Here is a 101,403-nt window from a genome sequence, read left to right on the forward strand (position 1 = left end):
CAGATATTATTGAAGTGTCATATATATGATGCTCGATTCTTTTCATGTGGCTCTTCCATGCCAATATTCTCCAAGTAGCCACTGCTGGTATATGTCTGAAACTCCCTGCTTGCATGCCGTCTTTAGCACAATCCACAACTCATTGTATGTGAAAAGCTGATCTGTATTAAAATCATAACTGCTAGAAAACTCTTTGATCACACTTCTGTGCTACAGATATAGCCAGGCCTTTCTGAGCCAAGCCTGTTCTGGCTCCCCCCACCCCCCACCATGGATCACACAAACACAAACTCTGATGTATTGGGTGTCTTTAATCCAAAATGGGGAAAAAGCAGAGCAAATTTTTTTTTTCCAGCAATGAGACACCACCAACAACAAAAATTAAAACTTTTTTTTTTTACAAATTAAAATTTCATACAGTGTCTAAAATGCCACCTAAAAGCTAAACCTTTCTTTAAAAAAAAAAGGGAAAGTGTGTGTTTTTAAAACACTAGTATGCCAGTGAAACAAACGTGGCAAAAGATATTCATTCATGGACTAAAGATATACAGAAAGAGGCAGAAAAAGGGATTGACCACCAGCATAATGAGGCAAAAGTTTATGTGAAGGAATACTGTCCTGCTTTTCTTCCCTAACGTACAAGTAGAGTAAGACTCAAGAGAGCTTGACTTTAGACAAATGTGCCCAAGTCTGCAGCACATGTCAATTCCCTCCTTCAAACTTGAGCTGAGACTTTTTGGTTTTCTAGGCAGAATTCCCATCATCATATTCCCATATTAACATTTGTGCCATCTGGCTATTCAACACCCAAAGATGCTAAGGAATCCATCTAAAAAAGACTCATTTTTATGGTACTGTTTCTGTTTTTTCTTCACATATCAGAGTGTGCATCTGGCAGGTCCTGTGCCACATGAACTCCAAGTTATATTCCAATGAGATGCAAATCTCAGATTTGAGCCTTTTGCTATGTGCTCCAAATAGTTGCAGTTTCCTGGTAAAGTAAAAGATCAGGATGCTTGTGAACAGCAACACAGAACGATGCAAGAGCCACAACAAAACAGCTGGGGTGGAGGATATGAGCCTGCAACCTTGCAGCATGAGATCTTTAGAACTGCATCAAGGTCTTAAGTTTTAACACGGCACAAGATGGTGGTGGAAACTGGGCAACAGGACATATTCTGATGTAGTGCTCCAGGAAGGCTGCATCAGTTATTGAAACAGATCAATCATGAACGTCTCCACTCAACAAACACCTACTTTCCATCCCTCCCACCCACCCAAATAACCCTGAGATCATAACTGAATTCTGGGTGCTTCATGGACCCTCCCCACACACTACCCCTCAAAAATTCAAGGTAGAATACAGAAGCGGGTGGGCCTTCCTGCCTATACTTACAATATCCATCCTATCACATTATTACATACAATCCACAAACGCACAAGTGAGAGGAAGTCAATCCTGTGATTGCACAGTTAGAGGCAGAAGGCTTTCAGTTTAAGGAGCCCTATTGTACTTGGGACAATAACTTCCCAAACTGAATTTAAGGTCCATCAGCCAAGAACAGTTCTTGATGTTAAATGAAGACCACAGTATCGTCAGTGCCTTTGTTTTCAGGTGGAATTCTTCAACAGCCCTGGCCTTTTGTTGTTGTTGTCGACACAAACTGAAAGCCTTTAACTCTAAAACAACAACCGCTGTACTCAGCACAGGACTCCTATCTTGATTTCAGCTCTACAGTAGTTTTAAAAATATAGATTATATATATTTTATTTATATTATTAACCTTTAAATGGTGATCACAGGAATTTCAGTGTCTCTGAAGGAGAAAAAAACCAAGGGGGGATGTTACTAAACAAACAAACAAAATCTGATTACCAGAAATATTTCCCTACAGGACTAGGGGCTGGGAAATAACATAAAAGTATGTTTTGTACATAGAGCAGCTGTCTCCTGCTGGACCTCAGAAAGGTCAGAACCATGAGAGGCAGCTAAAAAAAAAAATAACTAGTCTGGTATAAAGATCTGAATTCCATGTGTTTGATATGACAGTCTTTATCTCCAATTTGTTTTAAAAAATATATAGATATAGTTATTGCTTTCACAACCACCAGGTTTGGCTCTACTGAATCCTCAGTGGGGGAGTGCTGTAGGTTCAGCGGGGTTTGCTTTCTTCCGCCTCTTCATAAGCAACGGGTTGGATGAATCTTCAATTTTCTTAATCTTGATTTGTTCATAATCCACTCTCATGGTGGCCAAGGCACTTGTCATCTCCTCCTACAAATGTGAGGTAGAGGAAACAAATTAACATCTGGCTAGCCAAATTATTCTAGCTTCAGGCATTACTGTCATCCAGAGGAAAGATCCCATTTGAAACTTAACAATGGGCACAAAAGCCAGCTTCCAAGTTCAGACTGTGGTAGAGTGAGGAGGGCCTTTAAACCTGCATATCTGGCATTACCTACTACAGTGGAACCTTTGTTTTCAAATGTAATCCATTGCGGAAGACCGTTCAACTTCTGAAATGTTTGAAAACCAAGGAACAATGGGCGGTTGGCAAAATCCATTGGGAAAAAAAGGAAAACACGCAGCGGAAGCCGTTCACCTTCCGGGGTTTTGGCATTTGGGTTCTGAATCATTTGGCTTCCGAGATGCTCGAAAACCGAGGTTCCACTGTACAGGCTAGGAGTGGCTTGCAGCACTGATGGACGGGCTCACAATCACTTACACCTGGAGTTGTGTAACCTTCATCCATGCTGCTTAGCAGTGTGTGAGATGAAACTTGCAGACAACTTACCTTAACGTCCTCCCAAAGATCTTTCTCTTCTTTCAAAACTCTGCTAGTGTGCAGCGGGGTTTGTGGCACTTGCATTGATTGCTGCAGAGGGAAGACAAATGGAGCTTTAGTCTAGGGTTTGGGAAGCCTCCGGCCTGGGAAACTCTCTTTCCAGTCCTTGGGACTTGCCAAGACTTCTTCTGTCCTTCTTTGACTGGCTGGGTGGTGATCATGCCCCTTGCCTGATCGGATGTAGCGGTGTGTGTACTGTAGAAGCCTCTGACTTCTGCATGGCTGGAATACAACCTACACCCAGTGCTCTGCCCACTTTCCCCTCTGGTCCCATCCACTTTTGCCTCTCTTCTCTCTCCCCTGCCCCCTTACTGCCATGCAGCTGCAGGAGTTTTCTCACAATGGAATTGGAATTGAGCTGAAAAATGTTTCTCTATCTATAAAGCTATCTCAGACTCCCTGCACTCATGTTTCTCAGCCTAGGCTTCTGCACCAGTTTTTCTTCCTGAGAAATGACAGGTGGATTCTTACCATGATCCAAGGGTGATTCATGAACTCCATTATAGTCATTCGCTGGGTTGGATCCGTCTTCAGCAAATTCCGGATCAGCTGCTTAACTGAAGGTGGAGGAAAGGCAACAGCATTAACAACAACACACACTGTGTCTCGCCACCTCATTCTAAAGCTCTCTTCAGATGTTGCAGAAATCCTGAAGCTTGCACGGCAAAAGGAGAGAGAATGTACACAAAGGGATGGGTCTATTTTAAGGAGAACATGCTTTGACTCATATAAAAACCTGAAGGGACTTCTCCTGAGCAAATACGTTGCTTGTGGAGATAACACATGAAAAGTACTCTGAGGACTCTTAATACTAATTAATTTTAGTACATATGATGAGTAATGTACTTGAAAGAATTGTCATGTGTGACATTGTGGGGCCTGGCCTTTTTTGGGGGGTGCAGTGTTTATTTTTATTCATTTTCCCACTCTCCATGTTGCAACCTTTTTATATCATGCATGCACAAGATAACAAAGGCAGTGGGGAGAGTCAATCTGGCCATGGGCTGTGAGGGTGTGGAGGTCCAGGGGGAACCCTCACCTTGCCAAAGCCTCCAAACACAGGAGCAGAATCCCCTAGGGGAAGGAAGGAAAAGGAAGAAGAGAAAGGCAGGGCAAAGGAAAAGCAGAAGCTGTTATGTACTGAAGTTCTCACCGTGGGCCAGCAGGGGGATACTGTAGATAGTTATGCAAATAAGGGATCGAAAGTGACGTTCAGTGATTGGATAGTTTTAGAAAATTGTTACAGTTACATTGTACTGGAGCTCTATATAAGCAGGCTGACTGAACCCTTCAGTTCAGTTCTGTTCTGGCCTTTGAATAAACAAGAGCTGTTTGAAGAATCACTGTGTTGCCTGATATGTTCACCCACAACTTAACAGAAGCCATACTATGGGGGCAGCAGGCACTTTTTCTTCCCTGGCAGCAAAACACTCCAGCTATGGTGGCCCAGAACAATTTCTCTGAACCAGAGCAAGACCTCCTCTTGAGCCATAGCTTAGTCATGAGTAAAAAGGCCACTCATGAAAGGCAAGAGAGCCAAGGAATGAATGAGGTTAGTGCAGGGGTGGGTAATATTGGGGGTTGTATTCCAACAACATCTGGAAGGCCACAGGTTAGCCAACCCTAGCCCAGAGAATCACATTTTTCCAGGTTTTGAAATCCCATTTTCCCTTTCAGAGGAGAATAGCAGCTTCTGTTCACAAACATTTACCTTCCTCAGATACTTCTGACCACTCTGGGTTGGGAAATTCGTACTGGCCCATCCGGATCCGTTTCTTCATGCCCGGAGAAATGGCCAGACCATGGTTGGAATAGAAAGGGGGGTACCCGCACAACCTGGGCAAAAGAGAAAAATAGAGAAATGACATGTAGAAGAGAAGTCCATTTTGAATGCCAAACTGATCTAATGTGCTTCCCCCAAAAAAGGGTATCATTTTTATTGTTTGTACTGTAAAAGGCTGTCAGGTAAGAGAGTCCACTACAGCAGTGGGGAACCTCTAGCCTAAGACTCTAAGTTAGGTTTGCTAGGCCTCTCTCTGCCTTAGGCCTGTGAGGTCATTTTTGGCAAACCACGCCTATCTGTCAGTCACTTGGCTGGTGTCTGTTATCTCCAATCTAAACAATACAGTGCTAAGATGAGAGATAACTCTGTGCTCACTCTCTGAACAGGAAGTTGTCAAAGGGCTGGCAGCATTTTCCTGATCTTCCACCTTAGCGCTGTGAGACCACAGTCCTAACGTCAAAGAAAACACCCTGCTCCTGCTGTTTACTATCAAAGAGCAAACAGAGACTTATCTCTGATCTTTATGCTTATTGGACCTGGGGAATCATCTCTGTAGTTCCACTGTGCTTCCAGGCACAGTGCAACATTGGGAAACCAGCCCTGACCCACAGCTCATATTGGAAAGAAAGGCTGAAGTCCCTCTTGTTACACTTGACATAAAGCAATGGAGCACTCCCCATGGCAAACATGGAAAGCTGAATTGTGAACTTTTGTGAACCTGGATGATGAAGGGCCCTGGGGAGACAGGTTAAGGGCACAGCTGTGCTATACAGGGAGCAGCAAGAAAGCACCAGCATCAGTGGTCACTATTGTGTCAATACTAGGGCACTGCCCTAGCAATGGGATAAGGAAACATGTTGTCTTGTACACATTTGTTTAGCATGTTTCCTGCCCTTCTCTTCACTCCAAAAGGACATTAGGAAAAACAGGTTCCAAGGTACTTTAAATGTTAAAACCACTTTGAGGTGTGGCATGCTGCAAACCACCTGCCTAAATCAGGGGTGCCCAAACTTTTTTCAAAGAGGGCCAGATTTGATGAAGTGAACATGCGTGAGGGCCGACCAAAGTTGTTGACCTTTTTTTTAGGATTGAAATTGCTGAGCTTTATTAGGATTTTTACTCCAGGACATATGCTGGCACGGGGGCCAGATTAAATCGACCGACAAGCCAGATTAGGCCCCCAAAACGGACTTTGGATATGCCTGTCCTAAATCCTATGAGCCATTGTGTCAGTGCATTAGTAGCTCATCAGCTGGGACAAACATTTTAGCAATGACTCAGCATATAAAACAAGCAGTGCTCCAAGTACAGCGTAATCATATCACATGTGCATGTTTCTTGCACGAATTCAGTTGCAAAAGCTTGGCTCCAGCAGCAACAGCCTTCCTAGCACAGTTGCAGGAAAGACTAAGGCAGAAGGGAGGAGGAGGGAGGCAGACAGAGAGAGATGCAGACAGAAGAAAATGGGTGGAATGAAACTGCAGCTTCTGCCTGCCTCTCTCCTCCTTTTTGCAGGCATGAGAACTGGATTCCTTCTTCCTCTGCCTCTACCGCTTTGCCGCTCCTCTTGCAGTCAAGGGAGGCAGGGTATCTTCCTCCTCTGGCAGCGGCCTTGGAAAATATTCCCAATTTCATCTTCCCCACAATCAATGCATCCAATTTTATTTCTACCGCCTCGGACTTGTTCCTAAAGTGTGTTGAATCAGCCAGCATAATCTGTGCTTTTTTCCTTGATATTGACAAAGGATCTTCCTCAATGACTCAATAAACAGAACATGCCGGAAGCACAGCCCTTCCCAGTTAACTGGCTCAAGAATATCCCAGAAGAAGACTGAACATCCCTAACTTTGGAACTGTATGGAATCCTGCCAGGAGCAAGAACACACAGAGGAGAATATACAAAGCAACTAACTGTGCCGTGCAGTACAGTGCAGAAGAATAGACTTACAAAATATACATGATGACACCAAGGGACCACATATCGCAGGACTTATCATATTTCTCTGGGCCTAGTACTTCTGGAGCTAAAGGAGATGAAAACAAAATGCAAAGTCAACTTTGTCACACATACTATCAGTACAACTTTGCCACATGCTATCAGTACAATTTTCAGACATTTACACTTCAAGAGGACAGGCTGTCCCCCTCTCTGGGGAGCTTATTACCCTTGGAACTGTGCCTGGAGTACACTTGCAAAATAATATGCTGTTTGGCTACAGTTTACCTGGCACTTGATATTAGTTCTCAGTTCATGGGAAAACCTCTGACACCAAGGCTGTTTGCCATAGAACATTTATAAAACTGCCAGCGAAGGACATTAAAGGGTCCCAGAAAAGTACCGTATTGGCCCGAATATAAGCTGCACATTTAAAATTGGAGGGAGGAGGGAAAAAGAAAAAATACCCGAATATAAGCGGCTCCCTTCCTTGTTGCTTCTGGCTGCATACTGGGGGGGGGGGGGGGAGTAGCCATGCTGCATTGCTGGCAGTCTTTCCCCTTCCTCGCTATCTCCCTTCCCGGCCTTGGGGGAGAGGACGGGGGACTACATGTGGGGCGGGCACCGCTTTGCCATGCTCCTGTTGCTCTTTGCCCCACACTCCTGGCTGCATACTGTCAGGTTGCGAATATAAGCCACACTTTAACTTTTCAAGGTTGGAATTTGGGGGGAAAGTGAGACTTATATTCAGGCCAATACGGTGTTTAAAAGTGACCAGAGGTCTTAGCCTTTGAAACTGAATGATGCATTGTTTTCTCTCTTCCATTTAAAAATGGACCAGAACTAAATCATAATAATAATAATAATAATAATAATTTCCCACCTTTTTCCCAGGCCAGAAACTGTTATAGGATGAGGGGGATCACCTGCACAACCTCAACCTGGTCGCCACATGATAGTGACACCTGTGTTGGCTGCTTTTGTTAAAGGTTTCACCCTGTGCCAATCCCTTTTCTTTCCAGAATACTAAGTGGGCAGCACAAGCAATCTATTGGAAGCCCAGAGACCAGCTTTTGAAGCATGCTCACCTGTTTGCCCAATCAGCTGCAGACCAGTGCTGAGGTTTTAAACTTGAGAGATATGCCATTTAGTTTAAATGATGTAGCAAATGAAATAAAATGATCAGGCTGCTTGCTTAAAAATCTTGAAAGCCCATCCCTGCTCTTATTACAAAACGCAACAGTAGTGTACATGTGCCCTGAAGCTCACCATCACAATTTCTATGAAAAAGAGAGGTGTTGGAGGTTGCAATTCTTATGTCTCGGAAGCGGGTGATGCTCTCCAATGGTTTACTTACCCACATAGTATGGTGTGTAGCATGGTGTAGCTAGGGAGTTATGTGTGGTGGTTTCTTTAGCAAATCCAAAGTCGGTGAGTTTTAATACAGCGTTGGGCCTTTTTGAGGTGTATAGGAGGTTTTCTGGCTGCAAGACATAATAAGCAAAACCAGCTTAAGAGAAAACTATATTTTGCACCACCTTGCAGACCCTAGGCTGGGCACATGGTAAGAACTAATGATCAGGAGTCCATTAACCTTTGCTTATTGATTTATACCATTTCTTCATGCATGTGCAGTAAAAATTACTCCCAAGGAAGCCTGACAGTCATTTCAAAGACATTTAATAGAAAAGTGAAGCACACCTATGAATAAACAATGAATAAAAACCAGGAACAGACTAAAACACAACAGCATTAACAGGGGCAAGTGAAAACAATCCAAATGAATTTTTTTTTAAGACCTGGGGGAATGAAAGCCATCTTTGCCTGGTGCTAGAAAGGCATGATAGTGACAGATAAGCATCCCCAACTGAAAAGGCCCTCTCAATAGCTGCAATTATGCATAAGCCATTACACATCTGTGTACATTAGGTATATGATCCAGATTATATTGACAATTCCCTATAATGCTTATGCTACTGAGTTTATTTGCAGTCCTCAAGACATGATGCATTTTATATTTGCAAGGTCAAAGCTTCAGAGAGTCTTTTACAGCAGAAACTAGGACATTAGAGGAATTTATAGAGGAACAGAGGATTAAACACATATTTACAGGGGAAATGGTGGTATAGCCAATTTACCCTCCAAAATTAAATAAATACCTGAAGTAAACATAGTCTCTGAACTCTTTATAAGTGTTGGCCGCAAGGCTCTTGACCAGTTTATTGAAATGCAACGTTCCCTAGCCCATTTGTTCAGCGAATGAAATGTTATGTAATGTTTATTAGCACAAAGCTTAAGGTTGTGAACTTTCGGTGGGCAGGAGTTCAGCCACGAAGGGAGTAGGCAGCATTACAGAGAGTTTTTGACTTTGACATCTAACCATGTTTTAGTGTTAAATGGATGAGCCTCATTGAAAAACCGCTACACATACCTGTTGAAGTCCTCCAGCTGCTTCCCTGTGGCTCATTCAGGCTCAGCCACAGACTGCTAAACTATGGTTTTGCCTTAGGTGGGAACATGGTCGGTATGTAAAAATCTTTGGGTCTATGCAAGGGGCATGTTAATGGAGTGTGTGTGTGTATTTGAATTTGAATTTGAGTATTGCAAATCTCTCTCTCTCTCTCTCTCTCTCTCTCTCTCTGTGTGTGTGTGTGTATGTGTATGTGTGTGTAGTAGTAGTAGCAAGAGTAAACCAGAATGTGAACGGCTTAGATTGAGAAGATATATGGGGGAGGGAACCTAAAACTACCCTTCACACTTGAGAGTGTATACCCGCCCACATCTCAACTTCTATCAGGGTATGCAAGTATATATTTTGTTTCAGAAAGCATAAAATGATCAACATATACTTTGCACCTTGAATGTTAATAATATAGATCAAGATCCACAGCAGGCATGTGTGTGCCGTGGAGAGAGCCAATATATATCTAGAGCTCTGTTTTCACTATTCACAGCTGCAGATTATGACCCAAACAACCAGATCCCTGTTCAGCGGTGTGTGTGTGGGTGTGGGTGGGTGTTAGTTTTTAGATGTTTCAGCAGTGGTGCAGCGAAACCAAGGCTCGAGTTGTCCACATGAATACCCCCTTCTTGATATTCTTTATCTAAATAACATGCGTCTGTTCCTGCATCTCCATAAAAGAGAAGAGCCAAAAAGAACAAGACAAAAAATACGGTTCCATAGCCTTTGAGGACTTTAAATTTCGTCACTTAGGAGAGAAAGAATGTGCTGGCAGGTGATGTAGAATTATGTAACAGGCAGGGAAAGGGAAACATTTTCAAGCCCATCCTATTGCCTCAGGGGCAGTGGATTATAATTACAGCAATTGGATTTTTCCAGCCTCGTCCTAAATCTAACAAAGAATCTATCTTTTATTTTAAAAAACATGCTTGGGAGCCCTTTCTGTTAACAAGGAATCTTAGTCCAAATATCCTGGGGGGGGGGGGGGGAGTTCTAGACAAAAGGAACCACCTAACCAAATTAGCATTCTTCCAGGAATTCATTAGCTTTTCCTTACCATGCTGAGCTGCACAATTGCTATTCCTCAGTGTGGTTGCATTCTAGACTTTGTTCACGTGTCCCTGATTAGCTGAAAACCACATCCAGAGAAGGTTCTTCCAGAGCACCTGCCTACATGAACCTAGTGCAATAATGCTGGAGGTATTAATTTTACCCACAGTCTCTTCAGGAATTAAACTGGGGTTGCTCTGATTTAAATATGCTACCCTTGCTTTGCCCTCTCTGTTAACATGACAAGCGAGCAAGGGCTGCCTATTTAAACTAGCACAGACAAACATGTGCCCTCACCATCCACTCATAAAGCATGGGTGGCGCTGTGGTCTAAACCACTGAGCCTCTTGGACTTGCCGATCGGAAGGTCGGCGGTTCAAATCCCCATGACAGGGTGAGCTCCCATTGCTCTGTCCCAGCTCCTGCCAACCTAGCAGTTCGAAAGCACACCAGTGCAAGTAGATAAATAGGTACCACTGCGGTGGAAAGGTAAACGGTGTTTCTTTGCAATCTGGTTTCTGTCACAGTGTCCCGTTGCACCAGAAGCAGCTGCCAGTGCTGGTCAGTGAGAGGATGAAGGGGTTCCTCTTTCAGAGACCAACACAGGTGGAAGGGTGGGTGGGTTTGGATCAACATCTTCTCAGGATGCTTTCAAATCATAAAAATAAAGGAACATTTCCTCCTTTGCTGGCAGACACTGCTGATATCAGAGGTAGGTAGTATTTGTTTTGTGCCACTGTTCGGTTCAATTACATTTTAGACCTCCTAAATCAAATTTAGTACTATTCCAGAAGCCATCTGTTGCTGGCATTTTACTGCTGGTACCACATGAATTGCACACATCACATGAAGTGTAAGGATTGGTTGCAATGAAATAATCCAATCTTACTCCCACCAAACCACTACACATGCATGACCCCAGATTTTTAGGGTCAAACTGGACATGAAATTATTTGACATAACAAATTAGACATGACATTTGGCTTTCCAGAGTCCCCCCCCCCCTAATAAATAGCCAGTGTATTGGGGGGAGCCAGACTGGGCTAAAGGCATGTGAGGAAAGGGGGAATTAACTCTTTGCTCCTGCCATGGCGCTAGTCCCAATCTCCCAATGCCTTCTATTTGCAACCAGAAGAAAGCTCACATTGGCATAAAAATGAATTTCAGGAGCTGGGAGGCTAGAGAAATTTGAGTAAGAACCGTGGCTGGGGCACATAGTTAAATCCTCCTCCTTACCATGGTCCTAATCAGGACACCTTTTGCCATGTTGGTTATGCACTGAAAACCACACAAGGCCAAGTGATATGAACAGCATTGTGTCTGGACCTTAGGGACACCTTCATTTGGTCAGAGTCTTTGGAAATAGTTAGTAGTTTTGTGTGGACCACATCCAGGAAGTCAGAAAACCATCAGTCGAGGTTGATGGAAGTTCTAGGCTGTGATAGCCAAAGGTTTGTTATGTTGTTTAAAATGGGATGTTATGTTTGGGAAACATGTGTAAAAACCAATAAAAAGTATATTAAAAAGAAGAAGAGTACCTTAACATCCCGGTGTGCAATGTTGATTGAGTGTAAATACTGAATGGCTTCTCCGATGCTCTTCATTATTTCAGAAGCCTCTGGGGAAGATAAGAAAACAAAGCGGGTCATTTTACTCTGCAGCCAAATAGGCAACCGCCACCTAATACCCAGATTATAAGGAGTTAGAGGGAACAAAGAACATTACTGGTCAGGTTTCAGAGCAGAAACAAATGTGACGAAGAACATGAAGCTGATGCTGCCCCATGGTGTGGTCCTCCTCTTCTCCACCATAACATCTACATAGCTTACCCCCGCCTTGATGTTTCCTCACCTTTCCTCCACATCACTGGGTGCTGTTGGCAAGAGAACGTGGCGCCACGTTCCTGACCACAGACTTAATTCAGGTGATCAGAAACAAATGTATGAGCTCATGGTTTCCTTTCCATGTCATGTCTAGTCATACTTCGTCATGACATCCAAACTGGCAAACTGAACGCTAGTCCAGAATCGGAAATCCACCTCAGTCCTTTACTTGCAGGTTCCAGTTTGTTTGTCCTTTGACATACAGAGGGCCAGTGGTCCCCCTTCTCTGCCTTAAAAAGTAAACAGTTGTGCCTGAAGTCTTAAGACTTAAATTGTCAATGCTTGTTAAGCTTTAAGAAATCTATTGTATCCCTTCATACCTCTTTCTGTGAACGCCTGGTCTCCTCTGTCTTGAATTCGACTGAAGAGTTCCCCACCATCCAAGCTGAAAGTCATAAACAAGTGCAGTTACAAAAATGGAAGCAACATGAATTACTGCCTAAGCAAAACCACCACCAGGCTATGAGTACATTTCCATGCACACACACACTTCACTTTCCCAAGGCCTCTGGGTGAAACTCAGATCAGATCCATCTGGAATTAATCTGAGCCTTGAAAAGCACATATAGGGTTGAAAAAGAGAGTAGGAAAGAGTGTCACTCTTCCTCCTTCAGCTCTATGTAGTTTTCCAAGGAGAAAAAGGTAACTACCATCACCACAATCATGACCAAGGGACCTGGGGCTCAGAGGGTTTGTGGGCACCAGGGAAAGACATCAATAAAGTTATTTAGGGCACAGATTGTTTCAACAGAAATGTGGCAGTAAACCCATGTAGTCAGCACCCATCCCAAGAAGCTTGCAACGGGCACAGTGCAGTTAATAAGCATAGAGTGATATATCTGCTCAAATGTCTCTGAACGAAAAGAAGAACAAGGCAAGCTCTAAAAGACTGAAGCTCCTTTAAAGATGTAAGGCATGGAGATTAAAAGAAAGAAACATATTAAACTGTCTTACAATTTGACTTTAACTATCTTGATGAGAATCGCTTTGGAACAAATCTATCTATCTATCTATAGGAAGAAAAGGGTGTGGGGCAGAATGGGCTGCACAAAAGAGCAAAATCCTAATAAAGTAATAGGTCTATTAGCATCTAATGTAGCTTCAAACTTTGCTTAGAAGTTTTCCACTGTTCAAGATGTTTTGTCACATAAAACACTGAAAAGCTTTCTTCTGTCTGCCTGCTTCTGATGCTGCCTAGGACTTTGACTTGCCCTGTACAATTGCCTATCGCAGCCAATGGTTACAGAAGCACCAAGCAGTTCACACAACCTGTATCACCCCATCCTGCAGCCCCTCGTAACTCAATAATCTTCTCCAAACAATCAGTAGGGCTTTGTCACACAGTGTAAGGTGGGAGTCAGTGTAGGGGGATGGCCATCAGGTGGAGAACTTTTCTGCTAGCAGAGCTCCCCCTGGTGGAGGCTCCCTCAGCTCACATTCAGGCACTTCCCCTGCTTTTAAAAGTTCAGCAGCAGGACAGGATTCCTAGTGTTCAGTCTCTTCCCTTCTTGGATAGGAATGACCTTGCCATGATCTAATCATGTCAGGATTGGATTAATGCAGTGCATTGCACACTGCAATTCCTTTGAAGACTACTCAGAACATTCAAGTTGGTTCAGAATGCAGCGGCAAGTCTGCTAACATCAACAGCCAGAAATCAAGACATTGCATTCATCTTTCAATATACTTATTGGCTCCTGTTGTGTTTCCAAATTAAAATGCTCGTTTTGATCTATAAAGCCTTAAATGGCCTAGGTCCAAGGAATCTGGAAAAACTGCTTCCTTCCATAGAAGCCTACCTGCTTACTTAAATCTGCATTAGATTATGTGTTTGTGTCCTTTCCACTGTGTAGCCATATCCTCTAAAGCTGTATCCCACAAAACATCCAGGGACGTTTTTCTGTGTTACCTTTTAGATAAAAGCGTTTCACGAAAGAAATCCACAGCTAGTATTTAGACACTCAGTAAAGACCTGGTGATTTGCCCTAGTTTCTATCTCACGATTTCCCTGTTTGGTGCTGCATTCTTTCTTACTGCGTTGCACTTCCTTACTATGGTTTTTCTTGTTTTGAATGTTGCCCCCCCCCCCATTTGTAAGCCACTCTCAGCATCTCTTTCCAAAAAGCATGGCGTACAGATGTTAAGAAAATAAATAAAATAAAAGCACCCACCCCCAGATTTAAGCAAGAGTAGCCATCGTGAATTTCTTTTTTAAAAGTAAATTACAGCAACAACCCAAAAAAAGTCATCTGGAACACTTTACCCAAGAGAAAAGTTTAGAAAGCAGGAAATGAGTTCAAAACAAAACAAAACACCCCACAACTTCTATAATCTCTCCCTGATTCACACCCTGCCCACCCACCCACAACTCTGCCAGTTTCAGTACCAATTTACCCAAGTAGAAACACTTAAAATCTGTATCAGCTAACTCTTTGCAAGGAAGATGCCCTATCTTTAGTGAACTTATGGTTCGGAATAAATTATCTTGGCACTGTAATAGTTGCATATGTGAATGAGTTCAAATGCTGACCTAAATGCCATTTCCAGTGAAAATGAATGGTATATATGGGTTGTGGGACTACCCATCAAGGTGGGTCATATCCACATTTAGGGAATGTAGTGAAAAAACAGCACTTCTGTCTACAAAGCTCTGCGTGGTGCTCTCTAGCTGTGAGCAGTGGTTAAGCATGTCCAACTGCACGACTCGCTTTGTCCCATCAAACCACAACACTCACCATTCCATGACTATCAGGAGACATTTTCGACCCTGGTAAAGATTTTCATAGACGTCTATAATCTTCACGATATGAGAACACTGAGATGCCCTCCAGTGCAGCTCCACCTCTCTGCGAGCTTTCGGACAGTCTTGCAGCATCTGGAAAGGGAAAGAGAAAAAGGAAGTGTGAGCTTAGCATGCTTGTCCATATCATCTTTGCCTAACAATTAACATCTTGCCAGCAATCATTTCCCCAGTGTACAGTAGGATAAAGTTTGCGTCATGAATAAGACGTGGGACTCAGATTTCACACAATCCCCCTAAAGAACACAATCTCTCTCTCTCTCTCTCTCTCTCTCTCTCTCTTCTTTTTTCAAGTAGTTTGCTTAACAAATCTTTGCATCTGTCATGTTCACAACAGCTAGGCAGATCCTAAGTCCCATTTTACAGACTGGGAACTAAGTGACCTCCCATAGTCAAGTCGGGAGTGGCTGAGGCAGTAAGTGCAAGATGGGAGCTGCAACTTGGGGTTTTCTTGGTGCGCCCACAAAGTCCTGACTGCACTGTTACCTTGTCCCTATACCATCCTGGTAAGTGGCAGAGACACTGTTTTCTGTAGAATGGCATAGCACCATTCCACCATGTCAGCCACTCCTAGCTTAAGTGACAAATATGAAGTGCATTAAAAGGACCCAATCCAATAATTCACTGGACATTTTATCACATTAAGATTCCCCACCCCCCAATTTCTTCCAATAACTTTAGGATGCTACTGTATACTTTCTTATTTTTGCCCAAGAAACCCACCACAAAATGGGATGAAAGATGGACACAGCCACCTTGAGAACTTCACAAGCAGGGGCTTGAACCAGACAAAAAACCATGAAGTCTGATGTAACGTTCAGAAGAAGTTGCATTTGAATCCCTTACGAATCTTCTGAACCAGCAAAACAAATAAAATATCAAGGTATGCACTGCCATCCTGTGGTGAATACTGTAACTGCAACTCACACCACTTGGCTGGAGCAACCAATTGTGGATGTATCCCAAAATGGTTTTTGACCTTCTAAGGGGAAAGTGGATGTGATTTTCACTGTGCGACAGCGTCAAGAAAAATGCAGGAAGCAAAATCAACTCCTATATTTTGGTTGTTTATGTTGACCTAAGACCTTCAACACTGTAAATCGTACTGCCTTGTGGACTGTCCTTCCGAAAATTGGCTGCCCAAATAAATTTGTGAACATCCTTTGCCTCCTCCAACAATTGCAGATAACCATTCACAGTGGGTTCATGCGTTAAACAGGGATATATTATCACCCTAAGTCTATTACAGTGGTACCTTGGTATTTGAATAGCTCGGCTCCTGAACAAATTGGCTCCTGAATGCCGCAAACCCAGAAATAAGTGTTCCGGTTTGCGAATGTTTTTTGGAAGCCAAACATCTGACACTGCTTCTGCTTGAGTGCAGGAAGCTCCTGCAGCCAACTGGAAGCTGCGTCTTTGTTTTCAAACAGTTTCGGGAGTCATACTCACTCCTGGAACAGATTAAGTTTGAGAACCAAGGTACCACTGTATTTTTATCACCATGGTTCTACACATTGTCGAAGGGAAACTCCCCATTGGGGTAGAAATCATATATTGAGCAGATGGAAAGCTCTTTAACCTGAGTAGCCTGAAAGCAAAGAGTAAGGTTACCGTAACTTCCATCATAGAGCTTCAATATGCTGATGACAACGTACTGTGTGAACACTCAGAGGATGCCCTCCAAACCATCCTAAATATCTTTGCAGAAGCTAACGGAAAGCTTGGCCTATCAATCAATATCCAAAAAACCAAGTGCTGCACCAACAAGCACAAAACAACCCCTCTGCGCCAAATTCAACTTAATGGTGTAACGCTGGGAAGTGTTGATCACTTCTCCTACCTGGGCAGTTATCTTTCCACAGGGCCAACATTGATACCAAAATTGAGCACTGCCTGAGCTATGCGAGTGCAGCTTTCTCCCAAGTGAAGCACAGGGTGTTTAAGGACTCGGACATTCACAGGGAAACCAAAATGCTTGTTTACAAATCTATTGTGCTACCAACCTTACTGCATGCTTGTGGACCACTTATGACTGCCATCTCAAACTCCTCGAAAGATTCCACCAACAATGTCTCTCAAAAATTTTACACGTCACTTGGGAAGACAGGCAAACTAATGCCAGTGTACTGGAAGAAGCAAAGATCACCAGTGTCAAATCAATGATTCTTAATCATAAACTTTGTTGGACTGTTCCTGTTGTTTGGATGCCTGATTATCATCTTCCAAAGCAACTACTCTATTCAGTACTTAAAAATGGAAAGTGTAATGCTGGTAAACAAAACAAAACAAAACAAAACAAAACAAAAAAGAGGTTTAAAGATGCTCTCAAGGCAAACCTTTAAAAATGCAGTATAAGCACAGAAAACTGGGAAACACTGGCCTACGAGTGCACCAATTGGAGAAGAGCCTTTACCAAAGGTGTCGTGGGTTTTGAAGAAGCACAAATTCAGGGCGGAAAGGAGAAACGAGCTACAAGGAAGGCACATTTGGCAAACCCTCACCATTATCAACTCTCCCCCCCCCCCACCGGAAACCTATGTCCCCGCTGTGGAAAGACATGTGGATCCAGAATTAGCCTTCACAGTCACTTACAGACTCACTGTTAAGACCCTGTTCAAGGGAAGACATGATCATGGAAGTGATCACCAAAGAAGCAGCAGCAGATGGGTCAGATATGCAAATTCCAGCTTGGATACAATACTAGAAATTAATGTGCTTAACTTTGTCCAGCAAATAGCAATTACATATGCATTTAGAGAAACATTTAGCAATCAGAAACTCTTTTAAGTAATTAATTGGTCCTGTGGAGATCCCTCCATGAGCCATTTTCGTTGTCTGTGTCTGCACAGATGCGTTTTTTGGCATCTGCGCATGTGCAAACGCAATTTCCAGCGCCGCAGAAGTGAGTCCCCACTCCGCATTGCATCAGTTTAGGGCCGCGTGCAAGCAGGCAGCTCAGCTGTGGCTTGTGGGCCGGTCAAACAACCTTCGCGGGCTGCTCCCGGCCCATGGGCCTTAGGTTGCTGACCCCTGATCTATATCTATGAACAGCAGCAACGAAAGAGCAATGCATTGAAAACTACCTCTTTTGAAAAACATGATTAAGTGACCTGTGGTGCCACCTAGTGGCTGAGATTATTCAAAAAGTTTCACTCCTAGAATTGCAACGTAAGCCAGACCTCCCCTCAGCCCAGTAAGTCCAGGGGGGACCAGGTTGAATTCACCACATGTTACAGTGACCTTGGACCAGTCACTCTCTCTCAAGCCAACAGTTTGGTGCTGTGCTGCTGCCTTCCTAACAGTCATTGTTGCTGCCTCTTACTGTGAGGAAGCAGGATAGGGCAGCAGCGGAGACAAAGGTTATACACTGGCAGAGCCAATCCAGCGTTCTGACACATCCCTGACTGCACCACTGCCCGGCCCTAGTAAGTGGAAGCAGCATCACTATTGAAAGGGTAGCACCACCTCCTTTCTTGGTCAGCCCCTGCCAGCTCAGACGATATTAGTGATGATGATGATGATGATTCAGGGTGGATAAAAATCAATGGATTTTTTTTTAAAAAAAAGAATCGGATTTTTTAAATTTAAATTGGATTTTTAAATCGGCTTTTTAAAATAAAATGCTTTTTAAATATAGTTTTCTATTTAAGTTACATTATAAAGGGTAAAGGTAAAGAGACCCCTGACCATTAGGTCCGGTCATGGCCGACTGTGGGGTTGTGCGCTCATCTCGCTTTACTGGCCGAGGGAGCTGGCGTACAGTTTCCGGGTCATGTGGCCAGCATGACTAAGCCGCTTTAAGCATTCAAGGCTTTCCTCCAAAGTATCCTGTAGTTACAAACTGTAGTTTGTAAAGGGTATTGAGAGTTGTTTGGTGATCCCTCTGATGCTTCTTTAAATGTATAATTCAGATGGGACCTTAATAATTAAATCTGTAAATTCGCCTGAAGAACACACAGCAGTACAGTGGTATCTCAGGTTACATATGCTTCAGGTTACATACGCTTCAGGTTACAGATTCCACTAACCCAGAAATAGTACCTCAGGTTAAGAACTTTGCTTCAGGATGAGAACAGAAATTGTGCTCCGGGAGCACGGCGGAAGCGGGAGGCCCCATTAGCTAAAGTGGTGCTTCAGGTTAAGAACAGTTTCAGGTTAAGTGCGGACCTCCAGAACGAATTAAGTATTTAACCCGAGGTACCACTGTACACAACATAAAAATGCATAACAAAAAGAGGAGTAAAAACAAAAACTAACCGATAACCCCATTCCTACAAACACATTTAAAAGGACATAAAATGTTTAATTTGCCCAACACCTCGTTAAATAATGATAATAATAATAATAATAATAATTTATACCCTGCTCATCTGGCTGAGTTTCCCCAGCCACTCTGGGTGGCTCCCAATCAAGTGTTAAAAACAGTACAGCGTTACATATTAAAAACTTCCCTGAACAGGGCTGCCTTAAGATGTCTTCTGAATGTCAGGTAGTTGTTTATCTCTTTGACATCTGATGGGAGGGCGTTCCACAGGGCGGGCGCCACTACCGAGAAGGCCCTCTGTCTGGTTCCCTGTAGCCTCACTTCTTGCATTGAGGGAACCGCCAGAAGGCCCTTGGCGCTGGACCTCAGCGTCCGGGCAGAATGATGGGGGTGGAGACGCTCCTTCAGGTATACAGGACCGAGGCCGTTTAGGGCTTTAAAGGTCAGCACCAACACTTTGAATTGTGCTTGGAAACGTATTGGGAGCCAATGTAGGTCTTTCAAGACCGGTGTTATATGGTCTCGGCGGCCGCCCCCAGTCACCAGTCTAGCTGCCGCATTCTGGATTAGTTGTAGCTTCCGGGTCACCATCAAAGGTAGCCCCACATAGAGCGCATTGCAGTAGTCCAAGCGGGAGATAACCAGAGCATGCACCACTCTGGCGAGACAGTCCGCAGGCAGATAGGGTCTCAGCCTACGTACCAGATACCTGGTAAACAGCTGCCCTGGACACAGATTTGACCTGTGCCTCCATGGACAGCAGTGAGCCCAAAATGACTCCCAGGCTGCGCACCTGGTCCTTCAGGGGCACAGTTACCCCATTCAGGACCAGGGAATCCTCCACACCTGCCCGCCTCCTGTCCCCCGAAAACAGTATTTCTGTCTTGTCAGGATTCAACCTCAATCTGTTAGCCACCATCCATCCTCCAACCGCCTCCAGGCACTCACACAGGACCTTCACTGCCTTCACTGGTTCTGATTTAAAGGAGAGGTAGAGCTGGGTGTCATCTGCATACTGATGAACACCCAGTTCAAACCCCCTGATGATCTCTCCCAGAGGCTTCATATAGATATTAAAAAGCATGGGGGAGAGGACGGAACCCTGAGGCAACCCACAAGTGAGAGCCCAGGGGTCTGAACACTCATCCCCCACCACCACTTTCTGGACATGGCCCAGGAGAAAGGAGCGGAACCACCGTATAACAGTGCCCCCAGTTAAAGAGAAACATTTTCGCCTGGCACCTAAATATATGTAATGAAGGTGCCAAGTGAGTCTTTCTGGGGAGTTCATTCCACAAGTGGGGAGCCACTGCAGAAAAGGCCCATTCTTGTGTTGTCACCTTCTGGACCTCTTGTGGAGGAGGCTCTGAGGATGATTGCAGGGTCTGGGTTGTTTCATATGGGGAGGCAGTCCTTGAAGCATTACAGTCCTGAGCCATTTTACACTGAACTGAAACTGCCATTATGTATTCACCCAGTCTATTTTATAAATTCATTTTATAATCTATTCATCATCTAATCTATTTTATTTGAAAAGACCATTTTGGAGCTCCTTTTTTCCACCACTTGAAACAATCTGGTGTTGACAGAAAACTTGGCCACCTCATTGCTCACCCCAACCCTAGAACCATTTCATATTCTGCCACAGAATACTTATTTGTAGGTTTATTAGGCTGCAGCAGAATACATTTCCCAGCTTCTCCAGCAGGGGGAGCCCATTGCTTTAAACAACACCACTTTCTTTCTTTTTCAAAGGAATTGTTTCTCAGCCCAGCAACCCCTCCTCCTTACATCATTTGTGTGTAGCTAACAGTTTATTACCCTTGGGGAGCATAAACAAGGCAGTGTTAATTATACCCTGCATGTTTGCAAATACAGAGCATCAAGGTGTCTACATCTGAGGCGGTTGACGTTTGTCCAACGGAGCCCAGACTAGATGTCAAATGCTTTGCAATTGCACCCAGACTCTCATGTGTATTATGCCTTTTAGTTTTCTTAATCAAACACTTCAGAGGGACAGTTTTACACAGCCTGTCATAAGACAGGAAACCCCTCCCCGCTTAAAGAGGAAAGGTCCCTTTCATACGTACGTTTTTAATTAAAATGCTTGACCTAATATCAACATTTCACATGTGATATTGTCAAAAATTACCAGCTAGCAACCAGAGTTTTCACTTCTGCATGGAATACAGTGTTAAAATGGAGAGAGCGACAGTAATAGAACAGGGATATACCACACACTTTCAATACGTAAATGTCTCAGGTTAAATCGGAAAGACTGTGAAAAGTTGTTGCCAGTTGGAAGACGCTAAACAAGGCTAGATGAACAAGTGGCTATATACGAGATTTCATATGTAAATTATCCAGTATTCTCAGATTGTAGGGTTTGTTTGTTTGTTTGTTTGAAATACTGATGCATAATGAATTCCCCTACTGTTACTTTGTGAGCCCAAAACAGGAGTGCTACCAGCCAGCATCTCTACAAATCTGTAAAAGGTGGATTTAATTAAATTCCAGGATTTCATTAAGCATGTATTTTGATATCCTAGCCAGGATTGCAGTGGGCTAGTGCTTGTCTTAGATTCTCAAATTGCAAAATAATAAAGCCTGTACTTCAAAAGCAAAAACAGCCAGAATATTAGCTAAAATATTAGATATGTCAGCACAGTGCTATAGCAGCATAGAGCAGAAACCCATGCAGATGAAAGGGTAAATTTTAAAAAAAAAAAATGCTTGTTGCATGTCATCTCTGCTCTCTGGTTTATGTTATTAGATGCAATGAAAATATTGCTACCCCACCCCCAATTCCACAAACACATGTGGACAATTTTTATTTCATTTAGCAAGAATTACATGCCACATAATTTTAAGAAATCTCTGAGAGTGTGATATAAAATAGTATAAAATATTTGCTTTTTTCCCTTGGTGTGAGCCATTCTTAAGGAACTGCATCATCTCTGAGACTAGGACTTGCATACTGTCGAAAGAGATTTTCTGTTCATGCCTTGGTTTTAGCCAGAAAGGGATGTTGTTCACCTGGCAACAAATGCAGACTTATCACTGAGGTAGCGAACCTGTTGCTGGGCTGTACCACTTCAGACTGTATGGGGGGGGGCTCATGGGGCTGGATGCTTTGTCATACCCCTCCATACAGAAAACTAACATGTCAAGGAAGAAGAGTTGTGGCTTAAGCTAGTTTTCAATAGGGATCTCTGACTATCTTTGGGGGGAAGAGTATGGAGAAGCAATAGATTATGTGATTTTTTTCAACTAAAGTCTGAAGTGGTAGAGTCCAGACACAGGTTTACTACCTGGATGAGAATTAGGCCAAAGTTGCAGCAACAGAAATAGAAGATTACTCACCCTACATTGTTTATGGAGCACTTGAAAGAGACAGAGAGGGATGCACATATAAGGAAATGTTGCCTTATCTTCAGATCTCTAAGCATTTGTTTATGGCTTTGAAGGGGGAAATTCACCATGCTCTACTGCACATACAAACATGCAGAAGGTAGCAGTATGTAAATAGCACATAAATCACATCTGTCAATCATGGCAACCAAGTTGCTCACATCTTATAGGAATCAGTTCATAACAGCAGTCATTGTTTATGACACAAGTAGTGTCATGGTCCAATATGCCTGCGTGACAGCTGACAAAGCCAAGGTAACTTTGAAATGTTCCTCTGTTACCACATGGTAAGCTGTTCCAACTATATAGAAGGTTGCCAGATGATGCCCAAAATAGCCCATGCCAACATAAAAAGCAACTCATCACATGGCAATAGCCACCACACAATTAAATGTAAAGACTTTACACTGGTTTTACTCAAGGGCTATTTTGACAAGAATAAGCCAGGTCTTCACTCCCATTCCCCAGACAGGCCACTATATGGATCATTCCCTCCATATAGTCCTCTTATCCTTTAGGACAGCTGGGTTCCAGACATAGGCGGATTTTGGGGAGCGCGACTGGTGTGCTGAGCCGAGAGAGCGCTGCAGGAAGCGCTGCAACAATGATGGACAATGGAAGGCGAGAGGCAGGGGGCAAGCTGAATTTTGGCGTTGCACAGGGCACTACTGAAATATTAAAGCCCAAAGTCTGCCACTGGAGTTCCCGATGAGACTATGCTCTTGAGGGGGAAGTGGATTTAGCCAAGGGACCACCAGGAGAAAGGGAATGGATATGAAAAAAGTTCGCTGCCCAACAGACAGCAAGCAACGCTTATAGTAAGCTTTTCCTTGGCTTAGGGAGATTTGGGCCTAGTTTAGATGTCACTTCCAAGCCTGGAACTGTGCCATGGATTGCTCCATTTCACACTTTTAGTTATTTATGCATAATTTCCCGCAAACCATCTCAAAGCAATTTCACAATAAAATCACCAGTAAAAACAACTACAGAATTCCTTATTTCGAACAATTATAACTATGTTCTTTTAAAATGGAAAAGAAATCAAATTAAAAACAATTTCAAATCCAATACAGATATATATACTGGGATAGCCACTCCTCCATTTCTGGATTTCCTCTAACCACAATTTTTGACAGATTTTGTGAGTTGTTGTTCTGTGTACATTAGTTCCTATGAGATTTCTTTGGGGTCATGCATGCTGGTGCCTTGAGAAGTCCCACAAAGTCACTACTACCACACTTTCCATACCATTATTTCCCATCAAAGACTCCCGAATAATACCCCCCTCAAAAATGCAGGTTCCCCAACACTGCCCATAGCATATGCCTACCTGCCCAAAGAACGACCGGAAGCAAACCCTAAAAACCATTTTAATTCTTCAGCCAGCATTTTCCCAAAAAGAAAAGGAAAAAAAGCTGCTGCTTTTTTTTTTTTTTAAAAAGTGCACATTAAAATAGATTTTTCATCCCCGTCCTCAGTCCTGGCACATGAGGCTTGTACAAGTTACTGTATAAACATTCACAATGTTAAGTTCATAAAGGAAGATGGCTGAGGGGGCAGGGAGAATGAAAACAGGGCAACTGCATTCTCTTGTTGACCAAAGGACACTGCCGCTTTTTTGGTGCTACTGTTAAAACCCCAAAGGTTTTGTTTAAAATCCCTGCCTGAAGGCAGATAAAGAGGCTTCCCTGGAATCCAAACTGCAACCAGCAATGCCAGACCAACAAGTCTATGACAGCTTGTGGAAAGAATGCAGCACATGGCCAGCCGAGTATGCATGAGATAGAGCCAGCCACCAGGCGTACAATCTGCAGAGGGTCAAGAGAGGAAGAAAGGAGAGTATCGGTTGAGGCAAAGCATTGGTACCACACACGGGGCTGGAGATGCACACTGACAGACACTGAGACTTCAGGATGCTTCATGGGCAAGCAAGGCAGAGAGGTCTCTGCTACAAATTCAAAAGGGAGAATGAAAGAAAGAGTTCCTCTGGATCAAAAGGTTATCAAGACAATCAGTGAATGCATGCTCAAATAGCCTTTAATAATCCTCCATTCAGATACAGTAGTGTGATGCTCCATTCCAGAGCCAGGTCCTCCGCTGACCTGGTCCACATGTAACACTAAGCCAAGCAATGGCTTACTCTGAATGGGCAGGCTCCTGGAAAGAAGATAGCAGCAGCTCTAGTTCTCCTCCTTTCCTGCTGCTGTGAGCTAAAGCCAGTATTGTTTATCTTAGTGCTATGGCTACACCCAGCCTCGCAGTTTACCTTGCTCCAAGACATACCATAAGCTGTAGCTCAGGGGTCAGCAAACGTTTTCAGCAGGGGGCCAGTCCACTGTCCCTCAGACCTTGTGGGGGGCAGGACTATATTTTGAAGAGGAAAAAATGAACGAATTCCTATGCCCCACAAATAACCCAGAGATGCATTCTAAATAAAAGGACACATTCTACTCATGTAAAAACACGCTGATTCCCAGACCGTGTGCAGGCCGGATTTAGAAGGCGACTGAGCCAGATCCAGGCCCCGGGCCTTAGTTTGCCTACGTATGCTGTAGCTTATTGCTTGTGGTTTGTCTGAGGGAGACGAACTGCACACCTGAGTGCAGATGTCACACTAAGTAAAATCTCACAGGAGGAGCAGCAAGCCCACCAAGATCTTCTCTCTGGGAGCCTCATTTATGCTAAACCATGGTTTAGTATTATGTGTGAATTGGGCCATTGTTTGAGACATGGGAACATGCATATAGGACTGATGGTTAATCCTTATAAACCTGACATTATATTTGTTTTCCCATCAGTGGTGACAACAACTGTCCGGCATGAAAGCAACAGAGAAGCAGATTGTAGCTTCTCAGTGCTACCATGGACTTAATTTCTTAAGACAGAGAATCACAGGAAAGCACTATGACAGCTGCACCAAAGACTCTTGTTCAAACCTTCTGGTCTCCTCAGCAACACTGACTTCACTCACTGGGGAAAAACAGCAGCACTACAGTAAGTAACTACCTGTTTCATTGCGAGTCAAAGGCTTCTATAATGCTGTCATTGCACAGCATCTGTGGAGTGGGAACCTGGATGAGCAGAACCGAAAATGATTTTGTTCAAGGAAATACATCTACAGTGGTACCTTGGGTTACAGACGCTTCAGGTTACAGGCACTTCAGGTTACAGACTCCGCTAACTCAGAAATAGTACCTCGGATTAAGAACATTGCTTCAGGATGAGAACAGAAATCGTACAGCGTCTGCACAGAGGCAGCAGGAGGCCCTATTAGCTAAAGTTTTGCTTCAGGTTAGGAACAGTTTCAGGTTAAGAATGGACCTCCAGAACGAATTAAGTTCTTAACCCGAGGTACCACTGTATGGGGAAGGGGGTTAACATGGGGGGGGGGTTATGGGTGGTCCCATTTTATCTAACTCTGCAATTCTCGGACCTTTGCATCATATGTTATATTAAAGAACCTTAATGAAGCACATTTGCCCTCATGCAGCCCCTGTAAATAAGATAAACATGGTGTTCCCTCAAAGTACTTCTAAACATTAACACTATAAACAGAAAAGGAAACAATAATGTCCTAAGAGGCTGGAGGAAGTCATTTCATAGTCCTGTAACAGCCTGCGAAACATGGAGATCCCCACCTGAAAAGTATGACCTTTGAAGTGGAAGCCCACGGTGTCAGAATAGTTCCCTGGATATTAATAGTGTACAAACCAAAGTCATAACAGTCATTTGAGGGGGTAAAGACGGAGTGGAAACCCTAGCCCTTATTATAAAGGAAAGGGGAAGTTTTTCAACCATATTCATAGCATTTCCCCCAAACCAATACAGTGGTACCTCGGGTTACAGACGCTTCAGGTTACAGACTCCGCTAACTCAGAAATAGTACCTCGGGTTAAGAACTTTGCTTCAGGATGAGAACAGAAATTGTGCGGCGGTGGCACGAGACCCCATTAGCTAAAGTGGTACCGCAAGTTAAGAACAGTTTCAGGTTAAGAATGGACCTCCAGAACGAATTAAGTTCTTAACCCAAGGTACCACTGTAGTAGAGCAGCCAAACACTCCAGTCTCCCAAATCTGGTGAAGCTCTTTTCAGCATGCTATCACTAGATAACTCTATTAAGCCCAAGTTCCTTGTACTGCTAATACACGAGGAGAATACTTTATATTGTCAGGGGCTGAACAGAATAATCAGCCAGCGGCACTGCTATACAGTGACTTGGGTTGGAGGCAATTAACACTTAAACAGTATAACACTTGAACCAACTGGCTGCAACCAAACAGGATTGCCAGCTCTTCGCTGTTTTCTGAAGCTTTGTCATGCTTAAATTCTAAAATGGAACAAGATGGAAACTGAACAAGTTCTCCCAAAGTGTCCCTTTCAGAAAGGGAACTTGCTAGATGTCTTTTATTCAAACGCTCACACATCTTTTCCGTTGTTTTATTTCAAGGGTAAGACAGTCCCATTAAAAAAAAAATGTTGCTTCTTAAGAGCAAAAAAGCTCTGCGACATTTTCTACCAGGGTCTATTCCAGACCTAGATCAAGGAGGGTAAGAGGGAGTACATGCCCCCGGTGGCAGGTAGGGGGATGGCAAAACAGCAACCTCCATGAGAGAGAGGGGAGAGATGTGCTGGGGCCACAGCACACATTTGGGTAGAATCTACACACATATAAAAAACGCTTTGAAAATGCTTTTTTATATATTAAAAAAAAAAAGTTTTGGAAAGAACATAGAATTTTGCATAGCTCACTTTCGCCATCTAGTGTCACATTTGTAGATTGCACTTTACAACACATTTAAAACGTGCTTGGTTTTTTTCGCAGCTGGGTAGCTGAGCCCTTGGTGCCTCCTTACATTCCAGATACCAGGAATGTAAGGAGTCACCAAGTGTGTGCTTGCAAGCCTGCAGTGCATCTTTCTTCTCTTTCTCCCACACTGCGCCATTGTCAGGGGGTGGGGTGCTGACTCCTCCTTTATGTTCAGGCTGAACCTTTGTTTACCCCCTGCTGCCATGACTCTCAGCAGCAGCAGCAGCAGTGGGGGGGGTGTAGTGGGGGAGGCAATGCAGACCTAAGGGTAGAATTTATAGATTGGTCACGGGTCTATTTTTCTCCATTAAAAATATGCAAAGCACGGCAGCAGTGAGCAGGGCAGCCCAAATTTTGGTCCTTAACTCTCAGGTGACTGGTATGGCATGTTTCATACTTCTCTTCTGAAGGGAAAGACAGAAAACAGGCATTTGCCCAATTAAATCCAGAAACAACAGATAGCTCACTTGTTGGGGGAGAAGAGATGCTGGCTTGTCTTAAAGTCTGCAGAGAAAATACCGTTAAGGAAACACAGTGGACTTACACTGAAAACAGTTCTACTACAGTCAGATTCAGCAGAGAGATGGTTTTGACAATGCTGTCATAGGCAATTAATAAGCAGTTAGGCTCACAGAAAAAGACTTCAGGGAACCTATTTTCAAAACGCTGCATCAGGTAGACTAACCACTGCTAATCTCTCCCTCGGGAGCTGCCAGCATTAGGGCCTTTAATTCAGTATTGCAGGCCATTAATTAAATACGCTACAGGTCACTATGTATAAAAGCCACTCTATGAAATCACTTAAGAGCTTAAACTACAGGACAAAATGTAGTTCGGTGGTCACAAAAGAATATGAAAGTCTGAAGAAATCATTCCTGCCCTCCTTTTTATTTAGATTTCTTTCCCATCTGAACTAAAGGGTTCAAGGCCCCCAATTTAATACTCTTTCTCAGACTGTGCCAGCTTGATGCCTGGCAGACGTTTTGGCCAAAATTCCCATCAACCCCAGCCAACAGTTGGGCAACCTTACACAAGTCACCCAAGGGCCAGTTTCTTTTCATGGGTTTTGTCCTCTCTCCCAATCTTTCTGGCTGCAAGTCATGTAGACAAGTGGACTGGGTGGTCAAGGATATGGCCAACAGCCCATCACACTGTCACAGTGGCATGCCTGACAGCCACAGATCAAATATAGTGCTGTCAGGCAAGGGTGCAACAATCTGGCTTAAATATTATTGCCTCATGAAGTTCAGGTGCCACCTCTCAAATCATCTTTTGCCAGCTACTCTAGTAAAGGCTTTATGTATTCTGGGAAGCTTTTCCCTGCTGGGCACATGATCATTTTATCTAAAGCTTGTGCTTATCCGTTGTATGTTATATTATGACATTGTGGTTTTAATTGCTTTAAGCCTCCCTGAATGTTACATTTGCAGGTTAGAAAACACCCTATGAGTAAGAGCTGAGGAACCTTTATCAACTCAAGGGTCACATTCTCTCCTGGCAAACTTTCCAGGGGGCACATAGCAATGGTTGACAGGGCCAGAGGTAACAATTGGGAACAGCAATATCCATGGTTCTTAAGCGTTGTTCAGTAGACTATATTCCAGCAACATAATTTTAGAGGTTTCTTTCTGAATATACGTGCCCCACACAACCCTCCCTTCTTCCAAGTAAGAGTCATTGTCAGTACCTTCATACATCTGTTGTTGTTGTTTAGTCGTTTAGTTGGGTCCGACTCTTCATGACCCCATGGACCAGAGGAAGGCAAGCACTCCTGTCTTCCACTGCCTCCCGCAGTTTGGTCAAACTCATGTTGGTAGCTGCGAGAACACTATCCAACCATCTCATCCTCTGTCGTCCCCTTCTCCTTGTGCCCTCAATCGTTCCCAACATTAGTGTCTTTCCCAGGGAGTCTTCTCTTCTCATGAGGTGGCCAAAGTATTGGAGTCTCAGCTTCACGATCTGTCCTTCCAGTGAGCACTCAGGGCTGATTTCCTTAAGAATGGATAGGTATGATCCTCTTGCAGTCCATGGGACTCTCAAGAGTCTCCTCCAGCACCATAATTCAAAAGCATCAATTCTTTGGTGATCAACCTTCTTTATGGTCCAGCTCTCACCATCATACATACATCTACTTATGTACAATAAATATATGTAGTGTGAAATGTCTCTTCATAGCCATATTTATTTTCCCTGGTGATTTAAAGCACTGCATTTCCTTTCATCAGTACGGCATTTGTGTGGGCCTACATGTCAAGAGCTTAATTAATACCACTAGTTATTTTCAAAAGGGGGTGGAGAGAGAACAAAGGAACTACCCAGGGCAGGCAAACAAATCAACATTTCCCAGCTAGAAAAATCAAAAGGCAGGAAATAATCTAATTACCTTCCTCCATAAAGAGGATAAAATAAGAACATACTTCTGCTTTCAAGAGGTTTCTCAGAATTAGCACAGAGGTTCTTTTGAATTAGCACAGTGAGTTACTAATGACACCGAAAGACATAGGCCACCATTACCTCCACAGGTGGAGCAAGACGTCTTCATGAAAGGATACTCAAACATCAACACCTCCTCCAAACATGTCTGGAGAGCATGTTTAGAGCATGTACATGCAGCAGGGCTTCAGCCTCAGCCCCTCCCTTTGCAGAAAACAACAAGTTCCCACAACTAGTTCTTAAAAGTCTGCAATTGAGATAAAACAAATACTTATACCTCTCCTCCAATTTCCTGCCTCGCCAGGGGAATGAGGAACAATCCAACCCAAAAAGGAGGGGACCAGATATAAATCATCAATAGTAACCGTGTGACAATGTTTGCTGTTCTTGAGGAGAATGTCCTCGGCCCATAACTCAAACTGAGTAATAACATCAGGATCTGGGAAACTGTAATGTGTATTTAAAACAAACAAACAAGTTTTGATTGTAGACCTGTGTGTGTGTGTGTTGCTTATATTGAAACTCAATAAAAATTATATACTAAACAATAAAAACAGCGGGATCTTAAATTCTGAGACACATTAATGCCATTATCTTTCAGTCAAGGTTTTTATCGTGGTAGTGGAAGGTAGCCCAGCTGGAAGTGGAAGTGAAAGAAACAGCTCCCATTTTGAGACTAATTGGCTTTGAAGCACAGAAAATTAGCTTTCTCCCTAATGACAAACACAAGAGCAATTTGTAAAAAAAAAGTAAAAGGTGAACTGTTACGAACAAGCCAGAACCAGAAGAGAGTGTGGTCTAATTAGAAGGCCATTTTGTAACCACAAAGTGGCCAAGACTTGCTAGATTTGGAGAGTCACTTTGGCTATAACTACACTATAAATGTATATTGGTTTTATTATGAGTTAACTGCTATGGTTTCCCTAAAAAAAATTCCTGGAAATAGTAGTTTGTGAAAGTGCTGATAGAGCCAAACTAACAGAGCTACATCTCTCAGAGTTCCTTGAGGAGAAGAAATAACTATTAAACTAGCTTAAATCTACACCAGACTTATGTCCCTTTCCCCTCCCTCTCATGTTTCAGCTGCCTATTTGTAAAAGTGCTGCATTACCTAAGGAAATGGCACGCAGAACTGGCTCTTCATTCCTTAGGTATTACAGAAACTGAGGCATCTTGTGTCCAGTCTCTCTGTCACACAATCTGTTTTCATCAACACTTCTGGATTCTATCACAGCACTAGCACACTCATTATCTCAAAGGCCTCCGGATGTAACTGAACTCCAAAAGGGATAGCAATCTTGCTAGCAAGTTTCCTGCCATTCTTGTTCCTATTCTTAGATGCTCTCCTAATGCCTCTGCCACAGGTCAGCCATGCTCTGCTACTCCTATCCTCAACCTCAGTGCACTTTGAACACATCAGGTCACAAATCAGCAAAAGTCAAACAGGGATTTTTCAGGAGGCTTCCTACAGAAAAACCTCAGACCACATCCTTGACAACAAATGCGCAGAGGCAGGCAGCCTTCAACTGATTCACCATGTTTCCTGCTCCAAACCACTCCTTCCCGAGCCTTCACAAAACTTCCCACTCTACCGGAGGTCAGGGGTGGAGAGCAGAGGGGCCACTGTGTGCTGGGGTCATGCACAGTGTATGTGGCCCTTTTGCCCACCTTATGCCTACAGTCCCTGTTTGGGCAGCACACCTGAACAGGGCTAGTCACTGCTAATTCCTCTTAAGTTTCATGGGAGACATTAAAAGACACATTTCTGCCTATGCCAAAAGCTATGAGGCTTAGTGGCTTCACAAGCCCTTTCTGAAGTACAGTGGTACCTCGGGTTACAAACTTAATTCGTTCCCGAGGTCCGTTCTTAACCCCAAACCCTTCTCAACTTGAGGCGCGCTTTCACTAATGGGGCTTCTCGCTGCCGCCGTGCCGCCAATGCACGATTTCCGTTTTCATCCTGGGGCAAAGTTCTCAACCTGAGGTACTACTTCCGGGTTAGCAGAGTTTGTAACCCGAATTGTTTGTAACCTGAGGTACCACTGTACAGAAAAGTATAGTAAAGTGACAGTTACTCTTTGTCACTCTGGACCAATCTTTTTTCACCCTCAATCTTGTGTCTCTAAAGCATGAGCACCCTTCTTGCTTTGGATACTAACAGAATAAGCGCCAATAGCAATAAATGAAGCTGAAAATAAGATGCTGAACAAATAAAGTGTCTGGGCCATGCAACGTGGTGGAATTACTTCTGGTTCCTTCTGAGATCTCAAGGCTCATGGAATCTTTCTATGTATACTATGGGGATCCATATAGTTTCATACATGATCTAATAACATAAGAATGTTGGTTTGCCTGCTTGAGGTTTATAGGCCATCTTTAAGAGTGAACTCTCCCAAGGCAGTTTACATCATCAAATATCAAAACACAGCATAATACTTAATATGCTGGACTACATAACCTCAATACACAACTTCACATCTTCACCTCCTTCACCCCCCACTTTTAAAGACTGCACAACATACTTTTTCTCGCTAGATGATGGTAAAATGCTAACAGCCTAGCCCACTAATGATCAACATGTTCCATAAGAGATGTATCTTATACATGCAGGTCCTTCTCTATCAACATTCACTAAATTCATTAATCCAAACGTGAGGAATTAGTATGCAAACCATGCTATACACACAGCAGATTCAGATATCTATACAGAGAGCATTTTTTTACTTCCATGTTTGCCTTTTGCTGGTTCGTTGAAGAGTGGGGGGAAGGGGACAATTGGGACAAATCAGAAAGCAGTTTTCCTGGGTTTCCCAAAGGGTTTTTTGTTTTGTTTGTGGTGTGTGTGTATCAAAATTTCATGCTCAGGAATGCATTAGAAAATTTCCCATAGAATTCACTGGAAATCGTGGACTTGTTATGTGAACACTCTCCTAACCAACAATTTCCAGGGAATGCTTTGTGTTTGGTGAGTGAGATCTATGTATATATGTTTGGAATTTTCAGAGAGCCTCACACACATTCTTTCAGCAAAACCATACAACAAACCAGTCGTGTCAGTCAGCATTTCAATCCCTATGTTGTAGATTGGGAGGAGGGGTCCAGTAATTTATTTTAAACTACAGTTTACTGTGATGTGGAAACTGGGCCAGTCTTTCTTGCTACACTATATCAGCTCTCATAACATCTCACATTTGGCTAGAAATGAGGCACTCTAGGTGTGTACATACACAAATGATCCAGCATCAGAGTGGAATGCAAAGAAAAGCACTGAGTGTCATAAATAACCTCCCGAGCTAAGGGCAGAGAGACAGGACAGGGAAGAAAAATGACAAATATGGAGATAGATGGTTTGCACTAAAATACAAGGAAGCAGCTGTTCAAGGTTCAGCATTTTCCATTTGGGGAAGGGTCATAGCAACTGCTTTGCATGCAGAAGGTCACAGGTTCAGTTCCTGGTATCTCCAAGAACAGTTGGGAAAGACCCCTGCCTGAAACCTTGGAGAACAGCTGCCGGTCAGTGTAGACAATACTGAGCAAGCTGGAGCAGCAGGTAGTCTTCCTCTCTTCCGACATGTGATGGCCAAGGCCACCACTTTGCCCTTGTCCAAGTGGAACATCTGCACAGGCAGCTTGAGCACATTCTGGCTTCCTGTTTCTCTGGTTGCTGTGACTTCATCAGGTGCCATATGTTGGTACAACAGCTGTTTACAGGGCTTTGTGCTATTGTTTGCTTTTCTCCCGTTAAAAAAGGGTTATGATTCAACCGTTGCTGATGGAAAGAACACCTCACATCTCAGGAAGAAGAACTTAGCACTCAGACCATTTCTCATTCAAAATGTGCTCCTAGGCAGAAATAGGTATTGGGGGGGGGGGATCATGTACACTGTTCACTTCTGAAGGATGGTGCATGTTTTTATTTGTTCATATTATAGAATCGGGGAATCACTATGTACAATTTGACTTTCATGTGGTAAGTGGCCCTCAGATTACTGGAAACGCTGTCATAGTCTGAAAGTATGCATCTCGAAAGCAGCTTCCCTTTAATGCTGGAAATGGCTGAGAATACTTGAATGCCCTGTTTAAGTGCTAGGTATTTTTATTAGTAAATGCAATATACACTCTTAAGGTAGCATGTAGACTAGCTGTATGGGAGGCTGCTTAAGTATGGTGCCTTGATATATCCGCATCTGTAATGTCATATCATCACCTAGAAAGCTCCATGTCAGTACTGGATGGCTCCAGGGACACCCAAAGGAACCTCTTCTAGAAATTAGAAGAATCCAACCTGCACCAGATTTTCCTCATGTGTTCACAGATGTTTGGGTGTTCCCTACAGCAAACCTCTGATTGGAAGATGCAGGTTTTGTAAACATGCAGTGGACAGAAATGCAACAAGGAGCTGCAGCCCAGTGTGACTACCTAGAAAAGAGAGGGGGGGTACCGGTAGGTGTGTCCACCATGGACACTACAATGGTCACCATCATAAAGACTGAGCTTCATTCAGTAAAAACAATTGCTGGGTAAGTGTGAACCAGCTTGCAAAAGTCTGCAGTTAAAGGATTCTCCAGAATCTCTGTGTAAGATTGGATTGGGGGGAAGCAAGGGGGGGGTTGCATAAAAACCTATGCAGCCACAGTTGCTGACCTAACCTTGGTCTCACCACAACCAAACTGTGAGTTTGCAACACTTCACCAAGTTTAATCCCACCCTCTACTAACATGTTACCATAAATGGTGGTGACATTTCACAAAGAGGTGAAGGGTAGCTGAGACACTGAGGTTGCCTGGAAGTATAGGGCTTTAAGAGGAAGCAGCCTCATATGGCAACACTTGGGCAATAGTTTGATAATGTTAAGACTGGACTTCTTGGTGCATCCAATAACAGGCAGATAAAGGGCTTTCACATCCGCAAGATAGATAAGGTATCATCTTGAGCGACACAAACAAAAATCAGACTTCAACATCTTTTTCAACACCACAAAACAACTTCAACACAAGTATATGATAAATTAAGCTGATGTCACCATCAGGCTTGATAAGATCGGGGGGGGGGGGGGAGAAGGGGGGGAGATCTATCAGGAAGGGATTAGCAGCATAAAAAGCATCCAGGGGAATTTCCTTTTAAAAGATTATATGTTCAGAAGGTGACAGGCTGATGTGGGCATAGGTAAAAAGCAGCAGAAATATTCAGCAGCACAGATGGGCAGGCAGTAAGTACAGTGGTACCTCAGGTTACAAACACTTCAGGTTACAGACTCCACTAACCCGGAAGTAGTACCTCAGGTTAAGAACTTTACCTCAGGATGAGAACAGAAATGGCACGCCGGTGGCGTGGTGGCAGTGGGAGGCCCCATTAGCTAATGTGGTACCTCAGGTTAAGAACGGTTTCAGGTTAAGAACAGACCTCCGGAACGAATTAAGTTCGTAACCAGAGGTACCACTGTACTGCAAAAGTAGCTTTGCCAACACCCAACTAATATTTTCAGAGCTCACAGCAGAGTCTGTACAAACTTGATCCTACCATGTATCAACTCACAGCATCCCCCATCTCTCTCTCACACACACAGCTCTTTGGTAAAGGCAAGTGGGTTCTACCACACGTAAATGTTTTCACCTGCTCCAGCTAATCCTCCTATTTATGTCACACAAGAGAGATTTTAAATCATTGGCCCATAAACCAGTAGCTTGCAGATCACGTTCAGGGAAAGAGACCTAATATTTGAGTACAAGACTGTCAGTTGGAAGCAGAACTCAGCCTTCCAACTTGGGTCACAGAAGGATTGATGGAGCTGAACACCTCTCCCATAATGCTCAGAAAAGTGAAGCCTGACTCTTGTTGCTTTTGGGTTGAATTTTAAGTGGGACCCCTCTCCCACATATGCTATCTGCTTTCCACACTGTTATCTGCTGAACTGATATAGTACTGGACAGCGGGAAAGTGTGTATCATAGTGATTTGGGGCTGTAGGCTCTCTGGTTGAAACCTTATCTCAACCACAAACAACCCACGGTGTGCCAGGTTCAGTAGCACCATTGTGTGTTATGTGGGATTCCACTACTTTCGGATATCTGTGGAGCATTTAGGAGAAGCTTAATTTTTTATAAAGTATTATTATTAGCAGCAAGATGCTGATTGCCAGACCAGTGTGGCTATTGTGGTGAATATTGTCAAATGCATACATAGCAAGATTTCAGCACAGCCCCCCACTCACCGGCCAATGTTTACTGAAAGTAAATGCTGTTGAGAAATTTCTAGGCTGATAGATTCATAGTCAGGGAATCATGGTTCCATTATCAGCTCTGCTGCTTATCTGTCTTGTATAAGTCATTTCTCATTTATCTTTCTTCCATAGCGTTGGGTTTCTTGTCTATTTTGTGCAGAGCATAGAAGCACTTATACCCACCGCAGCCGCAGTTTTCTTTCAAGGTCAGCTAACAATGTCAAGGAGTGCAACCTAGATATTCATACCCATGTCTTGGAACATACTATTCACTGGTTATTTGAGGGGCACAATAACAGTTCCATGGGTGTGTGTTTTTTACTTTAGGTATCTGTGATTACATAATTGCCAACAAAATTCATTTTAGCTACAGTTTTTCCTCAAAATATGTCTGTCTCATCAGTGATAATTTCTAATTTCCTATTTCCTTTCCTTATAAGGGCCTCCAAAGGTCTATTTAAGTTTTGCATTTGTTTTGCACCTTTCCTTCAGTGTGTTCAGGGTAGTTTCGTAAGGGTTTCTCTCTAATATTTGCAACCATCTGCAACTCTGTGTCCAGGTTAGGTAGAGAGATGCATTTACCAGGACCACCTAGCAAGCTAGAATGCTAGGATAAGAACCAAGGTCCAACACTGCATCCTAGGTCAGTTCTGCCTTTTGTCAATAGGTCAATTTGCCTGCAAACTCCCCAAAATTATTTGAAGTTACATGAACAAGCAGAGGGCAATGAACATGCTAATTCCCCCCTCCCTCCAAACAGTTCATTTTTGGCTTGCAGCAATGAATAATTTGCAGTTACATTGAAATCTGCATTATATGGTTTTACACTTGCTCTTCAAATCAGGATTGCAAACCAGCTTTAAAACATCGCTTGAGATCTGGGTTTGGAGGGCCATTGCCAGTTTGTATGGAATGGCAAGCTATGTTTCCCTTAGAATTAAGAAGTACAGTACCTAATTAATCTCAGTTTGGGGAGAAGCCTTAACCATGCACATCTGAACTGTGTAGAGCTGGGTGGCCAATGTATTGCCCTCCAGATGTTGTTGGACTCCAAATCCAATCATCCCCAGTCAGCATGTCCAATGCTCAGGGGGGATGGGAATTGTAATCTGGCAACATCTGGAGGGCATCATGTTGGCTACCCTTGGTTTAGGACCACAACATATCCATGGTGTAGCATATAGTAAGTCAGCCTAATACAAATTCTTTAATGTGCACCTGTTTTCAACTTCATGTTGATGTGCCCAGAATCAGCACACTCTGTGAGAGGTACACGGTAGCTGAAGTATATTATAGGCTTCGTAAAGGGGCAGAGATGCACACACAGTATCGATAAGGGCACAATATTAAGCTCTGGCACTCCTGCATCCACACAGTGAAGCATACACTCCCTAAGGTGCACATGGAACGCGGGGAATTTGGAGGCTCTCAGCCAAGTAGGGCATCTGCTGTGTATTTATTCAAACAAGTGCAAATGGTCACTCTTCCAGAATGACAGCTGTGGCAGCTATTCAGGCTTTTCAGCTGGGAACAAAAGCCCCCTCCAGAAGCACAAAGGCAGAAAGTGAGTTGTGCTTAAATAGGAGCCACCTGCCAGGGGCCCCTTGCTTGCCCCCCCTTCATTTGGGTGGGTGCGTGGGTGGGGGAACCCAGCATCCCTGCATTGAAAACAGCTTGTGTAAACAAGGCGCTGCTTCCGTCCAAGCTGTGCTTCAGTACAAAACTCATCAGTCATATTTTTAAAACATACAAAGATCATCCTGTATTGGTTTCTCCCCCCCTCCAACCAAAATCTTAAAAGTAAAAGCAAACAAACTACACGTCATAATTCCAAAAAGGTTAGCAAGAACATTTTGTGGGAGGCGAGAAAAGAGGACACAATCATTAAAGGAAGATTATGACATCTACTTTCACCCGAAGGAAAAGGAAGTAGGTGGGTAGGGCTGAAAACTGTAGTGTTAAAATGACAAGGTCAAAATGTTTGACTCAAAAGGGTGGCAAAAACAGAGCTCCAAAACTATCTCTCTGAACTGGATGAAGGGGTATTAAGAATGTTATTCAGTGTTGGTAAGTGTAAAGCAATATAGGCTAAGGGCAAAAATAAAATAAAATCCTAACATCACCTATACAGAGATGGGGCTCTAAGCTGGCAGTGACTGACCAGGAATGAGATCTTGGGGTCATAGTGGATAGCTCAGTGAAAACACTGCAGCTGTGAAAAGGCAAATTCTGTGTTGGAGATTGGAAGCAAAACTGCCCCCATCATGATGCCACTAGACAAATCTGGAGTAAGTCCACACCTGAAATTCGGTGGAGAAAGTTTTGCTCCTTCTCTTGTACTACCACAACTCAGGGTAGTCCAGTGGAGCTGAATGGTGAGAGATTCAAGGCAAATAAAAGAAAGCATTTGTTCACCCAGTGCATAGTTAGACTATGGAATATGCTTCCACAATATGTTGCAATGGCCTCCAACATAGACAGACCTAAAAGCGGATTGTATTAATTTACAGAAGATAAAGCTGTCACTGGCTGCAAATCGTGATGGCTCTGTACTGTTTCCATGATCCATGGCTCTGTACTATTTCCTTGCCTCTGAATACAAGTTACTGGGGAACTACAGCAGGAGAGGGCTATAGAACACATGTCCTGGCTGTGGACTTCCCAGAGGCATCTGGTTGGCCACTGTGGAGAACAAGATACAGGCCTTTGATCTGAGCCAAAAGAACTCCTCCTATCTTCGTAACATGGAAGTGCTACTGGCAACCTCCATTTATGTAGTATTGTATTTCTCTGTGAATTAGTGCAAACAAGCAGGGGACAACAAAAGAAAATGCATGTACACAGCTCCATCAGTGCAGGGAAGGGAACTCTCCAAAACAGACAATTCTCACCACCCTTAAGCACTTCCTACTAAGAACTCCTAAGTATCAAAAGCCTATTCTGAATTGAGCCAAAGCAAGTTCAGCCATCACTCCCTATTACATTTTCATGTCTGAGTCTTCAAACAGGATTGCCTAAAATGTTTTCAAGTTGTTTGGGCACAATTATTGTTGTTCTTATTTATTAAATGTCTACACTGCCCTTCATCTGAAGATCACAGGGTGACTTGCAATATAAAAACACCAAAATACATACCATAGAAGAAGAAGAAGAAGAAGAAGAAGAAGAAGAGGAGGAGGAGGAGGAGGAGGAGGAGGAGGAGTTTGGATTTGATATCCCGCCTTTCACTCCCTTTAAGGAGTCTCAAAGCGGCTAACATTCTCCTTTCCCTTCCTCCCCCACAACAAACACTCTGTGAGGTGAGTGGGGCTGAGAGACTTCAGAGAAGTGTGACTGGCCCAAGGTAACCCAGCAGCTGAATGTGGAGGAGCGGAGACGCAAACCCGTTCCCCAGATTAGGAGACTACCGCTCTTAACCACTACACCACACTGGCTCTCAATAATACCATAACTGGCTACCATAATAACAAACCAAAACAATACCCCCCCCCCCCAGTTTAAAAGGCCATGGATTGTTTAATTAGCCAAAGTCCTGAGAGAAGAGGAATGTTTATGCCTGGCACCAAAAGAGCATTGCACATGTAAGGAGCCACTGCAGAAAAGGCTCACTCTCATATTGCTGTTTAAGGCTTTATGGGTCAAAACCAGCACTTTGAACTGGGCCCAGAAACTAATTGGCAGCCAGTGTAATTGGGCCAGAATTGGCGTTATATGCTCAAACTATCTTGCCCTGGTGAGCAACCTGGCTGCCAAATTCTGCACCTGAAGTTTCCAAACCATCTTCAGAGGCGGCCCCATATATAATGCATTGCAGTAATCTAATCTAGAGGTTACCAGAGTATAGATGACAAAAGTTAGACTATCCTTATCCAGCTGATAGAAGGGACAATAATCAAGAACTTGCACTTTTGAAAGCAAAGTTAAAGAGAGATTCTCAAGTTTCTGACAAGGGCTCTACCAGATTACATGATGTTTTTATAGACAGGTTTATATTTATAGACATAGGTTTATTTATATAGATATTTATAGGTTTATTTATAGATTTCCCAGCACCACAACACACACAAAAGTAACATATTACAATGCATAAAATTTCCACTTGTTGCCATTTCACATTAGGTAGGGTAGAAGGAGAGGATTAGTTTTCATTTGTTCATTCAGAAATGGATTTGTTGGGAATCATTCCAGTTTAGAGAATCCTCCTAGTTACATCTCCTCAAAAGGCTAAACAAAGCCTAGTTCAATGCAGCAGATTAAACCCCATGTGCCTCTTTACTCATTCTGGGCTAGGGGAAGGGTTACTTCTGTAAGTCAGGCGATATAAAACAAGGTTATAGTCTGAACTGACTAGCTTTTGCTTAAATTCAAGTAAGGAGGAAAAGCTTCCTGTTTAGTATCTCTCTGACGTCCAGTACTGTGCAGCATTAGAACTGCTGCATGCTTATTTGCACATGTGACTGTGAGAGAAAGAAGAATGTAGGTGTTTCTATGGCAGTAATGCTGCAGCCATTTGCCCCTGATAAACTCTCACTTCCACCACCTCCACTTAGGGGAAAAAACATACATAGGGATGGACAAATCAGTCTCTTTTCATTCTGTGTCCATTTTGTTCTGTCCCCTTGCAAAAATCTGATTTAAAAATAAATAAATCCTTATGAACATTCTTTTTTAAAAAATGTGTTTAAATAGTATTTAAATATGTATTTCATCAAATGTATCCCTTTAAAAACATTTATAAATGCAATTTATCCATTATCCTATTTGTCATGCATTTAGGTATTTTTTTTTTATCTTAAAAGAAGTGCAACAATCTGAAGGATAACTATATTCCAATCTATGTATCAGTCAGTGGACATGGTCTATTCAGTGAAAAATGAAGACCAAATGTAATTCTCCTCCATCCCTAACTAAAGATGACATCAGTCATGCAATTAGCAGCTGCACGAATGGTTCTTTAATAAGTTCAACTATCAGCTATGGGAAGGATGATCTGAATTAGGGCCCCTGGTGGTTAGGGAAGGGGGCTTTAACCTTTCCACCTATAGTCCTAATTCAGATTGGTGTCCCTGATTTTTGCATTGGAAGGAAAGCTTTTGCTGCCATGGTTCTTTGGCTTAAAGAGACAACTTGCACTCAAGACTCCATTCAGTAACTTTCCTCCAGCTCAGCTCCTCCCCTCCCCAGTCACGTGAATGCAACAGAGATACACCCTGCCTTCTTGGGCAAGTTACTTAAGCAGGTAGTGCTTGCACAATTCCAGCTGCTCTTGGATGAAATGGACAATATCCAGATCTATTTCCATGCAGTTTAAGGCCTGGGTTTGGTACAGAGACTGCCTTGGCTGCCCTATAGGATAGAGAATGAGTCTTTCTAGATTCCCTGGGACCTCTCAGTGACTTTCAATACCCTTGTCTATTACTCCTTTCTGGATAGCTTCTTTGGATTGGAAGGTGGAGGCACAGCAAGGGCTAATTCCAGAAGGTGGGGCTGGAGGACTACTGCTTTTTAACATTTATTTGAGGTCACTTAGGGATTTGGAAGGAGGTGCCACTTAGGTGCTGATGGCATTTCTGTTCCTCATTTTAATTGTATTCAGGTGAGGCAGTGGAAATGCTGAACCAGAATCTGAAATCAGCAAGTAGATGTTTGATGAACCATGAAACCATCCTTGTTTTTGGACTTTCAGGCATCTCTTGAAGACCTTTGTCTGCTGACAAACCTTTGCAGTTGCTTAATTTTTACTTTTGTTGGCCCGTCACCTTAGTGATTAGCTTTCTTTTTATTTGTATTTTAAATGGTATTTTGTGTTTTCACATTGTAAACCGCCCCAATATTTTAGGATATGGTGGTATAGAAAAACTTTCACAAACAAACAAACTGGAACTTAGTCCTGGAAAGACTGAGGTTCTATGAGTAAGTGATTTGCCTAGTAGGAGGGATGGTGCTAAACCTGTTTTGGACAAAACGGTCAAGTTCATAATCTGGGATAAACCCTCTATCCAGTTTTTCACTGGAAGCTTAGTTAGCTTGTATAGCAAGGAGTACCTTTCATCAGCTTTGGCTGGTGCACCAGCTGTGCTCTTTCATGGACAGATATTATTTGCCCACAGCCATCCATGCTCACACCTAAGATTGGCTACTGTAATGTGTTCTACACGGGGCTTCCTTTGAAAACTGTTTATGCATTTCCATTCCTTCAAAATACAGCTGCCAGAAGGTTAACTGGGACCAGTCAGTGGGAACATATCTTGCTGGTAATGGAAGATATTTACGGTAGGCAACAGTATAATATTGCTTTGGGAAGCAGTGGTGAGCAGTTTGAAGGATCTTTGAGATGTACACACAGATAAACTCAAAGTATTGTAAGTTGTAACTATGCCACAGATTGCTATAAAAAGGTAAAATGTAGAAGAGGACAAAGGGTTCATCACTCTCCCCTGGAAGAAGCAGGCAGCCACAATATAAGTGGATTTTACGTAGGAAGGCATTGAGCACACAAAAACAAGGTGGCTATGAGTCAACAAAATTTCAGAGAAATAGTACAGGATGCAGTAGGCAGGGGAAAACAAATAGATCAGAGCAAATTGGGGCCATCAAAGGAAAGGAAGAGGAGCTGTCTCAATCAAAGGCAGAATAATTGAATTGCTGTTGTGTCAGCTGGTAACTTAGTGAGTGGCAATCAAAAATGGAGAGGAGCAAGAGCATATATTTTAGAAAGGCATATTCACCTGAGAAATGGAACACTTGTACCAACACACACTGAAGAAGCAATGTCAGGGCCAAATGTGAACAATGGGGAAGGCATCTGAGCCTCCTTCATAAAGTGCTCTTTTCTTTTAAAATCAAGTTTTATTAAGAATTTTCAACATAAAATAAAAGCCAAACTAATCTAAAGAAGAGAAATAGGTAAGAAGCAAGAATAGGAAAAAGGAGAGAAGAAAGAAAAATAGAAGAAAAGAAGGGAGAGAGAATAAACACCAGGCCCTCTCTCACAATTTTATCTTAATCTTTATTCCATGCAGAGAAAAGTGACCTGCAGGGGAGCTTCTCTCTCTTCCCTCAGCCTTCCACCCTGGAAGACCCTCTCTACCCTGCCTCTCACTCAGGACCCTTCACCTTCCATCCATCACCCTCCTGTATGTATCTTCATTAATAGGAAACTTCAAAAAGCAAAGATAAAATTAATAGAGAGAAAACAAAGATTACATATAATAGAAAAGGAAGATAAGAAGAAAAAGAAGATCTTCCAATTCTCCGTCTGCCAATTATGTACATGACAATCATTCAAAGTATTAAAGGTATGCACTCCAGACAACCTCTAGCTGTGCTAGTGTGCATTATCAGACAGATAAAATATCCGGACTATAAACAAAAGCCCAGCTATATCAAACCAAAGGCCCAGTAGTTTCAGCACTGTTTCCAGCAGTTGTAAGCCAGTCACAAACAGCCATCTCTTGTCATTTGCCCCCAAGCATATGGTATTCAGAGGCATGTGCCCTTGAAAGATGAGAAGCTCAGTTTAGCTACCATGGCTAACAGCAGGGGGGCCAGCCTGTGGTCCTCTAGGTGCTGTCACTGATCATTGACTCTGAGAGCTGTGGCTGGTGGAAGCAGGAGTCCAACAACACCTGGAGGGGCCTCAGTTCGTCATTCCTGGCTGACAGCTTTGGGCACCGTTGCTCCCCACTGGTTTTCAAATCCAGATCTTCAAGGGACTCAAGGAAAGCAAGAAGCATCAGCTAACTTCAAATTACAGCCCACCCAACTCCTCTCTTCTATCTGTGGAAAAGAAGTGCAGCAGCCTAGCTTACAGGATCTGTTTGCCAGTCTGTTTTTGGAGGAAGAAATGAGGAAATAATAAACCCAAGTTACTAAGGTGATATGATAAGAGCACACACAGCCGCAGGCACAGCAGTGAGATGTTCCTTCCAATCCCAATACCACAATTCTTTGGGAACCCAATGACTTTCTCAGCTATCATGTCTGCTTCAAGAAGCAGACAAGGACACTACAATGGCACTGCAAAGCAAATCTTGTGAATTGTGTGGCAATTATGACATTCCAAGCACTACATGTTGTCCCTAGGAATAAAGGGTTTGGGAGAATAAATCTGAACAAAGGATCAAATGTGGCAGTTTTCAAACAGGTCAGGATAACCAAGGAACCTGGTGCTACTTTGGCACAGAATTTTTTTTGGGGGGGGGAGGAGGAGGAAGAAGCCACTTAACTTTGTAGAAGTGGACACAGCTGACCATCCAGTGCATGTCAGGATCTGACAGTTAAAGGAAAGTTTGTCAGCAAAGGAAGAGCACAGGGATATAGAAGTCAGACAAAGCACAAAGACATGGGAGACCATAAAGAAGTGTAAAATCAGAACAAAAGAAGAGCTCTGCTGGGCCAGTGGCCACAGTGGCCAACCAGATGCTTATGAGGATTCCACTAGCAGGACCCAAGTGGAACAGCACCCCTCCCACATTGTGTGATTCCAGACAACTGGTATTCAGCTGCTGTCACTGGAGGCAGGACATAGTCATCATAGCCTGCAGCCATTGATAGTCTTATGCTCCATGAATTTGTCTAATCCTCCTTTAATGCCATCCAGGTTGGTGGCCCTCCTCACTTCATCTCCTGGGAGCAAATTCCATACTTTAAGTATGAACTGTGTGAAGAAGCACTTCCTGAAACTTCCAGCATTCTGCTTCATTGGATTCTAGTATTATGAAAGAGAAAAACTTTCTCCATACCACACATAATATTATAAAGCTCTGTAATGTTTCTCCTTGGTCACGTTTTTCCCTAAAAAGCCCCTAATGTTGTAACCTTTTCATATACAGTGGTATCTCGGGTTAAGTACTTAATTCTTTCCGGAGGTCTGTTCTTAACCTGAAACTGTTCTTAACCTGAAGCACCACTTTAGCTAATGGGGCCTCCTGCTGCTGCCGCCGCGCTCCTGGAGCACAATTTCTGTTCTCATCCTGAAGCAAAGTTCTTAGCCCGAGGTACTATTTCTGGGTTAGCGGAGTCTGTAACCTGAACCGTATGTAACCTGAAGCGTATGTAACCTGAGGTACCACTGTACAGCTGTTGCTCCAGCACCTTGATAATTTTGGTTGCCCTTCTCCTAGGTTCTACAATATCCTTTTTTGAGGCAAGGCAACCAGAGGAACTGTCAGAAGACCATTCTTCCTAGTTATACAGAGCTAGGGATAGTGAGGTGAAAAGCAAAGAGAAAGTCGCAACACGTAGAGTCAAAGTGGTCTGTGCTGCACCCAAATAAAAGATTGTTCACATTACAGAAATAATGTACAATCTAGTCTAGATTCTGATGCTAGAACTTTGTTGAATTTTACAACAGAATTATACAATAGGATTAAGAATGAGAGTCTTTTATTTCCAATTTAGGTACTAGTCCCCTTTTAATCTGCACAACTATCAAAAGGCTCCTTAAACTGTCGGGGGGGGGGGGAATCAGTAGAAACTATGGGTTTCCCCTATACTAGGAACTTGTCTCAAGCAAAATTTCCTCTTCTTTATCCTATGCCAGGTCTACAATCCTTTGAGGCTCATCTCTGTTTATTCTTCTTATTTGCCTGAAGCAGACCAACTAATTGAAAATGTTCGTGTCTGAGAGCTGCATGTGCTTTCTTTGGAGTATATGGATTTACATGTCACTGACTAGCCTAAATTTAAGTAAGGAGCACAATAAGCATCACTTTGCAGGGGTCTAAAACACAGCTTGTTACATTGGCACAGTCTCTAACTCCCCCCCCCCCAGCAACCTCTGATGCCATGGATGTACAAAGATCCCTCTCCTACTCCCACTTTCCCACAAAGGATAGAGAGCATAAACAGGATCTTTGCACTGGACACAAGAACAAGCACAACATCAGAACAGAGCCCTGGGGAAGGCACCCTGGTGGATCCCTCATCACAAGACAAGGGAGAACAAGCAGTGGCAAACAGCACAGCTCTAGTTGCCCTGATACTCCCTCTGCCTAGTGCTGTAAATTGCGGAGTGGGAAACCTCTGGCCTTCCAGATGTTGATGGACTATAACTCCCACAATCCCTGACCATTGGGGAGATGGAGTCCAACAACATCTGGAAGGCTGCAAGTTCCCCAACACTTGCTCTAAATAACCGCTGTAAGAGACCAGCTCCATTGCTCTCAGAGTCATCTGGCTTGTGCACAGGACTGGGGTCTTCTCACTGTCTTCGTGAAAACAAGGACTCACTGTCCTTGGAAACAAGAAGCAGCACAAGTTCCCTCTTACAGTTTCTCATTCTTCCTAGTGCCTGGTGCAAATGGAGAGACCAATTTCACCATATGCCGGAGTGGAGAAGGGAAGAATAAAAAAATAGTGGTTATTAAACCAAGCCAAAATGAATCCAGGCATATGGCTACTACATATGCACTTTTAAATAATTTGAAAACATTAAGTAACGCCACAGACTGGATTAAAAGTAGCCCTCCCCATGCGTCTACAAGTAGGCGTTGCTTCCTGCTGTTCTTGGAATTATCCTGTTGCAATTTCCCTTGTCTCTTCAGATAATGTGCAAAACCAGTTTTTAGCCTGGCACAATAAAGAATTGTACGAGACCGTCTGCCTTGTCACAATAGTCTTAAGCTGCTTAAAAAGAAGTCACTTTGGTACCTGCACAAGTCAGTAATACACAGCATGTCTGGAGAGTGCAAAATGAGATGCAAAAGCATAAACATTCCTTGGCTTTAAATATATGTAACATATGGGTTCTTATTTCTTACAGCCTAGACCAAGGCCTGTACAGTACTCTTATGCTTTGGTAGCAGGTGCTGTGTTTGCACAGCTCCATCCCGGATCATCCTTGGTTAATGTCATAATATAGAAACAATATGGAAATGGCATGATTTGGAAATAACCCTGCCACCAGTATCACCAACACCACCTCCACCTTCTCACAAGTACAAGTGGTTTCTTCATTATCTGGAATGGTGTGGGATGGTGCTAAGGAGAAGTGGAAAATGGAGCACTGGCTTGGCAAAATAATTTAGTCTTCAATGGAAGCAATGGCAGTGTGATGGTGAGGAGGAAGGTAGTTGTGTGCTGAGGTCCCCCAAAACACCCCTACCCCAATAACTCACACATCACTCATAAATTTTTGTTTAAGGTTTTTGGCATAATTTTGGCCACAACTTTATTAAACATACAAATTGTGAGTGGTTGCTTAGGCATTGGTTATGACTATCTGTCCCCCCCCCCCGCCTTGGGGGACAGCACTGACTCCCGGATTCCAGCGAAAGCCAGTGTGGAGGAACAAGATCAGGGATAACTGGAGCTGCGGCACAGATCCTCAGCTTCTCCCCACATGCTCCCAGGACTTACGCGGCCCAAACCCGATTCCAGGGGTTTGGACGAAAGGATGGTAAGCCCCTGAATTCCTTTAACAGAATTCCCGTGCAGCAGCAGCATTGGAGGGGCAGGCACAGCCAATCCATACTCCTCCACCAACCAATTTAAACCAATGTCTAACCGCCAACCTTACAAGTTGTGACGATTTGCTACGCAGTAGGCAAAAACCAAATGGCACACACTAATCAGCCAAATGGAAAAATTCCTACCAGGCCCCCGCACCAAGGCGGACGACCCCATGACAGGCATAGCAAGGTCAAAGCACAAGCCCAAACAAGGGAGGGTGGCCGGGTGATCCGTTGCCCACAGCGAAAGAGAAAGCAGCTTGCTGTGAACCTTGTTTAAATAACCTCTGTTCCCACCCCCAAATTGGCAACATCAAATTTACCCCAGCAACACCAACCACCAATCCAAGCCAGGCCCCTTCAATCTATCCTGCCTGGCAACTACGGGGTGCTTTGCCTGGCCCCATCCGCAACATGTGCTCTCCTTTAGTGAAAACACGCTTAACAATAATAGCAAACACTACGGGTTTACTTTCTTCCATTAAGGAAATAGGTTCAAAACATGCACAACAGCTCACACATTACTCATGCGAAAGGGCGATGCAGAGAAAAAGGGACTGTGGGACCATGCCTCTGCTCCCCCCCCCCCAGCCACATGTGCATAAGCACAGATGTAATGCACAGCTCCCCATAGATTTGGAATGGATGACTGAGACAGGGGACCCTATACATATGCATCTCTATGTTAGAAGGCTTTCCTGAGTCCTGGAACCTTGCACAATTGGGGTTCTCGGATCCAAGGAAGTCTGCACAAGTAAGCTTGCCAGACTTAGACATCCACACTAATGCATGGAGATCAGTAATGGGGTCGGGGGGATGACGACACAGAAGGTATGGCCGGGGGCAAGGGCAGAGATGCGGCCCTGCAGCTCCTTTCTACTCACATTAGCTCTTCACACAAGGAATGCCTCACAGAGGTATTGAAACATAGTGAGGTGGGCTCCTAAGAGGCAGCACGACTCCTATTCTTACAGTGAGACAGCTTATATAAAAGTAAAGATCTCTCTCTCACACACACACGTAGGATATTCTTCAGAGACACAGAATGATGCAGATTCACAGAGCAAGGCCATACCTAACTGAGGCACATTCTCTTTCACTGTAATGATACTTCAAGTTATAAAAATCAGTCTTCTCAGCAGGAATGTAATACAATATTATAACAGGCTAGGCATGCAAACAGGTAGGCGAATGGTTTATGTACTGAGCATGTATTGTATTTTAATACGCTGAACACTTTAATAATGTATACATGAAATGATAGCTTTGTATGGATAATTCATGAGTATATACTGCAACTTCACCTGTGAGATAAAAGGTACTTGGTGTTACAAGATTATATTATTGTTAATGCTCTAAAGTGCTTTACTTGAGATTTTTTTTTTTATCCCTTTAGCATTAACAAGAAGTCTGTGCAAAGCTATCAGGTAACAGCCATTACTAGCTGCAGCAAACCTCAGCAACATGATGTCCAAACCTGTTAATTACTGGAAATTCCAGCCGTGTTATTAGTAACCCCCAGGCTGCTAGGGAGATAGAGGTGTTTGGGGATTCTTCCTCACATACAGCTTTGAAGAAAATTTGTCTGCCGTTTTACACTAAGACCCTCACCTGCAACGAGTATTTCACTGACATGCCTTAACAGTTGTATTAGGCAGAGGAAGAAGACCTTATTTAGTTAAAACAGCAAAACTGGGGAATACATTCAAAAACACCAACTGTCAAGCATTTGTATACTTATTTCAGGGTTGAATTCGCTGTGGGGCTGAAGGGGTGTTTTTGGATTTTATGTGACAAGGCATGAGAATGACTGGATGATACCCAAATTGCAGAGTGTCTCATTCCACAATTTATAAGCATCATCTATCATGCATTTAAAGTCAAAGACTTCTGCATGTTAATCTGAAAGGTCCTGTTTGAATACCAAGCCAAATTAAGTCAATCATTCCATGCTGTGACCCTATGCATCCTTGGGCGGAAGTTCTGTTCTGATAAATCACACTTGCTTTCAAGTAAATTTCTGATAAACTTCCAGTTTCAAGTCAGTTTAGTACATAAGGTTTGCTACATCACTGGTCTTAAGAGTTCAATGCTTTTTAGGCTTGGAGATACCTGCTCATATGCAAGTGGGCCTAAACTCAGACCTGCAATGCAAATTTCTTTCCCAAAGTGACAAGGCATTCAGTGCCAAAGAACCTGACTTTAATGTTCAAGCACAATGGACAACTGAGCAAAGGAGTATTTCAAGATGACTTAACACAATTGACCAACTTCAATTCACGCAGACTGCAAACTAACTGGAGCAAAGGCTACATCTTTCCTCAAGCCAGCATGCCACACTTGTTGCTCCCATGGCAACTTTCTCAACTGAACAATCTCTTCTACGTACATTACAGGAAGGCACTGTGTTTTTCTTCTGCCCACCCCCCACCCCACCTGCTACTTTTACAGCTGGGGACAGGGAAGCACAGAGAAGTGAGAATCACTCACCCATGGCCACTGCTGACTGGAGCAGCTGACGCAACTCAGATCTCATGATTTTGTACATGTTTTATGAATCACAGACTAGTTCCTTCCAAATAGCACCAAAAGGACAGCAGACTCCTGGTGGTTTGTAACTATGTTGGACAATTTATGCTCCACCCCCTGCACCCAACACATAGTGAACACCTAAGAATCCAAGAAAGAATGTTCTCAAAACCAGAGACTCCTATAGCATTTTAAACTACCTAAACTTTGTGATAGTGAATGCCAATCCTCTCCATGTGGCCTCAGCGAAGCTGAGTACAGCCTAATTTAAATGAGCCATATGGCACAACTGGCAGCTGATCTCTCCAACACCTGTTTGGTTCAACCACCAGCACGTGGGCTGTGTGGACAGCACATTTGCAACCCATGTTTTTGCTTGATAGATTCATACAACCTTGATAGATTCATACAACCTTTGCCTGGCCGTGTGCATCTCTATTCACTCTCTCTTTAACCTATACACAAGCTCAAGTGCAATCCAACTACATAAGCAGTCACTTTGCCATTTTATTTGTGGGAGAATACCACAATGGAACGGGGTGCTTGGACTGCATGGGGATTAGTGAAAATACAGAATAAAAACAGTCCCAGAGAGTAAAATCTGCTCAAAGCAAAGACAAAAATTTTAATGCTTGGGGAAATAAAAGGGTAGTTTACCTGGAACCAAAATAATACCAAATCAACCAGCCCAGTTAACAGTCTCACAGCAATATTCTGGACTATTTTTCAGACTATTTTCAAAGGCAGCCTCATGTAAAACACAGCAGTGGGAGGTTACCAGGGAATGGACAAATAAAGCAAGGCTATATATCTGTCCAGGTTGGGTCAGAGCTAGCATATCAGTCTAAGCTGGTAAAAGGGAAATAGAGGCTACTTGTATCTCCAGTGACAAAGATGGTTCAGTGAGCACTCCCAGACTATAAACCTGATCCTTTAGCAGGAGGGCAGTCCCTTCTGCAAGAGGTTGAAAATCACTTACCCAAACAGACAAACTACCCACTTATCTTGTCTGAACTGAACCTCAGTTTATTGGCCCTCATCCAGTCCACTGCTGGCTCACTAACTGAGTTCTCCTGTTACCTAATCTACATTAGATATAAAGAAGAAACAGAATGGGATGTCATCCTCAAATTGATGACACCTCACTCAAAATCCTCAGGTGATCTCATTCAGTGGTTTCATGTAAAAATTAAAGGCCACGGGGAGTAAAATAAAACCCTGTGAGACCCAAGAGCATTAATGCCAAGGAGCCAAGCCAAGACCCAAAGTACCACCTTCGGGAAATGGTGACCCAAGTCTGAGCCACTGGAGAGTAGCGCCCCCCCCCCCCCCGTTTGGATGGTCTCTCCAGAAAATAACCATGGCTAATTGCATCAAAAGCCACTGTCACTCTTTCTTGGCAGAGGTCCTCCCACAGAGCAACTCTTAAGGCAGTTTCTATGCCAAAATAAGTCCTGAAACCCAACTGAAATGGGTGAGGGGAAACAGTTTAATCTAAGAGAGCTTTCAGTTGGTCATCAACCACACATCCAAGCACTTTGCTCTGAAAGGGAATGTTAGACACTGGCTGACACTTGTTCACACCTTACTGTAGCCTCACAGGGCATGATCAGAACTGTGGCAGTGCTACCATAATGGGGATAGGAGAGGAAGACCAGCACCTAGACTAAGAAGAAGGATCAACATCTCTGTGAACAGAATTCAGCCTTATAAGAAACTATTTTAAAGTGACAAGCGCAGGCATCACAGGTTTCATAGTGAAACACAGATATGGCTTCTTTCTCCCTCTTTCTGCATAAAGGGGATGAAAGTCATTTAAAGATTCCAATGCAGCCTTTAGTCACCATTGCCTTTCAGACAAACTAAGCCAAAAATGTACACATGAAAAGTCATGTACACAAAAGATGTTCAAAGCAGGGGCAATCCATGTCTCTTCACTAAAAAGTAGAAGAAAACACCCAAGCCTAGATCACTCTTCTTATAAGAATATTTTGCGTTGATGCAAACTTTCCCTGCCTCAGGGCCTGCTTTTGAAATGTAACTTTTCAACAGGAAAGCAAGAAAAGCAAAAGAATCTAACTGGGTGCTTTGCAATAATTCCCCTGGCTCCGATCCAAATATTATGGAGAGATTATTTGTAACCCAGGCATACAATCCCCAAAGATGGACAGGCTCAACATTATATGCAATACTTGCATGACTAATGAGATGCTCATCATCACCACACCTTCCCCTCAGTGCTGCTATGTTAGTCATATCTGCAACCAGTCAGGTATACAGCGAAAGGATACATGAGTCAGGAAGTTAGCTGTATCAGTTTTCCCTCTCTAAACTGAATAACAAAACTATACATCTACAACACTTCGGAAGATAGAGGTAGCTGTCACTTATCCCACAAATGTATAATGTGTGAGTATACCTTGGAGCAAATCATATTAATAATTCCAGCTAGTTTGGCTGAAGATATAACACAACCATTTTTTAAGCACATTGAGCTTTTCTTCTAAAATTGTAAATGCCGAACCACAGGTCTGCAGCAAATGAACCCCCTTTCATTTGTACTTCTGTTGAAGATTTCTTGTTTGAAGAGTGGCAGCTCTGATATGAATGCAAGGTCCCACCTTGGTCTCACGTATCGGAGATATAAATGTCCAAACACCTCTGATAAGGGAGTCATATTTTTGTTCACAGCATGCATAAAAAGTTGCAGGATATAAATCCGGAAGTTCTAACTCTATATTATACAGCGCAATAAGATTACCACCAGTGATATATCAGTGGAGATAGGCACTGGTTGTAAACACTAGGGGTGCGTACCAGCCACAGGATTCAATTTGTTTCTGTAGCTTTGGAAAGCAGCCTCATCTGTTTCAGAGTCACTGCATGACTTTCCAGTTTGACTCAGTATTTTGGGACTGAATTAGATTATTTTTTAAATGAAGTTTTATGATGGGGAATCCAAAATCAGCTAAGGCACCTCTCCCATTGTTTTTCTTCACAGAAGCAGATAAAATTTGCAGGCATAACAGCCCCCTCCTTCCCAAATAGATTAAGCCTACCAAATTATAGACTGATAAATTCAGTGGGCGACATCCTGTTGCACTAATGGGACTTGGTGCACTTACTTCTGCTAGTTGAATCCGGCCCACAGCTTTTAATCTCTCTCCCAAATCACTGTGATTGGGAGAATAATTGTGATCTGAGAGAATAATTCCCTGTTAAAAAGCCTAGATTAAAAAGCCTAGACCTGCCTGTCAAAATGAAAGATTTACCCACGCTTCCATTGCCTCCCCGCTCAAACTGAGCAGTTCTCTAGTTAGCTTGGTTTTAAAGTGATCACTTGTAAAATGCCAAAACTCAGAACTTTGATCCAACTTGAGAAGCCTTGTTAGCTGTGCAATCTGACTCAAGAAAGCCTCATCTGAATCAGCACAAGCTGCTTTGTAACTCTGGAAGTACACAAAGTTGATGCCAAGCCCTAGTAAACACCATTCTCCCATTCAAAAATTAGCACAAGTTGTGTTGTACTCTTCATCCATTTGGGACTAGCCCCATAAAAATTGTGTACTGCAGTGCTATATATATATATATATATATATATATATATATATATATATTCTTGTTCATGTTGTAAGTGAAGGGTGGATCACTGTAAAGTACGGTAAAAAACATTAACTGGGGAATACCGGTAAGAAAGCTATTAATTTCTCATAGTCAGATTTCCTAAATTTGAAGCAGGTTTCTGGTTCACTCCTATCTCCTATGGAAATGAAGCCTTACAGCTAGGACACCTTCCAGTGCCTATGGCTATTGCAAAGCCGTGATGAGCTCCGCAAGATTTGACCCAGTCAACTTTTGGGTTCTATGGATTACACAAACTACTTTTGTTTCTGCTGTGTTTTCCGTATTGTTCTTAGGACAGATTTTTATACTCTGTGAATTTGATCTGAAGTAAGCTGGTTGAACTTAATTTCATGTATTTCAGTGGGACCTAACTTTAACTAATGGATCCAGGTCTGAGTTTTTATATTTCTTAGCTGCTTTGAGCGTTTTTGCTTGGCTAGTCTAGAGGGATATAAATTTTAAAAGTAAAAATAGAAACAACTGGCAAGGCTAAAATGAGGACAGTTTTGTTTTGTTCCCAGGCAGCCATAAGGCTTGTAACTCAGCTGCATAATATTTATACAGTAATCACTTGTAATAAGCTGTTCCCTCCATTCCCATGGTGATATTTTCCGGTGGTTGGCTCTACATTTTGTGTACTGATCTAACAAAGCATAATATAAATATAATAAATCTTCAGCAACGTCACAGGAAATGTCCTCCGCACATGCAAGATGTGTGTGTGCAAGGAACACACACAAATTCACTAAAGAACATGTGCCATACTTTTGGCAGGGGAGAAACTGCCCAATACCTCCACCATGGGATGATGCCTGGGAGATCCTGGCTGTAGGTCAACTACTTATAGCATGGACTGCTGCCATCATGTTGAAATGGAAAGCTGGCCTTACCATGAAGTGTCCTTCTGGTCAGCAGAGAATGGAGCATGCAGCCCTGCCCTGTCCCTGAAGTTGAACCTAAATGGAGGAGGTGAAGTATTCTTCTGCAAGCTCTCCCAGCATTTTGGGTTTGTATAGTAACCAGACCAAGGTGAATAGGGCAGTTATGTTACCTTTACCTTTCCACTGGGCTGCAAAGTGCAATACAGTGCTATGATGGTTGCACACACCTCTCCTCCCAACCTTCCAGCACCACCAGGAGTAAATAATAATAATAAATCACTCCACTTTCACTACTGTCTCTCTCTGTAAGAGGAAGCAGCTCAGATAGTCACCATTATGCTCTTTCCAAACTCAGTAGGAAGTTTCAGGATCTTGGAACGGAAGTGACAAAAGGCAGGGAAGCAGGGAGAAGATCCAAAGAAGGTGAAGAGAAGCAAAGGTAGTGGACATGGAGTGGACTAGTGTTGCCCGTGGACATTGGCCAACAGGTTCCTTTTAAATTTTGAGTCAATGCACTATTTATCCCCCTGTGAACCCAACCAAACGAAACATAAAGGACTTTAAGAAATCACCAGATCATCCAAGGTGTGTGGCAGGCTGACATTTGCAATTCTTAAACTTTGAATATTCTTTAAATCAAAAGGCATTACAGTGGTACCTCTGGATATGAATTTAATTTGTTCCGAGGGTCCGTTCTTACCCCGGAACATTTGCATCCAGGTGGAAACCTTTCCATTACTTTCAGGTTTGCCGCGTGCGTAGCCCAAAGCATTCGTATCCAGAGGTGTTTGTAACTAGAGGTACCACTGTATCAGCATGACTCCAAACATTCCACCCAAACAGCTAAGATCATATGGGGACCATTTTTATAGCAGTTCTCACTGATGGCACACCATGCAGCTGTATTACATGGACAAGTTTATGTGACCCAGCCTTGGAGTGTTATTAGCTATACAAGCTATGATACATTTCCCTGACCCTGAGAGCTTGTACAGTGGTACCTCGGGTTACATACGCTTCAGGTTACAGACTCCGCTAACCCAGAAATATTACCTCAGGTTAAGAACTTTGCTTCAGGATGAGAACAGAAATTGTGCTCCGACGGCGAGACGGCAGCAGGAGGCCCCATTAGCTAAAGTGGTGCTTCAGGTTAAGAACAGTTTCAGGTTAAGAACGGACCTCCGGAATGAATTAAATACTTAACCCGAGGTACCACTGTATTCAATAGCAGTGCTTAATTTTATGCAACCCACGGGACTTCATTATCATCAGTTATATAAAATCTCTTGAGATTCCACATGAATATTCAACGTTTAAAACCCCCCAGAGCACCTTGAATTGTGTGTGGAAGTCTGCAGGAATCTAAACACAATGTGTTTTTAATACATTGCCAAATATTCCTGGAATATTATTTTCCCCTCCCGATTGTAACATCTATTCCTGAATAGTTTGTTTTATGATTCTGAGACCAAAAATAATATGCTGCCTTCCAAATACAAGTCAAGGTGCAGATTTTAATGGGCAGGTTTCTGAACCAAAGATGGTTTCTCAGCTGAAATCAGTGTGTGTGTTTTACTTTACATGAGAGAAGCAGTCCACAGTGAGAGTAAGTGGAGGGAGAAGAATATGGGGAAACCAGTTCAGTAAGCACAGGCTTCCTCAACCTCAGACCTCCAGATGCTTTTGGCCTACAACTCCTATGATCCCTACCTAGCAGGACCAGTGGTCAGGGATGATGAGAATTGTAGTCTCAAAACATCTGGAGGACCAAGGTTGAGGAAGCCTGAGTTAGTACTACTAGATCATAGCTGGGGGGTTTATGGTCCTCCAGGTGTTGTTGGACTTCACCTGCTCTCAGTCCCCAGTTAGCATGGCCAGTGATCAGAGTTGTGATCCAGCAACATCCAGCGGGTAACAGGTTCCGCATCCCTGGCACAAGAAGTTACAGGTGGGCATTTCCTGAGAGGCACACCCAATGCAAAGATTTGGTAGAATATGGAGGCCAATTGTAAAGATGGCAGTGCCAAAGCAGCAACTCCTTCAGAGATGCAGTGGGCAGCCTTATCCTAAGTGTGACCAGGTGCTCTGGGCTCACAGCAGCCTTATATTATATTATTTAATTCATTCTTTGTAGAAACACAAGAAGCCAGGAAGCAATGTTATATCAGTTGAGGCTATTTGTCCATTCAGCTGATTCTTCTCTACTCTGACTGGTCTTGGCTCTTCAGGGTCTTAGGCAAAGGTGTTTCTCATTAGCTGTTGCCTGGTGTGTGTGTGTGTGTGTGTGTTTAATTTGACAGGCCAGGGATTGAACCTGGGGCCCTAATGCATGATCTACTACTGAGCAGTGTTCCCTTCCCAAACCTTTCCAGCTGCACTCTAATGTGTTCCTGCACCTGGTCAGTGAGCTACTATGACAGGTATGTAGTCAACTGAACTTCTTAAGGAAGTACTTTATGTGTCAATACTTTAAAGGGAATGTGTTCAAATGCATGTGACTAATTGGTTCGTGCCAGCATAAGCCTATTTTCTTTGCTGCTGGCAAAGGTTAACTGCATGTCTTTGTGGGTACACATGAAATCTTTTATTTTTAATGATATGCCCCAAAACTCCATGTCTGCCCCTGCCACCCAGCAGACCAGATTGCTAACAACAACATCTAGCCACTAGAGACCAAGTCTCAGAAATACCAATAAGTAACCTTTAAAAATAATTTCTAAAAAACTGACAGATGGCCTTATGACATCCAATTAATTATTTGCATTTGCACTAGCATTTAACTAGGCAGAGTTGTCCCAGGAGGTTACAAACAGCAACACAGATTCTCATAGCCTCAGGGCACAACCTAAATGCCTCCCCAGTTGACAGAGAGAAATCCCAGGTCTTGCACTGTAAGAATTTAAGCTTCTCCAATCCCAGTTATACAAGAAGTATTATGAAAAGAGCTTAGGGCCTGAGGAATGTTGGACCCAGCCAACTTTCAAACAATCCATCTTCTATGAGCTTCTGGGCTTAGTCTACCCTTTTCAGGAGGCTAGGTGGCATTTATCACAGTACACACAAGGCCAGTGTGACTAGTAGGGGCTAGTCTCCCCTAGTGACTAGCCAACCCTCAGTACATAATGGGCGAAGGAAGCCCACACAACATGACATCTAGCAAGGGTATCTCAGGATCCCCTGAGATATCACAGACAATACCATGGAAAAACAAAACCTGACACTGCTTCACTAATGTTTGCTGTGTGTAAGTCAGGAATTGTGGCCTAGTATCTTATATCACAAAGCAAGAGTCCCTAGGATACACCTCTCTGGCAATGCACTGTAGATCTAGGAAAACAACATGTCTTGGGTAGATGCTGGGAGCATAAACCACTCCTGCAAATGTCACATTGTAAGTGTGCATTGCTCTTATTCTGCTCATGCTGGATTCCAATTTATGCCCTCTAGCTTAATTCAATTGTCACTGTAGTGAGAGGAATGCATTCGTCACATGCTGCCTCCTTATTAGCCCTGATTTCTAAAGTTTGGCCAGCATCCATTTCTATTACAGCTCAAATTCCAATTTAAAGTTTGCAAAGCAGTGTGTGTGTGTGTGTGTGTGTGTGTGTGTGTGTGTGCTGCACTTCCTTCATGTGCTGCTCATTGCCAAAAACTGTCCAGGGCTGTTGCATTTCTTTCCCTGACCAGACCTTTCCAGGAAGATGTTTGTGTATGTGCATCCCCTAGGAGACTAGAAACCTGTTCTCCTGGAATTCCCTCATACAAATGCCAATCAACCTTGTTGCTATGGGAGTTTGAGGCCACACTGATCTGGAAGTGATAATTCATTTTCCTCCTGCTGGGAAATCCTATTTGCAGAAAGCTCCCTAATTGGCTTCCTTCACCATAATTGGCAAAAAGGACCTGGGGAGGGGGGTCTGATCATGTGGAACTCTGGGCCTGGATTTCTTATCTTCCTCCCTCATTGTTACTCCTGGAAGAACACTGATTACCACTTATTGGGTATGAATTCCATTGGCATGCTGAAGATACTTAAGAACATTAAAGGTAAAGGGACCCCTGACCATTAGGTCCGGTCATGACCAACTCTGGGGTTGCGGCGCTCATCTCGCTTTATTGACCGAGGGAGCCGGCGTACAGCTTCCGGGTCATGTGCCCAGCATGACTAAGCCGCTTCTGGTGAACCAGAGCAGCGCACGGAAACGCCGTCTACCTTCCCGCCAGAGTGGTACCTATTTATCTACTTGCACTTTGACGTGCTTTCGAACTGCTAGGTTGGCAGGAGCAGGGACCCAGGAACGGGAGCTCGCCCCGTCACGGGGATTCGAACCGCCGACCTTCTGATCGGCAATTCCTAGGCTCTGTGGTTTAACCCACAGCGCCACCCGTGTCCCTTTAAGAACAGTATCACTGCACAAAAAAGTCTTGATTGTTATGATTTAATTGGCTTCCCACCACCACCAATATGAGCAGCATGTGGGCATCACCGTCAGCACTTGTCCCTGACTGTTGAGGTTTCCAGGGTGTCAATGGATATGCCAGCCATTTTTCCAGAGTTGCTGAATCCCCTTGCCTCCCTGGTTGAGCATGTATAGGTCACTCAGTGGTATTTCTTCTCCCACCCTAGTGTACCTGAGGCATAGCACTGCTCTGCCCAAGGACTTTTCTACAATCAAAGAGCCAAATATGGCAGCTGGAACAGCTGTGAGGACTAACCCTCACCTAACAGATTGTAGTGGAATGTCACCTGGGCTTGCCAAAGTTTGTCTGCATGCTGGCAACGTGCTAAGCAGAGATTTCAAAAGGGCCTTCTCACCCTCCTTGCTTCAGATCTTGTGTGTTTTGATGCAAAGCTTTATTCCCAGTCAAACACTTCAGGGATTTAGAAGAAGCAAAGACCTTTGCAAAAGGGTATGCAAACCTTAAAAGCATTACTCAGCGCTGACTTAGATCTGCAACAAGTGACTTCAAAGCCTAGCACTTTCTGCACAGCATTTGAAGTACTAGATCTGGCACTGTGGGCGAGGAAGCAAAATACAAATTACCTTTTTAAAGCTCATCCCAGAGTGATGGTGGTAATCTGCTGTGCAGGTACTGCAACTTCGCTTCATAAGACCTTCACATAACCAGCAGGAATGTGAAAAACCAGACATGAATGCATTCTTACTCCAGCTGCACAACTGTTGCCACTGACAAGCTCTTTAATGTTTTTCTATCCCCCCTTACTGGTATGGAGCCAAGCTACCCAGGAGGACTCCCCTGCTGAGTGCCTGAGGACCCCAGTCCTGCCACTCACCACCTGGCCTAGGGCGGGGCCTGATGGGCTCCATAAAGGACTGCTGCTGCTGGGTAGAGAGGGCTCTGTGTTTTTATTTATTTACTTATTTAAATTGCTGTTATTTTTTTACCTATGTCGTTTTAAACTGTGATATTAATGCTGTGTTCTTAGTTTTAGATTTTGATTTATGTGGAAATTGTTTTCCATTTGGTTGTGTATTTTTTGATGTGGTTTATTTATTGTTTATGACTTTTGTAATTATGTAAATCTTGTCATGTTGTAAGCCGCCTTGAGCATTGTTTTTAACTGTGGAAAGGCGGCATACAAATAAAATGATGGTGATCATTATGATCTAGCAAGCTGTATGAAAAGAGCCATGAAGATTAATATATTGGAGACTATAAGACACCTGTACTTCTGTATATGGAGAGGGCTGCCAGAAAATTGTGACTCCTGAATCCTGGACAGTAGTCGCATGAAGCTAAGTAGAGCCTTACAATTTATGGGAATATCTAATATATTTGAGCTACCTGTACATCAGAAATAACTACAGTCAATCTCCCAAAATAAGACAGTCAAGTGATCGCCAGCTCCAACTCCTGATTCCTTATTTCCATTTGTAGGATTTGTTAAGTTTACACCAAAACAAGTGGTGGACTCTAAGCAGCATTAGGATTACTGAAACAAATATACTTTGCTACGGGTAGTTCCGATAATGAATGGATTAAGAGAGTTGCAAAATCTGTATACTTAGTACATACTGTGTCATAATGCTCCTCTGTTCATATTGACTCACTTCAATATGTTTCATAGGAAGACATTCATAAATAAACATAAGGTAATATTAGGGGGGCTATGCATTTTGAATTAGTTGGGTATGTGGGTCTCTATAGTTTGTGTTGTGCTTGCAAAAGCATACAAATTTAAAGGCTAGTTATGTTTCAGTTCTAATACTGTATGAACCACCAATTCAACCCACATTTGATTTATTAAGAGATATTAGCTGGTAACATTCTGTAACACCAAAAATCTAAAATTTACTGCAGCTTTATCTGGGTCTTTGCCTCCTTCCTTTCAAATCCAGGTAATAGAAGATGGTATTTTTAAAGAGCAAGCTACAGGTGTTCAGCTTGCTGATCGAAATGAGATCCTAATATGACCTGACAGACTTGCAACCTGTTGTCATCTGACAGACTCTCTCAAGGGCATCCTTTGTCAAGCATGGGATACAGCAGGATTTCACAGCTGTGTGACACAAAATAGAAACAGAACACATGCCTTCCTCCTGCCAGATAATACTAGGAGGGCTCTCTCAAGATAAAAGCACATAGAACTGATAAGTGTGCATGAAAATCTACCACCTCTCACAGAAAGCACTCCGAGACCAAAACTACCATTTCGTTTCGCCACCTTTGTTAATGATAAAACTAATGACTTATGTTCACATTGTATGAGGGTTTGGACATCTTGCACTTTTGAAAGATTTAATATATTTTGGTATGCGTTACGATTTACATGTAAATTGTTTGTTTGTTTTCTGTTTGTTTTCGCTACACTTACCTGCTGAGGAGTAAGGAAAGTAGAACAAACAACACAAACCAACACCAGGCAACAGTAGCCTAGAACTGATACAACAAGCAAGGGCTTTTATGGAACATATTTGTCTGAATAGTCTGATGAAACAAAAAATAAAAAGGAAAGAAATGAAAGAAAGTTTCTGCATTCATTCCACTACTGCCACCGAGAATCCTCTGATCTGTATGGAACGTCAACAGTGGACACTCTGCTCATATTCAGAGGCTGATCGCCATATTTCAGTGCTGAAATCGGCAAGAGAAGCAGCGTAACTTTCTGATTGCTAGAGTGGAAGAACTTTGCTGAATGTACAAGCAGCAAGTGGCATGTACCATACTGCTCAGTTATACCTAAGAAAGCCACAAAGAATACAACCCAGTGTCCTGTATAGCAACACCCTGACCTTCAAAATGAACCCTTACTAAACCAATTAGCAATAAGACAGCCGGCTCAGATCATCCAGCAGTCACTCTCATTTTACTCATTTCATGTGAGGAGGGGCCCTATAGGTCATCTGATAGTATATTGGCAGACCCAAGAATAGAATCTAGGCTGTCCCAGTCTCAGATTCCATGGCTCTGAAAGATCAAAGTACTGCTGTCAGTAATGGAAACGCCACTCTCGACCACAAAGCAAACCCTTCTGAAGGAAATCCAACTGTGTGCTACTGCTGCTGCAACACAGGCACTGTGTATAGGCTACTCCCTAATGGCTGTCATCCACAATGCAGAGCCAGTCCAATATTCTGGATTCCTTGAGCACGATGAAGGCAGGCAAGCCCATCAGCTAAAAGCTGCTGAGTCACAATTTCACTATGATGATGATGTCATTTGGATAATTACACAGCTGCTGATGCTGGCAAGCTTTGCTGGCTCACGCAGACAGACAGACTTTGGCATTTGCCTTACTCAACTGAAAAAAGAAAGCTGGCTGCATTGTCCCGAGGATTTAAAAGAGGCATCCCAATCTGATTATTTCCGGCAAATCTTCTTTCCAAGGAAAATGAAAATCTGATGGATGCCAGCAACTGCGGCAAAGACCAAGTACATGAAGCAGAATCTGAAGGAGGAAATGCAGTGGAGGAGGAACAAAGGATAAGGACAAGTTCAGCTCATTGTTTGAACATGCAGGGTCCTGCCACTGATTGTTGTAAGGCAAGCAACTAAAACATAAACAGGTGTTAAGTGAAGAACAGGTCTTCTCTCCAGCTATTTGAATCCATGTCTTTTGGCAAGCCATAATGAAATGTGTCTCCTATCCTATCCTAAACTGTTTTAAACACTGTATTTTAAGGTCCCTGGGAGCTTAGGGTGAAGGGCAGGAAGAACAACAACCAGGATTATATATCTATCTAGCACCAAAAAGTAGACATGGGTGAAACTTGCTGGAGCAATTCCACAGATACCATTCAGTTACTGGTCCCATTCAGCTACTGATTCTGCCCCCAAATCAGTGGAGGAAATCATGCTTGGCCCAGGCAGATTGCCTTTAAGTATCAGCCACCCACTGACATCACTGGCATGCACAAGCACCAATGAAAACCTCTAACAGGTAAGGCAATACAGAAGAGACCCTGAGAACCGGAACGTCTGTGCTGGCGAATGCCTCTGCAGCTCACTTTAAGGCCATCCCAATAACGAAAATCTTAATTTTCAGTGTTGCTCCAAAGTATTTCATTTTGTTAAGATTAACGGGACTGCTGAACTACTTGTTTAATGACCAACATTTAAAGAGAGAAAAAAAGAAAACAGAAAGAAAGAGAGATTGATTTTGCTAGACTATGCAAAGGCTTCTTGCTGGGTTTCTAAAGCAATATCGCTGTATCCCAGTTTGAGATGAAGGCTCTGTCAGAATCTTGAATCCAAGCAGTCAATCTATTGATAGACCCTATTTTTAAAATGGAACTGAACAGATATACTGTTAGACTTCCTTAGCGGAGTTTTATCACTGCACTTCCCTGAAATCACATTTAGAAGTAATTCTCTGAATATTGTGGATGCTTCTGAATTCACAGGAGGATCTTTTAAAATGTCCCTATTGTTATTAAACTCATTTCAACTGTAGCCTGCTTAAAGAAATTGAACAGGCACAGTCTGTTGAGAATTTAGGTATGGGTTGTCAGCCTTTTCAGGCCCTTGAGCACAAATGTAAGCACCCCGCACAACAGCTTTGTTAAGCAAAATTGCAGCAGGAGGAGGGGACCCTTTGGGTGCCAGGAAAGACCCCCGTGGGTGCATGGGAGGTGACAGATCAGATGCATAGCTTTGAGGTTCTTCAAGTCTTAGGACAAAACTCTTTTAGAAAGTAGCTGGAAAGAGACTCACAGCCTGAGCATGCTTTTAGTCTTTAGAGTCATAAACAGAGAAAAGGAAATAATTGTTTAACGAAGCACCCAGCTTGGTCCATTCTATTTACAGATCATCCATACACTGTGCAACTGCCATCAACTCATTCATTTCTATTTGTGCGTACACAAAACATATAAAGTGGCGCTCCACCCCCTTCCTTCAGTTCTTTCTATTTTCTATGCCTGATAGTCATTATCAACATTGTTGTTTTGTGCATTCTTAGCAAAACTCAATTACAGCGGCTCTCAGGCATTCAGTTTCACATATTTTGGTGGTCCAAATGGTGGGGTTTCTGAGAGGTGCAGTGATAAGTGCAGTTATATTAGGGCTTTCCAAACACCCACCTTTTACCATGACATCATGACTTTGCCCAAATGATGTCACCCAGGAAGTTTTCCTGTTGTCTGTGAACAGTGGTTTCTCAGCAATCAGATCAGCAAGTGTTGGTGCAATAATTCCGTCTTCCCAGCAAGTATGACTGTTTCACATGATTTATTGCTAGAGAACTAGATGCAATATTATCACAGGACAATTTAAAGCATTCTTAAACCATGGCAACACTAATGGCTTCCCCCAAAGAATCCTGGGAATTGTAGATTGTTAAGGGTGCTGGGAATTGTTAGGAAACACTGCAAAAAGATACAACTGCCAGCAACCTTAACAACTACCGGTCCCCAGGATGCTTCGTGGGAAGCCATGACTATTGAAGCAGTGTAAGAATGCTTTAAATATATGGTGTGTGTAAACATGGTTTAATGGGAGCAAAGGACAACACTACAAGGCATGTTAAGAGTCCCTGCCCCCTGCCTCCTGATGTCTTTCTGGAACATGGTCTAAGTTGAGGGCATGTGGGGCGCCATAGCAACTGTGCTGTGATTGGCAATTATGGCTCCATCTGCACTATACACTATAGGCTGCTATTCCCCTCACATGGCTGCAATCTCCAGAGTTCCTTGGAGAAAGTGATTGCGAAACCATTTGGGATTGTAGTTCTGAGGGGGAATAGGGATTTTCTAACAACTCTCAGCACCCTTTACAAACCACAGTTCCCAGGATTCTTTTTTTGGGGGGGGGTCATCACTGTTTAAAGTGGTTTGATAACTGCTTTAATTGTATCGTGCAGATGGGGCCTAAAACACAGGCCTCAGGGTTACTACTATGTGTGAATACTATGTAAGGCACTGTTCACGCTTCATTCTACCATAAACGAATTACAAATTAGGAACAGCATCTGCCTGTTGCGCCTTCCATATTTTAAAACTATTCGCCTGTAAGGTAATTGTTTCAAATCTCTGGCATACGAAAGAAAATGAATTACGTTACATAACACACCTAGCTGTTAAGTCAGGAAAGTCGACATCAGAACATTGAGTTCAACTGCTCCAGGGCATTAGTGGGCATGTCTATGCATTTGTTTACAGGGAAATAAGTATACTGAAATGCGTAACCAGATTCTGATACAGTTAAGTAACTACATACCTTGGAAAATCAAGATCTCCAGGTGGAATCTCAATGGAGACAAAGGGCTACCCAGTGCAACAGTCACATTCCAACTCATATAAGACAACAACAAAAAAGATATGAGGCGGAGGAAAAGCTAGGATGATGGTCCCCATTGCTTCACCATTCCATGATGGCTTACACATTTTGACAATGTCCGAATAGGTCTTATGAAAAACTCCTATCTAAGATTATTGCTTGGTTGCTGTTGCTTTTTTTAAAAAAAATCAAAGCCGTTTACGAAAGATAAAACAGTAAAATCAAGAAAAATTCACAAACCTACTTTAAAACATACAAAGGTAAACTAAAACAGATTCATTTACAATTCCTTGTTCATATTACCCTTTCAGACCGTCCTTCACTAGAACAAGATACACGTCAGGCAGAACAGTTATTCTTGGAAGTCTGAAGGTGACCTCATGCAACAGGACTTCCCACCTTTCTTCCTCCTGCACTTTCTCAACTCTGCTCTGAAGGGTTTGGGGAAAACCCAGGACAGATTTAATGGGCTCATGGGGAGAGGATGGGGGGCAGTAAGCCCTATTGCACAAGTGCAAATCCTTGCGCTAACAGGATGGTTAATTTCCACTACTTAGGATACAAACCCCAGTCTCTTCTTTGATACACTAGTCCAAAGTAGCCATTTTACGCACGGCAAATAAAATGAATGAAATATCCTGGTTGACCTTATACATTGCTCTAAAACAGGTTCATAGCTGCTTGCCAGCAATCTCAAACCACAATGCGACATTTCTGTTTGTATGCTAATGCTTCTCTAGGGTGATCTCCTACTCACAGATTTACCACATTCTTAAAGGCAGTGTTTACTAAGGCTTTCCAAACAGAACATTTTTTTTAAAAAAAAGAAAAAAGTAGACACAAATTCCAAGATTCCTTGGCTAGAATACTAAGTGGCTGGAATCATAGACAGTCGTCACTGCAGCCTGTAAACAAAGAGATAAATAAAGAGGGTCTCTGTGATGCCAAGGAAAGGAGACCTTGCTATGGGCTATTTTGGGAACCACAGCTGAAGACATTTAGCAGGAAATACTGCTGGAGTCCAAACTGTCAAATATAGAAGTAAAAAGTCAACCAACTCTACAGTTCTTTTTCCCTCTTCCGTATTGGCTGTTTTTCCACTAGAGCTATAATGTGTCTAATTCACACAACAGACTGATTATCTACCAGGTGCAGCAGCAAAAATGCCCCCCTCCCAAAAAATACAGAAGCTCAATTGGCCTAAAGCAGAAGCCAGGCATTTAGTGTTGTAGGTCCCATGCTGTGAAACACTCTTCCAGCCGAGGATCAGAAGGCATCCTCACTTTTGACTTTGAGGTGCCTATTTAATCCTTTTTTTATATACAAACAGGCCTAGGCAGCTGTTTGAAGCTTTTTTTTTGACTGGTCAGTCATTTCATGATGGTTGTGTACTGTTTTATGTTACATTTCATTGTTGTACAACACTCTGGGACTGCAGTATATAAATGGCAGTAAATAAATAATTTTTATAAATGAATAAACCTGTTCCTCTCTCTGCCTTCGAAGTCTCCCCTCAATATTGACTTTTCCACAAAATCTTTCTTGACCCCCTACAACTCACCTGTGCTGCAGCCTTTGCTAAACCCTTCCCTACCTGCTATCCACTGTATCACTCTCTCAGACTCCCTGCACTGTTACCTTGTGTCACTAGGACCACAGTCAACTGGATCTCCCTGGCAAATACACACACACAAACATTATCATTCTGATGCATTTCCCACATCATTCTTGAATGATTATAGCAGGCTTCCTCAGCCTCGGCCCTCCAGATGTTTTGAGACTACAATTCCCATCATCCACTGGTCCTGCTAGTTAGGGATCATGGGAGTTGTAAGCCAAAAACATCTGGAGGGCCGAGGTTGAGGAAGCCTGGATTACAGCCTATGCACCATACCTGTGTCCCCAACCACAGTGCTTACTTCCCCATATTTATTTGCCTACTTAATTTATATAGCTGAGCCACAGTAGAACTCTAGAAAGCCGCTGCATTATGAAGGGCTGAGTGTGCAGCTAAGAATTCTATGTGAATTTATCTGGGAGTAATTCCATTGAATCGATGGGACTTGGTTCTGACTAAAGATGCATAGGGTGGCAAGGCCTCACTATGCACTTGAGTGAAGAAGGCTCATTACATGAAGCAAAGTGCTACAAGAATGAAGGTCAACAGCACATGTTCTAGAAAGCTTGCTGCTCTCTGTGAAGCACTTTGAGGTCCACAGGTGGAAAACACTACACAGAAGCCCTGTATTAATACACAATAAACAGGGAAATTATGCATGAACACAGATGAAACAACAGGGACACTAAATCTAGGACTTGACTCAGCCTAGAAGCCTCTTTTAGAACTCATGAGACCTGCATTTATATCATTTTTTCCAATAGAGAGACCTTAGATCAGGCACCCCCAAACTCGGCCCTCCAGATGTTTTGGGACTACAATTCCCATCAACCCTGACCACTGGTCCTGTTAGCTAGGGGTGATGGGAGTTGTAGTCCCAAAACATCTGGAGGGCCGAGTTTGGGGGTGCCTGCCTTAGATGCTTAAAATGCAGGGAATTTTTATTCCAAACCAGTACAGACAGAAACAAACACTGTGCCAATTAAAAAATGTGTCCTTTGGAGTGGGTGGGGGAAAATAAAGTCAGCAAAAAAAGTCTCCTTGGTAACATTTTGCTTCGATGTTTTAACTGCTGCATAAGGGCCCACTTTAGACTTCTCAGGAAAAATTGTGACCGAAGATAACATGAAGAGTCCATGTAGCCACAGAAAGCATTTAAGACAAAGGCTGTATACATAACCAACAGGCAACAGAAAGAGTTATCTGAAGAACTGACAGTGTCACTATAGTGAAATATGCATAAATCCAGGCGAACACTTAGGTGGGTAGAGTTTAACACTTCAGCTGGAGTTACTGCAAGAGAGAGAATAACACACTTTTTTTCCTGACGGTAGTTTGAACATAGGTGTACACCCCAAGGACTACATTAAGTTTTTAGCTAAAGTCATAGGAAGTTGTCAGACCATTTGTCCAGGTATCAAGCACAACAGCTAGCATTTGAGGGAAAAGAAAGTAGAGAAAAGAAAGTAGCAGCAAAAGAGAGAAAAGAAAGTAGCAGCAACATTTCCTGCCCCGACCAAGATTGCTTTTGACCCAAATCATTCTGACTGAAGATCAAAACAAGACAAGTCAAAGCCCATAGCCTGTCCCATTTGCAATCTCTGATCCCAGCCAAGAGCAGAAGCTTCAATATATTAGGAAGAAGTCTTCATGAGATCTAATCACACACCCTAATTAATGATTAACTTGAGCCCTAAATCTGGTGGTTCTCCCTGCCTGAAAGCACTTATACTAGAAAGCTCATGCTTGGATATTCTTCCCAGAGAAGATATAAACAACAACCAGAGGTGGCCCCTTCATGTTAGCATTCCACATATAACAGCTAAAAAAAGGACCCAAGTCCTGAAAACTAATTGTGGTTGCAACGGAACGACCAGATCATATTTCACAATGCTTCTTTTATCCGAGCACATGATTGGGAGAGGGGTATACAGAGAATAAATATAGATGATGAAGGGATGAGAAGTTGAACCTATTCCATGTTCTCAAGCTGGATACGAAGCAGACATCCAGATAATTTCCTAAATAAATGACCAAACTGGCTCCAAAGTAGTAACTCAGGAATATTGGGTAAGTGGGGGGTGGTGGAAGGGAGGGAAATCTGAATAATGAACTCTAGTTCTTTTTACTTAAGGAGAAGACAGGAGCAGCCCATCCTACTGGACTGCCTAAACTGAGTTCCGATGTGAAGTTCCAAATCTCTGAACACTAAACCATAGTTACAACAAAATGTGGAGAGAGGGGTATTTGCATGAGTGAGGAGAGGTGGGAGTAAATGAGCCTTAAATAAATTTGTGATATTTAAACAATGCTTTGAATTTTGGTCCTGTTCAAATGTAAACTTCCCAATGAAATAAATCAGAAGCAGTTCAATCCAAATCCCAGCATAGCCAAAATAGTGACATCATTTTTGCAGATGACATCTAAAGCACAGTTTTTTGCATTTCCCCCATGACAAAATCAAATAAGAAACCTGCACTGATTGTTACGTCCATTTGAATTCAAAATGGCTTGCCTCACATTAGAAAACATTTGTGACCTATTCCAGACCAAAAACACAGTCCTTGCTTCCTTTGTGAAGATGCCCTCAGATTTAAACGGATTGAATCCCCTTTGAAGCAAGCCAGCATAAATCAGAGTACCTTAGCTTTGAAATAGATTGGGCTGGCTGCCATTATGATGTGCATTAAATAGGCTGATCAATAGCAACTGTGTTAACCACACCAGTGAAAAATCTTTTCAGCTGGACTAAATGAGATTCTCTTAAGTTAAGGAGTAATAAACACGCATACGCCCATCACTGTGACCAAAGGAATTATTCTCAGGCTGTCAAAATGGGGGGGAGGGGGAGGGAGGGCAAAAATCTGCACACTTATAATGGCCGGGTTTTGTTTTTCCACATTCAAAGGAACACATATGATGCTTGTTCTGTATAGGACTGCACTCCCTCTGAAAAAGCAGGTACACAGCTTTGGGGTACGAATGGATATATATTGTCATTAGAGACCCAAGTTTAGCTGAGATTCCTACAATGCGGGGGGGGGGGGGGGTAGGACTAGATGACCCTTGAGTTCCCTTTCAACTCTACGATTCTATGATTCTAAGTGACTCCTATGGCTATGAGTGCTCCTATGGCTATGAGTGCTTTTTACAAGCCATATCTGGATGACAACTGCGGTCCATGCATTTAGTAACCTCATGATTGGATTGGGGCATATGCTCTAGGTGGGGTGGCCCTTGACTAGTACACTCCAGCTGGTACAGAATGGAGCAGGTAGATTGCTGAGAGATGGCTGACAGCAAGAAAAACCTCTGCTAAAACATCTTCAATGGGTGCCCCTATGCCACCAGGTTGTGTTAAGAATCAAGGCCCTGAACTTGGCTACAGGATGCCCTAAGGACCCTCTGAGCCCTTATATTCCAACTCAGTTACTGAGAACATCCAGAACAGGGCTGTTAGTTGTTCCTCATGTTTCAGAAACCTGACTCTGGCTTCAAGAAGAAGTCAGACATTTAGTGTCACTGGTCCCATTCTGTGGTGTATTTTGCCAGCAGAGATCTTCGCTGCCAACTTTCAGACATCTCTGAAGGCTTTTTGATGACAACAGTTCATCAGTTGTTTCAATTTTTTTAAAAAAAATATTTATTTATTTAATAAAATGTATACACTGCTTGATTGTAAAAAACCCCAACAACTGAAAACCTCAAAGCGGTTTACAAAAAGATAGAACAAGAAAAAATTACAACCACATTTTAAAGCATACAAAAGTTAAAATACAGTAGTAAACAGATTAAAAGTACCTCATTTTCTAAGCATCTGGGTATACTTGTCTAGACCAGAATGTTTGTAAGCAGGTGTTCAAAAGAGTACAGTAAGAGCACCTGCTTGATGTCACTAGGCATGGGGCTCCAAAGTGTAGGTGCTGCCACAAATAAAGTCAAACCTTTGGAGAGTTACAGAGCATGCTGTGGCTGTAGAAGCCAATATGGGAGAGACATGTTTTGTTGCAGCTGAGGCAGATAAAGGGTCAGAACATTGCCCAAACTCAACACATCAATACTGGTGACCACACACTTGAGGTTGTAGACGATTCTGTCTACCTGGGCTCCATCAGAACTAGCAATCTCTCCATCCACACTGAGCTGGACAAGCGTACTGGCAGCTACAGCAATGGCTCGCCCCTCCAAAAGGGTATGGGAGAATGTGATGCCAACAACCAATACCAAGATGAAGGCCACCTGGTCTATTTTTAAATAAAAAGTTGAATTAAGGAAGCCAGTCATACCATGTCCCTGGATCTCATATAAAACTGTAAACACCATCAGCTTTGAATATTCAGTCTGAGGTGTTGTTTTCCCAGTTCTGCAATCTGTGTCACATAATGCCTGGACCTCATTAGCAATAAACAGATCCAGGTAAAGTCAGGAGTGATTTACATACTCCAGATTTCCCATCGTTCGTACACTTTATTCCTGTCTGTCAAGATGTTTCAGCAGCTTGAGGGGGAAGCAATCATTTCTGCAAATAACTGGCCACAAACATTGACCTTCAAGCTGCCATTTGACGAGGACAGTATAGTACAAATCTTGCCGAAGTGCTTCTCCTGAGGTACTTGCCACTGTCAATGGAAAGTTTCCTTCCACTTTACAGAATTGCTTTCTAGAGGAAAAGGTGTCCAGGTCTGAATGGATACAAAGACAACTTGCTGTTTTCACCCTGCCAGGGTTTAATTACTACTGAGTGCTTTTCCAATTTCATTTTGTATAGCAGAAATCAGTGACCAGCCAAGATCTTTTAAAGGAAGTCACCTGCAAGATTTTATCATACTGCTGAGTTTTAGTTCTTTAATGAATGGCTGCTGAAATCCTCTTCACACTTACTTGGGAGTAAGCCCAACTTAACTCCATAGAACTTACTTCTAAGTAGACCTGCACTGTTTTGTGCTCTAAATATATTTCATAGACAAGGTTGTCCTATATACCATGGCTACTTGAAACACTTTGCTGGTGAAACTTAGATTTATTCAGCTTAAACATACATGGACTTAATACAATTTCCAAAACATGGAGTCCCCAGAGGAGGTGGCATGTCAAGCAGCCTCATTATGTAGTTTCTATCATGTGCTAAAGATGCACCTTTGACAGTTAAGATTTGTGTGGTTTTTGTGAAACGACCTCTATTGTTTGATGTACACCCTTCAATTTGCTTTGAATTGCTTGATTGGGTTTTAATGTTATATGATGATATGTCTGTAGTAACCCATGTTCTTAAATAAATGAAACCATTTCCCCCTGTTCATATCATCAAGATAAGTAATCATCAAATCATAATGTAAGAACGCCTAAAATGAGGGCAGATTTAGCAACAGGCCCTTTCAAGGGAATTCCCAACAGGACCAAGCATAACTAAAAGCAGTACTCTAATATTTATGAGGTTTACAATTGTCTTCCCCTTTGTGCCAAGTTTGCATTAATGCCCCATGACCGCTGGAAACAAGAAACACCAATGGGAAGAGTCAAGTGGGCAGAATTGCAGGGAAAGTTTCAGCTTTAGCTCCTGGCAACAACTCAGTCCAATCCTTTGTAACCTTACCGGAAGCAAGACAAGCTCTGTTGCAATTCTTTCCAGATATCTGGTTTGTTCAGTTGTTGTTTTTTGTGTGTTGACATTGCTAAATAGTCGCCTTTAGTTTATATACAGATATGGATAACAACCAAACAAAAGCAATATATTTCTAATGTACTGTATATAAGCCCCACTTCAGCCCCTGTTTGGCAAATGATGAGTTTGGAAGAAAACTCCAGGCATCAGTAAACAACCAGGTAGCGCTACCTGCTCAAACTCTCAAACAATTAATTCAAGTTTAAATGAAACTGGAAAGGGTCACAGACCTGTACTTTGCACTGAAATTGATGCATTTGATAAATGGTTTAAGCTCATTCACAAGGAGAGGGAGGAGAGAGTAAGAGTTCCCCCCCTAGAGAGAAGTGGAAACAGAATGTCATGTCTACAAACAGTGAAAGCCAAGATTTTACAAAACATTTGCCCCAGCTTAGATCAGGGCTTCATTGTGCTAGGTACAAGTGTGTTTGTTTTAACCTTAATCAGTCCTACCAACAGTAGATCACTCTGGCTAGTATGAGTGACATGTGTCTACCCAAGCCCCCCAATATAATCTCATCCCTGCCATGACCTCACCAGTTAGGAAAAGCCCATCTAACTCAGTGGCACAATATATGCCTGAATAAGGTCCCAGGTTCAACCTTGGTATCTCCAGGTTGGACTAGGAGAGACCCCCGCCTGAAACCCTGAAAAGTCACTGCTAGTTGATGTAGTCAATATTGATGTACCACTGGTCTTGACTTAGTATAAGGCAGCTTCCTATGTAAACTGGATTACCAAAACAACACAAGTAAATCTCTTTGAACCCTCAAAAATAGATGCCATTATTTATTTCTGTCCAATGGAAAGAAAAGAAGGTAACAGACATGAGGTGAACTGATCTGCAGAAGGCCAATACTGGAGATAGATTCACACAGAGACACACACACATCCCAAGTCTCTGGTCTAGTTCTCTAACCACTGGTCAACACTGGCAATATCACATTTGGCCACATACATTCCATCTGTACAGGTCTCATACTGATAAATAACAAAAGACCTAGGTTCTAAGAACAAAGTTTAATATTGTGTGACGTATTATTCACCACTAACGTATTACTCCCAGCCTATAAACGTCACTTTAATTGGTTCCAGTTTATTAAAAAAGTCAAAGTGAGATACAGCGCATGACTGTGGCATTGTGCTTTGCTGTCGGCAAGATAAATGGCGCTTAGAGACCTGCATGCCTTATCTCAACCCATGTTTTCAACGCAGAGTGGTCATGGAGATACTGGAGTGTACGCCTTCTCTTCCGCCCCAACCCTCGTTCCTCTTGCTTCACACAGGGGAGCGTTAGAAACTTACAATTTAGAGTGGTTGTGGCAACTGCTGAATTGATTAAGAGTGTTCTGTCAAAATAGAAGCTGAGCCTATTCATTTACAGCTTAGATGGGGGGGATAGAATTAGTGTGTCTCAGACATAATAATAGTGATAAATGTGCATGTTCTCCGGCAAAATGCAGGAATCTGCCATTCAGCTGATTAGGTAAAAGAGCATTTTCCACAGGCTCTTTTTAAGCTCAGCATTTATGGCTACACAGAGACATTTGCTTTGCATGAGAATTGCCGGGGTTTTTCTTTCCAGTTGCTTGTAAAACGGATGTTTCAAAAAAAGGGGAAATAAGATTTAATTGCAACAGAAGGAGACTTCTTGTTTTTCCATCTTTACAATTAACAAGATAATGTATAGCATTTCTGAACAGCTAATGTGTAGGAGCAAATTTATGTCTAAGACACAGGCTGCTCCAAATTTCTGGAAGAGGCAGCAGAGATGTATCCATCTCACGTTCACCACTTCCAAAGTCATTTAGAAAAGGGTTCATGCTCCAAACACATATGTACCACCTATGTCACAATGAACAATACACCACAATGCTGTCTAACATAATTATTGAATCAGCCTTATTGAATTAAGCCCAAGGGGTCTCTAGAAATGAGAATGGTCAGGGTAATTAGCATTCTACAGGTTAACTTTTAGATAACTATTATTATATGATGAATCACATGAAGGAATATCAATGAAGGTGCCATTTTCTTACTGGCAGAATCTTATGGAATCGCTCACTCCATTCTTTAAACTTTATCTCACAAGGCTTTGGGTTTGAGTCTTGTTAAGCCTTTTGTTCATGGTTGGTTTAGATTAGATTTGTGTTCATCATAAAGGAGATTTATAAAGGCACACCCTAGTTATATGCAACAGCCACACAAGCCAGCACCTTTCGACAGTAGTGCTGTAAAGGCATACTGTCCTCATGCAACCAAATATTTCTGAAGTGAGAAGGCAGTGACAGCTGACGCAGAAATATTACACAAATACTAGTGATGAGAAGGTACGTTTCGAAACAAAGGACAAAACAAACATTGACTGTATGCAAAGTATTATGAGATCATTCAGACCCATGTGGAGAGTTTTACTTCTAAAAAGTTTCCATTGGAGGAGGTCAGCCAGTCACACAGAATGTAAATTACAGTCATACCTCGGGATAAATACGCTTCAGGATAAGTATTTTCGGGTTGCACTCCACGGCGACCCGGAAGTAACGGAGCGTGTTACTTCCGGGTTACACCGCTCGCGCATGCGCAGATGGTCAAAATGATGTCACGCGCATGTGCGGAAGCGGTGAAACGCGACCTGCGCACACGCACATTACGTTCTGTTCAGGATGCGAACGGGGCTCCAGAACGGATCCCATTCACATCCTGAGGTACCACTCTATTCAAACCAATGTCAGGAGGGAGGTCAAGAAGATGAAGAATACTAATCACCGCAGCGCTTTACATTCCTTTCTTATGCCCTTACAACACACCTGCAAGGTAGGTTTGCATTATTTCCATTTTATGGATGGAAAAACAGCAGTCTCCCTTGGCATTCCAGTGAGGGCTGATCTTTATATACAACAGAATGAAGCAGTAGAACCCTGAGGTTATACGATTTTAAGCACAGGGGGGAAATGGAGGTTTTGAGGGATCTACCTGTTGAATCTCATTGCAGGCAAAATACAACCTTTATAAGTTTCGGGGGGGGGGGGGGCTATCAGAGAAACAATATATATTCCAGCTCACTTCCCCGATGTGTTAGCTTTCTGCTGCATCTTTTTATCACTTAAGATGTTGCTGCCCAAGGTCATTTGACCACTTCAGGATTCTATTGCTCATTCTCACCTCATTCTTCCAGGCTTCAGTTCACAAAAACTAGAGACACAATGACACAGTATTCAGCCACTATCTGAAATTTTTGTCTCTTAGCTCAAGCTGGTAAAAAACACACACTCTCCTGGATAATTGTGGGCTAATAACTTCTGTAGTCTTAGTTGCAAAGCTATTTTGGCTGTTACCATCCAGTATTCTTTATTATTAATTGGTATTAAGGTTAGGCTGAGACAGACATCCACAAGGCCAGCCAGTCAACTTCATGGCTGAGCAGGGATTTAAATGTAGGTCTCCCAAGTCCAACACTCTATACCACGTGGACCTCCCAGAACAGCCACTGCCAGCTTGATGTCATAGATGAATGGGTGGATGTGGAACAGGGAGTCTCAGGTCCAGTATCTAGGTAGTCATGCTTCTCCTATCTAGGTAGACAAGTCGCTCACACACACACAGCCTAAGTTCCCACCTGTAAAATGAACTCACATTTAAACTCAAAATGAGATATTCCCAATAAAAAGTTCGGACATAAACTGTATTAGGAACGCCCACAACCGTAGCACACTTTCACAAATGACGCTGCTCTCTGTAACTAATATAATACAAAAGGATTTTTACATATAACACTGTAAATATATTTTAGCCTCTCACCTGCTATATTTGTGGAAATCTGAATGTTGAGAATGCAGGACAGAAAGAAGCGGGGGTTCACCCCTTTTTTTCCATAGCTGTCAACTATTCTTGCGGGGAATCCTATTCGGAATAAGGGACTTTCCCTTTTTAAAAAGGGAAAAGTTGACAGCTATGCTTTTTTTTACACAGGGCGCACATTTTAACAAAGCTAGATTTTTTACATTCACTTTATAGGAAATACAAAGGGCACTTCAATTGTAGCGCATATGGTCTCGCACATGTACACTGGGTTTTTTTAATCTTCTGTGTTTTACCCCTACACAAATTGACATGTCCTTAGAAGTAACTCAGGAGAGGTTGAAAGTGGTGTGTGTGTGTTGGGGGGCGGTTTACAGCAAAAGCCCAACCACGTTTACTCGGAAGTAAACCCCACTGAACTAAAGTAGGGCTTGCTCCCTGGTGAGTGGGGTTAGGATTGCGGCCTTAGTGCCTGAAAATGACTTCCATTTACCAGAAAATGACACCCCCCCCCCCACACACACACACTCAGGGGGCAGCCAAGAAAGTCCAGTCGCTCTGTGCTCTCTTTCCCTTGTCAAAGCTGAGGAAACACGTGAGCTGTCAACATACATGTTAAGAGGACCACTGGCGAATCTCCATTTTCCTCACCAAGAGGTTCGCTGCTCATGGTGGGCGGCGCGTTTTTTTCTTTTTAAAAAGGCTTGTCGTGACTAGACGACCAGGCTGAGGAGAAGACTCCCCACCGAAGCCCCTCCTCCCCGACGCGGTCGTCTTCCTTTCACTGCCGAGCAGAGATCGGCGGAGGGTCCATTTCGCCTCGTCCCTCCTCCTCCTCCTCCTCTTACTCAGACCTGCGGGGAAAGAGGGGGAGGGACCGGCGATGGCGAAACTAACCGTTTCCCTAAAGACCAGGAACTGCCTCCTCCCGAACCACTTTGGGAGGCTTTTACAGAAGCGGGACTTTAAATAAAAGCGGGGGAGGGGGTGGGAGAGAAGGGAACCCCCTACGGGACCCAAAATCAATGGCTCGTGAGTGCGGGTGGCGGGTCCACCTCCGAGTCGTTACGGAGCCGTCCCCCCCCACCCCACTCGTTTACCACTTCTACACCGGGGGCTGCGGTCTGCGGCGGCCCCACGTGAGATGCAGCAGCTGTCCACGCCTGGCTTTCGATTCTCTTGTTGTCGCCAGCCCCCCCCCCCCCGCCCCGGAGACACGAGCTAAGTCCTTCTCCCAGTCCTAGGACCGGTCACAAAACACATTGCAACCCCCTGCAGAGGGTGGGGTGGGGGGCAGAGAGAGAGAGAAGGGTCAAGTGCCAAGCCTATATTGACAACACTGGGCACAGGGTTGCCAACTTGAATAAAATAACCGGGGTCCCAGGGAAGCCCCGCCCCGAATAATCGATCACATGACCCGGTGCACGCACAGTATTTGAATGGCAATACCCATCAACTTTGGGGGGGGGCAGCCCCTTCAAATATTTTATTGGGAGGGGCCGAAGACCCCCTCGGACCCTAGGAGTTGACTCCAAGGCTGGATAGCATAAGCTTTCCCGTGCCTACTCAGAAGCAAGCGCCCCCACCATGAGTTCAGTGGGGTTTACACCCAGGTAAATGGGGCTAGGATTACAGCCCCCCCCCTCGCGCTCTTGAGCCGCTGGGGATCCCCCACCCCCGGCAACTCCTCGCAGTTCATTCAAACGCGGGATCCGATTGAAAAAGGCGGCGTTGGTAAGGAGGAGTAAGAAGTAAGAGTAAACTAAACAAACCCCGCCACGTGATTACATCATCAGCTGCCCCCCATCCCTTAAAAAAAGGGGTCAGAACTTTCCACTGGTGAGTAAGTGCGGAACTCCTGCCTAGGCCGTAAAGCGCGGCGCCTCCATTGCAACTTCGCCAGCCTGCGGGTTTAAACTAGACACAATACCCGCCACCCCCACCTCCACCCCCGATCAGCCGCCCCCGATAGACACACGTCACGCATCAAAATGGAGCAAGTTTTATTGTTCTACGCCGCTATGGATCGATCTGCCACAGGCAGGGTCTACAAGAGCCCGATCCTAATGGTGTTTACTCGGAAACAAGTCCACTATTCATTTCGGCGGTTGCTTTCATGGGGAATGACAGCCCCACAGGAATTTAAAACTTCTAGGGCAGGGAAAACTTTCAAATCAAGAAAAGGATCAGAATCGGCCTCCCGGGACCTCGACCCTATTCGCTCCGCTCCCACCGCCGGCAACCCGCCTTACCTTCAGAGCGAATTTGTCTCCAGTTTTCTTGTTGAAGATTTCCAAAACTTTCCCATTAATCCCCAGCCCTAGGACTTGCGTGGTGACCTTGTAATCATCCGTGATGGCGTTTTTCTTGATCGGGAGGACGGACTTGATGTGGAACTGGGGGAATTGTTGTTGCTGGGCCAGTTGCTGCTGCTGCTGTTGCTGTTGGGGCGGCTGGATCGGCGGCGGGGGCGGCGGCGGCGGGTTGGGGAAAAGTATTTGGGGGTTCTGGTTCTGGGTGTTGGACAGCATCGTGCCGTCGGGGGAGCCGAGGCCACTAGCAGCGCTTCCCTCCCGGGCCGCCTCGCCTCGCCCCTCCTTCTCGCCCTCCTCCCTCTCCCCCAACAGTATGAAGTTTTGCGCGCGGCAGCCGGGTCGGAAATTCAGGGGTCTTCCCGATCCTCCTGGGCGCTGGCGAAAGGCGCGATCCCTCCTTTGTTGCGACCCGCGCCCGCCGCAGCTCCCGGCCGGAAGAAGCGGCCGCCCGCCCTTCTCTCGCGGCTCCCCTCCCGCCCCAGCTTGGCCCCAGCGCCCGGCTGCTCGCGGAACGTCTCTCGAGCGCCGAGACAGGAAAAGGAATCGCTACAATGTATCCACCTCGCTCCTTTCCCCGGTCGGCTTCCCTGCGCTGATGTCACAGCCTCGCGTTGACTGGCTGCGCCACGAGGGGTGGGAGGAGCCGGAGGCGGGGCCTGTCCAGGGAGGCGGGGCCTGGAGTTTGTGTGTGAGGTAGTGAAGGAGAGGCGAGGCGCCTGAAGGCTGAGGGAAAGTTGCCACACTTCGGGATGAACTGCTGGAAGGCGACTCCTCTCTCTCTCTCCCTCCCTCAGAGTCGTTCCTGGTTTGCAGGCTTTGCTGGGTGGAAAGTGAGCCTGGCAGAGCAGCTGTTCCTTTCCTGTGGACACCAGGCCTGAAGAAGAGCTCTGTGTGGCAGGGAAGTTTGCTTACCAGCGTTTTAAACACTTGGCGGGTCCCCAGTTAAACGAGGGCCTCGCATGGTGACTAAGGTGTGTGGATTCACGCTGGGCAGAAGCAGTCTCCTGTATTGAAGGCACCCAACAGTAAGCAACACCTGGCATTTATATAGTTTCAGTAAATAATTCCTTTATTGTCAGGAAATGTTTCAAGAACTGCTGGTGTCAGTTTCAGTTCAGTTAAAAAAAGCAAAACCCTTATGCACCTCCACTCTACTAAATGCAAAGGCATTAGAAAGTATGCACATTGCCACTTTAAAAGGTACATATCATGCTCTTCAATACAGTGGTACCTCAGGTTACATATGCTTCAGGTTACATATGCTTCAGGTTAAAGACTCCGCTAATCCAGAAATAGTGCTTCAGGTTAAGAACTTTGCTTCAGGATGAGAACAGAAATCGTGCTCTGGCGGTGCGACGGCAGCAGGAGGCCCCATTAGCTAAAGTGGTGCTTCAGGTTAAGAACAGTTTCAGGTTAAGTACGCACCTCTGGAACGAATTAAGTACTTAACCCGAGGTACCACTCTATATCTGTTCTGTGGCTGCTGAAAGCTCCGTTGAATCTCCACTAACTGAGCCTCGTAGGTATTTGTATAGTACTGCTACATGGTTAAAAAGCTTGGGAGACCCAAGAATTTATGAACAGATTTTTCAGTAAGAGTCCCCCAGAAAGAGTACAAATTCAAGTATGTAGTTATTGCAGCTGATCTCTCCCTGGCCATCAAACAACATCAATTCCAAGCAGGTGTTTGATGGCTCAACTCTCTGGTATCATAGCAAAGGCACGGTGAGACTTACCCTTTCTTATTAATGGAAATGAACGTACAGTGTGTGAAGAAGCTGTGACATCTCAGAAGACATAGCTTTGGGCTAAATAAAATTTTTAAAGGTACTTACAGAGACTTTATTTATAATATAATGTATGACTTTCCACAACAGTGTTCTCTGGGTGGCTTACAACAACACATTAAAAATGTAAACCATGGTGACTAAAGGATAAAAAGTCCTGTGTCCTATGAGAATTACAATATTACACAGGAAAGGTATTGAAGCTTCAGATACACATTTACCCCAGTGCAGACAGGAACATAGGAACTTGAGAAACTGCCTTATATCGAGTCAGAGCATTGATCCATCCATCTCTGACTGGCAGAGGGTCTCAGGCAGGGGTCTCTCCCAGCTGTATGCAGAGATTCCAGGGAATAAACCTGGGAACTCCTGCATGTAATGCTGATCCTCTACCACTGAGCTATGGCCCTTCCCTAACAGATAGGCTACCAGGAGTCACAGATCAGAAAGGAAGTGTGGAAAGTGGTTTTATGACTGAGATCTCCTGGGCCAGAAACAATAGTTGAGAGATGTAGAGATTCTTTAAAGGTTTTTGAAGTAAGGAAAATCATCCTCTTGAGAACTGAAATGAATGTTTGTGGATCTGCATGAGAAAAGTCAGGAAAGAACAAAATATTCAGTATACAGTTGTGTGAAATCCCTGGGTTGAAACGAGCCAATTAGAATATCTTTCCGGTGCCTTTAACATTTGCTGATAGTTACTGCATCCACTAGCAACATAAATCCTTTTTCTGTAAAACAGTCATGTAATCACCATTGCACAGGATACCAATGCAACTGTGCCATAGCTTGCTACTGTACCATAATATAGTCACACAATCCTATAAGCAGCTGTGGGTTGTGCAATACTTTATAACGTTGGTCTATATGTCAAGGCTTTAAAAAGATCCCTTTGGGATTTGGCTTCTGTTCACCCAGGGTACGTGAATGTGCTCAGTTTGCAAGCATAAAAGAAGCAGAATGGACAGAGACAGCTGAGTCAATACAAATTATGGAAATGTTCCAAACTTGAAGTGCGTTGATTAAGAAAACGCAGATATTTGGTGCAGAAAATGCCAACAATGAGTAGATGCTTCCCTTCTGTTCCCACAAAGCAAACAGAAGGCAAATATTAAAGGCTATGTCAGGCCAGCCTTTGGCATTTCTGAAAGGCCAATTTCGTTTCTGACGTAAGTTAGAATGAAGGGTGAAATAAAACAGCACACATTTCTTGTGTTCTTCATAGGGAGGTTGGGATGACCCTGGCCATCATGAACGATACGTTTCAGCTTACATGGCTGCCGACAGGCATGCAAAAGAGCACACCACCAGGGTGGAAGATGCTCTCTTATTCTGCATGGGGAGCTAGAAGCAGGAAAATTATTATTATTATTATTATTATTATTATTATTATTATTATTATTATAGCACCCTACATCTGCAGGTCTCCAAATGTCCTTTGGAGTATGACTAGTATGTATATTGAGAGCCGAGTGGGCAAAATGTGACCTCCTAAGCCATATCACATGGACATCTGGCCTCATCACTATGTAAGAGTCTACATGGTGCCTACAGAAATTTAGTGTTGGTTCCTTCAGGATTCTGTGTCCAAAAAGATCTAAAGTTTAAGCACCATAAACATGGACTAAGTCAAACTGGGCTGGCCCTACACTGAGCTGTGTGGCTGCACAAATCAAGTTGATGTGACCAAGTTCAAACTTGAAGGAGTATCTGCTGGAGAAATGGCCTAGTAATATTTTGAAGCTTTTATTTATTTTTTGACAAGCCAATGAGGCCAATAATAATATGATCCTTGGGGTACCTTCCAACTCTATAATCCTATGAATCTGTGATACTAAGGGGCATTTCAAAGATTTTGAAGGCAAAATTTCTACATGGAAATCACTGTTGTACAGAATATAGTATGCATCCTACACATCAACAGTGGATCTTTGGCTTTTTGCAATCACTAAAAAGATGGGATTAGACAGATTCATACAGGGTGGCTACTAGTCATAATGGCTACTCTCTCCAGAATCAGAGGCAGCATAGGAAAGCAGGGGAGAACTATCACCCTCCTGTTCTGCTTGTGGGCTTCTCATGGGCATCTAGTTGGCCACTGTTTCTGGATGAGATGGACCGAAGGTCAGATCTAGCAAAGCTCATGTTGTTAAGGCTTTTGTTAGTGTGCAGTTGGGCACAAAAAGTGGGGTAGTTGGAAAGCTAATAAGAAGCTGTTGGAAATATTTGGTGGCTGGTATTAGAGATGCTAGTATTTATTAAGCATATTAAGCAGTTACGTGACAGCATGTACCCGGTCATTTCCCCATACTTAAACTTCCCAAACCATATTCCTCTTTCTCATCAGAGCCTCCTCTTTTTTTGCCTTCCTCTTTCAGCAGGTCATTGCATCCTTGTAAACACCCTTAAATAACTCCTGGTTTTGCATGCGTTCGTTACTGAACTAAGGCAGGTTCATACATGGATTCCCACTGTATAGTAGATAAGAATGACTGACTCCTATGGAGAGGCACCACCACTGATACAGGGTATAAGCAAGGATCAAATCACACTTTGTGCTCGTTCAGCTTTTATTTGTTTTTTTAAATCTGATGGGGAATGTGTGCAGTTGGAAAAATCTGCTTTTAGAACCTGCTGCATTTTACCAAGCTATGAGAATACTTCTGAAACTAAGGAAATTTTCAACACAAGAGGCTGGTTTATCATGTTAGTGTTGCTTTCCAAACCCCATGCTTTTGCTCCAGGCTTCACAGAAGCCTTTCTAGCAGTAATTCCCAAACTGTGATAGGTTAGGAAAGCTCTGAGGGCTTTCCCATATGTCATCATTTTGAAAACAACAACTGTGGAAGCCCGGAAGAATGTAGAGTCCAGGATGTCAGGAATGTGACTGAGGATGAAAGGAGAATTCTAGAGAGGAAGGATTGGCCAGCATAGGAAATTTCTTCCTTCTCCTTCTTACTGGAGGTCAGGCACATAGATCAATAGCAGAGAGGAGCTGTGTGAGTGTGTATTTTGGGATGAGGGACAATGGGATGGAGCAGAAATAAATACAGACTCCACTAACCCAGAAATATTACCTCAGGCTAAGAAATTTGCTTCAGGAGAAGAACAGAAATCGTGCTCTGGCAGCAGCAGGAGGCTCCATTAGCTAAAGTGGTGCTTCAGGTTAAGAACAGTTTCAGGTTAAGAACAGACCTCCAGAACGAATTAAGTTCTTAACCTGAGGTACCACTGTACTAGAAATCCTTTTCCTTTCAAGGTTTCTCGCTGCACCCAAAGCCCACCCTCTTTGACCCTAGCTTCCAATTCTCAGGCATGATCAGGTCCATGGCCCATCTAGCTTCCAACCATGGAGGTAGAGCAAAGCCCTCGTGGCTAGTAGCCATTGAGAGTCCTCTCATCTATGGACTCTTCATTCCATCATGTGAGGGAGGGATATATTTGTATCTGGACCATGCTTTTAGTTTTTAGCAACTTCCTTTTTAAAATAAATAACAATTAGGTGCCAAGTTACATATTTTCACCCACTATGTTCTGTAATATTTTAATTTAAATACACCTCTTTTTGGCATGCTGTCAAGAAAGACCCCAAAAGGCAGATCGTAAATGTATTTGTATATTTTATTTCACTTTCTATGCTGCAAAGATATGACTGGTGAAATCAAGGCTTCAAAATCACATTCAACAGTGGGGGGATTTTTATAATGCAGATCAGCTGTGGAGATGAGTAGTTCTGGTTCCCTTTCTTTGAAGCAACTGTAGGCATAGGGTGGGCCAATGGTGGTGCTTTTCCTCTCATGCCCAGAGACCCAAAAACCTAGCTTAGAATTAGAAAAATCCAGAGAGGATAGGCCTATCAAAGGCTGTTCACCATGATAGCTAAATGGAATCTAGGGACCATATAACTTTGAATACCAGCTCCTGGACATAAATGGACTATCAGCTTCATATAGAACCAGCCCTACTGTTAGACAGAACCAGACAGCTGATTGTGGATGTTGGGAACAGGCAGCAAACTATTATTTAATTTATTATGACTGCATTATTACTGCCATGGATGGGGGAGAGGTGGAATTATTTGCTTCAGGTGCCAAAATAATTTGACTAGCCTTGAGTATTGCGCACCTTAACTAGAAGTGGGGGGAGGGGCGAGAGTAGCATCTTTTACTGCCTTGCCACAGGCAGAATAATGCTTCACACCCACCTTGCAAGCATCCTAGAGGTTTCTAGTAGACTACAATGGCAAAAATGCTGCAACAGACAGTCTGATTCAGCAGCATCCTAGTCTTCAACCTGCAGCTGAAAGAGATGAGGTTAGGGAGGGGTCTGTATAGGTTTGGGCAGTGTTTTCCCCTTCAAATGGGCCTCCTCACTTGATCCACCCAAAGGTCATGAGAATGTGGCTTGACTTTTATTCTCTGAGTACAGATTCAGCCTTTCACTATGTGCACATTTAAATACGTGGTCACCTTCATATATATTTAACAATGGAAATATATCATCCGTGAGAGCCACTGATCCAAAGCAAGAGTGTGGTATGGAGGTTTAACCCTTGTTACGTATGCATAGATTATTGGCAATTTAGTTGATAACTTCATATTCTCAACTGGAAATGGAATATAGAGGAACCATTTGGTTTGCTTTGAGAAATGTGATAACATGCACAATTTTAAAAATTAAAATCAATCACACACACACACACCAAGTCACACCAGTATCAGGAAAGCCACAAAAGGTAAAAATAGCATCTTCCCTTCCAGGTCAAATAGTCACTTCAGGAGGCAATTTTAATTAGCCACCACCCATGCCATGGTCCAAGTCTGCTTCCATTCCAAAACACAGTGGCAGCGATTCTTACTTGTAGGTAGTGAAGAGATATCTATTGTTGGAAGCCTCCCAGAGTGGCCACCCAGTTGGATGGGCCGCATATAAGTAATAAATTATTATTATTATTATTATTATTATTATTATTATTATTATTCAGGCTAACAGTGGCATAGGCTTTGCTATTGTGCTGTCCAAAACAAAACATACAAGCAAAGCCTCTATGCAAAGAAGAAATCTCCCAAGGGTGATTTCATTTAAGAAACCTCACTCCATTTTAGTCACTTTATATCAGACATCTCTAATTCCACAAATAAAAACATAAGTGAGTTAATCATTATGTTGGCCAAAGCCTCCTCTTTCCTGACGAGTGTTTATCTATAATCAATTCCCATGAAGAGAAGGGACATGAATAACAGACCAGGGAGGATGAGTGTCAAAGAAAGGCCAAGAGGTGAGAATGGGTTCTGCAAAGAACAAAGCACATCCCAGCAGCGGCAAATTAACTCGCTCTTCCGTGTGCAGCTCTGAATCCAATAAAGAAACCAATGATCCCCAGAACTGGACTTCAAAGATAAGGGACAATCACTCAGAGCCAATTTATTACTCTGAAACCTGGCATCTGCTAGGGCCCGATTCAGATTAGATTCAGATTTGTTCATTCGAACGATAGTCATCAGGCCTCCACAAAGCATTGGTTAGGCAAAAGGAAACAACAGATCCATAGTCAAGTTAACATAATAATTCAAATAAAACTACATAACCAATTGGAAACCTGTTATTCCAGGCATGGTAGAAGGGGAAAGTTTTTTTGTTTTAAACAATGAATGGGAAAGCTGCTCCCCAGGATTCTTAAGGCGTCCGGTATTTGCGCATTCACACAATGACTAGTTTTAATAATTCTGCACATGTTGTTTGAGGCAGTGGTGAACCTTGGGGCCCCAAATTTCAATGGTGCCTTGTGTGATGCCAAAATTTGGTGCCCTCCACCTTTCACCTTCCATTCTACTACATCATAGTTATGCCCCCTGTCTGAGGCTCCGTGCCCAGTAAGAATGAACAGTTTGTGCTCCCCTAAATCTGCCTCTGAGGATAGCAGGCTCATTCATGTTTCCTACAGAGTAGATAGATTAATATAGTGTGTAATACAGCAGGTACCTGCATATATCTGTATATACATATGACTACTCACCTCTCAAAAAAGGGGGAACTTCTGGGGGGGATTGAGAACTCACAGAGTGTCTGCATGGCTCTTCTTCTTCTTCTTCTTCTTCTTCTTCTTCTTCTTCTTCTTCTTCCAGTTTACATACCACCCTTTATCCAAAGATCCCAGGGTGGTGTACAACATTAAGAACATACAGCATAATAAAAAAGCATCATACAAAGCATATTAATACACAGCATAATAATAATATAATCTCATGCTGCCACCCTCTGGACCTCTCGTGGAGAGGGCACATGAAGAAGGGCCTCAGATGGTGACTGCAGGGTCCAAGTCCATTCATACCTCATGCCTTGAGGTATTGCAGATGAAACAAGGCCCCTCCCCTCTCCCCTCTCCCCACAAGCTGTTCTGGGAATTCTGGTGACCCCCTCCCCCTTGAGCCAATTTCAGGGACATGGGGGAAAGCCCTGTTGTGCAAGCAGAAGACATTATCACTATAATTTACATATCCTGGACTTTCTATGCAAGGCAGTTCACAATAGTGGGGGGACAGGACACCCTAGCGGAATCCTATATGCACATACTCAGAAGTAGGGCCCATTAAATTCAATGGGCTGTAGTTCCAGGTTGCAACCGAACAGTGTAATAAACAAAATAAACAGTGTGGAAGATAATTTAAACAGCCAAGTCAGATAAGAATACAAAGACTTTAATTGGGTTTTTTGGTTTATTAGAGGATTTTAGGGCCTTTCTGGTGAGCAGGTGAATAGTTATATGGTGGCACACTCCCAAAATTAGTGAGGTGTTGTTGTAGTAGCTTTCGGAGAAAACAGGCAGAGGGTGACCTGCTGCCCTTCCCATTTCTATGACAGCCAGAATGAATGTTTTCTTAGCAATGAGATGTTGGATGAACAATAGTAAAATGTGATCAAGCCAAATGATAGAATGCAATGCAAGTACAGTGGATGCTTGGGTTGCGAATGTGATCTGTGTGGGATGCATATTTGCAACCCGCAGCGTCCGCACCCCGCAGTGGCGCATCTGCGCACATGCAGGTTTCGATTTGGCGCTTCTGTGCATTCGCAAAGCGCGATTTAGTGCTTCTGTGCATGCGCAACCGCCGAAACCCGGAAGTACTGGTACTTCCAGGTTTCGGCGGTGCGTAACCCAAAAAAATGCAGCCCGAAGCATCTGTAACCTGAGGTATGACTGTACTACCTAGATGAAACATATGTGGTTCTCCTGCAGAAAAAGTGTAGAAATTGTGCAACGTTTAGGCAGCATAAACAGACTTTTCATTCATTGGATCACTGTAGAATTTATTGTGCCTCTTGTTCCTGGCCTTTTAATTCAAGTATCTTTACCTTCCCTCTCAACCTAGGTTTTTCCAATATTAAAATGTTAAGTTTGTTTTATCCAAAACTAGACCAATATACCATCACCACCACTACCATCATTATTCTTTATAAAATATTGTTACACGCTACTGCAGTCTCCAAAAAGTGCAAAATCCCAGGAGTTCAGGTGCTTACCCAGGGTTTGTGTTTCCTTTTGGAAATGAGGCATAGCGGAGATTGTGGTGTCTTTATGATATGTTGGTTTTTTTACACATATATGCAACCTGAGCCTACAATGGAGAGGTTCCCAGCACGGCCTTTTGCTTCTCGCATAGGAGAGCAGCCTTGATCCCAAACAGAAATCAACCATGTTATCTCTCTCCTTTAACAGCCTGTCACAGTTTTGCTAGCATATCACTGCCAACTGCAATCCTAAAAAAAACCCCTAACACTGGCCTTTTGTCTTACCATTTAAAACCAGGGCCCAGGGAGGGGCTTCACCCATTGGACTGGCAGGCACTGAATCTCCTGGTGGCGCTACCTTTTGTTAGGTCAGTGACTCAGCCATTGTCAAGTGATTACCTCATGAGGAAGCTGGCCTGTGTTATTTCCAACCCTTGCTAGATCCAGGAATTTAGGGGGTTTCTTAAATACTAACCCTTTACTGAATCTGGAGATTTAGGGGAGTCTGACCCCCATCACAAACTCATAACAATATTCACCACGCACGGTACAAAAAGATAAAGAGTGGGTCCCTGCCAGCAGTGTTAAAGTCTTAAAAAGCATAAGGAAAGGATAGTTGATGGTAGAGGAGGAAGGAAGCCATCTTGTTCATGCATGGCATTTTTAACAAGGCTGCATTTTGGTGTATATACTGGCTCATGACTAGTCAATGCAATCACTTACGTGCCTATATTCCATTCACCACCCAGATGTCATGAATGACAGGCTCAGAAGCTATCTCTTGGCGCCAGTAGCATCCATCGGATCACAAAGCGATTAAATCTATCAGTTGCCAGGCAGCATTTCATATAAATTATAAAAACCTTCCCAGGGAATCAATGTCTTCTGCCTGGAAAGCCTTGGAATCTGCAGAACAGCAGGAGCCTATTACCCATTTCCAGCTATGTTAGCTCTTAAGTGTTTGTGTTAATATTTCTCCTACCAAGAAACCTCATTAATTACAAGGCGTGCAGCATCTCAGGAAATCCTTGTTACAAATGAGGTCTTTTTTCTGATCCTTTTGCCCTGATCACCATGGGGTTTGAAACTGTACATGTGTTAAGTCTGTACGTGGTTGCTTTTTAAAAGACCGGCACAAAGCAACGATAAAAGATCAAAGAATCTCTTGGTGGTGCAGTTAGGTAATTTTAGTCTCTGAAATTAATGGTCTCGTTTGCATGCACGCAGACACATCCATCTCTTTAGATGGTAATGTCTATTATTCTGCTTGCTTCAATATGTGGTGGGCGAGACTGGCTGTGTTTGGGGTCTTCCTGCCCCCATCCTGCTGAGTGGGGCCCTGGACGTCTGCCCCCAAAGCCTCCCCTGACACTGGTACTGCTGGTAGAATCTTTAATGAAGCTATCACACTTTATGGAATTGCTTTATGGGATTTTGGAGCAATGATTGCTATGCAGAATATGATTCCTTCTTCCTTCAAAACATTCAAGCAAAATCAAGCTCCACAGTGCAGAACAGCAGGCATGGGTAGGAGCATCCGGTTCTCTGCTTATGAAGTCAAAAACTCATTTCTCATTTAGGGTTCCAAGGATCTCATGTTATAGTGTGGGTAGAGAAGGCTCTATGAAGAAGGGTCCCTTTCCATGCAAGGCTGTCCATTCTGGTGCCCTTAATAGCTGCATCACAGAATCTGAGAGGTTATGCAGTTGGACCAGCCTTGCTAGTATGGACTAACTTAGAAAAACCAAGATAACACAAGAATGCCAATTGCAGCAGGAGAACAAGGAGCAGGCAACTCAACATGGATTACTTGTGTGCACATTTGATAAAGTGTCTGAGGAGATTCACAATACTATCTGTTGATGGGAATATTTTATTTTTTAAAAAAGATTTGGCTAGGAATCAGGGTTTTGTGATAAGATTTGGGTTTGCACAAAGCTGTGATTATGTGATCCTGTGAGTATATGATCCATGCAATTCTTTCCTTAAACACTAATGGGTGGAGCATTTATTATCTACCTGTTTAAAGGGTTTTTTATCCCACTCTTTAGCTGAAAAGGCTCTCAGAGCCTTGCTTATACAAAACTACAGCCAGGGCAGTCCATATCCTCAGGTTTACTACTACTGCTGCTGCTGCTACTACTACTAATATTTCATGACTTGCCTTGTATATAATTTTAAAGGCAATTTACAATTATACAATAATCAAGAAAAGATTTTAAAAGAATACAAGAATACAAATAAGCTTCCATGGAAACTTTACATTTACCACCACCACCACACTCAATTGGAAAATGAAAGGGTGGGACAACCCTACAGCACACATGAGAAAAGGGACGAGGAAGATAAGCACCAGTTCTTAAAAGTTAATTAGTTTTTTTATTACAGATTTTTTTGTGTTACAAGACAAACAAATAAACAGCAAAGTTACAGTTCTTATAGCACTGAGCTGAAATGAAAATCGTTCAGGTAGCTTGACAGAATGGCTGGTGCTCGGTGACAGTTTGGGAGAGCCAAAGGCAGCTGGTCTCTCAGCAAAAAAACGATGGGATAGCCCTGCTTCTCTTATCTCCTTCTACTCTGCAGCAGTGTCTGCTGCTAGGTGATAGCTAGTTTAAGAGTAATCTTATCTGTGGTGTTTAGGGGAGAGGCAGCAGGGTCCCTCCTCTACCAAACATAGCCCTTTGCCACTCCAGGTATCTATGAAGTGCCCCAAAGGGTCTCACAACAACCAAATCTAGTAAAAAAAACCCCAACCATTTTCCCTCTGGAGCAGAGGTCTCTCAACAACCTAATGCAGAAGACTTTCCCCTCCCTCCCAAAAAAGGCCAAATATTGGTCTGCTTGAGAGATTTACACATGATTGAAAGGAAGAGAAGGTCTGTGCTGTGAAAGGCCAAGGACTGTTGACTCAGGCGATAAAACAGAACAACACTGAGGTTCCACAGCTATTTGTGGTGGAAATGACACATTAGATGGCTGCAAGTCCAGCCCACAAGGGCACAGTGTGCTCACAAAGACATGACTCTCAAAAATGCTCCATAAAACCAGGTGGAGCCCATAGCTAATGAGCCCTGCACAGGACTAACAGAGACCATATACCACTCCCATTTACACCATATCCCGTGTTCTCCCACCATCAGTTTGGGGTATACACGTGATGTTAACTACAGTCCTGATCCATCCTGTCATTTCCCCAAACCAGCTTTGAACTGGATTGAGAAACAGAGCATCCTAATAGCATTTTAAGCCAGTAATGTGTACACAGCTTGTGTTGGGGGCAGGGAGTTTAAAGAAAGAACATGGAAGAGGGGGGATACATTGGTCAGCTTGGAGAGATAATCTGGTGGACAACCCCTGAGGGCAGATGCGGGAAGGGGAAAGATGGGATGTGGGAGATCCACAATCTGATCTGATTTCTTGTCAGGTTTTCCACTTTGAAGCAGCTGCCTGTCTGTCCAATCTTGCTCAAAGCAGCGCTAATCCTTTTCCCCAATCTAAATTACCTTCCTGAAGCTGTTCTTGGACCCATAGAGAGAAAAAGGCAGGCATGACACAAGCACCTGTCTTTTTTCTACTATTGTTTAATATCAGCTTCAAAAGAGGGGGTATTAGATAGCAAAAAATGAGGGTGGTGGAAAGGATTAAAAGACCCCCGCCATCCTCTAGCCCACCTGCTCCAGTCAGAATTGGAACACTCCCCTCCTTGGGCTGCTTTAAAATGGGGGGAGGCATTAAGAGATCGGATCACACAACTCCTGCATTACACCAATTTATGTGTTTGGTTATGATATGTATTACGAATTAGGCAACTGGTGAACATGGCCAAATCTCATCTGTTTGTTGCGTTTGTTACACCACCTTGCAATTCACTAGGTGGCGCCAAACAGTAGGAAAAAGTACCAGCCGGTAATCAAAAACGGAAAAGATTATGATTAGATCTGGATTGTTGTTGTTTTTTGTGTGTTTTTTTTGAAAAACACAGAATGTTATGAAGAGCCAGGATATATGTTCCTGAGGGTCACTTCACACACACTCTTTCTTCCCACCCCCACCCCCATGAAATGATAGCACACCCATGCAGAAGGGAGCTGCAGTCCATTCCATTTGTAACATTTGCTGTGGCAAAGTTTGTAATTTGGTGCCACAGGAGACTGATACTAGAAAACAAACTTTTATTTAACTCTGTACAGCTTTAATTGTAACTGATCTACAACTGACTTAGGTTTCCGTGTTCTGCTAGGGTTTCCCAGAACTGTTTTCCTTCGTCCAGCACTCCCTAGAGATTTTTAAAAGGAGGCTAAATAAAGACAGTAGGAACCCAAGTGTTCCTATTTAGCCTCCTTTTAAAAATGAAATATTTGTCTCTGTTTCTAATAATAGCTTTCCTTCTTCTGATCCTTGGTGTAGCGCTGGCCTCTCAGGGCCCAAAAGCTGCTCGGAAGTGAGTCTCACTGTCACCATGACCTGCAGCAGTTCCTTCTGTTCTCTCTTGAGATTAGTCTAGCTTGCTTGTATCTTTTGACAGACATGTCTACATTTTTTCCATTGTTTCAGTCATCACTGGGTCAATGCTTTGAATGCTCCGCAGATCTCTTCTGTTCCTCTTGTAGACAGCCACATTATTCCCTTTGAACTAAATTGTTCTATATGTGCACTATATAGAGCATCAGCACTGAAAACTCATAGCCTGGCTTTAGGATTAGTGGTGTTAGGACTAGTGGTCATCTTAAGATTCTTGGACAAGTTATGCAAGCATTTTCTGAAAATTTCCTCCAATGATTTCTGTTGTGCTTCTACAGTTATGGGTTTTTTCCACGGATGTATGAGTCAGACCTTATGCATCTCAACATCATCGCCCGTGTTTCTTTCTCTAGTTAACTGTGTTAATAGATGTCGACTGTGCAAGATTAGATGCTGCTGTGTTGTTGCTGAAAAGGTCAACTGTTGCCTATGTTTCCGAAGCACTGTCAACAGATCCGTGTTCAAATAGAAAACATCTGCATCGCCTTTTACTAAATTGGCTCTTTCAAATTTAAATCATTTATGGCCACTGTACCTGAGATAGCTTGCACACCAAAATCTGCTACCTAAAATTGCTGCTGAACTGCTTGGTCTTGATATCAGTAAACTGGGATGATTCCAGATTGGTATTTAATTTCCAAACAGGTTGCTGGCAGTAGGTTTCTTCATTTTTTTTCCTTAATGGGTTTTCCATGGATAGGCTAAATCCTGATGGGTGGGCAGGCAAGGGAATATGGGCTAGCATTTTGATACCAACAATGTTTTATACATATTGCCAAACAAAGTGTGTGTGGGGGGGGGGAATCATGCATGAGAAGCACTGATCCCACAGTAAATACCCATTGGGAAACACCCACAGATAAATGGGAGACACCCATTTATCAGTTACGTGCAGTCTTTCCCTTAGATATGCTACTAATCTGATTTGCAAGAACTAATGAGATTTTTAAAAAAAATGTTATTGCATTAACCAGGCATGCCCCTGTGTACAATTTAAAATAAACCACTTTGTGATCAATTATGAGAAGATCCACATACAATTTGTCTTCCACAACTGAAGAATTCACTTGACTGATGAAGAAAACATGTGAGTATTCACCTGCTTCTGCCAGTTTATATATTTGTCTTGAGATTTGACCTTCCTAGCTTTAAACATTATAGTTTTATACATTTTAGCAACATGTGCCATATTTTTCTGCTTTCTTTCCCATGGAGGAAAGTGAGAGATAACTGTAATTAATTAATTAATTAATTAATTAATTAATACTATTTCCCTCCTTTCTCATATTCTGGGCAGGAATTTATGCAATGGTTTTTGCCGCACTTGCTGTAAGTTTTTGCCACTTCTGCAAGTGAAACTTCCTTCTGTTTAGAGCATTTGCCAGTGCCAGGGGGTTGCTTTTGTCCGAGGCTGCCTGTCTTAAGAGTTCTTTGCATCCAGTTTTGTTTTGTCCCTGCTATTCTAAGCCCTTTCGATTGCTTTGTAGCTACTTCCTGTGCCCTACATATATTCACTGCATGCAGGTTAACCTGGATCTCAGTCTGTCTGACTTTATACCGCCCACACATGCAGTCTTTTAAACAGCTTCAAATCAGTTACAGGTGGGTCAGTGCTCTTCACTCTGGTGAATAATTTATGCCTTTCATACATAAGATTTCTTCCAGGAGCACAATACGTTTCAGATCTATCAATCAAAAGTTGATACCCACATTGTTATCAAAATGAAACGTATTAATCCTCTCCCTGGCTTCAGCTGAACCTAGGTAGACTTGACATCAAAAACATAAGCTCATTTAATGTTAAAGAAAAACTTTCAAAATAGAAGCTATGCTATTTTGGACCCCAATCAGGATCAGGACCACAGCACACAAAGTGGTGAACCATTTCCTCCGGTGTCACAATCCCACAGAAAGTGCTTTCCTGCAAGCAGATACTGTATTTAACCTGAAAGGATGAATTCACATCATTTGAGGGGGACAGAAATTTTTGACTGTGACCATCATACGTGTAGCGTAAAACCACTTTCTCCATGTGTCATAGTCTTGATCCCCACACCCTCCAATTATTTTGGAAGGCTTTAAAAAATAAATAAATGTTAAAGTGCATTTTTGCTTTGTTTTCCACCATATAAACCAGGGGTGAGGAACCTCTAGTCCATGGGCCTGATGTAAGCCACAGGGCTTCTTCATCTGGCTCACCTTTTCTCCAGGTGTCCCTGCATCTAAGTCTCAGCCCCTCCTGAAGTCCTCCTCCAATGGCCCATGGTCCCCTCTCGCTCTGCAGCAGTTAGAACCACAAGTTTTGGTGCCTGTTACAAGTTTCCACTTGAGCTGCTTCCTCTCACGGCTCCGCTCATTTCCTCCCCACTTCTGATGGGGGTGATCAGAGTGCAGCCTTGCCTCTTCATGGCTCCCCTGCAGCTCAGCTCTTTGGACAAATGGGGTCAAAGGAGGAGCTATGAGCAGACAACCCTACTGCGACCCTCAGGCTGGAAATGGTTCCCCATTTCTGACATACAGTTTTGTTCCAAGTCATCGCACCAACGGAAACTTCTTACCTTCCTTATCTGCTCCACTTGCAGGGCAGCACAACTTGCTTCCCCTTTCTTCAGTGCTCAGCAGCAATTTGTTTGCACACCAACCTTTTTGGAAGCTTTTAACTGTCCCATCTTTACATTCACTTTCATGTTCTCTCCTGACACAGTGTTGTATTAGCTTACTCAAACTTTGCAAAGCAATGCCACAGGCGAACTGAAGCACAGAGCAAATTTTATTTAACGTTGTGCAATTTGTCCCTGACACATGTGCCTACGCGGTGTATATGTGATGGCAAAAGTGCACTGTAATGTGCAAAGTTAGTCCTCCTGACTGAGACGGTGTGGATGTGAATGGAATACACTGACCCAAGCGATTACACCAGAGTCATCTCATCAAAGTCTGTCTCAGTTCAAGGCATCCATGAGGAAAAGCTCAAAACTGGGGAGAAGGGAGGGGAAAATATCAAGCACAATATTTCCACAATGACTTCAGAGTTATACTCAAGCTGCTTAAATTCTCCTTTTGTTGAGCACAGGGGCTTTCCACAGAACTGCCTGCCAGTGAGCATATAGTTCACAGAGAAAATCAAACACTCTGAGAAGCTTTTGTACAAGATGTCATCAGGGAGGAAAAGAGCAGTGGAATAAGGCTCAGTTCAGACATAACAGGAAACCGTGGTTTCTCGTTTTGAGAATTAGGTTCAGAATACTTTGCGCTTGCATATCCCATATTCCTCTGTTCTCCTGTATTGCCCCACTTTTGATATCAAACTAAACAAAGTTTCTCACAGTATCTGAACTCAGGAAACTGTGGTTTGTTTAAACTATGGTTTGGGAATAAGCCAAGAACTACAGTTTGACCTTGGCTTGGTTCTCGAATTGTTAAACAAACCACTGCTCCCCAAATTTTGACATCACAGAGGACAGTGCGTGGAAGAAGAGAAGAAGAGAGTGGGAGTGTGAACATGAAGGATTTATATTTATTTATTTATTTATTTATTTATTTATTTATTTATTTATTTAACAGAGTGTCTTCATGCAGTCTGTTGCATGAAGTGGGAGGAGGCAGGGCAGGAGAGCTGGTAGAGACCCCCATCCTTGCAGAAAATTGGGGGATATTTAACAATTTGCTGGCCTTCACTCCAGGCCACAAAACCAGCTCACATGAGGGGTGGAAATGGCTACTCCCCTCATACTACGGGAAACATCCCTGTCAGCAGCATACACAAGCACTAGCTCTGAGCTCAGAGAGACCAGGGGAATTGGGTTGGTTAATCAAAGTAGTCTTCTGCTGGCTTGGCACTATTTAAACTGAGCATTATGATGGTGGTAGTGGTTATGATATGACTATTTAAACTGAGCATTATGATGGTAGTGGTGGTGGATATTTACACCCCACCTTTTTTTCCTCATGGGACTCAGCATCTTCCAGCACTGGCTGGTAAACTGAATAAGCCAGTGATTATGTAGAATAATCACAGAGAAAACAAGACAATAGATTTATTGATCAGCGTAAATAACAGCAAGGTTGCCAGCTCCATTTTCTTCCCCAGTGATTCTCAAGAAGCTGCAATTCAGCCCCTCAACCCCCAGAGAGCAACATTGCTTCACTGCTGATTACCTTTTGGCTAATATGCTACACATAATGGTGATGCTTACACTGTGGCATCATGAAATCACAATCACAATATGTGCTGCCACTGGCCTGTAACCATAACCTGACAAAAGAGCCAAAGAGTAGAAAAACCTAGAAAAGTGATAAAGTCAACAAGGGGCTTGAAGGCAGCTATTCCTCTTATGACAGCTTTCTTCCATCTCAGTTGTTGTATTCAGCCCCTCCATTCTGTCCGTTCCAATAATCTAGCTGTATATCAGTTTGAGTGCATGAAACCTCACAGGAAAATCTTGTCCATATTAGTTTCCAGCCTATGGCAAGGCAACGACACGTGACATGATGCATCCGCCAGCACTTACAGGTTATTGACATACCACTGACCATGAATGATATTCTTCAGGGTTCCTGGTATGACAAAACCTGAATTGACTGAAGCATGTGAATATAGCAGGTGCAACTTCGGTGCAGCCAAAGCAGTTGGGAATCAAAGGGAAAGGATGTCATAGACATAGACTGAAACAATCAGTACACAGGTCTGATGATGATTGTGTGAATAAGCTCTCAACTCATGCACTTTCAACAGGATCTGGAGTCTAAAAATGAAATTAAAATGTGAAAAATATGAAGAGACCTTTAAAGACTGGGACTGCAGTCCCAAGTGCATTTATTTGAATAGAAGTTCCATGCAATTTATTCCCAAGTACATATTTAGGATGGATCTGTGTTGCTAACATACACAGTGGCTTGAATTTTCACAGATAGTATTTTAATGAATCAGATGCTAGCTGTGAATATATAGCTATGGCCATCCATAGTTAAGCAGATTATTGGCTAATGGCCCAGAATGACCAGTGTGTGTTTTCTCAATAGCCAGGGGAAAGCTGGGCAGAACACTAGAAAGCTTCTGGGATGCCCCTCTAGGGAATCTGATGTATGTAGTGGATTTGCTGCCTTGTAGGAGTGCTGTGCTGATTGCCTTCACCTATGCTCAAACACGTATATTTCTAAATATATGCAAATATTACAGCAGTCACGAAATTAAAAGACACCTGCTCCTTGGGAGAAAGGTGATGGCAAACCTAGACAGCATCTTAAAAAGCAGAGACATCACCTTGCCAACAAAGATCCGTATAGTTAAAGCCATGGTTTTCCCAGTAGTGATGTATGGAAGTGAGAGCTGGACCATAAAGAAGGCTGATCGCCGGAGAATTGATGCTTTTGAATTATGGTGCTGGAGGAGACTCTTGAGAGTCCCATGGACTGCAAGAAGATCAAACGTATCCATTCTTAAGGAAATCAGCCCTGAGTGCTCACTGGAAGGACAGATCCTGAAGCTGAGGCTCCAATACTTTGGCCACCTCATGAGAAGAGAAGACTCCCTGGAAAAGACCCTGATGTTGGGAAAGATGGAGGGCACAAGGAGAAGGGGACGACAGAGGACGAGATGGTTGGACAGTGTTCTCGAAGCTACAAACATGAGTTTGACTAAACTGCAGGAGGCAGTGGAAGACAGGAGTGCCTGGCGTGCTCCATGGGGTCACGAAGAGTCGGACACGACTAAACAACAACATTAGCTAAAAATGCCGTAGGCTTCCAGCAGTGTCTCCTCCACAGGAAACCAAGCCAGGGTGAGCACAGCCCCTGGAACTTGCAGTCTGGGGAATGCATAACACTATATTAGTTACCCTCTTTTTTTGCGCCTTTAACACCTGCATGGTGAATGGAAATGGAACTGCAGTGATGAGAAAGGTATCACTCTTCAGTTTCTGCTTGTCAAGCTGCTATTCAACATATAGGTAGTTTATGAGGGTAGCAACCTGTATGGATATCTTTGTCTATGGACACTGATAAGATCTAATGAGCCCGTTTATTGCTGAGAACTAAAGGTAAAATGAATGCAAAAACATACACAAATCTTGATAGGTGGGATACACAGTCTAAACAACATTTCTGACAAGTGGGAGGTGATTTATTTTTTTTAATAGTGAAAGATTTAACAGTAATCCTTATATAAACTTTTAACTATCTTTTTTAAAAGTAATGTATCTACCTGAGTTCTGAGACTGCGCAGGAATAATGAAGTGTGATTGAGTCTGTCTAAATGGTCAAGATTGATTCAGGAACTAACTGAGTAGGAAGGCTTGCACTTAGCACCCATTATAACCATTTAAGGATGTGGATTGCAAGTCAAGCTATTGTGCCCCACCATCATGTTAAGAAAAGAAAGTGGATGGCCTCCATTTCACATCTACATTCTTGCAGCACAACTTCACCAACCAGCTAAAGCGTTTTTGCTCAGCATGCAATAAATTGCATCATTATTGGCTTCTATAAGTGGTATGAGGCAGGAGGATGGGGAAATTACCTTATAGATTAGGATAAGAACAGATAAGACTGCATGTCTGCAGATTATTCCTCAAAGTGCCGGTCTTTCATGCTTAAAATTCTACAAAGCATTTAAATAATGCTGCATGCTGCTTGTAGCGTAAGGGTAATTGAGTTGAAAAGATATTGTTAATCCCAATTAGGGCCTATGAATAGCTTGTGAGCAGATTGGAGATCTGCAATAAACACGGGAGCTTCGTGGGGTTTTTTAAAGCCCGCAATTTGTTTCCAATATAGATGAAACAGAAACAACTAAATATCTATGCAAATAAGGGTGCACATTCATTTTGCATTAGCACTTGCTGCCTTCTCAACATAATGATAAAGCAAATCCCGAATCAGTTGTTTGCTTCTGCACTACTGCCCCTCTTTTTAAACTGGCATGGATTGTCTTGTGGGCTCAGCTGCCTAACAGGCAAAGATTTGGACATTAACTTGTCTAAACAAACCTTTTCTGCTTTGATAGATGCACATTATATAACCATAGGTCAGACTTCACATGGAGAACAAATTAGCAGATCACCTGCATCTTTTCACAGCATCCTCTGCTTCCTCATTCATTCATTTTATTCTTCACTGTCCACAAGGAGTCTAAAAGTAACTTACCCCCATCTCCCAACTGCCAATACTTAATACATAAAAAACCCAGAACACCACAACTGAAAGTGATTAAGCCACAAAACAAATACCCCTCTCCAACATCAGCATGTTCACAAAATATTTACCTAGGCGAAGAAAGAAATACAGCAAGGGATTAACATTCAAATTCTGGGAGAAAAAGAAACAACTGGGATTGGTGCCAAGAAGATGTCAGTATTGGTACCAGGCAACCTTCTCTGGGAAGAGCATCCCATAAAGTTCTGTATGTGTTAACACTGAAAAGGTCTATCCTGTTCTGCCATGCTCCAGACTGTTGTCAGAGGGGGCACACAAAGAGTGGCCTTATCCTAACCTCATCTAAAGACAGAGTTCAAGGGTGTACAGAGCAAAGGGGACAGTGTCACAGCCCCTCTCTCCACCAAGTTCTCAGTTAAGATTTCTAGGCATGCAAAACCAGGCATTTGATCAAAATGCCAGTTAGCTTTTGTGCCTAATTTAAGGAGCTCATACTAGTGATTAAAGCCAGGCACGTCCAATAGGTACATCCAAACAGGCACGTCAAAAAAACAGGGATTTCCTTCCTAAAAAAAGCTTAACAACTTTGACCTGAACCACAAAAAAGGGGTGACCACTTGACCACTGCCAGTTTTTAACTCTGTGAGTAGATCACTGATGAAAGCTATGAACAACTTAGAACCAAAATATCTGAGGGACTGCCTCCTTCCCTACAGACCACCTCAGGCATTAAGATTAGCGGGGGGGGGGGGCGGAGATCTCTTGTTAGTTCTTCAGCCCTTAGAAGTTTGAGGTGGCAGCAGTGCATCAGAGCACTTTCTCTAGCAGCCCCTAATTTGTGAAATTCTCTTCCCACCAGAGGTATGTCCGGCAGCTTTCTGGGAATGCTGAAGACACACCTCTTTACCCCAGCCTTTCACACCTAAGATGTGTTTTTAGGACATCCCCTCCACAATTCCAGCGACTGTAATTTGTTTTAACTGTTTTTAATACTGAATTTTAAATTGTTGTAAGCTTCACTAGGATCTGCTGGTTAAGAGCAGGTATTTTTTAAAACAAACAATATATTATTAGCATTGCTCATGATGGTATTGGGGCGGTCATGCATAATCCCACTTTCAATACTGTTAGCACCTGCAGAAGTTTTGCAGTGGTCACAATGCTTAATTTTCAGTGCATATCTTGTAACTTCATGCTGAAATCCAGTAACTTTTTTTACCACATAAGGTCTGCTTAATTTTTGTCCCACTTTTATTGCATTATAGGCACTCCAGACAGCAATAATGTGGTAGCATTGGGGAAGCATTGCAGAACTACTAATAAAGCAGAATAAACCCACCATGATGTTATTTCATCATGAACATGTTGCAGAATGCACCCACAATAAAATACCAGTCTAGTCGGGCCCTAAACTGACAAACCGAACTTGCCTCACGTTCTTTACTCCAGCTTAATACTTTCTTTCTGAGTTGTGTGCATGTATTATCTGTCAAGTGTTCCTACCTCCCTGTGCTATGTGTATATTTGCATCTGAACCAAGGATACTGTACTTCATATGGTGACCAGTGGCCTTGATAAAATCATCTTGAGAGCTTTGATAGAACAGAAATGCAGTGTACCCATTTTTTTAAAAAAAGAAACAATACTTTTTGCCTGGAGGTGTAGTGAGTGGGAGGGAAGATCCTTACAAATAAGTCATTGTTGTCCTTCTTTTGCATGCCAGAAGTTATTTTCTTCATCCGCCTTTCACTCCTTTTCTTTCTTGAAACAGTATAAACAAGTAACTACATTAATAAAGTGATAATTCAAAACACGAACACACGCTTGTTCTTCCTCCTCTTCATGGAATTACTATAACATTCATAAACATGGGCAACTACTTATGCTGGGAAGTCAAGAAATAAGACCATTTATAAA

The 101,403-nt window shown here is 43.1% G+C and overlaps 1 protein-coding gene across 1 annotated transcript; it reads right to left on the minus strand.

Annotated features, from left to right (window-relative positions):
- Positions 1 to 293: 293 nt before the first annotated feature.
- Positions 294 to 79,132, minus strand: MAPKAPK2 (MAPK activated protein kinase 2). Its single transcript, XM_083444533.1, has 10 exons — positions 78,452 to 79,132; positions 14,695 to 14,834; positions 12,280 to 12,344; positions 11,615 to 11,694; positions 7,923 to 8,049; positions 6,578 to 6,653; positions 4,558 to 4,682; positions 3,318 to 3,403; positions 2,796 to 2,876; positions 294 to 2,275 (listed from the first exon to the last, which is right to left on the minus strand). Exons 1-10 carry the CDS (start codon positions 78,728 to 78,730, stop codon positions 2,132 to 2,134), a joined length of 1,203 nt encoding a protein of 400 aa, XP_083300659.1. The 5' UTR covers positions 78,731 to 79,132; the 3' UTR covers positions 294 to 2,131.
- Positions 79,133 to 101,403: the final 22,271 nt, after the last annotated feature.

The sequence above is a fragment of the Podarcis tiliguerta genome, assembly GCF_965153285.1.
Source record: "Podarcis tiliguerta genome assembly, chromosome: 6".
In the NCBI taxonomy this organism is placed as follows: Eukaryota; Metazoa; Chordata; class Lepidosauria; order Squamata; family Lacertidae; genus Podarcis; species Podarcis tiliguerta.

Coding starts and splice junctions, on each gene's coding strand:
- MAPKAPK2 (XM_083444533.1), bottom strand. CDS start 78,730: ATGCTGTCCAACACCCAGAACCAGAACCCCCAAATACTTTTCCCCAAC. Junction 14,835..78,451: donor GAGACAAATTCGCTCTGAAG/GTAAGGCGGGTT, acceptor TTCCCTTTCCAG/ATGCTGCAAGACTGTCCGAA. Junction 6,654..7,922: donor CTACACACCATACTATGTGG/GTAAGTAAACCA, acceptor CATCTCCTTTAG/CTCCAGAAGTACTAGGCCCA.